The sequence below is a fragment of the Corvus cornix genome, chromosome 4, assembly GCF_000738735.6.
Source record: "Corvus cornix cornix isolate S_Up_H32 chromosome 4, ASM73873v5, whole genome shotgun sequence".
Lineage (NCBI taxonomy): Eukaryota > Metazoa > Chordata > Aves > Passeriformes > Corvidae > Corvus > Corvus cornix.
The window spans coordinates 9,390,867-9,517,496 of NC_046334.1; the positions used below are offsets into that span (position 1 = coordinate 9,390,867).

Genomic DNA, 126,630 nt, shown 5'->3' on the forward strand with positions numbered 1-126,630 from the left:
CCTTCCCCTTTAGTGCAGAATTTTTACAAGAAATAACATAAACTATCAGAACTGGGAACATAGAACAATTAACTACAAACTTATTTTAACACCGAATTTTTTCCCCAAAGCACTGGTGAGATTTATAAAGATCATTATGAAAGCCAACTCTAAGACACGTGCTTGTCAGAGCCTGCAAGAAGTGCCGCCCCTTTTTTTCCGGTTGCCATTTTGAGCTTCATCTCACATGACTCACTTTCTCTCTCTCTGATTCTGAAGCAACTATATTGAAAGGTGTTCTTGTTCAGGCTTTACAGTGAGAGAAAGCCTTGCTCCCTTTATGATGCTGGCTGCATGGTGTCTTCTTCAGTTTGGCACGAAGCGTGCTAGCTGCAGAAAGGAGGCTCCGCTGGCTCCCGCTGGCTCCACCGGCTCCACGTGGAGAGGAGGGGGACCCACCGGTCCCAAGAAGTCTCGCCAGATGGGTTTAGCTGTGTGGCAGTCCATGGCTGGTTTTAGCTGCCTGCAGCTCTGGGATAGCTCCCCCCCCAGCAACCCAGGGCCCATACCACTGCCTTGGGAAAAGGGGAAGGGGGAAGGGGCCCTGGCCTGGCCCAGCCCGGTGGGGCCCAGAGGCTCAGAGCCCCCCCACCTTCCAGCAGGAGAGCTGGAACCACAACGAAATTCCCGCCTTTCCACGTGGTTTAAATATGTAAATTGTGAGAAGCGTCCTTAGTCTAAAAGACTGTCCATCAACTCAGGTCCAACCCACTACATTCCACCCCTGGCTTCTCGAGATTTACATATCCAAAAGTTACTTAAAACAGCAAAACCAGAGCTAAAAGGCAATGAATTACATAAGCCTCCACCCCTAGACTTCTACCACAACTACAAAGCAAATTTCTACTATCATTCTACTTAATAACTTTATACTTGCTTTGCCAAGCATTTTCCTCAATATGTTCATTTCAAAACTCTCAAAATTCCCTTTGGCTTCAATTTCTCGATGTGTTCTGATGTTGAAACTGTCCAGAAGAGGAGAAAAACCAAAGTCCCAGGAAAACAAAGTTCAACTCCCCGTCTCCCTCCAGAGAAAAGGAGCTGAAAGCTGACTGAAAAGCAAGAAAGGTGTTTCCTCCACTCTTGCTGCTGCAGCAGGATGCAGAGAAGTATGTGCCTGTGTCCTTGAACAATTGTTTTGAAAAGTTCGCTCCGTTTTTTCCTCTCCCCCCTCTCGGGCTCAGTTTAAAGGCACAGAAAGGCACAAAATTAATTTCTGGGCATAGAACAGCGATAGGGGAGACACATCATAAAGTCACCCCAGGACACAATGTCTAAGCCATGACCTATAACACTGCAGTCTCGGACAGCGCTGATGTGCCAAGAGCCCCCGTGAGGCCCAGTGCCACACGACTGACACCCCGAGCCCCACACTGCAGAGGCCTGGCTTTGGGGGGTGGGCTGTGTGGGGCAAGAGGAATTGGCCAGATGGACATAGCCGGGGAGTTGTGGCCAGTGGCTCAACGTCCAGGTGGAGGCGGGGGATGAGGGGTGTCCCTCAGGGAGGGCTCTGCCCTTGGCCCTGGGGCTCTTGAATGGCTTTGCCATTGACACAGAGAGTGGTCTCATTACTCATTACTTAAATAAGGCATTCAGAATTTATGAAAGAACGTGCACAGAAAAAAACAACTAAATGCAAAAGTACCTTTCCAATGAAAATGTAAGAAAAACATGATATTGAGCTCATTCTCATTTGATTTTCCAAACAGAAAGCATGGAATTCCAATAATTTATAGAAAAAACTCAAGAATTCGATAAAATTTTTCAAGTAGCTATTTTCCTACATTTACATATAACTGAGTACATGCATGTCTTGCACAGCTGTTGATGCAGAAGGTGAAAAAGAGCTGCAGCAGAGGGAAAAGCAATGGAAGTTTGTCACGAACCGTTCGCGGTGGCTTGTCGGTGCCAGAGCGTGAGGTGCCATGACCTTCCTAAAAGCATCTCCTTAGCGAAGCAGCTCGGCAGGACCACCACACACTCACACACGCGTACACGCGCACACACACGGATAGCTCCAGTAAATGGGTCGATGGCAAAGATTCAGGAAGGATCTCTGTACAGAGTTCCACAGGAGCAGTTTATTGCAGCCACGATCATGAAGGGTTCCAGGGACAAAGAACAATGGAGGGTCCAGGTTTATGTATGGGAGCAGATCGAGCATCAGAGACCAGTGATCTGAGGGCATGGGGGTGGTACACAGGCAGGACTAGGGAATGGGAGCCAATGGAGAAGCTCTGAGGGAGTGGCGAGGGCAAGGGCCAATGGGGGAACCTGGAGTGGAGAACCTTCTAGGCCATGGGACACATAAGGTAAGAAAGAGGCGGGGAGGCCAGCAGGGCCAACCAGGAAAGCAGAACTGGGGTATATTAACATAGCAGGGCAAAGCATCCTCGGGGAAGCTTCTTCTGTTCACCCTAACCTGGGGAGGATCTTTTGGTACTAGGGACTATCCCACCAGCAGACTCTCTTTGTCTGTTGTACCACTGGCTCACTGGCCACCACAGAAGTTCTGCCAGATGTCTTGCCACAAGATTGCTACTTCTGTTTATCCCTAAAGGATCTAAGAGTTTTGTTAAGGTATCCTGTCCTGATCTGGTATAAACACTAAGGAATAAAGACTATAAAGTTCAGTTTATGCAGACAGTGCAAAAGAGGAGAAAAAAAAATATTGCCCAGAGTTCCTAGGAAGATTATACTGCAGGACTAGGTCCATGGTCAAGGAGTAGAAATAGTATACCTAACTGAAAATACTAAAATTCCTGATGAAAGCATAGCAAATCAAATCAGCAATTTAACCATTCGTCACATCAGGACTGCATCAGATGTGATCTCTGCAGAACAGCTAAAGGCAACAAACAAAAAGACATAGCAAATACAAAGATATAAGTGTACCTAAAACCTTTCTGACAGTCTGTTGTCATGGTTTAGCATAGTTTGGGTTTTTAGTTAAAGAGGGCTCCATCAGCCACGGAAGTGATTCTTTGCAAGCAAGTGCTTACAGCTTCCTCTAGACCCAGTAGAACCAATCAACTGGCTAGTTTGAATATTGGCAACTTTTTTAAGCCACTTAAGAAGCTTGACATGCCTCTGTGATTCACATCACATTTCAGAACGGAAGCCTGGGAAAGCTCTCTCGCTTCCAGCTTTTGGACAGGTAACTGGGGGGGCCTGCGGTGCAGCCCAGCAGGGCCAGGCCGGGCCCTGCTCAGTGCAGCCCGGCTGGGTCGGCCGTGGCATGGCTTGGCTGAGATCTCAGCCTCTTCTGCTCGCTGGACACCCAGTGCAGCCCCCTCAGTGTGGGCCGGGCCGGCCAGGAGACAGCCACCCCAGAGCCATGCGGCCCTGTTCCACTTATGGCCCTGCTCCATGCAGGCGGCCCCATGGCTCGTTCAACCCCTCCCAGTGTGGCTGCTGAAATAAAATGCTACACCAAAACAAGCTCCAGCCACCACCCAGCAGAAATTACATGACCAACAGCAAAAGGCGAATTGAAGCTGCAAGGCCCAGATGAGATTAACTCTCTTAGTGCTGTAAGATTCTCCAGAACAGACGAAGCCTGCAGACATCAATCCTCTCCTGAGTCAGAGGAAGAGGAAAGGTGAGGGCACGTGAAAAACACACCATAAAGACACCAAAGTCAGTGAAGAAGGAAGAGCTGAAACCCCGAGAGGAGAAAGAGGAGATGCTTCAAGCCTGGGAGCTGAAATTGTGTTGTAAAGCTATGGTGATGGACTATGATACATCAGAGTACCCATTGTAATTTCATGAAAGCATGGGGAGTGGAGCGTTCAAACTGCAATTGTGAGCAAAAGTACTTGTGCTGAAATAAGCAAATGTTGAAGTAGCTGTGATTTGATGAGAAGCTTGAACAGAGAGAGATTAAAGTGATGAAGACCCTTACTCCCAGGGAAGAAGAAGACCTCTGTTCCTAGAGATGAAGATGCTCCCAGAGATAGGTGAAGAGAACTTTTGTTTCTGAACAGCTCAACCTTAAAATGGTACCCCAGTAGCTCAAGACTGGACCCTCAAAAGCAGTTGTGGGGAAAGCTGTAAGTCGGGGGAAGGGACTCTCACATGTGAGTAGAGAACCAACCTGGGTGGCTGTCTTGCTGTGACACTGAAGCCATGAGAGAGCTGTTTCTTGTGGAGATGTCTCCATAGCGTGAGCAAGAGAGACTCCTCTCCCTAAGTGAACTGAAAAAAGAGATTATTATAGAGGTGGTAAACTGACTGAAAATCTCAAGGGTTTCTTTTTACATTGTCAGTGGAGAAGGGAGAAAAGTGGCGCGAAGTGTTCTGAAGGTTTAGTCTGACTTTTTTCTTTCTTTTAGGTCTGTTAATAAACTTCTTCATATTCTTTTAAGTTTTGTGCCTGCTTTACTTTCTCCTAATTCTTATCTCATAGAAGGAAAATAAGTAAGTAATGGATATTTTGAACCAAACCACTACACCTGTATTGCTGACCATTTTAGCAGGCTTAAATAAAGCCAACACATTTTCTTATCAAATCTCAGCAACACATTTTGTCAAGATAAATGCCAGGTTAGGCTTTTCTTTATCCATAACTTCATCAAAGAATTGGCACAATTTGGATAAGTCTTCATTAATATATTTCTTTGTAACTTAGGTAATTTTTCATTCCCACTATACATCTCTCATTTTGTGAGGATAAATTCATACTGCAGTTGCATTATTTGATGTTACATAAACAGTACATATCTTTAATAACTTTATTCTTCATCATGCATCATACCAATTTTGGCACTACCCTAATTTCTTTATATGCAGATTAAAACAGTATTCTCAGTATGGAAACACACATTAATGCAATCTGTCAGACGCTATTACATCTCTGTGCAAGTCTTACAAAAGTTTCATTTTTTCTCATAATACAAAATGCTTGACCATATTTTCTTTCAATAAAGTGAATATAGTCAATAAAACTCAGTCCAAGAAAGCTACAGTTTCACTTGCTGGGTGCTCTGCCTGGTTTTGCTTCTTTGATAAACAAAATAAAATAGGCCTTTCTTAAAGTATTTCCTGCAAATCCTAACTCAAACTCTACCTTATCTAGTCCCTTCTGGTGGCATGTAATGTGTACACATATAAATACACATATGTGTACATAGTTTTACAAACACATTTCAGAAGTCTCTTGGATAAATGAGACACAGAATTAATATTATGAGAATCATAATTGAATAAATTTATAGACATAAATCTATCATTTAATGGACTACTTATTTTAATTCTGAATGATTGTACTGGAATTTGATTTGCTTGATATAATTATGAAAAACACAAAAGAATTATTTATACTTCTATTAATATGAAAGGCAATTAAATATTCAAGCAAATAAGTGGCTTTAAGAATCTGAACATCTATTTTTTGCGATTAAGGTTGCCATTAAGACCTGGGAAAGTCAGATCTTCAGAGCAAGATGGCTTCAGGACATGTAATTGTTTACTGAAGTATATTGTTCAAGGTATGGCAACATCTGAACAGACTAGACAATAACAGAACATATCTCCTGAAAAGCTTAGAAGGCTTTTTCCTTAAAGTCCTCAAAAGTAAAGGTTACAAGCCTAGCAAATTTCACCCTGAATGAACAGATATAAATGCAACAGATTTGACAAAAAGGATGTTAACATTTACAGAAAGTCAGGATAGTGGACTTTTTTATTTTTTATTCACTTGCTCAATTCTGCAAAGGGACAACTCACTTTACATTGCTCTATGAGAAATATAGAAATAAAAATTAATTTAGACAGACTGTATGCTTCTTGTAGTCCATAGTCATACCTCACAATGTTACCACTGGTGGTAATTAATGTAACTATTTTATCATAGTGATTTAATAGTTTAAATACCACGCATTTTCTTATTTTAATTGCACTCAACTAGCTTACCAGGAACATTATACTGGAATTATTTATTCTTCATTTATTCCAGACAGTGTAAGCTCTGAACTGGACTGAGGAATTAAACTGTAGTTCTGCGTCAAATCCTACATTATTTTTCAAACATTTTCAGAATGATTATGTGCATGTACATGCATGTGGGCATACATATTATTTAATAGAAGCTGGTTTTATATAATGAGACACCAAAGAATTTTCATAATACATCACGATGGACACCAAAATGAACTCTTGCCAGCATTAGAAAGTGCATTGACACAGGCAAAAAATTACACACTTTTTCCCAGACATATACATAGTGATTTCATTGGAATCATCACCTAACTAGCTTTAGTTTGCACTAAACAAAAAAAAAGTCTTGATATATAATCCCTATTAACTCTTATTTACACTCCTTTAGTTGCCAGATTCAACAAGTACACTTGGAAAAAGTTTAGACCAAGACTGTTGTATTAGGGTAGACACAGCCTCAGGCACTGCTACTCATTATGTTGATCTAAGTCACAGTGTGCCTTAATAATGGGTTGGAAAATCCATCCCGTTTGAAGTGCACAACCTGAGGTTATATTTAACGGGATTCATTCTAATGTACTCTGCCTCCAGTTGGTATCGGTTTTCTTAGGCGTTGGAGATTTACACTAGGGTAAAAATAGCACTGAAAAGGAATGAGAAGAGAGTAAAATGACCTGGTCCATAAGAAGGAAAGGCCTGTTATTGCTTTTAAAAATATCAGGTGCTTAGGAGAGCCAGTTTAATGTCATAGCAAAATAGGATGTGTTGCATATATCAGTACTTTCCAGAGTTCAGCTTTGGACCTGATAGGAGATACAACCTAGAATGATTAAGCAGGATTCTTTCAGGCAGTTTTCTTACTCATCTTGAACTATATTAGTTTTCTACAAATGCACAAAATACTGCTACACACATGATATAGGAAGACAAAACAGTGTTCTCCCTAAAGATGCATTGGTTTCCAGTAAATCACTGAATATAACCACCATACTTTTTTTTTAATTGTATTGATTTTCTCCTTCTATTCACAATCCTAACACGTTTCCTTTTCTGCCTACTCTTTAACATCCCATCTTCTTTAAATGTCTTTGAGGTACATCATTTCTCAAGTCGGTTTAAAAGGAATGCTTTCTTTTAGACTCACCATGAATTTTTAGAAATATTTTCATGACCTATGACCACTGTCTCCTATAATATGTATTCTGAGAAGAGTTAAACTTGAAGCATGCTTCCATTAAAATCCACAAACATTGTTAATTTTAAGGAGGGTGGCAAAAAATATTTGCAAAATTCTAAAGCAAGTCACCTCAACGAAACAATCTTTTATCATTGAGAAGTATTATAATCAAGTTTGTTGAGACTATCTGAACACCAGTCTCACCCTCTGCCATCCCCCACTCTTGATACTACTTTCTCCTCCTTTTTTTCCCCCCATTATTCTTGCATTCCATTTTCCTAAGTCTTTCACAGTGTAATTGTGGAGTTCTGAACCTGTGCAAAGTCAATGCCGAATGATATTTTCTTTTATTTTTCCAAGTATGAAACAGTGTTTATTCAAATAAAGAGCAAAAGTCATAAAAGAGTGGTTTCAGTAAAATAGAATACATTCAAAGTTGAATATTATTGTCTCTATATTGGAGAGACATGGATTTGATGGATGGACCATGCAGTGGATAAAAAGGTGGCTGAGATCCCAGCTGGAGTGCTGCCTACAGTTCTGCCGTCCCCAACATAAGGACATGGAACTGTTGGAGCAAGTCCAGAGGAGGCCACGAAGTTGATAAGGGGGCTGGAGTGCCAGTTGATAAGAGGACAGGCTGAAAAGTAGGGGCTGTTCAGCCTGGAGAAGGTGGCATGGAGACCACATAACACACTTCCATTGTCTGGGAAACCAGAGAGGGACTCTTGATCAGGAACTGCAGTGACTGGACAAGGAGTAATCGATACAAATTGACAGAGGGGAAATTTGGGCTGGATATTAGAAAAAAAGTCTTTATTGTGAGGGTGGTGAGACCCTGGAAAAGGTTGCCCAGGGAGTTTGTGGATGTCCCATTCCCTGCAGTGTTCAAAGCCAGGATGGATATGGTCTCGAGCAACGTGGTGGAGAGGGAAGTGGCAGGGGGATGGGGACTGATGATCTTTAAGATTCCTTCCAACCATTAATTTTCTACAATCCTATGATTATTTAAATTGCTTTAAGATAAGAATCTACTCTGTACTTCTAATTCTCTGGCATTACTGTGGGGAATTTTACCAAAAAATTTTTTAAATTGTGGTTCAGGCTGATTTGCCTTGAAATTTAACATAAGAAAAAAAGGAACCAAGAAGTGCACACAAATTACCTGTTTTAGGAATAAGGTCTTCCATTAATACAGATGGCAAAGATTTCCATCTGTGTTAAGAGAGATTACACAAACTCTGTTCAAGAAAATCAGCCTTAGAATCCTCAATAAATTTTCCTTAGCAGAATACAATCCTTACCATAACAGTTTTTCTTCCAACAAACTAGATAATTATTTTAATTCTGATACAGAAGGAAAAAAACCTCCTGTACTGCTACTGGAGTTCCTATTTGTTGTGCTACAGCACTTTCAAAAATAATAAAACAAGGAAATTCAATCTGCATAAATAAAATATCAATATTGTTGTAATTTTATAATTTTATTTAAACCAATATTAATAAAAAACTACAGTACAGGCACCTTCCCAGAACATCCATCATAGACTGGACTACAAGAATACTTTAAAGTAAAACAAAACAAATAACAATAAACTCCTCCTAAGCTGTTGTTAGCAAGGGTATTATCATAAACAGAAACCATCTACATGAGAAGAATATTGTATAGAGTTGTCACTTCCTATGAATTAAAACATGACTGTTGCCATTTCTGCACATATCCCTTTCCTTTCTTTCATTTGTATTTGTTTTAAAGGTGAATGGGACATGAGAATGAAAAAAGGCACCAGAGTTGAAAAAGGAAAACTGAAAGTAGACAGAAGAATTTTTTCTAAGCTTGATGTAATGAGGAAGAGTAGCATACACGAAGAGACAAAAAAAGTTCTCATTGTTTCCCTACATTACTGTGATAAAGTACAGTGCATGACTCTCTTCTGCCTTTTACTCCTCCCTTGGGAAGTGGAGACTTACTCTCTTCTGTACTCAGGGCAGAGCAGGAAGTTTTTGGCTGGTTTTGAGACATTTTAAAAAATAGCAGTAAAAATATTCCACGGCTTTCAACAAAATCCATAGAAACTTAAACCAACAGATTACAACCAACCCTTAGACTGTAACTGAAGCACTACATTGCTATTTGTCTTTAATTAAGGCAGTACACAGATTTTTTTCCTTTCATTGGAAGGGATCTGAGACCTTTTAAATTAGTTACCTCCATTGTGTTAATAAACTGTGCCTAAAAGGTGTGAAATGCCACCCATTGATTCAGCTCCAATACAGCAGTAGAGGCTACAGTACCCTACTATTGCATAACTTTGCAATATGAAAAGTAAATATACATAGTTCTAGAGCGAGCAAACTCTACACCTTATCTCTGTTTTATCTTGTCATATTGAAATGAATACATAAGTGTTTGCATATTAGAAAACAAATGTAGTCTCATGGAATGGGATTACCAAAACCAGAGAAAGAGGAAAAGCTATGTTTGATAGGCTTTTGTAGACAGCCTTTGATGTCCAATACAAAGCCACTTGGAGGTCCAGATAAGCATAGTCAGAAGAATTACAGAGTCTAAAAATGGGTAAATTCTTATTTTGTTGAAAAGTGTGATATAAGCTAAAATGTAAGCAATGTGTTATTTTGTGGTTTGGTTTGTGGCAGGTTTTTTTCCCATCAGCATACTATCTGTCAGTTAAGCCAAAAAAAATTAGTTTTCCAGGATTGGGCCATTTTATGAAAATCTTTGAGTTTATGGAATCTATGAGGGAGCACATACTTGAAGCAGCTTGTTAACAGTAAACTGCCAGAAACCTGGAACTGAAAGATGTGCCCTGAAAGCAATAAAAAGCAGGAGGGGCACAGCATTCCTCTTCCCAGCTACCCCACATAAACATCTTTCAGTTTCCTGGCATTTCCTTCAAATGAAAAACTGATGGAGCTACATGCATTTAGTTACCTCCAATTTTTTTTTTTTTGCAATATACCTGCAAGAGTTTCAGTAGAGATAGTTTTTTTATTCTTTCATAGTGTTCTTTATTGAACATCTTCCTTTAGAATAGCCCAGGCCCTACATACTAGATTGACAGTATTATTTTGCACATATCCTCCTATTCTGACACTTACTCTGTCTTCAATAATGTATCACCATTTCTGAAACAAATCTACATTCTTCAAGCCACATGTTGTCAACTTCCATTTCACAGCTTTGTTCTCACATTCTTTTCCTATTTCAACACTACAGACTGAATAGTTTTCATCCCCTTTCCCATTTCCTCCCTTTTCTTCCGTGTTTGCTCAGAGTTGCCAGCACCCTGCTCAGCACAGTATCAGTTTTGGTACCTGCAATAAGAGTCTATTTCACTTTTTGATGTCTATGGGACATTTCACAGATTAACCTTATTACTGAATCCTAGAATATTTTCAGTGTTCTCCCACTAAGGATAATGCTTGAAAAAGGTTTCTGTTCCTCTGCTTACATAAATATCTGAGTTGGGACACTGAAATACAGTGAACAGACTTTTATTAATGCAGTAATTTCAACCAACTGCAGCAACTGCATTTAACTTTATTATACAGAAGTGACCATTCTGACACAGCCATAGAAAGCAAGGAATTACTCTAGATATCTTTGGACATAGTATAAGAAAGAAACTTTGGAGCATGTCATAAAAATGATCATTCACATGCAGAACTTTATGTGAGTACTCAAACATAAAAGAAATACAATCACATATCCATATGTTCATGAAAGACTGAAGGAATAGGATATGAAACAGGTAATAAACTACCAATATTTTTTGCTATGGCCTTTGTTTCTCATATTTCAGGGCACATTTAACAGGGCCTGGAAGATTTGGGATAAAGAACATTAGCCATGTTACTAACAGCACTATCGCAGCCTACAAAACGTAACTGAGGAATTCCTATATAATTTTCCAGGTTTTCTAAAGCAGATCAAACAAGTCTCTATAGCACTGTAGAAGCAAAATTTGTCCCATCATAGAGGCTTTTCATGACTCCAAGTGCAATAATGAGCAGAAGAACACCACTTAGGAATTAATTTACCAAGTCATGAAAGGTTTTTCATGAAACAAAAAAATCAATGAAACTTCACTCTGCAAGTTTCACAGAATTCCTACACCACCAAGAATGCACTTAAATCGATGCATTCCTTAGAAAGGATGCTGATATGTATTACTTTTTTTGATATTCTGGAAAGAGTATTTCAACAAAACCTGCCCAGTTTCTTTTTGAGTTTGTCAGAATTCCCAACAGAAAAAGTATTTTATACATTTTTGTACTATTGGATTGCTCTGAAATTTCCTCTGCATCCCAAACAAAGGATGTGAAGATTTTAGGGACAGGAAAACAGGAACAGAGGAAAAAATTTGCTTTTTTTTGCAAGTGTTCTTTCTATAAAATATATATTACATAAAAGTAAGTTTATTTGATTCTTGCATTTATTTCAATTTACAATAGAGAGTAAGAATTTGCATATATGTATAAATAAAAAATAAATCCAAATACATCATGATGATATATTTCTCTTGATGGTTAGTATAAGAGGAAGCTATTAAAAGTCTTTAGAAATAAAACCCAAGTTTTTACTACACTCTTCTTTTATTCCTTTTACTAAAAGGGCCTGATTTCCTATTCATGTCTATGGAATTAGAGAAGTAAAGCTTTTCTAAAATTGAAAAGACATAGTCAGATCTGTAATTGCATTATTCTTTTCCATTTGTTCTTTGAGTTAGCCACCTTCAAATATGCATGTCATAGTCAGTCTAATCATATATGTGTCGGTTTCTCAAAATTTAAATTCTAATAGAATTACATTTTTATTACATTTTATTTAATTTTTTTAATCAAAACTTGAATTTAATTTCCAAGAAGGCCAGAGAGGCAATAGAGGCAATTGCTTTTCAGCCAGTCCATTGTGTTTCACTTGTCCCCAAACAAGTCACTAAAATTTTTTCCATTACAATAATATGTCCTTTACTATAGTGAAAAACATGGAGCATTGTTAAGAACTGTTAAAGACATTGCATAATCAGTGAAAAAAAGTTACAAATACTGCAATACAAGAGAATTATCTTTGTGGAAGGGAAGGGCAAAGAAAAGAGTTCTTGAGGATATTAATTTTTTTTATATATAGCTTTTTGCAGGATTGTGAATGGATGATGACTGATGTGGTTGTTTCTGGTTCTTTGCAACATATGAATACTGTACTTGCTGAGTGATAAAATCTTCAGGGACATGAATAGGGTCTTTGTTAGTGTCTATGCCATGGATGGCACCGTAATGTTCTTTTTTATAACTACACTATTTCTATACCAGCAACACAACAAACATTTGTTAAGGCAGAGACGCATCTGAACAGAAAAAATAGACAGTAAAATAATACCATTGTAACTTTTATTGCAATGTGGACAAAAATATGGGACAGAAAGACTATTTGACACAACAATAATATTTTACACACAGGTATCATACAAGATAGTAATCTTTATGTTAACAAACTGAGGAGAAAAAAAAGTCCTTAAATAAGTCCTTTATCATCTTCTTAAGTACTACATGAACCATAAGTTCTTGCAAACAAATCTTTCATCCTAAAGAATTACTGTCACAACACATTTTCATAAAAATTAAAATTTATATAAATAATTACAGAAGACCAACCTCTACACAGTCAGATGGCCCTACAGGATAAGTAATCTTCAAAAATATTTTCTAGCATTCTATTTCACGTATTGTAAAATGTATTGAACGCCTTTCAGACATATAAACATGCCTAGACTGTCAATAATTCAATAATTATTTCTATAAATATTCTTACTATGAAAAAGCAAGACAATTATTATTTGCAACTTTTAATCAACTAATAAATTGATCTATTATAGTTTTGCATCCTATCCATATTTAATCTCTCAACCTTTCCCACACCATTCACCCATCTTTCAGCATTTCCCTCAGTATCACTAGGCTGATTACTCCAAAATGACATGATATTAACAATACTTACAGCTATTAAAAGCATGAACATAGTTTTGTAATAAGTTAAAAAAATCAGAATTTGAATTTTTGTGGTGAAGCAATGGAGTGCCAGTTACATACTAACAGGTTGGAGAAATCATGATGAGGCATTGGGAATTTTAAAAATATATAAATATTTTAAAAGGCATTCCCATATCATCTATTTCTATTGGTATCCATCTCAGTCATAAATACCTGGACTTGTTCATTGACTCATATTATTCAGTCCATATTTTCATCCAAAATCCATTTCATTCTTTTTGTCACACAGGAGAGGCCTGAAGACATGATAAATAATAGTAAATTTGGGCACATAAGTGCTTTACAAGAAAAATCTGGGAGTTTGCTATGTACCAGGTTTACTTTTTTACCATGTTTCTGTACTGTTCTCTTTTTTAAAAAAAATGGAATAACATATTATCCTTCATTTTAGATTCTTAAAATACTGTGGTATTAAAGAAAGAGTCTTTTCATCATTTCTTTCCAAAAATATTTTTTAAATCTTTTTATTTGGGCAACTGTAGTCTGCTAAGGCAGTAAGTACTTAGAGTTATATTCAAGACCTATAGAGGATGAAAGAAGTGTGATTAAGGAAAATGAAGAAAAAATTACAAAGGAAAATGGGGTTCCTATTAGTATTCAGTTTGTACCAAAATTTGTCAGCAGATAATTTTTAATTACTATTTTTTACACAAAACACCATGAATCGATACTCAATAAAGAGACTTTCTGCCTTTGAGAGTACTCAAATTAAAATCATAGAGAAGCATATCATTATGCAAGGAAAATTTAGTGATGAAAAGACAATCAATGACAAAAGGGTCCTTTTTCAGTGTGCTTACCTGCCCACACACAATTCCCCACTAGGCAAGAAACTCCATACTGGGAACAATGATCAAAAAATTAAATTTGCAGAGGATTAACTACATACAAACACTAAAAAACAGGGAGAGGAAACAGCAAGGTTAATTTATTGCATCTGATTGGACAAGGAGCTTATGAAAAATAAAGATAATCTTAAGGGCAATGTTCATCTAAAGAAAACTCTCTAAACACTCTGTAACAAAGATGAACATGGTTCCCTCCACATTTTCAAAAGGAATGAAAAGAAAGAAAATAGTTGACTGTCTCCTTAGGCAGTGTTTTGACTTCAGCAGCTGATCTAGACCTTCATTAGTTCTTTCCCCTATAGTCATTCTAATAATTCCTTCTTTAAAAAAAAAAAAAAAAATTGGCTTATTTTACACTTAACTTCTACTTATTGCACTGGTCATTTCCATAATCATAAACCAGCCCGATCACTGGCTGTCTTTTGTGACATAGCAATAATGTGAAAGAGTCTAAAGGCTGCCTTGGGCAACAATCTGGGGATATTAGCATACATCAGGTACCCTGGGCTCACCATTTTAGAAATATGCACCAATATCAGGTGAAGAAAAGCAATAGGCAGTTATGAGATAACTTCTCCCCAGGGAATGTTTTATTCCAGCTTTCAATAGATGCCGGTTTGTGCCCTGGAAGAAAATAATTACATTACTTCTAAAATTCCATATATATAGTTTTCTTTATAATTTTGGTTTCTTATTATAACTCTAAGCTCTTGTTATTCAAATAAATAGATGGATCTGTTGTGAAAAAGCTACAGTGCCAGTAATAGCAAGCTAGTTGAAGGGCTGCTAGAGTTATACTACAATGCCTGTACTATAGTAACACTATGTTGTGATGATTGCACCTGAGTTTCTCCAGCTTTCTTTTGGAACTCACTACTTTTCCTAAGATGCTAAAAGATTACAAGGCTGTCCTACCATCGTCATTTAAATGCTGAAAATTCAAAGGCATTCAATGTTAAAGTACAACATTAAAATCTGTAATGAAATATTGGCACAGCAGTTACCATAGGTGGTATTATGACATCTGAAGGAAGTGTCTTTCTAATAGATTATTAGATGAATCCCTGAAGTAGGTAAGATAGGGAAATAAATAAGTACCGTTAATATAGCATTAAGGGTCAGGGAAGGTAAAAATCATTCGTGTATCATTTAATTGGTTTCATAAATTGTCATACAAAAAGTTAATCCTTGAGCTTTCTGAGACTGTCGAGATCTGGAAATTAAGACTACAACCCACAAAAGTTACACAGTTTTATCTTCAGTTAGTACCACTGGGAAAGGAATAACATCATTAAGGATGGCTTAGAAGTTGGAACACTATTCAAGCAACCCAGACTTTATTTTTTCTTTTGCAACTCCTATTATATTTTACTTCATTACCTTACTGTAGATTTTCTTCTTCTGACCACTGAAATGTCTGTATATTTTAACTGTGAGGATGTGGGGAATATAAGGTTATACATATATCAGGGGCACAAGAACATCTCATTTATGAGTATAGAAACCAGAGGCAAGACACGAGATATGTAATAAATCACAGATAGATAGACAAATCCCAAAAATATGAGACAGATAAAAACTAACACTGTTGGGTCCATACTGGAGCTGGACAGCACTGGCTCCATCAGACTTAATGGAAGTTTCTGGCAGCTTCTCACAGAAGCCCCCTGTAGCCCCCCTCTGCTATCTAAAACTTACCATGCAAATCCAACACAGAAAACATGGGTCTCCCAGAATAATATTAAAAGAAAACAGCATTTATTGATTTATTTTTAACTACTGAGGCCAGAACTGCCAACATTCTTTTTGTCTCTGTGTATATCACTTGTTTTTTTCCTTGTCCTCCATAGAAGTATTTTAAAAAAAAAAAAAAGAATGACAACAGCAAGCACAGTCAACTCAGAACCACTTAACATTTCCTGACACTACCGTGCAAAACAATTATTCTCTGGACTGTAAAGTATGCACAGCCCTTGACGGTTCTGCAAGGTTTTTTTACACAGGTATAATTACTTCAGGGGGATTGAGTACATGGAACTAATTGATGTTTAACATTTAAGAAATGTAACACAATTTTATGCCACTTTAAAAGTGTCAAAAGTGATTCATAATATTTGAAGAAATTTCACTGTTGGCAGAATCAATATCTACACACGGGAAATTATCCCAAATAAGAGTGTCACATTTGATATAAAACTCACATTTAATATAAAAGGTAACCATATTTCCTGCTTCTGTATGTGCTACCACTAATGTTAAGACCATTTTCTTTAATCCACAAAATCAGATGCAAATCACATTTCAACAGTTTAGTATAGAATGATAAAATCATAGAATGTTTTGGGTTAGAAGGGACCTTAAAAATCCTTAAAGGGTTCCAACCCCCCTGCCATAGACCAGATTGCTTAAAGTTTCATCCAACCTGGCCTTGAACACTTCCAGGGATGAGGCATCCACAGCTGTTCTGGGCAACCTGTCCCAGTGTCTCACCACCCTCACAGAAAAGAATTTCTTCCTAATACCTGATCTAAACATACTCACTTTCAGTTTAAAGCTATTCCTTTTTCTCCTGTCACTATACGCTCTCCCTTCTGCAACTTGTACAAGTTGCAGAAAAAGCCTAGATTTTTTTTAACAGAGTTAAACTTCTGAATTTTCTCCATGTCCAAAGTCAATCTTACAGGGTGACCATTTGTGAGCATTTGTAATGGGAGTGTTTCCACTGATTTCTAGGAGGCTAAATTCACATTAAGAGTATAAGCTTCTCAAGTTTTTTAATAGTCAGCTGTTTTAAGCAGCCTTGCAAAGTAAAGAAGCAAGAGATTTTTGTGGATTCTAGAGGAAATAATCATAGACTCATTGTTAAACACAGCATCATTGTTATTGCCATGCTTAGAATTGTCTTGTGAGACTGATTTCAGGCAGCTCAGCAGCTTTCAAAATCAAATTTGATGGGACATAGTGAATAACAGAAAAAGGATATATATTGGATCATTTAATCTGCTTTTACTCTAGGCCAAATTGTTTTTATACAAATGAAGATCTTTGATTTATTGTTTTCAAACATAAGAAATCTATATTTACATCAGTGTAGCATTATAACGCTCTATCATGTAATTAATAACCATATGGTAATATTGTATAGATGTATGTACTAGAAATAGTATGTCACAGATGAATTTATTTTTACTTTTTTTTTTAATTCTTCATTCATTCTCAGTAGTGATATTTCTTTTCTTGCAGACCTCAATGGTTTTAAGTTTTGACTACACTGAAATGGCATGCAAGCAAAGCACAACATTATTTTCAGTGCTTGAACTGCTGTATAAAACATGCACAGACATTCATATTTCTGTGACTGGGAAAATGTAAAAGTTGTGAGATACTCAACAACTCAACCTACTCTTCAGACATGCACCTTTTCGAAAATGTAGGTTGTAACTAAATTTATATAAAATGATAGTTCTTAATAAAAGCATACTACCCCTTCAAACCTGAAAATTTTTTTCCTTAACCCTCACCATTCCAACAGAGAGCAAGAAATCTAAAAGATTAACCAGCATTGTCCTTTCCAGCCTTTTCTTTTTCTGCCTTTCATTCAGTGATAGTTCTATAGGCATATACCAGGCTCAATACCAGTTTTGAAAATTAATGTATTAACTTCTATGGTTTCTCCAATGGGCAAAGAATACTGAAGTGGTTTTGGAAGTACTCTGGCCACTGCAGACTCCTGGGAATAGGGTTGACAAGTATTATTGCAGCTATCTCTTCTTGATGTGAGCTGATTCTGCACAACAAATTTCAGAAGAAGGTTTTTTAGTAGATTGAGGGGGGGATGATTTTGTTTTATTTTTTTCTTAGGTTTGCCATACTTTTTTCAGTTTTTACATAAAATTAAAAGAAATACCACCCATCTTACCTAATAGAAATTAATTTCAAAGGTCCATATGTTGGCAAGCAGTAGTGTCATCTTAAAAATAGTGCCGTCACAACTGTTATTCAAGCTTAGCAGAATTCTGGGTTAGCATATTCCAGCTAGTTGAGCTTTAATGTGGCACAACAGACAGCTTATCTTCAAGTCCAAGCAGCAGTCTCTTAATATCAGGTTTTATGGCCTTTCAGAAAAGTCACTAAGGGAGGTTTTCTTATCAGTCAGAAACATTATTTATTTCTGACTGAACAAAGGAGTTCATTCTTTGAGAGCCTAATTCTGAAAGTTTTAGATAAAACAATTTTTCTATCTTGCAACATGTTTTGGGATAGTAAAAAATACATCCTCCTCTGTATCTATCATTGAATGTGGAATGGTAAGAGGAAAGTTGACATCAAAGTAGTGTTACATAGCAAAATAATGCAGGCTTACAGCCTTGTGTGAAAAAGTCATTAGATGTTTGATCTAGAAATTCTTCTAAAGAATAAAGGCAAAGGCATTGTGGGAAGAGATGGAATAAAGTTGAGTTACAAGCTGTGGGACGTGCCTGCAGAGGCACATGGCAGCACAAAGGAGCACATGGCGGCACAGAGAGGCTTGTCTCCACTAGACCCTGGGGGGAGGAGGTGTCACACGGCAGAGTCCTACAGAGAGGAGCCTGCTGGAGCTGACAGACAGGTGAACAGCGAGTGATCACCCCATAGAAGGGAGTGTGTTGCTGATGTGGCAACACAGGATAGGTCACATAGTGAGAATTGCCATACAAGGAAATACTGTACCTTAGAAAAGGGTATAAAACCAGCTCGTTTCTTTGAACAATCGACTAAGATTCCCTGCCAGTCTGGGTCCCTGCTTCAATTACCAACAGACATTTACATAGAGAAGAGATAGTAAGACAAGAGGAGAAATTCAAAAAAGAAGTAAAAACACTACCAAAAAGCTACACATGGAAATTTTTATGTCCCAAGGTAAAAAGGCCTTCAATATTTGGCATAAAAATGCTATACTGGCATTTAAATTGACATAAAGTTAGAATTTCTACATTTTAAGAACATAATTTATTTTCATGACAAATAAAGGAGCCATGGTGTTACAATTTCCCTTTCTAAGAAGAAAATTACTTCACATTATGAAGCTGCTTTTTAAAGTGCAGGTAACAGCTTTAAACACTTCACTGTACAAAACAAAATGGAAAGAAATCCATAATGTGTTTTAAACCAGTTTAAAACAGGAAGTCTCCCAATAAAGGCAGTGAACTTGCTTTCTTCCCTTATGCATGCATACAGGCTCGAGTTTTTGAGGGCTGAGTGGGGAGCTGTATGATCTGCTTTTAAGAACAATTTTTTTTACTACAGATTAAAAAGCCCGAAAGCCTCATCACTGCTACCAAGGATAAAACCCATTTTTCATGTAAAATCTTGAACTGATACTTCTCAAATCCATCTATGATTGCTAACATCAAGAGCAAGTATTGATATTTTAAATACTTTTAAATGTTTATTATCTGGGCTTTGCAGAACCATACTTCTATCAATGACAGCAAGAAAACAGTTCTGAAACATCACTAACTAAGCAGCAAACTTCCTTGACAAGTAATGTACCTTTAAGTATCATTAAAACAATGAATTTCAAGGCAGCCTGATATAATTTCTCCTTTCCCAGTAGGTTTCCAATATGTCACACAAAGCACTAGAAAAAAGCTAAATCTAAAAATAGCACTGCTTAACCTGTCATTTTAATGCCAAATTTGTAACTGGTTAACTAAAGGAATTGCAGCAATGTTTATTGACTCAATGAAACAGTTTATATGTTTTTAAATAGTCTGAACCAGCAAGTGTAATTTATCTTATTTGTCTTGAGTGCCTAATTATATTGCCAGATAACATAAAGGGGGAAAGTGTTGCAGCTTCAGAGGTTCAGGTGAGTTTAAAAAAAAAATTAAAAATCACAAAAGCTACAAACAGCTATATTAAGAAAATTTTCATGCTTAAGAGTATGTTTTCCAATAGGTTTCTGCAGTAACTCTCATAAATTTGCAAACAAAATATTTCTGCTATACATTGTGTTGTTCTGTGGGTGAAATGATTGTTACTTTATATTATTGGTCAATACGCAGGTGAAATATAAAATATTTAATGAAATTTGTAAACAGATCTAAAGGAGTTGAGAATTTATATGCTCAACCCTGACTCCATACATGGGACCTGCATAGATTAACAAATTGAATTTCATGTAAAAATCTTGAAGCAAAACTACTCAAAGAAATTGCTGTAGAGAACTAAAACAAAAGCCATCACCAACAATCCTTTTGCATCATTCTCGTAATTTCTCAAGACAAGAAAAACATTGTTAACTGAAGCCAACAATGTTCCATTATGTGGGAGGCCACAGAAAGTTTTAGGTCTTTTGGGATACAATTATGATTTGCAAATAAGCAATTAGGATTATTTCAGAAAAAAAACATATATATGCTATGTTTTCCACTTGATTTTACAGAATTTTCTGAGGCTAATTAGAAAACTGCTGGAAGGGAAAACCCAATCTTTCTTATGTCTAGAAATGCATAACAGGCATGAAAAGCACACGGCATATTACATTGTCTTAATTTGCATTTGTTTGTCTGTTTTGAGGGGTTTTTCTTGGGTTGTAAGGGTTTTTTAGTGCCTTGAATCTGTATTTTTTATACAAGGTGACATTTGCCAAATTGTAAACAAACTTTCAATTCCCTTGTTAATAAAATAATTATTATTCATTTAATTCCTGGCCCTTCTGAAGCATCTGCAATAACATTAAAAATTGAAGCAGAAGGAATTGTGGACATTTTTACAGACAATAGCCTAGCATTTGCAGCTCCAGTTAACAAAAAAAAAAAAAAAAGATAAAAAGGAACAAGGTTTATCAACAATAATTAACAGCTTTGACCTCTTCACTCTTTTCAACAGGACAGAAAACAGATCTTATGTCTTTTTCTCATGAAAAAACATATTAATCCATTTCTACACTTGAATTTCCATTAGAGGCCTGATAATAGAAATGAGGTAATTTGTGTGGACTGTAACTAGCACCACTTCAGGGCATTTACTAAACCAGCCAAGTATTTTGTAGTGTTTGCTAAACCTGAATTGTTTACCACTTTCCCTTCTTTACATTTCCTTATTTTTATTATTAATCTAAGCAGGTTTCATGTAGAGGGATTCCTTATGGAATATGATACCCCTGGAAAGACTGGACAACCCAGGGTTGCTGAGGAAAAGCCCCTGAACAGGCCCCTGGCTGCAGGCAGGCCTGGAAAGTACCCTGAACAGGCCCCTGGCTGCAGGCAGCCCTGAGACTCCTTGGCAAAGTTATACACTGGTCGGCTCCCTCGCTGATTAGAGGCTGTCTAGAGGGACTGGGCGTGAATCTTTGCAAAAGTAGATATAAGCTTGCATAGTTGAACAATAAATGGAGAACGATGCTTAATCATATCAGTGTACGTGTTGTTTATCCGGCCCACTCTCCGGACTCCGTCCCTAACACCTGGGACCTGAGCAGGGACTCGAGTGATCTTACTCGCTTAAATGCGGTTTGTTTTGCTTAAATGCAGTTCGCTTAAATGCATTTTTTTTCGCTTAAATGTGGTTCGCCTAAACACAGCAAGACTCCGAATCATCACACCGACAGTGAGGAGCCTGGAGAGCTGGAGCAGGAGTGTCCCAGCAAAAAGCTGAGTGGTGCTGGAGACCGGAGCTTGTGTGGCCAAGCGAGTCCCCACAGGTAAGACAGCCATGGAATACAAGGCTGGCACTTGTCTCCTAGCCAGTATCCTCTCTAAGAGAGGCAAGACTGTAAAAGATCGAGATCTCTATGCCCTAATAACGTGGGCCCGGGAACAAGGGTTTTTGAAATGCACTTGGCTTTTGTTTTCAACCGAAGAGTGGTGGGAAGTTGGAAACAGACTATGGCAACTCACAGTTGAGGGTGGAAAGGAAGGTAAAGAAGCTAAAGCTCTCGGATTAACATGGAGAGCTGTGACTAATACCCTCCCAGAAATGAAAGAAGAGAGGAAGGTGGCCACGGCAGCCATGGAGGCCCTGGGGGGTGGCGGCCCGGAAAAGAAAGAGACGGGGGTCTCACGGAGCGGTGGCCGGAGGCCAGGGCAGAGTCCAGCGTTGCGCGATTCTTTGGGCTGACCACGGGTCAACCGATGAAGGGGACATCAGCGCCTGTACGCTCACTGAGGGAGCTGCTGGACCCGACGGGGAAGGAAGTTACCCCACAGAAGCCTGAGGGAGAACTGGTAGCAAAAGCGGAAGGAGACCCTCCCGACTCTGGGGGCAGGGGGCAGGCGAGCAGAGGAGAACCAAGCAGTCCTAGCTGCCAGCCAAAAACGGCAGGGCGCTACCCCCCTCTGCTGGACAGCGGATCATCATCCAACTGTGAAGCAGCCTCTACGGCTTTGTCACCCGCAGAGCCAGAGCCAGCCAGGGCTGCTGGGGGTAAGCCCCAAGAGGAGGAGAAGTACCAAGAGATGATGCATGAAGTAATGAAGAAGCTTGCTGAATTGTCTACACATCAGGATGCACTGGAGTCTAAGGCTCGCAAAACCACACCATCAGGACCACGGCGTCCCATGGACCCACCGGTCAAGACTGCCACCAGAATTCCTCCGTTCCTGTTGGGAGAACCGGGCACAGGGCCTACGGCCCTTCCCTCCCAGCAAGAGGACGTGCAGCTATTGCCTCTGTCAGCCCCGACAGTGAGGACTGATCCACTGCGGAGGAGAGGCAAACATTCTGAGAGGTTTGCTTCTCGTAAGCATCCTAGCAGTGTCTCACGCAATGTTGACAGCAATCCGAAAGAGACAAAACATGTGGGTCACCCTAGCTAATTTAACGGGGCAAGACTCTGTGTCTGTGCCTGGCCATGCCAGGGGACCCATTTCGCACCTGCTTAATTGGGGTCCCATACTTTAACCTGCAAGACTTCTGAGGGATGCTAGACAACAGCTCACTGATAGGGAACGCCACAGGCAATGGCAGTTGTTCAGGGCTGATCGGACTCAAGCCTGTGCAACAGCGTGCCTGCTGGCAAGCTGCATTCTTGAAAAGCATCAATGTCACTATGGGGACACACGAAGAGTTAGATCTACTGGGCTCCACAAACCAAACTGGGGATGGTTACATGACATTCGAGCCACCCCCTACCAGGCAATTAAATGTTAATAGGTGCCTTTGGGCCACTGTCAACCCTCTTGTAGACTGGTTTCTGAGAAACTACAAGTCCGAAGCAATTTACTACCGAATCAACCTCATGGGTCAAGCCCTGAAACACCTCCCCAGTGGTATGTTCTTAATATGTGGGGGCTGCGCGTGGAATGGGGTTCCCGCCAGCCCACATGGGGGACCGTGCTACTTAGGGAAACTCACCCTGTTCCACCCAAACCTGCATCAACTCTTAAATATTACCCACCGCACTGAAACCAGGGTGCGGCGTTCAGTCCATGAGCTCCAATGTGAAGGGACTGAAGAGCCCATCTTTTGGAGTCGTAGAACAATTTGGCTAGCATCCATGTTTTTACCTGGTGCTTCAGCAGGTAGGGTGCATGTAATATCACACAAACTTGCTTGCTGGGCAAGAGACGAACTAAACATAACTTCGCAGATGCTTGATGAGCTAAGCACAGATGTTACTAGTGTTAGGCATGCGGTATTACAAAATAGGGCAGCCACTGATTTTCTACTATTAGCCCACAGCCACGGCTATGAAGATTTCCAAGGTATGTGCTGTATGAATCTTTCTGACCACTCTGTCTCAATTCACAAGTACCTCTCCGACCTCCAGAGGGGTCTGCGCAACCTTCGGGAGACAGACGACTCTATTGGGGATTGGCTTAAGGGTCTGGATATCACCGGATGGCTGCGTACCTTGGTAGTAGAAGGCTGCCAATTGCTATTTGTAGTTATAATAAGCTTAATAGTATTTGGGTGCATTTTTTCCTGAGTCAAAGCAGAGCTGCGAAAGATTATCGACCAGGCCTGGGTTGCCCAAAAAGAAAATGGGGGATGTGTAGACGGATTCCTTATGGAACAAAAGTATATGATACCCCAGGAAAGATTGGACAACCCAGGGTTGCTGAGGAAAAGCCCCTGAACAGGCCCCTGGCTGCAGGCAGGCCTGGAAAGCACCTGGCTGCAGGCAGCCCTGAGAGTCCTTGCAAAGTTACACACACTGGTCAGCTCCCTCGCTGATTAGAGGCTGTCTAGAGGGACTGGGCGTGAATCTTTGCAAAAGTAGATATAAGCTTGCATAGTTGAACAATAAACAGAGAACGATGCTTAATCATACCGGTGTACGTGTCGTTTATCCGGCCCACTCTCCGGACTCCGTCCCTAACAGTTTCATGGTATTATTTTTTTCCCTTTAAAAGAATGACCATAAATTCTGACTTCAATGAAAAGTGATTTACAGTGGAAGTAGCCAACCAGTCATTGTGCATCTATTGCACATCCATAGCACAACACTTCTGTCCATCCTTAACAATTCATAGAAGACACAAAAGGAAAAGAAAGGAAAAGGAAAAGGAAAAGGAAAAGGAAAAGGAAAAGGAAAAGGAAAAGGAAAAGGAAAAGGAAAAGAAGGAAAAGGAAAAGGAAAAGGAAAAGGAAAAGGAAAAGGAAAAGGAAAAGGAAAAGGAAGAAAAGAAAAGAGAAAAGAGGAGAAAAGAGGAGAAAAGAGGAGAAAAAAGAAAAGAAAAGAAAAGAAAAGAAAAGAAAAGAAAAGAAAAGAAAAGAAAAGAAAAGAAAAGAAAAGAAAAGAAAAGAAAAGAAAAGAAAAGAAAAGAAAAGAAAAGAAAAGAAAAGAAAAGAAAAGAAAAGAAAAGAAAAGAAAAGAGAAAAGGAAAAGAAAAGAGAAAAGGAAAAGAAAAGAAAAAAGAAAAGAAAAAAGAAAAAAGAAAAGAAAAGAAACGAAAAGAAAAGGAAAAGAAAAGAAAAAAAGAAAAGAAAAGAAAAGAAAAGAAAAGAAAAGAAAAGAAAAGAAAAGAAAAGAAAAGAAAAGAAATAATTTAAAAAACCAAATAGGCAGACATTATAAGATAAATTCAGAAACTAATCTGAGGTATCTATTAAACATGCCACATTTGCCTGGAAGTTATCTTCTATGCCACTGTTGCACAGGCAGTTTTATCATCCATCCTGTGTTTTGAAAAAAGTACTTTGTGAATATATACTAGAAAATAAGAAGGCAATGATTGAAAGATTACTCCAGTTTATTAAGTGATGCATTAAAAGGGGGTTTTGTTTACAGAAGAAATTCTGGAAGGCTTATTTTTTCCCTCTGTCACTCCTTGTTTGTGTGCAGTATAAGAAGTATATATATATACTAGCCAGTATTCATTTCCAAAATGTGTTGAACTGACATAAACGAGTAAGGGACAGTTGGAGGAGTAAAGTGTGTTTCCTACTATAAACTTCTAATTAGACTCCAAAGTGCTTATTAGACAAATTAAAATTTTACATCATGGCCTGTGTTTCTAAGGCTATTTCAATGTATTGGACTAAAAAAACAGAGGTACATAAATTATGAGCTGTATTTCTACAGTTAAAATTTTTTAAAAAGTAGAAGAAAAGTCATCTTTATATCAATGAGAACTACTGTATCGTCCTATGTTTTACCTGTAACAATTGCAAGCAACAGGCATTTTCTTCCTGTGTAACTTTGAAGCTATTGATAGCAAGCTCATTTGATTTGAAGAGAAATTTTATGTTATTTGTAAGTGACTCTGGAGGAGGCTAAAGTTCTGCAAAATACCCATAGCACTTTTTTTTCTACAAGGAAGAACTAATATCTTTTAAATGGATTTTTAAATCCACCTTTGAACAGCGTTTGACTTTGAAAAATTGCAGTCAGAGTTCTAGTCTTGAGTCACTCAACCCATAGCCTTAAAGCTATGCAATATTCTGATTAAATCTTGTCTTCTCTTTCAGAGCTAGGGTATCAGAACAACAGTCTTGCAATAGGACAGAAACAGAAGTTTGGAAAGAAGAGCAAAGAGCGAGATGAAAAAATAAATCAAGTACTTAAAAATTCTATAGAAATTTTTAAAAACTGGCTTTATTACGCTTGCCTACTCAGCCATTGCTTGGCTTCTGAATGCCTTGTGGTTGTCTCATTTATGCTTAGGTTTTGCCTTTTCTTCTCTTGGGTTCATCTTTTGCTTGAAGACAAAAGGTAATAAAACAATGTAACTACTCCTATTACTTTCTCCTCCTTCATTTCAAAGGTGGATTTCATTCATGCAGAACGCTTGTTTCTTTAATCGATTTTTATAATTACCAGTTACCAAATTTAGAAAGATTGGATGTCTTTAAAAGGTATCCAAAATTATTAATATCTCCAGATTTGTGATTTTTTTCTGACTTTTAACATTTATTACAGACCTGTAGTGATTCCAACTGCTAGACACAAAGCTATCACTAAAAAAAAGAAATCAAAATTGATTTTATATTTACATGCAGAAATAAGAAGTCATTTGCAACTAACAGTTGGAAAAAAAATGTATTGAGGCATGAGACTGCTTGCTCTTATGTGAAAAGCAAATAAAGAGCAATGGATCCAAAGTATGCAGGATTCTCCTGGTGACTGAGCACACATCCTGGTGACATGAAAATGTAACTGTACTTAATGGTGATATCACTCTGTAAATATTTGTTGACTACAACTGGAGAAATGAAGAAAACAAAAAAGGTATCATTTCCAACACTACTGATCACACTTGTAGAATTTATGGTGCAGCAAAAGTGCTAACTCTAGAGAGGATATTTTAGGAAAGTCTCTGACAAAAACAACAGTTCATATTACTGGGAAAACTAGTAGATCCTGTTTCAGAAAAGCGATTGATGTGCAAGTATACTTCATTCAGTCCAATATGCACGTTCTGTTTTCAGTTTGTTTTTCCTTAACATTCACAATTTAAGCCCCTTTTCATAGCTTAAAGAGAAATGAGGGATTATTGTGCAATTACATGCAGAGATGAAATGTAGATTTCAAATCACGTACATAGTTGTTTATGAGGGGTGCATTTTAAAGTATTACCTGAAATACTTCTGCTAGTTAACACCTGAATAATAACATTTAAAAATCAAATTAACAAGAAAAATACAGTTCTCCATGGGTATAAAAATAAATCCTATTGAGTTACTGAAATTTGGAACATATGAATTTGTTGTCCATTTATAGGACATATGTCTTTTAGAATAGTATACATAAAAAGATAAACCAAAAAATTATCTAAGATATACATATATTCTGATCTGTTCATTCTAGATATGTTTGTTTAAAAAAAAAAAGAAAGGAACTGAAAAAAATAAATGCAAAAAAACCTCTAGGTTTGAGGTACTAAACAGGTTACAAAAATGTTACATTTGCTTTATCCGGGGGTTTTTAATGATAGTAAAATTATTTTTAATTAGGACAAAATGTAGGAGGAAGACAAACAAACTCAAATCCCTCCATAAATTATTTTCTGTGGTTATGTTCTGTTTAGTATCAAGATCTGTTTTTAAGTAAACTCAAGGGTAATATGAGATGTGATCGAATTTTAGAGTACTGCAATGACCTACTGAAAAAAAAAAGCAAAAATAATTCATACTTCATGGTCTCATCAAGAACTTAATTTACTCTTCATTTCTGTGGATTAGTATCTGGGAACCTCTGACTCTCTTCAGTCATTCATTAGAAGAAAAGCTTAAAACTGACAGCTGAACTTTGCATTCAAATCATGATTTAATATTCAAAGTTAAGCTTAAGCATGAAAGGCAGCTAAAATGGTCAAATGAATGGATAATTATGCTTCCATATTGAAAGAGGCATAATATATTTCCATCATAAAGCCAAGGATTGTTTATTCAACATCTGATTTATCCTTAAAGAAGGGGAATAAGAAGAGATTTGAAACAGAAGAGTGCCCTGTATTTATCAAATACTCTTATCTTGAATACAAGTTTGTAACAAATCCCCATGCTTTTCTTAATATGTGGACATCCTATCCATCAAAGGATAATGTTAATGAAAACTGCAGTTCAAAATAAATTATTTCTCTCTTCAAAGAATTATAGCTAGTGTCTTTTGGGGTTTTTTGTTTTCTTCTTTCTCATGAGAAAAAGCCATGACTCATCACTAGAAGTTCACCAGAAAACTACCCTTAAGAATTTGAGACATCTAATCTGAGTATTAAAGCACGAGATAAATGTTTGTATTATTTACTGCTTTATAATCTTTCAAAAAGCAATGAAAAGGGCAGGAAATAATGAAGGGGTTTGTTTTCAGTGGTTTTTCTGTTTGATTTCGGTTTTTTGGGGATGATTCACTTGCATTTGATTGGGGGTTTTTGCAAATTTTTTTGTTTGGGCTTTTTTGTTTATTTGTTTGCTTTTTTGGTTAGGTTTTTTTTTTTTATGGAAAGAATCCTCCTTTCCTCCTGCATCTTCTATATTTGAGTTAGTCCTTTTCCTCAGGCTCTTTCCTCTGCCCTTTTTTCTTTTTTTTTAATTTGACGGAAAAAAGCACAGTGAGAGATGACAACCCTTTAGCAACTAATTGCCTATTAGTGGGTCCCCTATATGTACTCAGATAAATGTTTTTAATAACTCAGTGGTTTTTTAAGTTGCATAATGTTTTAAAATAAAGGAGATCTTAAAATTTAGTAATAGTTATTTAAAGAACAATTCACAGAATTAAGAGCAAAGGATGAAATCAATGGCTTTTAAGAACTATTAAGAGAAAGTCGAACATTTCCTAACTTCAAAACCTTTCTCCTGTAAATATAGTCAACACCATAATTATTATTATTATTATATAATTATATAATTATAATTATTATTATGAACACCTTGACATAGTATTCTGTTTTTCCCCTTGTAATTTCCGTTTCAAAATCCATGGCAAATGCTGGTCTAAAACAGTCCCTATTATTTAAGAATATTTCAACAAAGGGTGAAAGCAAAAGACCAGTTTATTTTCTCCAAATTTACACTCGTGTGTAATTGCAGCACACAAATGGAAAATACTTATTGTGCTATAGTAAAGTGCTTAAGTAATCTAAAAATTCTCTGCAAAAATTGAATTATAAAACTTAAAAATAAAGATTTCATGTTAGTATTAATATTTTTGAAAATTGTAGTGCAATCAAAGTAATTATTCAAATTAACCTGAGTAAAACTGATTTTTTTTAGTTCAAGTTGTTCTTATTTGCCAGTATGATTTCCAGAATTTAACCAGCTGTGGCTTCCTGATTTTTTTTTTGCCATTTCAAGGCCTTCTGACAATTTAAACATTTCAGAGTGCTGTTCTATACTCAGTTGACAGAAGACTTGGTAAAGACACATTCTCGTTGCAGAGACCAATTTTGAAATAACCAATACATTTCAGATATGTAAGAGACAATGAAAAAAAGCAAAATTAAGTTAGATTGCTGATTAAACCTTAAAGAAAATCTCCGACATTAATCTGGTAACAATGGCTTTAGGAAAGCTGAAAGTCACATATCAGGTGAAAACAAAACTGTTTATTGCAGAGAAATATTATAGAGGAAGGTAGTGGCTGCCAAGCGTATAAATTAGTTCAAGAGTAATCTAGATGTATTTCTAGAGGGAATGATTGAAGGAATAGTAAGAAAGCTAAAAAATGGGTTGGGATCAACAACAACAACAAAAAGAGGCCTGCTGTGTAGATAACATTTTCATGTTCTTAAATTTTTTTATATTCTTATCTTGGCACAGAAAGAGTACATAGTACCTAATTGAATTCTGAAGACTTACCAAGAAGGTGTGTGCAAAAAACGTGCACTGAATTTCTGTTAAACTAGTGAAACACAATCGAACAGTTGTATGGGGTTTACATGGCCAAGTTTTGGTAGCAAGAGGGGCTGCAGAGGGGGCTTTTGTGACAAGCTGCTGGAAGCTTCCACCATGTCCGGCAGAGCCAATCCCTGATGACTCTGAAGATGGATGTGCCGCTGATCAAGGCTGGGCCAATTAGAAATTACGGTAATGCCTCTGCGATAATATATTTAAGAAAATCAAAACAAAGTGGGCAGCATTCGTGATTCTTCAATGTTTGCCTCCCAGAGGAACCATTATGTGTACTGAAGCCCTGCTCCCTAGGAAATGTCCAAACATTGCTTACTGAGGGCAAGTAGAGATTGGCTTTTCCCTTTGCTTATGTGCATGCAGACTCTCCCTTATTTCTTTTCTTTCACTGTAATAAAAGTGCCTTATCTCACTCGCTGTTTGTTCTCCATCTTATTCTCTCCCCTGTCCCATTGGGAAAGGGAGTTACAGAGTGGCTTAGTGGGCACCTGGCACCCAGCCAAGGTCACCTGTGGAGAGAGGAAAACTATCTCCCATGGGAGGCACCCCATGGCGCAGCAGGGGAATGACTCCTCTCCCTGAGCAGTGGGAGAAGATACAGGGAATGAACTGACCATAACACCCCGTTCCGTCTCCCTGCACTGCTGGGGGAGGAGGTAGAGATGGGAAGGAGCGAGGGGTGGGGGGGAGGTGTTTTTAAGGTTTTAATTTACTGCTTATTATCCTGCTCTGACTTTGTTAGCAATAAATTCAATTCACATCCCTATTTTGAGTCTGTTTCATCCATGACGGAATCGGGTGAGTGATTTCTCCCAGTCCTTATCTCATCCCATGAACCCTCCATTAAATTTTCACTCCCCTGTCCAGCTGCAGAGGTAAGTGAGAGAGCGGTTCTGGTGGTTGCCTGGAATCCAACCAGGGTCAACCCACTATGGCAGTTCAGTTGCAAGGGACCTACAAGGGACCTACAAGGATCATCTGGTCCAACTGCAAGTGAAATGCCTTTCTTCACTTATTTCTCTGCACCAATATATTTAAAAGTGTCCTTCTCCTTTGAGAGCGTAGCAGGTTCAGTTCGGAAATCGGGCAGAAACACCAATTTAGTGTAGTGGTTTGGTCCAAAATAGTCATTACTATTTACCTTCTGTGAGATAAGAATTAGGAGAAAGCAAAGCAGGCACAAAACATGAAAGAATATAAAGAAGTTTATTAACAGACCTAAAAGAAGGAAAGGGAAAAAAAAAAAAAAAATCATACCACACCTTCAGAACTCTTCTCCTCCCCCCCAGACAACCCTTGAGATGTTCAGTCTGTTTACCACTTCCATAATAACCTTGTTCAGTTCACTTAGGGAGAGGAGTGTCTCTTGCTCATGCTATGGAGACATCTCGACAAGAGATTCTCTCATGGCTTCAGTATCACAATGAGACAGCCTCCCAGGCTGGTTCTCTGCTTGCATGTGAGAGTCCCTTCCCCCAACTTACAGCTTTCCCCACAACTGCTTTTGAGGATCCAATCTTGAGCTACTGGGGTACCATTTTAAGGTTGAGCTGTTCAGAAACAAAAGTTCTCTTCACCCATCTCTGGGAGCATTTCATCTCTAAGAATAGAGGCCCTCCCCTTTTCCTGGGAGAAAAAGGTCCTCATCATCTTCATCTCTAGGACTATCTCTGGGAGTATCTCTAGGAACAGAGGTCTTCTCCTTCCGATTGGAGCAAGAGTCCTCATCGCTTCCATCTCTCCCTGTTCAAACTTCTCTTCAAATCACAGATGCTTCAGCATTTGCTTATTCCAGCACAGATGCTTTTGCTCACAAGTACAAGTTCAACACTCCACCCCCCATACTTTCATGAAATTACAATGGGTACTCTGATATATCCTCCAGCTATCACCACCATAGCTCTACAACAGAATTTCAGCTTTAAGCATCTCCTCGTTCTCCTCCCTCAGGATTTCAGCTCTTCTTTCTTTACTTAATATCTGCGGCACTTACAGTACTAAAAGGGTTAATCACACCCAGGCCTTGCAGCTGGAATTTTGCTTATCGCTGTTGGTCACATGATCTTTGCTGGACAGTGGGACAGCTTCAGCTGAATGTTCGGCCCCACTGGAGGGGGGGGAGCCGCGCTGTCTGCACGTAGCAGGGCTGAGAGGGGGCCACGGGCGGAACAGGGCCCATCGGCTCAAGGATGTCTGTGTCCCGGCCCGGGCCCGGCCCCAGCAGGTCCCGGCAGGGCCCAGCAGAGCCCGGCAGGGCCACTGGGCCCTGTACGGGCCCAGCCCAGTTACGTGTCCCCCAGCCAGAAGCAAGAGCCACAGCTTTCCGGCATTTGTCCATTCTTAAATGTGGACCACAGAGGCGGTCAAAATTCTAAGTGGCTTAAAAAATTGTCAATATTCAAACTAGCCAGCTGATAGGTTCTGTCAGGTCATAGAGGAAGCTGTAAGCACCTCTTTGCAGGAAAATACGGAGCTATGCTTGCTAACCCATGACAGAGAGCTTGATCCAGTAGCATTATTTTCCCCTCTTAATATATGCTCTTGTTATATGTAACAGTCTGAATACATGCATCATGTCCTTAAGTGTTATTTGCACTGGCATTGTGCCAAAGTCATTGTCCTGGTGTCAATGTCTTATGGCATTGGTCTCACACCTGCAGGGGCTGCATAGGATAGGTCATCTATTCAGATGCTGAAGACAGATCCTGAAGTGGCTAAGGCTTTAGTCTCTGATGCCATTCTTGGATGTCTTGTCTTGGCCTTAATTTTTTATGTGGTTTTAAGGCAATGTTTTGAGCGTCTGGGGTGGTTTTCTGTTTCTGGGGGTTTTTTTTAACTTTTTATTTTCCTGGAAAAGGGAGAAATAAAGGAGTATTTGGATTCAGAAGGCAAAGCAGGAGACTTAAAAGGTCATCAAACCTCTCTAGAAGTATGAAAAAAATGAGAAGATGATTTAAGCAGGCAACTAATTCATACATTGTTCAAATATTTTTTTAAAAAATTAAAAAATCATTCAGTAACTAGAAAAAGCTTAATACAGTCCATGTCCAAAGTGGGAAGTGCTACTGTAGCTGCTCCTCAAGGCTTATGTTAAGGCAGAAAGTAGCACTATATAAGTGTAAACATGGGGTTACGCATTGCAGAGGACTAGTACCCTGTCTATGCTGGTCTGTAACTGCTTATAAAAGACTTGGGTATCAGTTTTGTAGCAGCATAGAGAATATACACAGCATGATTCTAGTGTCCTCCACTTGGAGTTAGTCTGAACTGCATCATGCTCAAAAAAGCCATTTCAGGCACACTTTTCCTCCATTTTCTTCAGAAAGAAAAAACCACAAAAACACACCAACCACATGCTACTGTTCTCTCAAAAAACTTGTTCTGTAACATATTTTCTTTTCCTTTGTTTCTATGCAAGAGTGACTTAATCAACACTTAATCGATTAAGTGTTGATGTCACTTGAAAAAGTATGTTAAAAAAAAGACATTATAGGCTTACAATCTTTTTCATTTGTTCCTATGATTAGGTACAGGAATGTCTAACAATCCCTGTGTAGGTAGAAATTGCATTTATTTGTGCTGCCCTGATATATTTCTTCTATGAAACTGTAACTTTTTATCCAAACTCATTTAGATTGCACAGGATGTTCATGATTTACCTCTTCTGAATGTTTGTTTTCCAGCATCTTGCCTCTAACAACTTTAAAGATGTCAGAGTGAGCATACCCTTCAAATTCTGGACCATTACCCAAGTTTTAGAAGCTGCAATACTGCCTGAACTTGTAAGGCTTGACTCATCATGTGTCTCTCTTCTCACATCTTAAGAGCAGTAGTGATCAGGTTGTGCAGCTCTGTAATGAAGCCTTCAATCAGGAAGGGGAACTAAATCCACAGTGAAAATACAGCAGCACAGAATTTTATAAGAAAGACAAGTTAACTTTTGAGTGTTAGTAAGGACCAGTTGTTGCATGAGAGCAAAAGAACACAACTGCCACTTCAGCATGACATTCTATACTGTCTAGAAAATGTATAAATGTAGAAATATCTATAGAAAATGTACAGAAACTTGTTTCACAATATTTTTCCGCTAAAAGAACTATATCTTTATAAAAACTTAAGGAGGAAGAGGAAGACATGGGTGTTCCAAAGTCTTTTAACTGCAAGATTGCAGTGCTGTATTTCCCCACTGCTTTTCTTATTAGATTGTACGCCCTCCACATTGTGCCACCTCTTCCCCTGCCTCTAGGCCTGGCCACTCCCTCCAGTTCTCCCTATTGGTTCCAGTACCCCAACTCCGCCCATGTACCACCCCTGCACCCTGAGATCATTCATCCAAGTGCTCTCTCCATCCCCCCTCATCCCCAGATAAGACCCCAAGCTCCCTGACCACGTGGTCTTTCTGCCTCTGGGAACTGGTTTGTCACCATGTAATAAAAGTTCCTCTGAGGCCCACATGGAGAGACCCTTCTGGCCTCCTTTACTGTCACTGTGTTGTGGAGCCGACAGCTAGCGGGAGCAGGTATGTGGGGCCATCCGAAAGGACTATGGAAGAGCGGAACTGCTGTTCTACCCTAAGCAGCCCTGCTGCACTCTCTGGGAAGGCTGCAGCTTGCTAAACCAAACCAAGCAACACAACACAAGATGATTGACAGAAACATGAAAACGAGCTTGTTTTAATCTTTCAGATAAGAACTTTTAGAAAATTTGCTGTGGGGAATGATATGTCTAAAGGAAGGAGTTAAAATCTCATCTTTAGCTGTATACCAACAGAGGAAGAATCTCAGGAAGTGGTAATAAAAGTACATAGATATTATATTTATAGTGGAAATACACCTGAGGTTCAACCACTACTCTTCATACTAGAATGGCAACTTCACCTATAGCCACTGGTAACAGTTACACATGAGAAAAGTGAATGAGAGGGCAAGGGTCTGGTTTCCACAGTACAAAGCAAAAAGTGTATGTTGGGGTTTCAGTTTAGTCTTAGTTTTTTTCCTGTTAAAGGAATTTTTTCCCATATGCATGTTGCTAGGGGACAAATAGCTGTACTTAAGAAAGACAAAAAAGGGGGTGGGGCGGGCCTGGCTACTCCTTTGTCTACACCTGGGTGTGGGGTCAGTTCGCTCTGAGCGTCCGGAGAGAGAAGCTGCAGAGAAAGGAGCTGCTGCTTCTTTCTTTCGGCCGTTTCTTTCTTCCTGCTAGAAACAATGCCGGGACCCCAAAAGCTGCTTTCCCTGCCCTGCTGGAGACCGGGCTGTGGCTGCCCTGCCCCGCTGCTGCTTCGAGCTTTCGCTACGCTGTAGCCCTGCTCGCCCTGCCTGCCTGGGCCTCCGTGGGGTTCTCCCATCTGGATACATCTCGCCTGCCACCCGGGATTTGCATTCGTCCCTGCCGCTCCAGCCTGCTGCTCTAGCCTGCCGCTCCAGCCTGCCGTTCTAGCCTGCCGTTCCAGCCTGCTGTTCCAGCCTGCTGTTCCTGAGAGTCCGGGATTGGCTGCCCAGGGGTTTGTGAAGCCTTTGTTCCATCCCTCCCGGGACCCCAGGCCGCCAGTGCCGCGTGTTTCCCGAGCTCGCTCCGGAGCGCCCCCTGCAGCCGCGGGGGAACCATCGCACCTGCCCTGCTCACCAGGAGCCGCCAGCGCCCCTGCCGGCTGCGAGCGGAACTGCACCCGAGGGGAAAGGACCCGACAGCTGAGAAGGCTGGGACTGGGTTTGTGATTGCTGTTACTGTCATAGTTGTTGTTGTTTTGTTTGACTGGTTATATACATATATATATATATATAAAAATATATATATATAAAATAAAGAACTGTTATTCCTATTTCCCACATCTTCGCCTAAAGGCCCTTGATTTCAAAATATAATAACTTAGAGGGAAAAGGGGTTATATCTGCCACTTCAAGGGGGGGCTTCTGCCTTCCTTAGCAGACACCTGTCTTTCAAAACCGAGACAGATCTTGGTGCCCAATGTGGGGCTCGAGGGCATTAAGAGATAGAGATGAAAAAGGAATAACAGTTCCTGGATAACTTTATTTTGTGTGCTGGATATTGGAACCTTGTTAGGCAGCACTATGTGGTCTAGTTTACCCTGGTTCGGGTGGCATGTGGCTGTGGCTATATTCTTCCCCTTTGCATCTCCTTACTTGAATATGGGTCCTCTGACTAAGGCTACCATTGCTGTTATCCAGCTTGCGTTATGGGTCGAGAAGGTGAGGAATTCATGGGTTTTTAACTTCCTCCGGAATGTGGGCACATGGATAAACGGCTACCACACACTGAGCACATGTTTTTGGGGTTATGTTAACAATGGTACCTTCTGTGAGGAAATGACACCAGGGGAAGTTTTCCCCCAACCCCTCAACCAGTTCTTTGGGCCCACCCCATCAATTTTCGAAGGGTTTAAATTCCCTCTGAATACTAACCATCTGCTGCTGATAGGCCTACTCTATTTAGTACTCAAGGATAAGTTGAGATTGGCTTGGATATCTACCTGGACACCAGCCCCAGAGACTAGAGATCCTGCCCCAGAACCTGACATGGCCCCAGAGAGTAGAGTTCCTACCCCAGAGCCTGATCCTGCCCCAGAACCTGACACGGCCCCAGACACTAGAGATCCTACCCCAGAGCCTGATCCTGCCCCAGAGCCTGACACAGCCCCAGACACTAGAGACCCTGTCCCACAGACTGATACCGCCCAACGGCCCACCTCAGAAATGGACTACCCAAACTGGGTGGGGGTACTGGCAAAAGGGATGCAGGAGATATGCCAGGAGATGTGCCAGGAGATGGGCCAGGTGCGCAAGGAGATGTGCCAGGAGATGGGCCAGGTGCGCCAGGAGATACGCCAATTGCTACGGGAATACACCTCCTCAGCTAGTGAAAAACCCTCTCCCTGCCCCAAAGAGGGTGAGTCCGATGGTGCAGCAGTGGAACCCACGGATGTTACAACCGTCCAGGCTTCAGCTGAACCACAAGGACAACCACAGCCAGCAGCAGTCGCCCCTGTGCAAAGGAGGAAGTGTAAGACCAAATCAGTACGACCAGTTAATGATGATGGGCAACCAGGGCCCTCACAACCAGCAGGAGAGCCAGAGCCAGAAATCATCACTGCGTCCCTGTCGCACGACAGTCTCCGTGCTATGCGAAACGACATTGTGCGAAGAGGGCGTGAGCCTTATACCACCTGGCTGCTTCGGGTTTGGGACCTTATGGGCACAAGTGTGCAACTGGATAGTGGTGAGGCAAGGTATCTGGGATCATTGACCCAGGACCCAGGTGTGGACCAGATATTTGTGAGAGAGCCAGGGCCTCTCTCTCTCTGGGAGCGGCTCTTAACGAGTGTGAGAGAAAGGTTCATTCACAAAGAAAGAATGCAGGAGTATCATCATAGAATGCAGTGGAAGACACTCGAGCAAGGGATCCAACAGCTAAGACAGGTAGCAATATTAGAAGTACTCTTTGGGAAGGATGGACAGCATGATAATGACCCCGTTAAGGTCAGGTGCACAAGACAGATGATGTGGAACCTGGCAAGGCTAGGGCCATCACAATACACCACCTTCATTGCAACGATTGATGCTGACAATACCCGAGAAACAGTGGGCTCTGTTGCCAACAAGCTCAGGCATTATGACAGCATGATCAATGGCCCGCTGAAAGCTCATGTCTCTGCTGTGGTCCAGGACCTCAAAGAGGAGATGAAGGAGATGAGGAAGGAAATGAGGGAGGAGATGAGGGAGGAGATGAGGGAGGAGATGAGGGAGGAGATGAGGAGGGTCAGTGTGGCACCAGTGCGAGTCACAGGCCCCCAAGTCAGAGCCCGTTGTCCCCCTGCTAGAGAGAGAGGGTACACCCCACGAGCTGAGCTGTGGTTTTTCCTGTGTGAGCATGGGGAAGACATGAGAAGGTGGGATGGGAAACCCACCTCTGCCCTGGCAGCGCGGGTGCATGAACTCAAGGAGGGAGGCACTAACCGAGGGGGTTCCGCTAAGGTGAAGGTAGCCTCAGCCTCCCGTGACCGAGCTGCCAGGTATTACAGAAGGGAGGATGATATGTCGGATCCCCTTGAAGGTACCTCGAGCATGTACGCCCAGGGAAAGAATGATAACCAGGGCTAGAGGGGCCCTGCCTCTAGCCAGGAAGAGGCACGGGAGAACCGGGTTTTCTGGACGGTGTGGATCCGATGGCCTGGCACATCAGAGCCACAAAAATATGATGCATTGGTTGATACTGGGGCACAGTGTACTTTAATGCCATCGGGACATGTGGGGGCAGAACCTGTATCCATCGCTGGGGTGACCGGGGGATCACAGCAGTTGACCCTTTTGGAAGCTGAGGTGAGCCTGACTGGGAAGGAGTGGCAAAAGCATCCGATTGTGACCGGCCCAGAGGCCCCGTGTATTCTGGGCATAGACTTCCTCCGGAATGGCTATTACAAAGACCCAAAAGGACTCAGGTGGGCATTTGGGATTGCTGCTGTGGAGGCAGAGGGCATTAGGCAATTAAACACCCTGCCTGGACTATCTGAGAATCCTTCTGCAGTTGGGCTCCTGAAAGTGGAAGAGCAACGAGTGCCAATTGCCACCTCGACAGTGCACCGCCGGCAGTATCGGACAAATCGAGATGCTGTGATCCCCATCCACAAGATGATCCGCGAGCTGGAGAGTCAAGGGGTGGTCAGCAAGACCCACTCACCCTTCAACAGCCCCATCTGGCCTGTGCGCAAGTCTGACGGGGAATGGAGATTGACTGTGGACTACCGCGCCCTGAATGAAGTGACTCCACCGTTGAGCGCTGCTGTGCCGGACATGTTGGAGCTCCAGTACGAGCTGGAGTCCAAAGCAGCGAAGTGGTACGCCACTATTGACATTGCCAATGCATTCTTCTCCATTCCTCTGGCAGCAGAGTGCAGGCCTCAGTTTGCCTTCACCTGGAGGGGCGTGCAGTACACCTGGAACCGACTGCCCCAGGGGTGGAAGCACAGTCCCACCATCTGTCATGGACTGATCCAGACTGCACTAGAAAAGGGTGAGGCTCCAGAACATCTGCAGTACATTGATGACATCATTGTGTGGGGGAACACCGCAACCGAAGTGTTTGAGAAAGGAGAGAAAATAATTCAAATTCTCCTGCAAGCTGGTTTTGCCATCAAGAAGAGCAAGGTCAAGGGACCTGCCCGAGAGATCCAGTTCCTGGGAGTAAAGTGGCAAGATGGACGACGTCAGATTCCCATTGAGGTCATCAATAAGATCACAGCAATGTCTCCACCGACCAACAAGAAGGAAACACAAGCTTTCCTAGGCGCTATAGGTTTCTGGAGGATGCACATTCCCGAGTACAGCCAGATCGTGAGTCCTCTCTACCTGGTTACCCGCAAGAAGAATGATTTCCACTGGGGCCCTGAACAGCAGCAAGCCTTCGCCCAGATCAAACAGGAAATTGCTCACGCCGTAGCCCTTGGCCCAGTCAGGACAGGACCAGAGGTGAAGAACGTGCTCTACTCTGCAGCCGGGAACAATGGTCTGTCCTGGAGCCTCTGGCAGAAGGTGCCTGGTGAGACTCGGGGCCGACCACTGGGATTCTGGAGCCAAAGCTACAGAGGATCTGAAGCCAACTACACTCCCACAGAGAAGGAAATCCTGGCAGCTTATGAAGGAGTCCAGGCTGCCTCAGAAGTAATCGGCACAGAGGCACAACTCCTCCTGGCACCCCGACTACCGGTGCTGGGGTGGATGTTCAAAGGAAAGGCTCCCTCCACACATCACACCACCAACGCTACTTGGAGCAAATGGATTGCCCTCATCACGCAGCGCGCCTGAATTGGAAACCCAAGTCGCCCTGGGATCTTGGAAATAATTACGAACTGGCCGGAAGGTGAGACTTTTGGGTTATCTTCTGAAGAAGAAGAGGAGCAGGTGACACGTGCCGAAGAAGCCCCACCATATAACGAGCTACCAGAGAGTGAAAGACAATACGCCCTCTTCACTGATGGTTCCTGCCGAATTGTAGGTGCTAGCCGGAAATGGAAAGCCGCTGTATGGAGCCCCACATGACAAGTTGCACAGGCTACTGAAGGAGAAGGTGGATCGAGCCAATTTGCTGAGCTCAAAGCTGTCCAATTAGCTCTGGACATAGCTGAAAGAGAGAAGTGGCCAAAGCTCTACCTCTACACTGATTCATGGATGGTAGCCAATGCTCTGTGGGGTTGGCTGGAAAGGTGGAAGAAGGCAAACTGGCAGCGCAGAGGAAAACCAATCTGGGCTGCTGAAGAGTGGAAAGACATTGCCACTCGGGTAGAGAAGCTATCCGTGAAGGTCCGTCATGTAGATGCTCACATCCCCAAGAGCCGGGCTAATGAAGAACATCGTAACAACAAACAGGTAGATCAGGCTGCGAAAATAGAGGTGTCCCAGATAGACTTGGATTGGCAACATAAAGGAGAACTGTTCCTAGCTCGATGGGCCCATGATGCCTCAGGCCATCAGGGCAGAGATGCCACCTATAAGTGGGCACGAGATCGAGGGGTGGATCTAACCATGGACAGTATCTCCCAGGTTATCCATGATTGTGAGACATGCGCTGCGATCAAGCAGGCCAAGCGGGTGAAGCCTCTGTGGTATGGTGGGCGATGGTCCAAATACAAGTATGGGGAGGCCTGGCAGATTGATTACATCACACTGCCTCAAACCCGCCAAGGCAAGCGCTATGTGCTCACAATGGTAGAAGCCACCACTGGATGGCTGGAGACCTATCCTGTGCCTCATGCTACTGCCCGGAACACCATCCTGGGCCTGGAAAAGCAAGTCCTTTGGAGGCATGGCACCCCTGAGAGAATCGAGTCTGACAATGGGACTCATTTCAAGAACAGCCTTATAAACACCTGGGCTAGAGAACATGGCATTGAGTGGGTGTACCACATCCCTTACCATGCACCAGCAGCTGGGAAGGTTGAGCGGTGTAATGGACTGCTTAAAACCACCTTGAAGGCACTGGGTGGGGGGACTTTCAAAAACTGGGAGGTGCATTTAGCAAGAGCCACCTGGTTAGTTAACACCCGAGGCTCCACCAGCCGAGCAGGCCCTGCCCAATCTGAACCCCTACAAACAACAGACGGAGATAAGGTTCCAGTGGTGCACATGAGAGGCATGCTTAGAAAAACTGTTTGGGTAAAGTCTGCCTTGAGCAAAGACAAACCCATCCGTGGGGTCGTTTTTGCTCAGGGACCAGGTTGCACCTGGTGGGTGATGCAAAAGGATGGAGAGACCCGATGCTTACCTCAAGGGGACCTTGTTTTAGGGTGAACTACCCATGGCTCTGTACTTGTATCAGTATCAGCATGTATATTTGTATATAATCTGGGTGATGCATAGATTTATATGGTTAAAAAAGTTAAGTTTCATGTAACATGTTAGTATGGGAAAAAATTCGGGGTGGATAATGTTGGGGTTTCAGTTTAGTCTTAGTTTTTTTCCTGTTAAAGGAATTTTTTCCCATATGCATGTTGCTAGGGGACAAATAGCTGTACTTAAGAAAGACAAAAAGGGGAGTGGGGCGGGCCTGGCTACTCCTTTGTCTACACCTGGGTGTGGGGTCAGTTCGCTCTGAGCGTCCGGAGAGAGAAGCTGCAGAGAAAGGAGCTGCTGCTTCTTTCTTTTTGGCCGTTCTTTCTTCCTGCTAGAAACAACGCCGGGACCCCAAAAGCTGCTTTCCCTGCCCTGCTGGAGACCGGGCTGTGGCTGCCCTGCCCCGCTGCTGCTTCGAGCTTTCGCTACGCTGTAGCCCTGCTCGCCCTGCCTGCCTGGGCCTCCGTGGGGTTCTCCCATCTGGATACATCTCGTCTGCCACCCGGGATTTGCATTCGTCCCTGCCGTTCCAGCCTGCCGTTCCAGCCTGCCGTTCCAGCCTGCTGTTCCTGAGAGTCCGGGATCGGCTGCCCAGGGGTTTGTGAAGCTCCTTTGTTCCATCCCTTCCCGGGATCCCAGGGCACTGGTGCCGCGTGTTTCCCGAGCTCGCTCCGGAGCGCCCCCTGCAGCCGCGGGGAAACCATCGCACCTGCCCTGCTCACCGGGAGCCACCAGGGCCCCTGCCGGCTGCGAGCAGAACTGCACCCGAGGGGAAAGGACCCGACAGCCGAGAAGGCTGGGACTGGGTTTGTGATTGCTGTTACTGCCATAGTTGTTGTTGTTTTGTTTGACTGCTTATATACATATATATATATATATATATATAATAAAGAACTGTTATTCCTATTTCCCACATCTTCGCCTAAAGGCCCTTGATTTCAAAATATAATAACTTAGAGGGAAAAGGGGTTATATCTGCCACTTCAAGGGGGGGCTTCTGCCTTCCTTAGCAGACACCTGTCTTTCAAAACCGAGACAGTGTAATATCATCTCACTGAGATTCTAACTCTTGGATTCCTTTGGGTCCAGTGGCCTCCAGATCAGTGTTGAACAAGATCTATCACAGCTATTATAACGCATGCTAGATGAAGTTTTTTTAATCTTCCCAATAAAAAGCCAGGATGTAGATGCACTGAGCTGTTGTATATACAGCTCTGCCTCAGTTTTTGTGTTCTCATCTGGGATCAAACTTCTATAAGTAAATGGAATTAAATATTAAATATTTTTGCCAAGAAAAATTTCCTTTGTTCAGATTAAAGAGACAACATTGTGAGTTTATTCATGCTCCATCTGTTGTACTATTTACTCCAGTGGCAACTTCAAAGCATTTTAGCATTATCAAATGTTTGGGAAGAAATGGCAGTACAATATTTTCCCTCAGAGAGGGGAAAAAATATTTAAGAGTTCAAAAGTGAAAGAAATTTTTAGTCACTCAGTTGGCTGTTTAATCCACTATTTAATTGTATGTGTATTTATTTCTATTGATTTCTTTTTCTTTTAAAGACTGATGGAGAGAAAATAACTTGCAGCCTTCTTAACACAGGAACAATTACAGCAGGAGCCCATATCCTTTATCACATGAACAATGCTATTCATAAATGATGAAAATTTCAAAGGTTTGTTTCCTGCTGCTAATTTTGCTAGTGAGCTGAATTAGTGGGGCACTGCTGGGAACAGCAGGAGATCTTTGTGATACGGTTTCAGAAAGGGAAAGATCTGATAGCTAGTGTTAATCATTAAAAAGCAGTTCTTGTAGGTGTCAAAAAAATCTCTGAAATATGGTTCCCTTTTTCCCTTTCAGCCTTCCCTCCTTACCCCCTTAGAAATTCAGCTGTAGGGAACTTAAAAACAAACAAACAAACAAAAAAACCACAAAAAACCTGATAACAACAAAACAAAAAAAAGTGGGTGATTAAAAACATGGTCTTGCATAATGGTATAATGATAAGCTATTCCCTTTAAATTTGCATTGAACAGGACTTGAACAAAACAAGAAGAGCAGATTTTTGACTCCCTTACCCTGTCTATCTTCAGCCCGGCTTTTAAGCCATTTCAGTCCTCTCTTTTCTTGGTTGCTCGATTCTGTCTGATTATAGACATTAATAAATAAATCTGCAGATTTCAGTCTATTGTAGGAAAATGCATAATCGTGCTTGACACTCTACAAAAGTACAGCACAGGAGCTGTTAAGGAGCTTAGTTCAGAACTGTGTTTCACAGCTTTTCTGGAATGTTTTGAAGTGACCTCATTTCCAACCTGGCAGTATCACTGTCTTCCTTCATGTTCAGATTTTAATTCAGATTTGTTTTGTAACTGATTTTTAAATTTTATTTTAACATAACACTTTAGAACTGTATAATACTCTTGAGACAGTTTTATTGTTGCTGGGCAGTGATAGCTAAAGACTTTCTTGTCTTGGTCATGCACACGTGCCCCAGATTGTGGTGGTACAATTGTATATAGGAACATGCTGTAAAAAACAAGTGACTAGAAATAATCAAGTGGAGGAGAAAATAGTCTTCAAAAACATTGTCATTAAATATTATTGCTGTGATGCAAAAAAAGTGGTGTTGCAAAAGCAATAGAATCAGCATATGTGAAGTAGCAGTGAAAACTAACATGAATATCCTTTTAATGATGGTTGTACTGTAAAAATTCCCCAACATGTCACAGACTATACCTTCAATACACCTGTGTTTACTGAGAAATTCATTTGCACTTATTCAAGTGCCCAGAGCAGTAATTAAAAAGCTGTATTTTTTTGTAAGGAACACTTAGCACCTCCTTATAATAAAAGTGCTGTTTACACGTGTGGGTTGGGATTTTGTGGAGAATAAAGACAGAGCTTCATGGGGTTGTTTGGTTGTTTTGGGGTTTTATTAACCTGTGGTGATGCAGTGTTTTTGTATGTTCTTTGTACCCTAATGATTCACCCCTACCTTCCCCACTTCTACTCCCACTTGGCCTGTCCCAGATTCAAGCCGCTCCCCCGGTGCTCCCAATATGGTTATCCCCTCCCCTTGTTCTGGCACCTTCCCTGACAATCGCCCAAACCCCTCCCGAAGTTCTGGACTGTTCTGTGCCTATCACCAAAGCCCTCCCTAATTACCTGTGGGAGTGTGTTTTGTTTGGTTCAGTCCGGGTCTCCCCTTTGGGTTTCGTGTTACTGTACCATCCCAGTTTATACCCTCCTGGTTTCATGTTCATAACCCTGCTTTCTCTATTTGTCTCCTCCCAGACCCCTGCCAATCTCTCCGGCACCCCTCCCAAGCTTCTAGAAAGTTCTGGCAGGGGCGTCGAGTGATTGGTCTTGGGGGGAGGATCCCTCCCTTCCTTTCCCAAGATAGGTTCCCTTGTGTGTCCCTCATCCCGCAGACCCATCCTTCTCCTTCCCTGATTCAATGCCGTTGTCATCCCTCCCCTGTCGCCACCCTGCCATAAAACCCCTGGCAGGCACGTTCAGGGTTGCTCATTGCTGGACACCCCCGGGGGGCGAGGTCCCCTGTTCGGAGACACAATAAACCTTCCGGATTTCATCCACAGTTGAGCCTGCCTCCTTCTTCCACCACCTGCCTCTATTGCCGCGGTCCCATGGAAGGACCCACGAGCCAGACCTCTGGTCTCCCGGATTCCGGAGGCTGGTCCCCGCAGCCTGCTGCGTCCAGAGCTGACCGGGCAAAGTGGGAACTGCTCCAAAAAGGACGCAGAGGCAATTACCCTTATATGGTCCCTGTCAATCCCCCGAGACCCTGTCCCCTTGGATACCTCCCCTCTTGGAAATCCCCTAAACCTGGACACCCCATTGGGGCATGTGACCACTCTCCCTCCACCCACCAAGACCATTGGACCAGATGTGAGTCCTTCCCTCCAGCGTCTCTCCCTCCTAATCCGCCTATTGGTCCCTAGTTAGGATACTCCCCCTGTTCAACCCCCCTTTATAAGGTGTAGCAATCGTGCAACAGTGGCTTTTTCACCGAGGATCTCTTTCAATAAACTTGGATTACCTCCCATGGCAAGCCTCCTTGATGCTTTTTGTCTTTGTCTTCCTCGAGGGCTGCTGACTGCCACAGTGCCTGAAGCCTTCACTCCCCTGGGTAGAGCAGAGGCTTCAGAGGAGCAGTTTTTAAGCTCTCTGCCTCAAGCTGCTCCCCACTCCTGCCGCACACCACTGGAGCTAGCCTCGGCAGTGGACAGCAGCGGTCACTGCGACATTAACCCAAAAGTATGCAACAGAAATTCACAACCAAAAAAAAAAAAATGCAGCACCAAGGTGTTAAAACCAAAGTGACTTAAGTCGTACCTTAGATTAAGGGTAGATTAAAAAACTCCCACTACAGAGAGACCTGGCAAAGGCAGCTGTCACAGTTAAGATCAAGAGGGAGCAGTGCTATGACCTGTCCTGCCCAGCACTGGGTTAATGACAAATTCGCACACAGAACTGGAGTTTGGCTATTAAGCCTGGCTAAAACTTCCCCAAATTATGCCATCTCATACTTTCCCTGACAGTGTTTCATTTCAATCCCACAGGGAGTACTGCAGCACAACGTGTCTTTCCCCCTCAGTGTTTGGGGGAAGAAAGTTGCAAAATAAAAATCAGTATTTCTTTCAATCATGAATAACCTTTTGGCATATGTCATGTACTGTTTTCTTCATACCAGCCAACTATCCTGGAATTAGGAGCTACTAGGTTGATACAGTGTGGCTAGACTGCTTCAGTAACTGCAGTTTTAGATTTGTAGCTGTGAAGATTCTGCCTACAATTTTCCCACAATCCAAGTTACAATAAACGATGTCTGTACCCCTTAGTCTATTGTTGTTAGGTTAAGAATAACAAGCAAATCTGACTGCTGGCCCACTCCTATATTTTAAATAGTTCTGACAGAAAAAAATCATGATGCAATCATCCTACTTCATAACTTTTATGAAAAGCTTTAAACTGTAACCTGTGTAATAGATTGTCACAAACAACTGCTAGCTCCTGGTTGCCAGTAGCAGACTGTGGCATTTTCTCATTCTGTGATGAGAGAAGACCAAGTCCTTCATAGAGGAGTGAGAGGTAACACACACTTACTAGCCTTTTGCAGGAGATAGACAGCAAAAGTCAAAACATATTCATTTTGAAGTTTTACTTCTTGGGCGGTGTTTCTGCTTTGCTGTTGTTTTTAACCAATAAAGTATGCTAAAGTAGCAAGTATCTAGTCAGCATCTGAAGACTAGATTTTAATGTCACAAATATATTACTGATACAGGGAAGAACACCTTTGTCAGCCCATTCCACCACATGGCTTCTGATCAGTAAATATATTTCACCTTCATGTTGTATATATACTGCCTCAAATGCCTGGGTGACTTGACTTCGATCAAAGAAAATGCTAAGCATGTGCAGTTAGCATTACCATGCTATAAGCATGGGTATTAGCGTTTTTGCCTGTACGGTCTGTAGTTAAAACCAAAGCTAAAACACGCATGAAAAAACCTCTTTCATCCAGAAATATGTCTTATATAAGGGAGTAATACAGTCTTTTTCTGTTTAGCTGTTTCATGCTAAGGCTTTTTTTGCATTCTCCTGAACTGCAGAGGCACCACTCTGACCTCCCACCAAACTGTTCAAGTCATTGGTTGCTACTGCATAATTCAGTTGTCAAATTACTGCAGATGCACAACAACATTGAAACTCAGAGCTCAATGTAACTTCAGGCACTTACATCTCTAATTTTCTCTCCCTGTACTAGCTCTCCATAGGGCAAGGTGAGTAACCCATACTGATAAGAGAAGGAGAGCTGCCATGGGGTACTGTCAGATTGATGTTCAACAGTCTCAAAAAAAATAGCATCTCTGGGACAAAGTCCACCAGGATCATTGAGATAACAGCCACTGCCACAGGGCACCTCACTCCCAGCTGTCTTGATTTTCACAGCTTTTCTTTCTCCCTTGGGAGCAGTGTAAAATTCACTGCTCAAATGACTCAGGTCACTTCTGAGAGAAGTACACCTCATTTTTGCCTTTCCCTGCACTCTCTGGTTAGCGTGTGCTGAATCAGCTCACAAAGCTCCATTGAATGCCAGATGTGATGCAGGGTAAACAGTGAAAGCACCCTGCCAAAGCAAAAAGTAAACCAGCATACACACAGAAACCTAATTCATCTTCAGGGATTACAATTACACTACAGCTGTGGACATAGATTATTTTCTTTTCAAAACAAGAAAAAATAGGTGCAGGTTTTACATCTATGGGAGATCATCACAGCTGTATAAGTCATTTAACTTTGGGGTTTGTAATACTGGACAAAGAAAATCAGTTGTGTAAAGAAAATGCAAATTTCTTCAAAGTACATCAATATCTACTTTTATACCACTGAGGGTTTTTTGCAGATCTTCCTCCCATGTTAAACAAACTGGACACAAGTAACCTAAAATCCATAGAAGTGCAACTGATTTATTGGAGTCAGGATTATAAAACTGGTCTGCTAAGTGTACAGCCCCCATCAGCAAAAAAGAATAAAAGGGAATGAAATGGGTATATCCATATTACCCAGCATTGCACTGTATTCCTTCACCTTTGTGTTAGGCAGCAAGTTTGTGCAACATTTGGAGACATATTCATGTTCAGCATTTTTCTCTGGCTTGCAAGTTTCTCAAATACTTATGTTATTAACCCTGGGTTCTGAAAACCTACCCAATTCCTGCCTCTTTCTGCTACAGATGGCTCAAAGATAGATTGACATTCATTCAAAATTTGTTCTTAATTTCTAGTGACTTCTTAGGCACTGCCATTCTGTCAAACAAATAATTATGCAAAGGCACATTATGGGCTCTGCACTGACAGAGGTACTTAAATAGATTATCTGGCTCTTCTACTGACTCTATAAGGGACAGCATATTGCACTGAGCACCTATCAGCAAACCACTCATCACAGTATTGATTTACACTCAGTTAGCACTTAATTGACATTTGTTTCTGTCTTTGAAACAATGAGAACTGGAGACATACTTTAAAGAATTCTGAAACTCTTTGGCAAGTTATTGAAGGGAAAATAATTTCTTGCATGCAGCAGGTGTGTGAATTCATACAAAAGGAGGAAAAAATGCATCATCTTTGCTACTGTTCTTTCCCTTATACACCTCATTCAAGTGTAGATCTCGAACATAGGAAAGTAGCTCCTTAGAGTATTCTTTATGTTCACAAGGCCCAAAGAAAGGCTGGATCTTTAGCATGAAAGATTATATTTCCTCTCAGCTATTTCTAACATTCTATTGACAAAACCTGTCTTATTTTCAGATTTTAAAAAATTGCTTCTGCACTTTAAGCTTGTTTCATTGTTCTTCCCTTTCTTTTCACAATGATTTTTATAAAACATAAAATAGAAGGTTGTAGCGGGTTGGGTTTGTAACTGGGCAGAAACACCAATTTAGTGTAGTGGTTTGGTCTAAAATATTCATTACTGTTTATCTTCTGTGAGATAACAATTAGGAGAAATGCAAAGCAGGCACCAAACTTGAAAGAATATAAAGAAGTTTATTAACAGACCTAAAAGAAGGAAAAAAAATTATACCACCTTCAGAACTCTCCTCCTCCCCCCACCTTCCTCCCTTCTCCCACTGACAATGTAAAAAGACAACCCTTAAGATGTTCAGTCTGTTTACCACTTCCATAATAACCTTGTTCAGTCCATTTAGAAAGAGAAGTCTCTTCTTGCTCGTGCTATGAAAACATTATCACAACGAGACAGCCACCCACTTCCAAATACTGTTCAGTCCATTTAGGAAGAGGAGTCTCTCTGCCTGCAAGTCCCTTCCCCCGACTTGCAGCTTTTCCCACAACTGCTTTCGAGGGTCCACTCTTGAAGTTTTTTGGGGTACAATTTTAAGGTTGAGCCGTTCAGAAACAAAAACAGAGGCCCTTCTCCTTCCCTGGGAGCAAAGGGTCTTCCTCATCTTCATCGTTAGGACTATCTCTGGGAGCATCTCTAGGGACTGAGGTTTTCTCCTTTCCCATTTGGAGCAAAAGTCCTCATCTGGTCCATCTCTCCCTGTCCAAACTTCTCATGAAATTACAGCTGCGTCAGCATCTGCCTATCTCAGTGCAGGTGCTTTTGCTTACGAGTTGAACACTCCAGCCCCCCATATCTTCATGGAATTACAACAGGATACTCTGATATATCATAGCTTCACAATAGAATTTCAGCTTTAAGCATCTCCTCTCTCTCTTCCCTCAGGTTTTCAGCTCTTCACAGCAATAAAAAGGGTTAATCTCACCTCGGCCTTGCAGCTTTGCAGCTTGAATGTTGAATTTTTCTTATTGCAGGGGAGAGGGGGGAGAGCCAAGCCGCTCCGGCTGCCCACGGCAAGGCAGTGGTGGGGGGGGAGTTCCACGGCTGGAACAGGTCCATCAGCTCCAGGATGGCCGTGGCCCGGCCCAGCCTGGCCCAAGCAGGGCCTGGCCAGGCCCGCTGGCCCCCACACGGGGCCCACAGCCACCTGTCCCTGCACTGGAAACAAGAGAGAGAGAGCTGTGGGGGGTTTGTCTATTCTTAAGTGTGTATCACAGAGGCGGTCACAACTTTAAGTGGCTTAAAGAATTGTCCATATTCAAACTGGCCAGCTGATAGGTTCTATCAGGTCCCAGAGGAAACTGTAAGCACCCCTTAGCAAGGACATCCCTTCTGGGACTATGCTGGCTAACCTGTGACAAAGGCATATAACCCCACTAGATCCAACTGTTCCCTTGTAATGGCAGTGATGATATTCTGATATGCAACTCTTAAGGGTTTCCATTTATTATTATCATAGTATAACTTGGCAGTGCTTGTAGAAAGTCATTGATTTTATGTGGCCTTACAAAAACAAATTTGCACTGATGGGTACAAGTTAACATTTTGAAATATTTGGATAAAAACAAGTTCTCTGAAAGTGTGCAGTGTGCTTTTAGTTTGTCATTTACTATAATGGGCATTACTATGCACTGTAAGTCAAGATAAATGACAAAAATCTGTCTGCTAATCTTTAGTCTGAAACAGGTCAGATGGGAAATCCAAGTTATCTGGGATTTGGACTACACTACTAAAGCTTAACACTGTCAGTACATGCACCATAAAGAGGCAGGTATTCTTTTTTTTTTTTCTGTAAAAAGAGCAAACAACAATTCTGTCATTTGCCCTTTGAGAAAACTATCCAAAACAGTGAAAATTCCACATAAATCCATGAGGTTTAAAAATACTGAATTGTCTCAAGCAAGAAATGAGTCTCCGGTCATGATAGTGAATAACACTTTGAAAAGTTTAACTAAAAAAAAGTGAAAAAGTTACATTTGTTTTGCACAAACCAAGTATCCCAAAGCTAACACAGTAAAAAGATACTGCTCACATGAAAAAGGAACTCAGCAAGTGTTATTCTGCAATTTATCACTAAATCCTTGCCAGGGACCTTAAAAATCATAACCCTTTTTTTTTTCTAGAAAGGCACTTTTTAAAGTTTTTAACTTAATGTACTGAAGACATGTATTTTCCCCTCCTCATCTCTCAATTTGTTTTCCTATATCTAATTTTTCCTGCATTATTAGTGAAATAACTTTTTATTCTCTCATATACTTCTGGACTAGTAGTGCAGAGAATTTCATTTTCAAAATAGTAGTTGTTTGTGAATAAATTAAAAATTTTAAAAAAGGATTCAGGTACTGGATATCCAAAAACATTCTTCTCGTGCACTCCACTTCCCAAAGCTTTCTAGACTTTGAGAAATTGTTAATTTTAAGGGAAAACTTAATTCTAATCATAGTTTAGTGGTTCTCTACCAACTGTTAAAGAAATACTGATTACCCATTCTTCAAGATTTTAGTACATACCAGAGGGGCTTTCACCTTGTAAAACCATGAGGCCACAACAGACCTGCAGCTGCAATAAACACAACAAACTCTTGGTTATAGCTCTGGGTAAAAAGTCTTCAGTCTTCACATGCAGAAAGCACTTGGAAATGCAGTAGACATGTGAGTCTTGACTGTTAATGCAAAGTGTGTGCATAAAATTTACAGAGTTTAATCTCCTGTTGAGCTTGTGAGATTCAGAGTGCTGAAGGTTGCAGGGTAGAAGCCAAAGACTTAATTTGCACTTTCTTCTGAGCACCTAAATGGAATTCAGATTGATTGGTGGGATTGAATTGGATTGAATTCAGTATTATAATTTGCAGCTACACCAGGAAAAACCCAGGAACTGTGGTGGTTCTCTATGCGACAATCATAGTTGTACAAGACAGATCTGTTACCAAGGACAACAAAATACACAGGGCATGAACAGTGGGCACAAAAGATCAAGGCTGGGCTAGTACCTTCCCTCTAGTGTCAGAAACTGCACACATGTGCACATGGGGCCAGACTGAGGATTTTGGTTGAACATAGTCCTGGGTTTAGGATTTTCACCTCTGTCGTAGGGGGCCAAGTGGAGCAGCATCTGCCCTTTAGCACCTTGTTTGCTCCATGTTTCAACACTGAAAAATGGACATGAGGATCACTCCCTTTCTGCTGCTTCACTCTGAAAAGTCTGTCAACATTTCTTGTTATTTCCACATCTGCAAAACTAGGACAACCACCTCTAGATATGATTTAAAGCAGCCACACTGCATATAAGATATTAACAAGGTACATATTACTATAAATTTTCAGGTGCACTGTTGGTATTTTTGAAGATATGTATTTCAGCTTTTGAATACATAAAGGAGACAGTGTATTAACACTTGCCATTCCAAATAAAGATCTATAAATATTAAAGAAAAAAAATTAATAAATCTATTTGAACATACAATATCAATATATTTTCTATACTTCTACCTATAAATGACAGACTTGTGTTCTTAAGACTGATTTTATTTGTATTAATCCAAGAATTTTTAAGGTTAGAGAAGACCTGTGAGATCATCAAGTCCAACCATCAACCCAGCACTTCCATGTTTACCACTAAACCATATCCCAAAGTGCCACATCTGGATGTTTTTTCAACATCTCCAGGGATGGTGACCTCACCACTTTCCTGGGTAGCCTGTTCGAATGCCTGACAACCCAACAAAGAAATTTCAGAGAATAAATTTTTCCTAATATCTAATTAAGGTTAGTATACAAAAAAAAACAAACCAAAAAAACAAAAAAAAAAAAAAAAAAATCAAGCTATTTATAAGATCCATCTCCAATCAGAAGTCTCAGGAGTGCATAATGAAAAACAAAAGCAAACCCAAAAATTATCCCACAGCAGCAAATTTCGTGTGCATGCAGGAGTAATACTGGCCTACTGTAAGGTGATTAAGAAAAAGGCAACAGAGATATCTTAATGTATATTCTGTCTACTTACTTCTCTCTGCCTCCGCTCCAGGAGACCTGCAAAACATTATCTACACCAAGATGGTGTTTTTGTCGTTAAATACAATATAATCCAAAACATTTACAGCTTTAAAACATAGTGTCATGTTTCTTCTATCAGATAATCCATATAACGTGAAGGTTTTGTTGGTTTTGATACATTTTGCAGCTACACTTTAAAAGGAAGAGGGCATTGGCTAGGAAAATGTATCATAAAATTACCCATTCTCACCAATACACTGCTAAAAAAAAGCTGGTTTACACACTAAGAAGATCACAATACAAGCACACAATTTAAAGCTAATGGTTTTATAGGCCAAAGCCACTAGCAGGGCATCCTTATCCTGCAGTGTGAATAGGATTATCCCTGCAAACATTCCCCTAACATAGAATTAAGCTGTCAAGTTTACTTTACTGCTGCATGGAGGTATGCACAAAATGGACACAAGTTCAGGTCAAGTGTAATACTCCTCGACTATCACAAAATGCTCATGGGGCAATAGAAGGAGGATAAATATGTCGAGAGCTGAATTGCTGCTGCTAAGCATATTTTAGGACATCAACATAATTAGTCTTAAACAGAATTACTGGATCATGCTGAAAAGATGGTGACAACCATTTAAATGAAACTTTCTTTAAATTATATATATATTTTGGACTTTAAGCTCCTCAAACACCCTTGACTTAAAATCCTTCTAATTTTATTCCTGGAATTACCATGACACAAACATGTTTGCTTCCTTACTTATAGAAAACTATTAATGTTAGTGTAAAAATACACAAAATTGCAACTGGAAACAGTTGAATATTCATGAATTCTCTATTACACATCCACAAAAACAGTCATAAAGTAGGTTATGTATTTTTTTCCACACAGTTTGCACACATCAGCAGCTTAAAGAGGTTTCCATACCCCCATACACATCTGGAAACATGTCTAATTTTGTCTATCAGAGTTCGCTTGTTAGACCCAAAAAAAAAAAAAAAAAAAAAAAGGGACAGTTATCACTTCGTTAACCATAGACTACTATGTTGAAATTGTAAAAGAGGTAGAATCAATTGCATATAATAATGTCTGTAAAATCACAAGCAGCATAGAGACTCACCAAGCATGAGTTAAGTTATTCTCCTTTCCCATACAAGTAAGGCACTGAATCAAACCATCAGGAAACACCAAAAAAGTTCATGTGATCCATAACAAAACTAAGGAGAAATTTGTCTTGCCCATGCCAAAAGCTCAGTCTCTCTTAAACCTTATGTAATCGTGTTCATGGAAAAACAACAAAAAATGCAGCCGAGATTATTGAACAGAGAAATCTGTCAAAACCACCCTAAGCAGTGAGTAGCTGGAGACTGAAAGGACTCTGGGGAGAAAGCACCATACATGCTTTGCCTGATTCCTGTATTGTCTTACACAGATAGTGTTGATTTTCCTACTCTCTGGGCATTGGAAGAGAGTTAAACTAATCTAAATTAATTTTTTGTTCTCTTTGATGTGACAACCCAAAGCAAACTGCATAATATATCAAAGAAAATATTCCCTTTGTTAAATTTTAGGATTTCTTTTGGGAGGGGGATTGTTATTTTCAACAGCTATTCTCTGAATATTTACAAAATGAAAATAAAAATAGGAACAGTATAAATAAAAAAATCCAGCCTGTGTTACATCAGAAAAAACATAAATTTGCAATATTTTCTTTTATAAAAAAGAGAAGCTAGTTCTAATTATAACCAAAGTTTAAAGACATGAGCTTTTATACATGGGTAATATTTGAACAAGGAAGATCATGTGAATAATTGTATGCTAGATCAGATCTCACTTACATAGATAAAGATTCCTATCTATGAAAAGCAAGAAAAGAATGCCTTTAATATTTTTTAAAGCTAAATATATTTAGCTGAGGACAAAAAAACCTTCTCTAATCAGCAGATACCTCTCAATGCTTTCATGTTACCCATCAGATGACAAAAAAAATTGTAACGCCAAAGAGTTACTTCTTTAGAATACCTATTTTCCTTGCAAAAATGTATTACCAAATGTGCTTTCCCATTTGTTCCCTGCTTTCAAATGTCTTGCATAATTTATTTATTAAAATTATTTGCCATTTTGAAGAAGTTCCAGAACATCTCATCTTTCAAAAGAAAATGAGAACCACGGATGTTATATACTCATATTACTGTTAAGAATTACTGAATGTTACTATAATAACAATTTGGAAGTTATGTTGCAGCTTATATTTTACTGGTACCTTGATATCAAAGCAATGGGACTAACCGCTAAGTATAAAGTGACTAAATACAGCAAAAGAGCATCAGTAAATAAAACATGTGGAATGGATCACTATATGAAGAAAGTACTTACTAATGTACAAAGTTATAAAATCAGAATATATTAGACTAGGCAAACTATTTAGGGCAACCTGAAGTTTCAGTTTCAATTTTAATGCCCAAGTCTAATGACTTCTATTTTTAATCTCTTACAATCTTAAATGAGCAAGATTGAAGAAAAGCAATAGCCTTGTAAACAGCTTCATACTGGAAGCTGTCTGTGCAGTCATACCAGGAAAATTACCAACTAATGTTATAAATGTATATAAGACATAGAAGCCATTCTGGACCCTAGCAGCTTCTCACAGTAAGAATTTCTACCAGTATGAGAGAATAAGATACAAGGTATTCATCGAATTGCCAAGAGTTCTCAAAATGCTCCAGAGCCTTTCAACAAGCCAAATTTGATAAACTGTTCAATGGTGGCACACTAACAAGAAATAGGAGTCCCTTCTCCTTCTGGTTCTTTCCTCAAATGGAGCAGCCCTGTTCAATGCAATAATTTCTATTGATGGACATACTGCAACTCAGACTGCAACTCATAGCCACAACTGAAGAACATCCTGCTAAAACCAGGTGGAGCTTTCCTGTAGGTCTGTGCAAACAACAGCTGATTTCTTTGTTAAATGTACTATCTCCTTCCAATGTAATTTATCAGCAGTGAGATCCTAGTGACAAAGCAAGTGAATTTTTTTAGTGATTTGTATTTGAATTGACAGCTTGTGTAATATTGACTTCCGCTTACTACACACTTCCAGCTGAGGTAGAGAAATGGTGAAGGTCTCAGTAGCCGAATCTTTTCACTCTTGTCTCAGAACTCACAATTCCATTTGATAAGCTTGTCAGACCAATAATAATATCTATCTTAATAATCAATATTTGGCTCCTCCTTTCCTGGAATACCCCCATGCACTGCAGTTAGCCTGAAGCAGACATATGTAAAAAGGAAAGGACAATCCAGTAGAATCTATATGACCTACCTCTGTATTCCTATACTTGGTATATGCTGATCACACATCTATGCTTAATATGCACCACCTCTGAAGCAGTAGAATACCTAAGAAGCACATCTAACCTCCTATCATACTTGCTTCAGTATTTTATCCTAAGACCACAGATATTCCTGCTAAATCATCGTCTTCACTAAATTGTGATTTTCAGTTCAACTCTGAGCATGCTGACCCTGGCTAAACACTTTCCTGTGAAAGGTTCTACAATTTAGCAAACAAGTTATATTCACTTCTCTTGCCTCTGGTCTTCCTGAAACTGTTATTACTTGTCAACATCCAGAGAGGATTTCTGGAAAAATCAGAAGTACTGATTATAGCTTATGTCTTAAATCAAACTGGTTGAGGGTATAAGAATAATCAATTTTGTCAGCAAGAATTGCATAGCTTGATTACATATTTAAACATTAATACAATCATTTCACAGCTTTTATACAGATTAATCTCTCAAGTATTTTATTTTTTGTTATAATTTATTCTTTGTTTATTAGAAAATCTCAGCAATAGAATGGATGAGAAAAATTTCTCAAGAAAAGCACATTACTGTTTCAATACATGCATCATTGGTCATTTGGCACCTTGGATTACATTTAAGGGTAACTCTCAGTTTGACCTTTTAACCACCTTGAGATGCACCTATTAATAAAGAAATCCTTGAAAGATGAATTGACTGGTTTTTTAGTACTAAGTCTAGGTTTCTCTTTAGTTCCTATGAGATTATTTAATCACACATTCAATACAGTGACATGCATATTTTCACTTTAACAAATTCAATCAAGGACCATCATTTAGAGGTCAGTGTGATATGTACATGTGTTTCTCACTGTTATGATCCGGTTTAAACCCAGAAAAGCAAAGCAAGCAAAGTCTCTGTGCATAAACCAGAAAGAACTTGGAAGGTTCAAAATATCCCCAGAAACGAGATTAAAACCAAACGCGGTTAGATGTTGTTGCCAAAAAATTGATGTATTTTATTTAATAGTAAAGAGGTAAAGAGAAGGGAAGAGAAAAGAGAGAAAGAAATAGAAAAAAGAAGTGTGCGTGCAGGGTGGGGGAACAGGGAGAGGTGACAGGGGTTAGGTGGAAGCAATCACCCATCCAAGGATCCCAACAATGTCTCGTTGCTCCCCTCCATCTGGTCTGCTGGTGGTGAGGGTCCCCCACTGCCGTGGCCACGCCGCTATATGCTGCCACACGCCATCCCACGCCGCCACACCACACGCCGCCACATGCCAAAGAGTGCAGAATTCCGTGGATTAATATAAACTTTGGGCCAGGTGGGAACGCCCACGTGCCTCTCTTGCAGGGGCTAGCTTGACACTGTCCCTTGCAACACTGAGCGTCTGTTGCATCATCTCTGCTGCTCTGGTGCAGGGTCTGGGGACCCCTTGGGGGGGGGGGGGCCCTGTGATGGGCCATGTCACCCCCTCCTGCTGTGGATAAGCTTCCCCCTCCTGGTAACGACCCCTCAGCTGGGCTCTGCACAGTTGGAGGATGGGCAGTCACTGCATCTCTGACCAGAGGCTTTTCCAAGATACCCAGAGCTCTCCTCCCTCCACCCCTTGGGGCGAGGGTCTGTGCGAGCCTGGCAGCTGATAGCCCTGGGGCTGTGGTCCTCATCTCGGAGGTGTTAAGCCTGTGCTCAGTGAATGTCCCCAGCCCTGAGTTGTTACTTTATCTTATCTTTATCAGCGAGCAGTGTCAGGCCTCAGGGCCCCATTCAGGGTGTGGTAGTCTTTTCTGCAGCTTTTGTAATACAGTTTTAAATGTCTTTTAAGAAAATGTTTAAGTCATAAAATATAATATTTCAGTCTCTGACACTCACCCTGCCCCAAGCTTCCGACAAAATAAACTTTGTTCAATACGGATACCCGTGTCCACAACAGTTCCTCACTGCCAAAACAGACTATCATATCCAAATATTTTCCATTATATTTGTACTATATAACAGTATTGGTAAATCAAAATTTTCAGTGAAAACATTTTCAGCAGTTCCTTTATGAAAATCTATTTGCTTTTCTGTTTAAATTAAGTATTATGCACACCATAGATAAAGGGCGTTAGCACTCAAATGAAAGAATGTGGCATTCTAGGAATACTAAAATTCAGCCCCGATGTAACTAGTACTCCAATAAAATTTCATCATGAATGATTTTTCCTGTAAGTTTTAGTTAAACTTTTATTTCATAGCACACTTATTTAAAAGAAAGTTGTATTATGTTCATATGATGTATTTTACTGAAGACAAGACTTCATTTTGAGTCATTCTGTCAAAGGCTTGTCTTTGTGAAATTCAAAAAATAATGCACATGGCGCTTAGAAATAATATTTGTTAGGAGATCTGCACTGTAAGATTACAGCTTAAAACAAATTTCACACCATGAAAGGGATTCACAATAGCATTAAAAAATAATCTATTTTTTCAACTGCCAGTGATTCAGAAAAGTCAATAACATGGTGTTGGATAGCAGATACATTATTTTATTTAAATAGAATATAAACCTAAAATTGAGGAATTCATGAAACAAAAGCCTCCTGAAAAGATATCTTCAAGGCATTTCATTAGAACTGTTCAGAGCAACAAGTTTAAATGGATAAGATTGATAATAAGCTTAAAATACTACCTGATTTCTTTGAAGAAATAAGCTCCTACTCCCTGAAAAACTCAGTGCTAGACATATATAAACACACCATTTTACAAACAGGTGAGCAAAGACAGTCAAAACAGGGGTGTAGAAAAGTGAGATATAAAAAAAAAAAAGCCTAAACATGCTGAAAACCATAAAGCCCCCATATTGTCAAGGAAAAAAAGAGGAATCTATTAAAAAGGAAGGACTACTACACAGAGTAGAAATAACTTTGAAGATATTTGAAGTTTTTCATAAGACCTCCCACACATGCTCATAGTCATTGTTAGCTTTCTGTTATGATGCATTTTTAACAAGGCTTTTAGCAGGTACTTACTAAGTCAAATTACTCACTTTTGATGCCATTCTTCATGCTATTGACAATACCCTTCACCATGGTGTTACACATATGAACAGTGATAATTTCTAGTGAGACTGGCTCCAAGTTCCCCTGCAACTGAAATGTAAATTGCAAAGTTCTGTTCGATTTTCACTGCACACCCCTGGCAGAATTTGCATACAGTCAGTGCTGAGAGGAAAAACCTGGCAACTTCTAATCTGAAGCCCCCCCATATGTTTGTTTCTTTATTAGAGGATTTCATAGTATATTTGTGGTTACTATACTACTATATTTAGCTTTTCTAGCATGCATGATATAATAATATTTAGAAAGTTTTACTCGGCATACTGAAGTGGGTGACCATTTGTAACAACCTAGAAGCTACTGTGCTCCCAACTTATTTTATGGGTTCTGAAGTACTTAAAAGTCTCTTATATTAATAGTTGGAGGCTTCTTAAATCCAGGATTATATTGAATAATTTATATGATATTCATAATTATGGCATTCCTATAACACAAAAAATGTACTCAGCCATAGGCATCAGAATGTAAAGACAAATTTAAAAATTAACTTTGAAATTAATTCCTCTCAAAATATAAAATTCTCACCTTGCCTTCAAGGAAATATTTTCTCCAAGACTTCAGAAGACCATAAACCTTTTGAATGGATTAGCATTTACATTACTACTTCCCTGAAAATATTTTGCCTTCATCTTTATAACAGACATATTAAAATTGAGCATTCCTGCTTTTCCCAAAGTTGCCAGCACTGTTTAAAAAGAAGCAGGCCTGCAAAGAGCCTAATAACAAGTAACTCCCATATGAATGCCTTCAGCTGACATCAAAACCAACTGGGCACTGAAGGTTGTAGAAATGCAAGAACCAGATTTTGTTTCAGTAAGATTATTAGACAAGGCATTGCTTGTCATGGCACATTAAAGCACAGTTTAGTCCTTAGAATTAATTTTCAGAGGCTTTAGAGAACTGTTTAGAGCACTTAACGATAAGAGGATTTTGCATTACTCTTTTCTGCCTTTTTTCAGAGGACAGGTAAGAACAAGAACAAAAATATTTAAACTAGCAGTAGAGAGCATTAATCTTTTCATCACCTTTACAGTGTTAGCTTATCAGATCAATCTGAAAGCAGGCTTTCATTTTTTAAAATCAGGTTTAATTTTACTCAAATTTGTTGAAATACCATGATCTTAAGAGATATAAAAAATATTAGTGGTTTCCAATATACTTCCAACTCCAAAATAAATTCAATTTCACTGGCAGAATGCAACATTTTTTATCTTCTGATCAACTGGAAAACATACACCTTCATCAAAAGGATCTTGTTTCAATAATCATTTGCTTCTGCCAGATGAGCCCTCCACAGCAATCTCTTTCCCATCTCCCTCCTCCACACGACTTTCCTTCAACAGCACAGGTGAAGTCTTTAGGCTGTTTCAACTCTCCTGCTGATACTATCCTATTTTGGCAAAGACTTTGAACACTGGAGCAGTGCCAGGACCCAGATGTTGTCCCTCGCTTCAACTTGGACAAATAACAGGACACACCTCTGCCATCCCTAGCACACGATGAAGCTTCTGACTCCATGTAAGAAGTTGAATCTATGCAGAAGCTTGAAGCTTTTACAGAGTCTGACAGATGGGGTCAGAGTGGAGGATAAGATGGGAAGGAAAGTCCTGCCTGAACAAAACCTTAACGCACAGGTATGCAAAAAGCCACACAAAGTCTGAGTAGTCTCACTGAAGTGCAGCCTTGTGTGTCAGCAGTGAGTAAACTCAGCATATCCTGTAACTCCTGGTGCTAAAGCCACACACAGCAAGATTTGTGACAAGGTGTTAATCACGCCGTGATTTAGAGCCTTGCAGCTCCCTGGGAACCTGTCTGCCCTTCCTGCTACATCCTGGGGACAGTGGTTTTCCCTTATTCTTCCGTTTTGGCTGGTGAGCAGCAGTGACATTCAGCTGGCATTTAACAGAGACGTAAGTACCATGAATAGAAGCGTCAGCAGGACAGAGTTCCTCCATGTCACCTCCAGCCTGGTGGTGAGATGCTAGTCATAAGCAAAGCAAGAAAGGATAGTCTCAGGTGCTTTGAATAAGTAACAGGCTCCTTAAAACTTCGGAAAATATATTTTTCTGTCATTCCTGATAGTCTCTTTTGCAAGCTGCAGAGAAAGATGGGTGTGCAGTTTTCAGATCCCATTTGGAACCTCTTTTCCTTTACAAAGTCATCCTCTGAAGAAATTAAATTACAACTTATTTTATAACATAAACTTATGACTTGCACACCTTTTGTCACTGCTTTACACTTGCAAGGCTCTTTGCATGTTCATTGCTCACAACATCGAAACAGTACTCTGCCTACAAGTAATTTCTAAATAGATCAGCTGGAAACAAATGCTACCAATGATGTTGTAGACAAAATGTTCATATGAAAGTCCATTTATTTACAATTACCTAGTATAAGAAAGGCCAATACTTGAAAGAAGCAAGGAACTTATTTTACCTTTGGGGTTTTTTTTCCATCTCCTTTTATTAAGTATCTGTTCAGACAGAAGAGTTAAAACCCAGGGAAGTTTTTTACTTCCTTGCCCCACCTCCTTCAGCTATACTGATTTAAAAACTTTGGTTTGATACAGCTCTTTTTAACAGACAATGTAAGCTTTCTTTCATTTCTGGAAAGAAATAGAATCACTCTAGGACCATTCTTGAATGAAAATCTAGTTTAAAAAAAATTTACAAAAAACTTTAGTGACTCAACAGTAGTCTAAACTACATTTTGTTTTTTATGTTGAACTGCAAATTTCTATGTGAATTTTATCAGAAATTTAATAGTTCCAGTATGCCATTTAGTTTTTTCACCTTCCTAAGTTTTCATTTAATAGGTAAATGAAAATACTGACATTTTTGCTTTTCTGGTCTTGGTTCTATTTTTAAGCCAAGTGAAAGACTCGAGAATATTGTATTCTTCTATACCAGCACTGAGGTATGTTGCTGCACATGGCAGAGGCAAGTGTCTTGGGGAAGGGGAGGGGAAGCTCAGAACAGGCAGCAACAGAGGTACACAATACATCTCTTTCAGAACACAACTTGCTGACATATTGGTTACTTTGGCTAATTCATCTGCTGTCCTTGCACAGCCATTTGAGCAGCCTTGTCAGTTCATGAGCACCCAACAGAACAGTGCTCACAGGAAACAGGGATTTCACTGTCCTGGCACTTACACATGGAATGCTTAAAATGTCTTTATGTACTTAACTCCTGTATTCAGTAAATTCTCAAAGATGGCTTGTTTTGTGTAATATGAATTGAAATTGGTTTAAATAAGCCCTTATTTTTTGCAAGTTTTCTAAGCTCAAATACATCATGTTTTTTTCCAGGGAAAACAGCATATTCATCTTTCTCCAATGTATTTAAAGTTTGATTCAAGGTTTCCAGATGTCTAACAAAGTATATTTACTGGCTTCTTAAAATAAAATGCATCATAAGACTGTAACATTTACCATATTATATAGTACCATTTAAATGAGGAACTCTGAGACATTATTTGTAAGCATTTAAAATACTTACAAAAATTTGGTAAGAAATATTTCACAGTTATCTGTTTCTGAGATACATCCTTTAAATTTTAAAGAATAGGAATGTCAGAAAGGCTTTGCTTAACACAATCTCAAGTATAAAATAGATATAATAGTTCTGTCATTTTCTTCTTTCACAGGATTATCTTCATCACCATCATGGTTGCGTTAATCAAGTTACAAAATCAAACATTATTAACGCAATTATTCAATAATATGTTTTACTGACCTCCTAGATCCACTAATCTACTGATCTCACTAGATCAACTCTTGGAAGCCACTGCAACAATGTCTTCAGAAACAGTATTTCTATCAATTTTGTATTATGAAAGCAACAGATTTTTTTTTCTGTGTTGACAGGAAAAATTAGCTTCATAAAACCATGATGTTGTTGTTTAAGATACCAAGAGGGTGTTTAGATTAAAACTGGAAACATAGTAGTGTCAGGAAATATCTATAAATTTAAGCTTCAAGAAAGCTTTTAGCAATATGCTGAGCTGTAAGTTATGCAGACATAAGAATTACTAAGCTTTACAGACTTCTTAGTGTCAGGAAAAGGAAAACTGCATTTTTTAAAGTATTTACCTCTGAAGAAAAAGGTTATCTACTTCCACAAAACCCCCTTTTCAAACTCGTGCTAAACTGAAGCAAGCAGAAAATTACTCCTGTCCCAGTTGTCAGGAGAATTAACATTAACTTCATCCTAGTAAGGATAGTAAATTATCAGCTACAAATGAGTTTGTAATTTGGTCCAAATGTCATACAAATACATGAGCATAATCAAAGCAGATTTCAAATTCCTGGATAACTTTGGAATCATCTCAGAGCTTCTCATGCCTATTAAGAGCATATTAACAAAATCACTTTGGCACTCCTGTGCCACTTTCACAGATTGCTTTACTGAATTCTTAATTTCATCCTGTTTTTCAAAACAGACTATAACAGCAATCATTTTAGGTACAACCTGAAGTAACACTATTACAAATAGTGTTTGAAAAACCTCCTTCAGCGGTAACCAAGATACCTATAATTATAAAAATGAGAATGCTACAGTACTTATCACCCTGAACCAAGCCTCCCAATTTGCTGCATCTTCCTACATTTTTTATAACTCTAAGAGCATTTCAGAGAAGAAGATACTGTTCGTCACCATTTTACATACAGAGAATAACCATTCATGAAAGGAAAAATAAACAATAGCTTTTTTGTTAAATTCCTTTAACTGGTATTGAATGCCAAAATGTTTAAATCCGACTTCCATGACAGAACCTCGAGATTTTCTCAGCAGATTAATTATTTCTACAAAAGACAGAAGAAAGCCTTATTACTTTATTATTATTTATGTATAAATAGAAAGTGGTGATGTCAGAGAAATAGTTTTAATCCTGCTTGCTACTGTAAAACAAAATAAGCAAACAGTGGGAAGGTGACTTGATATTCCAACAACACGCAACCATTGCTGCTTTCACTCGTGAGAAAAGCACCACTGACTGATAGAATACCTTGATGTAGCCTGTACTTCTTGAAACAAACAAACACACAAAGATTGCAGTAGAGATTTCATTTCTATTTCACATGAAATTTGCCTTTTGTGGCCTATGAACACATAAGGGAGAAGCTTAATATATTGATATACTATATCAATATATAGGATATTCTTCCATGGTAAACAACATCACTGAAAAGTAGCTCGGAGATAACAGGTGAATGTCAGAGCAGCAGATGTATCACTCTGGAAGGGCTCCATGCAGAGTGCTCATAAGCTGTTTCTCACCTACCCCTCCCTAGTTATTCTCAATATAAAAAGTTCTCCCAGCAACTAAATTAGCAGAACCACCTTGGGGACCAGGGGCCAGCAATAACTCAATGACTACTATGAAGCCTAAAGTGGTCCTGCCATCTAGAGGAAAACTGGCTTCAAGTCTTCAGAAAAAAAATTCAGGAGTCATTCAGAGGAGCATTCAGCAGCACTGGCGAACTCACTGGGCACGGACAGGAAGAAGCCCAAGTTCTTTTGAAGACACTTTGCCTTGAAAATTTTGAAGTTTAATTGATACCTATAGATCTGCATGCATTAGGGATTTGCCTCGCTATGATTTTCCATTCTAACTTTAGCAGATAACAGAAACACCAAATAAAAAGCTTGTCATAAAGTCATTAGTAAGAAAAAAGTAACAACTACTATTGCCAAATAGGTTTCTACATCACCTGCCTCCTGTGTTTATGATTTATTACATCTGTTTCTGCACAGAAAGGTGATTTAGAGAGAATTTGTTTGAACATTAAATTCTGGAAAATAATAGGGGTCTGCTAGGAAGGCAAGACTGATTCAGCAAGCAATGTCCTTGGAAAAATGTGATGTAGAAAAATAATACCACCCAGCCTAGCTCTGCTGTGGTCTTTCAATTTTTTTTTTTTTTGTGGGCTACCCCATTAGATAGAAGACACAAGACTCTGCTTCCACTGAACTCATGCTTCAAGGAAACAATAAAACGGGGAGAAGGGAGTTGAAACTGAGAAAATTTGGTATATACTTCAACAACTGACAGAACAGTTATCAAGTTTAGTGCAATAGATTAATTAACACTTTAAGAGAATAAAGACCCTTGGGAAAAGAAGTGGGTTTATATTTTAAAGAAGTGTCAGGCATACATATCCTCATGGCTGTTGCTCTTATTGTATTCAAAAGTTAGAAACTGGGCATACTTTTCAGTTTTAACCACAGAGATTGGTGAAGGAGTGATGTTTGCAGCTATTGCAGTTACACAGCCCAGAAGACAGCATTTACAGATGGATCAATTATTTATTTATCAATTTAATTATCAATTATTAATTGTGGGTTAAGATGTACATGCAGAAGCAATCCCATATATATTAAGCACCTAGGCTAAGTTTCAAGACATACAGAAACACAGTGTTAAATAGCAGCATATTAAAAAAATCCCTGCAAATCAGGCTATCAAGAAACTTCTGTTTAATACATTATTAGCCCCATCTTGCAACTGAACCGGCATTACTCATTCTTGAGTTCAGTGCTGCACTACAGTTGCTCTCTTTCTGTGCAGATACAGGAATTTCTTTTCTATGAGGTGCTATGATAAATTGCTAGAAGGCTGGGGTTTTGCAGAGAAGCAGAAGCCAGACTCTATGGCTTCTTAACAGAAACCCAGTGCCCTAAAGTCCGCTATTATGCCAGCACTACCATTTATATAAATCCAGTGTCTTCCATCATCATTGCAATGGCCCACAGCTGCTTTCACACAGCTCAACTACACTGAATACAAATCCAAGGCAAGTGTGTTCTGCTCCAAGCCAGAAGTGATCTCCTTCCCCACCCATTCCTACAATTTGTCATTTCTCACCGTCCTACAGGGAACTTCCCACCTGCTCCTGGAGAAACCTTAAGGCCCTTTAAAGGACAAGGCTCATTTACATTAATATTTACCCAAGTATATAGTGCACAAGAATCTAAACCACAGTTATTTCATTTATAAATTGCTCTCATAATAGCAACTGATGGCCTTCTGTAGTGTTCTATTTCTAGATTCAGCATTTCAAAAGGCAATTGGAGCTCTGCTTCCTTAGATAATCCTCATCTATCAAGGTAACTGGCTTCAGACTTGCTTCTCTCTTATTCTTAGGTACAGAGATTACCTCATACTATAGTGAGTGTTGATTATATTGAGGTAGTGCTGGTTTTCCTGTTCTACAGTTTATTTATTTTTTCTTCTCTTGAAATACCACTTTTCATGTATGCTGCTAACTTTAGTATGGATTTTCTTATAAAAATGATAAATAATTTTTCTTTTAATCCTTCTGTGTAAGGAAACATCATGCTTACTATCAGGTTTGTGAGGTTTAAGGAAACACAGAAGGAAAACGAGCATTTTCTCTGCTTGTTCCCAGCTTGTTCCACTGGGAGAGCCTTCTACTATTAAAAAACATGCTGCTGTCAGAACTGACAGTCAAGTACAATCCACTGCCATTGATAAATTGGAGAGTAAGAATCAAACCAGAAAGCAGCCTCACCACTCTGGATTTTAGGGACCGAGTAATAGGCTCAGCTTTCTCACAGTTACAGCCACAAGGACAGGATACCAGTTTTTTTCCATGCCAGGCCAAGGTCCTTTACTCCAGCCTTGCCAGGCTTTTCACAGTCCTGAAGTCCCCTGCACACAGCTCCCAGGGCTGAAGCTGTATTGTGTAGTGCATCTTAAAATCAGTTCACTTCACTTCTTCACTTGCACAATAAGGTAATACCTCTTTGAAGCCTAAATTCAAACAGAAGGTCCTCCAAGACTGTTTCCGCTGTGGATCTGCGGCTTTGCATTTTCTAGATCTATTTTGTGTGCATGTTGCATTCATTGTTTCAGTACTGAAGAACAAAATCCCCGCAGATTGACTTAGAAAGCAACAAAATAAAAAATACACTTCTAAAGCATTAAAAAAAACAAACAGGCAACAAACCTGAATTTACAAATAATCTTCTAGTTATTTAAACATAAAATATAGTACAGAAGCATGGCTCCTGAGCATGAATAAGGCATTCGTGAATAAAGGCCTGGAAGTAACAGAGGAGGATGCAGCTGCTCTTAACTAGCACAGAGCAATGCTACCACCTTCTGGAGAAACAGCGGCAGCCGCTGCTTGGCTCACATTGAACTCCCTGTTTGTATGGCTGTTCCGGTTTGGCCAAATTTAGAAATATATCCTCTGAGAGAAGGCACAACCACCCCTCCCCCACCAGGTTCGGGAAAAAAAAATAAATTTTCCTCGAAGGAAAGTGAAGGAGATAAAACTATTTATTTAACAAACACACGGAAAAGGAAAATAATGTTAAATGGTAAAATCTTTCGCTGCAGAGGAAAAACCTGGGAAAGCGTTAGAGTCCTCCCTTTGGTCTCCTCGGAGCTGGGGCTTGGGCCGGGGCCAGGCCCTCTGTGCCTGGTGGAAAGTGCTCCCGATGTGCTCTGATGTTACAGCAATCAGGCAGTCCAGTAGAAAAGGGAGAAAATCCGGAATTCCAGAGAAGGAAAAGCCAGGTCCAACTCTCAGTCTCTCTCCGGAGAACAAGAAACTGAAAACAACTGGCCAAAAGCTGACTGGAAAACAGCAAGCCGGGTGCTTCCTCGCTCCCCTGCCGCAGCTGGGGGAAAAAAAACCCTACTATCTTTATGTGACCTTGAACGAGCTGCAAACTGCTTTGAGAAAGTTTTGCTCAGTTTTTTCCTTCCCCCTCTCAGGCTCAGTTTAGAGGCATAGAAAGACACAAAAATTAATTTCTGGGCATAGGCAGCGATATGGGATACACATCATAAGGTCACCCCAAGACAATGGCACAAGGAGCAAGATACACTTAACATAAGAGAAAGTATCATTAAACCTTCAATACAAGAAAATGTGCCCCAATTGCATTGCAATAGCAGGCAAAATTATTTTAACTTGACTGCCTTATTTCAGTGAAGAAGTTCTTCTTTTACCATGCATTATCCACTAACATGTCACAGCAACTAACAAGGAAAGTGCTTTTGCAGGTGAATTCTGAAGGAGTTTACATGATTCGCCAAAATGCACACACTCATTTTCAAACTTGTATGATGTTGTGCAGCAATGAGGTTGTGATGAGAGCTGCTCACTGTAGAAGATCACTGCCTTTCTGCAGACAAATTTTGACTTAGCAGCCTAATTCAGCACCATGGAATTCCAAAACATCTGTTGGTAAGCATTCTGCAGAGATGTAAAGGAGTTCATTGTCAAAGTAGTCATCCTGTTCTGCTCTAACAAAGAGGAAACAAACTGGAAAGGAACCTGTACAAGTATTCCTGTGACATGAAGATGTAGCAATGAAAGAGATATTCCTACAATATTTTTTCCTGTTTGAAATACTGCTTTTCCGGGACAACATACTCATTCTGCAGAACACAAACAAGGATACATAACATAAAAAAGGAAATACTACAGATGTTTACAAAAACACTTTTAAACTTCTAGATAAATTATAAAAGAGCGAAAGATGAATTTTAAATTCTCTAAGCTACCATGACTCCTTTATAAAGACCATATACTTCAAGTTATGTACAGAAAAAACTTAATGGCAAACCCCATAGCAAGCTATGATTACATTGAACTATACTTCTCTATTTGATAAAGAGAAATATTTTTCCTTTAAATAGAAGATATTCTCCCCAAAAGAACTGTGTTCTGGACATTACTGGCATTTAGCAAGCTATTTGCACACATCAATAGAGGAATATAACCTTCAATACATGTGATGGATGGCATAAATTGAATTCCATCTCAACTTCCAACAAGCAAATTCTTGTTCCAAAGTCTGCGTGTAGATTCTGAGTAACTTACAGATCACAGAAATGAGGGTTTGTACCCTTTTTTTTCCCCCTGTTTGTTTTTTGGTCTATTTTTAACTCTTGTACTTTTAAAGTGGATTTTAGGCTACTTACAAATCTTTTTCCTCCAGACAGAAGAAAAAAAATCAAAACAGAAAAATGGCACTTAAACACAGTGTTATACATTTCTCCCAGATAATCTGGCATGGAGAAAAATTTAGGAAGTCTAATTCTTAAATCTTCATCATCTTCCATCAGCCATCCAATAGTTTACATGTAATTGAAAGTTCCTTGTTTCTTCTTTTTCTCCTGCACCGCCCTGTCACCATCACACTCAAACAGTATAAAAGCCTACTGGCTTCTACTCAAAAATATTTAGCTATAGATAGTACAGATAAAGACAGAAGTCTGTTCTTATGAACACAGTCTGAATAGATCCTTAGCAGGACATGAAGCATTTAGGAAATTCTTTAATCTGCTGGTATTTGGCACATCATGTAATCATCACATGCAGAATGATCTGTTAATTGCCATAAACTAAAACTAAAAATGTATAGCAGAAGCTAAAAATGAGCAGGAAGCACTTCTCAAAGGCAAGAGTGAACCAGTCAGTATCTGGTACAGAAATCCAAGGCTAATGAATTATTTGTGCAGTCAAATTTCAAAAATCATGTACTATAGAAAAACTTGCAAAAATAATCATTAAATCATGAGAGGTGCACAAAAGGAATACAGGTTATCTGTATCAGTCATGAACCAGGGGAAAAACTGTTGAAAACTTGGTCTCTCATCTAAAGCAATAAGCTTCTGGGTTTTGCTTTTAGCTAGCTGTTGTGGTTTGACACTGGCCAAACCCCAAGCACCCACAAAAGTCTCTCACTCACCCTCCCCTGCAACAGCTGGGCAGAGGAGAGAGAAATTTAATGAAGACTTCACGAGTTGAGATAAGGACCAGGAGAAAACACTCCTGCCGCGGTGCCATTGCTGGCTAGCATGCTGCCCTGAGCACCGGGCAATCTTCTGCCTGCCCCAGAGGGGAGGACGGGGGCCGATCACAGTGCAGGAGGGCAGGCGAAGCTCCTTGCCCACCAATGGCGAAGGTGCACAAAGGAGGCAGGAAAGAAGCAGAGGAACTTCTTCCTGGGGGAGAGGGCTTATTGAAGAACACAGGAAAACCATGGAGAAGCCAAGAAAATGGGACCAACATGGGATTTTATAGCCCTATGGAGTGGGCGTGGAAAACACACGGTAACCAATACTACATCAGTTAGGGGGCGTTACAAAGGTGGGGAAAAGGAGTTGTAGCAAATGGGAGAAGGAGTAGGCGGGGAGGAGTAGCAAGGGCCAATCAACTACCGAGGAACACAGAACTCTCTGGAAAGACAGCCAAATATGAGAAATAAGGGGAGGGGAGGGCAGCAGCCAATGGTAAGGCACAGATCTACGTATTTTTCACAGCCTTTTGGGTGCTCCCTGTGACTTCAAGGCTTTTGGGCTGTGGAGGCATCAAACCAATGGACCTTTTGGTCCACTTGATTCGGCTGACCCTGATGTTGGCCATGGTTCACCGCAACACACTCCAAGAGCAAAACAGGCTCAATTTACAGGTACAAAGTGAATTTATTATTAACAAAATCAGAGAAAGATAATGAGAAGTAAAATAAGCCCTTAAAAACACCTTTTCTTCCCCCAACCCTTCTCTCCTTCCCACCAACAGTGCAGGGAGGCAGGGTGTGGGGGTTTGGTCAGTTCGTCACCCGAGATTTTTCTTTTGCTGCTCAGGGGTAGGAGCTCTTCCCCTGCTATGTCATGGGGTGCTTCCCACGGGACACAGTACTCCATGAACTTCTGCAGCATGACTCCAAATCTCACGAGCAGCAATCCTCCCAAAAACTGCTGCAGCTTGAGTCCCTCCCACTATGGGCAAACAGTCCTCCCAAAACTGCTGTGGTATGGCTCTCTCTTTCCATGGGGTGCAGTGCTCCAAGGACAGGCTGCTCCAGTGTGGAAGCAGGGGCCCTCTCTCCACCGGGTCTCCCACTGGATCACAGCCTCCTCCAGGCATCCACCCGCTCTGGCATGGGCGCCTCCCCCACGGGCTGCGGGTGGATCTCTGCATCCCCCGTGGATCCCCATGGGCTGCAGGGGCACAGCTGCTGCACCATGGTCTGCACCATGGGCACCTGGAGCACCTTCTCCCCCTCCTTTTCCACTCACTTTGTTGTCTCCATATTGTTTCCCTCACATGTTCTCACCTCCTCCTCTTCTCTGGCTGGAATTAAAACTGTGCACTACTTTTCTTTTGATTACTTCTTAAATATGTTATCACAGAGGCATTACCATCATCTCTAATTGGCCCAGCATGTCCACCTTCAGAGCCATCAGGGATTTGCCTCTGCCAGACATGGTGGAAGCTTCCAGCAGCTTCTCACAGGAAGCACCTCTGTGGCCCCCCCACTACCAAAAACCAGGCTGTGCAAAACCAACACACTAGTTTGTTTCTATAAAGAACTACTATGAAAAACTAAATTTTGTCAACAAAACTCTTGGAAAAGGAACAAGTATAACAACACCTCTTTATGATATGTAAACAAAAAGTAGTAAGAGGTCTGAAACAGGCTGTTTGTCATATTTGAAAATTATCTAAAAAGGTTACTATATAATAAAAGAAATACAGAAATACACATATTTTTCAAGAGAAGCCTAGAAAATTTCAAAACAATAAAATAAAACCTGAAAGATTTGGCCTTCTTAGAAAAATAAAATTTTGGAATTGGAAAGTCTTGTAAGTAATAAAAGCATGTAGGGCCGGGAAAGTAGTAAATTGAGATTGGAAACTGGATGGTGACTTCTAATTGTTCTAGATTCTACCTCCTAGGACAGTGAGAGAAATTGCACAAAAACATGCCACTTTTACATTACGTAAACCTCTCTGAAAAGGCCCTGGGTGCGTTGGTTGATGGCAGCGGCTGAACAGGAGTCAGCTGTGCTCAGGTAGCCAAGAAGGCCTATGGCATCCTGGCCTGGATCAGCAATGGTGTGGCCAGCAGTGTTTGTGCCCCTGTACTTGGCACTGGGGAGGCCACATATCAGTTCTGGGCCCCTCACTACAAGAAAGACATTGAGGCACTGGAGCACCTTCCAGAAAAGGACAATGAAGCTGGGGAAGATTCTGGAGCACAAGTCCTGGGGGAAGCAGCTGAGGGAGCTGGGGGTGTTTATCCTGGAGAAAAAGAGGTTCAGGGGGACCTTATTCTCTAGTACTCCCTGAAAGGAGGCTGTAGTCAGGTGGAGGTTGGCCTCTTCTCCCAGGTAACCAGCGACAGGATGAGAAGAAATGGCCACAAGTTGAATCAGAAGAGGAGATTTAGATTGGATATTGGGAAAAATTTCTTCAACAAAAGGGCTGTCAAGCACTGGAACAGGTTGCCCAGGGAAGTAGTGGGATCACCCTACCAGGAGGTATTTTAAAACATATAGATGTGGCACTTGGGGACATGGTTTAGTGATGAACATGGCAGTTTTGGGTTAGTGGTTGGTGCTGATAATCTTAGAATTATAGAATCAGCAAGATGGGAAAATACCTCTAAGCAGGGAAAGGAAGTCTTTTAACTCAATATCAGCTTCTACAACAGAAGAGGTGTAGACTTGTTACTTAGAAATTCTTGCCCTATAAGCCCACTTACTGCAAGTAAAGAGATGTTACACTGCTGAATTACAACTACAGCCTTTTAAGAACTGACAAATATTTGAAGAAATTAGGTCTTTTTCTCAGACAGCTTATAGTCTTAGGCAAATACCTGTAAGTGTTGCTCATTTTTAAGTAGAATTTATATTTAGAATGAAAGCTACTCATGAGATGTCAATCACTGTCTATCTCAAGTTCACAGCTCCTATCTAAAGGATTCAACAAAATGATAGAACCACCATAAGGATACACAGTGCATTCCATAAGATGGAAGAGTAGCCCATTGCTTTAATTTCTGCATGTTCTTCACTGTACCTTTGAGATAGGATAACTGCATCCACTATGTACAACATTTTTTCCTATTAACTGAGATTACCATTTGCTTACTTGTTCAAGAAGTTTTTTGTCTTCTGAGTTTTCTGTCACAAAACTACAGGTAAACAAAAGACATAAGCCAGGAAGAGGGCAGAGGTAAGCACTGCTTAATCTAAAGACAGAGTTAAAATCCGGTTTAACAAAGATAAGGCTATTATACAATGCAGTCAGAACATTGGTTTAGGTTTCCGTTTCAATAATTTGAGATCAGTTCTAAGTATCCTCAGCAACAGTGCTCAAACTCACTGCCAACATAATTTTTCGGTATTTAAAATATAGTGCAAAAAACATGTAGAATGAGAATGACTGAGTTTAATTTAAGTCAGAGTGACAAATGCAAACATTCTATTTGGTCATATATTTAACTCCACAAAGATTTAAATGCACACTTATAATTTTCTAATAAAAAAGTTCAAGATGTTATTGAATTTTTAAAGTATTTTTTGTTAGACAGTAGGTTCATTGTAAGACATTGACTGCACTTAAATGCCACAGCAGGGAGCATGTTCAAAGATTCTGTATTGCATTCACAAGTAATAAAAATTTGCAATAAATCCAATAAGATGAAACAGTCTGTTGAATCCTAAAATACAAAGATGATGAAGTTGCCAAACACACTTATTTGTAATTATTTTATTACATTTCGAGTTTAATTATTGAAACACTTAGTAAGAAATTTGAGTCATCTTTACCACACAGACCAAGGACTTTGCTAGTGTCATGAAGGAATCCATTCTCCTTCAGTCTTGATCCATCAAATTTCAACTAGCTGTCTGAGCTTCAGTTGTTTTCTGGCTGCATTCAATTCTATAACTGCTCAACACAAGATCAGACCATCATTTTTAAGTAACACTTTTATTCTTTTTATTCATCCATAACATCCCCATTCATAGGCTAAATAGAGAAAGAAGATCAAGGGTAAAGCAGGTGATAAGTTGAAGACTTAAGCCAGAGCACTATTTTGTTACTAGAGTAGAATGGGGGAGGAAAGGGGGAGAACAAAAAAACCCACAAATACTAACATTCTATTTTACATGTAGGTACCAAAATCACTACCACAGACGCCTCCTAGAAGTCAGAGGCATATGGATTTCATGCCTCTGAAGCCAAGATTTTATGCAGGATTGATGCCCTGAATACAATTACACAGAGCTCTAAACCAGCTGGTTTCTATTTTGTTGTAGAAAAAGGTTAAATTTGACATCCCTAAAACTGAAGCAGATGAACCCAGAATCTGTACGCTGGGATGCTTCTTCCTACATCTCAATCACTTAAAAATTGGTCATGCTCTTGTATTTTACTGATAGTTCATAAAAAGTAACTAAAATTAAAAGGTTGAAGGAAAAAAAACCTTCTGAAGGGAGAAAACTTGTGAAATTTGGTTATTTTAAATGTTGTTTCCCACAATTTATGTACTGTTCATCCAGTCTTGAAGTCTCAAGTTTATCTGAAAAAAGTTCCAAGCAACAAATTTATATTTGGGCTGCAAGTTAAAATAAAATATATATTGAGAGATTTAACTGGAAGATTTTAGCTGAAACTTTTCTAGCATGTTTTTACCAAAAAAAAAAAAAAAAAAAAAAAAGAAAAAGCTGTTCCAAAGCTGTTCCATAGCTTTCTTATATCATTTTTGGCTCTAAATCATGAAAGCATGTAAACATGATAACACACTTGGATTTCATTGATTTCATTTAAAAAATAGTAAAGCCTGTAGCATTTGAAGTATTTCCTCATTTTAATCAGACTTCTAATTCAATAAAAACAAGATTTGAAGATGGGTTTCTTTAATATAAATAATTGGATTTTATTTTTTTAAGTAGATGTTTATATTTACTTCTGAATGGAACTGAGCCAGTTCTCCCAATGCACCTCTTAAATTTCTAACTAGGCCAACGTACAAAACCAGAAAAAAAATATCACCCATCACTACTATTGATTACATGAACACTAAAAATAAAAGATCTGGTAGAGGAATGCTTATATTTCGTAATAGGATTGCTTGTTTGATGCAGAACTGTTATAAATTATCAAGGCGGTGTGGCATAGAAATCAGGCTCTAAAAGTTACAAATATAAAGAGGTAGGTACACGGAAACACTGAATATTATATCCCAATATATAAAGAATCAAAAAAAAGAATAGAGTGGGGCTGTTTTTAATAAGGTTTTCGTAATATCTGCAGAGGAAGCAAAAGGCAGAATGCAAATAAAGTAGTCTGATCTTTTTCAACTAGCACTTCCATTAGTCACACATTGTCATTCTAGGCTTTGTTTCTCAGCTCATCAATGAATAGTTTAACTGTTACCTTTCTTCTCTTTCAATTTACAAGCACTTCTCTATGCCTCAATAAGCTTAACAACCTAAGGTTTCTTTTTGCATATGCAGTTATTTAGGGTGTTTTTGTGTGTTATGTTAGGAGAGGGAGGAGGATGCATTTCATTATTATTTCTTAAAACTACCAAGACATCGAAAACAGGTCCAGAAAAGCTTATAAAAGAGAACGACAGGTTAACATTATTTATATTCATCTTTTCAATCGTCTTGAGGTATGTAAGTGGCTTAAAAAGTATTTAATGTAAAAAAAGAACTCTATCATCACATACAGTCATTATAAATGATGATCCTTGTGGGTCCCTTTCAACTCAGCAAATAAATAGATATTCCTTAAGAGGAAAAATCCAATGAAGGATTTTGCTACTTAATACTTTAGAAGATGATGAAGTTCTCTGGCCCTTAGGTCTAGTGAAAGTGTGTTAAGGAAGCATATGAATACTTGTCAGAAATTGCCATTCAACAATAATGGCCATGCTGGAGCCTATAAAATACAGCATTTATTTGAGTTTATGCATATAGTTTACTTCCTGTCAAAAGCAACTTCAGTTATGCCTCTTTTTAAACTTTTTGGAAAGGACTACATTTGTGTAAAGCAAAATGTTTCCAACTGGAAAGACAGTCCCTATTAAATTACACTTGAATTTTCATAGGGCTTTCTCTTTGAAAGCTTGCACTGTAAATGGTTATGCTATCCACACCCACTACCTACCTAGCTTAAGACAGACATTACTTCTGAGATGATTTGACCTTTCCTTTTACAAATTATGTTCACAGAAATAAAGCCAAACCACAACGGGTTTAAAGAGAAATGTCAAGTCCTCTCTGCTTCAAGCAATTTCAGCACTGTACCTCTTAAGAATGGCAAGTTTTCCCCACTATAATGACACCAAGACTGACTTTCTCTTAGTCTCGCACTCAGTGAAAGTATGAAAGTACTTACTTTTAAGCACGAGGTTAACTTCATTCAAATGAACAGAGATTGTCTCCCTTAATATTAAAGACCTGCTTTATCGTTTTTGTCAAATGAATGGATTTTTGACTAGTTTAGAGCCTTATTCCAGCACCATGTAAGGGAAACTCCTTAGTCTTGCTCAAATCAATGTAGATATTACCATCAACTTCAGCAAATTTGAAATGTTACCCTAGGGTGACTTAGCCTTTGTGCTGTCTTTTTCAATGCCACTTATAAAATTTGAAATTAATAGAAAATCAGGCATTCAGAATGCTCAAACAGCTTTTGAAAATTCAGACCTATTTCTAAGCAATTCAGTTAAAGAAAGAAGAAAAAAAATCAAAGTGAAATTATTCTCAGAAGTTCATAGCAACTTTCAGGCAAAAAGAAAAAGCATGTAATGGATATAAGTTACATGGAAGTACAAAACAAAGAAGCATTTCTGATAGATGTCAAACCACAATAGACACAAATGCATTTTATTAGATAATTTTTCTACCCAACAGCATCCAATCATTAAAGTGTAATACCAGAGCCCTGCATTTTCTACCTAGAAAGGGCTGTGGTTGACCTGACTGAAATAATAAACTGTTGGAAAATAGTACAGTCAGAGAATACTTCTAAAAAGCAGATTTCCATAGAACTCTCTCAGTGCTAGTTCAATCACACATGGCTTTTTTAATAGGTGTGTTGTGAGCACTTCTGGAAAGTAAAAGTGTTTTTTGTAAGCTGGTTTTAGTTTCATGTAGTAGTGGAAGCTATATGAAAACATGAAGACAAACACTGTAGCTGTACCATGTGTCTCTTCCTATATACAATGGAAGGAAGGGAGGGAAAGAAAAATCCCTTACTCTCTATTTACCTGGTGCTGACTTATTGCTAGGTAAGAAATAACAAGGAATACTTAACAAATAACAAAGAACCAGAGTTTCAGGCCTTCAGATGGGTCTGTCTCGTCTTCATACATGAAGTACTCCATATCAGGGTGTCCAACAGATGGAGAAAAAGGAATATTGAGACACTGACGGAGACAGCAACACCGACATGGAGAAAGATATGAGTATCTACAATGTCAGTGGTAGGTTCTGCCACTCTTCAATCTCAAATGCAAAACTGCACTTGAAATTATGAAAGGTTTAGCAAAGGCTTAAAGACAAATGAGAGAAACAGCTGTGGTGACTCAAATTAAGGCAAAGCAGTTAGAGCATCTCAAACCTTTAAAGACTTGAACACAAGATACAGAATTCAACTTAACAGGAGATGCATCTTAACTGAACATCTTCCATCCTATATATGTCTAGAGACCAGTCTTAAGAAGGAGTAATCATAAAATGAAATAAAAAAGTGCCTTAGCAGTAATTAATTCAGGTAGTGCAGAACACAAGACAGAACACTGTCTGACTAACAAGGAATGTGTGCACATTTTGCATCTGTGGCTGTTAGTGTTACATTTTATTACAAAGCAGTACTCTGGGGATATTTTTAGCTGGAAAAAACCCAAATTATTCACCAAAACCCTAGTAATTTTGCATAGTTCCGTCTCTGGCTCTTTCCTGTCACAAATGACCAGCAATAAAAAAGTGGTTTATTCCAGGTCAGCACAGAAATATAATACAGCAGTCTGCAAAGCCTTCATACTAACTTCTTAAGTTTGAGCATTAAATTTAATTATTTATCAAAAAGCTATAATGTTGCAGTTCAGGTGGCAGTGGCCACTGCAGCAGAGCATTCAGAAGACTGGTGGACAGGCCTTCAGAACACAGAGGTCTGATTCTCACCCCTTGGTTACAGTGAGTGCCCATATTCCTAGTGGTTCTTAGTTTACATGTTTTAAGTTTATTTGTTGAGGAGTTCTCCACTAAGTTCATGTTTATGTATTTCCACTAGTTGCTTATGTATTAGTTCTGGAAAGTTCTCCCTTCTTTGATGGCCCATTGGTCTACTCATGTAATTCCCTCCCCTAAGTTATCCCCATTGGTTATTCCCCATTATCTCCTCCTCCTCAGTCAATCCCCATTGGTTGTTTCCCTTTGTTCCACCCCCATATAAAATCCTGGTCTTTATCCCTGGCAATAAAACAGCTGGAACCTACACACAGACCCCTCTCTCATGCTTTGCTTCTGCCAACGCTTTTACACCACCTTTGTTTGGGGTTCACTCCTTGCGAAGGAGCCAGCTTTCCCTGCTTGCTGCAGCTGACAGCTTTCCCTCCTTGCTGCAGCTGGCAGCTTTCCCTGCTAGCTGCAGCCGATCCCTGCCTGCAGCAACAGAAGCCAAGGACGTCTGCAGCTGGACACTGTGCTGCCTCAGGCAGCCCCAACAGTGTCACTATAACACACACCTATTCTCTAACTTCAAAAAGTATTACCTTTAATACTGAAATATCTTCCATACTTCTCAATATTGAAATTTGCTCTTGTATAGGCTCTTTAGAACAGTGATAAGTAGTTATTTTAATTCAGCTTCTCTGCTACAGAAAAAATTCCAAATTTTTCAGCATTCAAACGAAATAATGTCCTTACTTCTTTCCCGACCAACCCTTCAAAACTTCTTGTCTTACAAACCTAAGAAATTGGCAGTCTGCACTCACTTGAAATTCCAAAAGGTGTAAAGTTCTGATGGTGAGGGTAGGGAAGACATCAAGGATTTTTAAAGTTTATCTCAACAGGTTAACTACTTGGATTACAAATAATGTGGCTTCATGACATTATGACAGTAAAGTGGGCCTTAGTGGTCCCTGGTTTTTGGCAACTTCAGTGGGACTCTGTTCCAGTTCAGAAATAGATAAATACCAGAAACAAAAAAATGAAACAACTTATTAGGGAAAAGTGTCTGCAAACAATTAAAAGAATTTCTACTCTTAACTGTATTTCTAGTTGTACCAGACAAACACAAGGATGATGCATCCCCAAGTGGGCATTTTGAAGTCATTCAGTATTCAGTGCTACTAGTTTGTTATTCTGAGGATAAAATCTAGTACTCCTCCATCATTGAAACCTAGACTGCACATTTTATGTGTAGTGCATAAAAGTAGTTTGAGGACTATTGCTAGGAAAAATATAAATGTTATCTGTGTGTGTTACTTCTTTCCAGAGATCTACTATTTTCACGGGTTTTGCCTACCCATTCAGGATTTTTATTCAGTTTTAACTAGATGTAGACAATAATTCTTTTGTCCATCATGCCATACTCTCCGAGCTCTCATCTGGTGCTAGAACTGTCTTTCCATCTATAAGTCACCATGAGACAATCTGTGGACCTTACTCCACATTCAGAGAGTATTGTACCAAATTACACTTATTTCAAAGACAAAGGAAAATAACTGAAATACATCAGAGAAAGACTAAATTAGAATCAACTGTTCTAAAGTTCCTGGCATCATCTTCAAGCACAATCAGTAATAATCCTTTAGAAGGGCACATCAGAATTACGGTGAACAATTTAAACAGATTTTGCTGGTGGTCAGTGCTCTTTCAATATTGAAATAGAAGCTGCTGTAACAGCAATAATGTAATTAAAATTAATAATGATACATATATATAAAGTATGTTTTTAGACATTATATTTTTAGACACTGGAGTCCATTATAATTGTTAGGTGCAGTGAAACACCGGCAGAGCCACACACACTATTTACGTAAGTGCACAGTAAGTTACTGTGTATGTGCTTGGGCAGTTATTTGACTGACCTACAGAAGTATATTGGCTGGGAGTATTGAGATAGCAAACTATTCGTTCCTTTTATGTATGTGTGTATGCACAAATTAATTGTATAATACACTGTAAAACTACATTATAGCCGATCACAATGATCTTTATGATATCTAGACAAAAATTATCCACAATACCTGAAAAATACATAAGCAAAGAGCAAATAAATGACAAATTTTGTCGTCATCTAGACTGATAACTTGGAAACCGCAAATCTGTGTCCAACTGCAAAGGGAAGAACAAAGAATGAGATGATTGTCTCAAACACCATTGACATCTTCCATTTTCTAAGAAACCAACTGAGCTTGACACAGGCTGTTTAAGAGGAAAGATGATAGAGTAAATGAATAAGTCTTTCATCAAGACAATTTAGTATTTTATAAAACTGTATATTCATACATTATTATTCTTCCAAACAGGATTGCAATAAAAGATGTAGAGACAAACAGAACACTCAAAGGGTAGAAGACAATGAATTGCCAGGCTAGGTCAAGGTCTGTGACTAAAATTCAACAAGAAAACCTAATAATACACACTACAAAAATGTGTGATCTTAAAATCAGAGCAAAGGTGATGTTAAAACAAAGTCTTGCTAATCCAGTGAAGTTTACTGCAATGTATTTGGGATTATAAAAAACTCCAAATTTAGCAGTCCAACTTATTTAACCTAACTTGCAGGAATTCAGTCTCAGCCATATAGAAAGATTCTTCTACTATCCCATAATCCTACCTATTCACATAGTGAAACAAGTCATACACACATATAATACACCCAGATTTTCCATTTGCCTTTACAGCAAAAAGATAAGAATCAGCACCATTTATTTTTTATTTTGAAATAAAATTACTATTAATCTCACAGTAACACCACCACCACCCCTCCCCTGATCCAGCTAGAACTCAGGAAAACTTACTATAAAGTAATAATTTCTGGTTTTCAAATTGATACTAAGAATTTCTTATAAAACAAGCTAGAACATAAAATCATCTGCAACATATTCTATCACAGCACAATATTTTCTAACCTGAAATAATGCTTTAAACAAAGAATTACTGCAATCTTTATTTTCACCAGTGAGATTTGACAGTGCAACAACATATAAGCATTCTGCAGAAAACTGTCCATTGCAGCATCAATGACAACATGTAAACATGTAAGAAACATGAGGAAACCTACCACTAGACACATGATGCTTCTAAATTAAGACCTCTCAGAAGTTTGAGGCCACTTCAGAATTAAAATACTATGGACTCATTTAGTCTTCTTTCCATCAAAGACTGGATAGTGAAATAGAAATACTTTGTTTGGGCTTTTGTTAATATCCATGCTGTTACAATTTTTTTTTAATTCGATTTTCTTTTTCTAGTCAGCCCCTTTAGTACTATTGGTTAAGTAGCATTATCTTCTCATGTTACAGCTTTTCATAAAGTTTATGGCCATTCAATAATGACAAGTTATTTATATTTCAAGAAAAACCACTGTATGTTTGTCTCACCAATACAAAGTCTGGAATATACACACTGTATATTCCAATAGTCCAGTGGAGGAGGGGGGAAATCACTCCAAACTGTGCTACACTGCAAATATAACATGAGTAAGAAGGCCAAAAATTTATCACAATACTGTTTTGTTTCTACATTTATAATTTCTTTCTCCAGAAATAAATTTATTTCAGAAATTTTGGCAGCCCAGAAGAGTACAGGCAGGACCTACTTCTAAAAATATTTACTGCAACACCGTATTTCTCCAAAAAGGAGTCTGCAGGATTCATTAACCACTATATATTACCTACAAGCTAAGGAAAACCACAATAGAAGTGGGTAGTCCTAAATCTGCCATATTAAAAAAAAATTCCTCTTTTTATGAATCAAGAGTTATTCAATGTATGTTACAGTTGTAGCTTGTTGGATATTAAAGCCACTTAAGTGTAGGACTGCAGACCAGTTTTTCATAGACCTTAGTACCTACCAAGTCTAGTTTTTCTTGCAAAACCCAAGGTTTACATTTTAATTTTCTCATCCCTCTCCCCATCTGAAGTTTTACACAACTAAAAACAGCAGTTGTTTGACAAATAATATAGACAATAAGTTTTGATAAGCAACAGTTTTGCCTGGCCTACAGAGTTTAGGATTTTTCTAACAGCATGTAAAGAATGAACCAATATTAGATAAACCTGAGTTCACCAGAATTTAAATAAGAATATAAAATTCAGTGCAGTATGAGCTGACATTCAAGGATCAGTGGTTGATACAGACAATTCATTACTTTTTACAGCAGTAGGTTTGCACACTGGAAATGGACATGAACAAAAATAACAACAAAAAACACCAAACAACCCAAAACGCAAGTGAGATTAAAAAACCAGAAAGCAATGAATACCTTTAACTCCGGTGTTCCACAACAACAGTATATGTTTTTGCAACAAAACTTACAAATCATTCTGAAGCAGTGTCGTAATTTTATAACAGTTTCCTAGAGAAGATTGGCTTTATTAACTCTGTGCTCTTGAAGGACAAGAGGGTTGCATACAAATTCTCTTAACAAAAAAATGTGCTGTTTTAATTAATATTTGGGAAAAGGAAGATTTAGCATCTTGTCTTGGGGTGACTTTATGATGTGTATCCCATGTCGCTGCCTTATGCCCAGAAATTAATTTTGTGCCTTTCTATGCCTTTAAGCCTGAGAAGAGAAGAAAACCTGACCAAAACTTTCAAAGCAGTTTTGCAGTTTGTTTTCATGTTTTTGAGGACACAAAGATAAAACCAGTCTGTTTCTGCAGCAACAGGAGCGGGAGGAAGCAGCTTGCTTTCCAGGCAGTTTTTGGCTTTCCTTTTCTCCTGAGAGAGACGGAGAGTTGAACTTTGTTTTCCTGGGACTTAATTTTTTCCTTTTTTTCTCTGCTGGACGGTTTCAACATCAGAATACATCGGGAGGAATTTCCACCGAGGCCTTGGCCCTGGAGGTGGGCCCGCCACCCCCTCCCAGCTCCAAGGAGGGGGAGAGAGAGAGACTACAGAAGGACTCTGAAATTTTCCCAGGTTTTCTCTGTACAGCAAGAGGTATTATTATTTAGCATTAGTATCTTTTTTTCCTGTGTATTTGTTAAATAAATAGTTTTTATCTCTTTCAGTTTCCTTCAAGGAAAATGTTTTTTTTCCTGAACCTGGTGGGGGAGGGGTGGTTTGTAACCTGTCTTCTCTCAGAGGATATATTTCTAAATTTGGCCAAACTGGCACAGCCTCTTAACAGCAGGGAAAAGGATAGCAAACATATAGACAACTGCTGAGATTGGTTTCAATTAAACATTCAATGCATAATTTCTGTATAAGGTCAATAGGCAAATATAAATGAAATCTAATTTTTTCTAGCTTTGAAAATGAATGCTAGAAATGAAGTTGCACTGGTTTGGGTTTGCTTGGGTTTTTCCTGGATTACTAGTTTTAGTGAGACAAGAGCCTTTATAAAGATAGTTCAAAAGAACAGTTTACAAGTAATTTAAAAGTTAGCTGAAACGTACAATTTTGTAATAGTCAAGAGTGTTCAGTTTTAACATCATAGAATATTAGTTGTATAATATAGTGTTCTCACTAAAAACACTTACTGAGTTCTGGCCCACACCATGACATCACATGGTCTGGAATATCCCTTTGGTCATTTGGGGTCGCCTGTCCTGGCTGTGTCTCCTCCCACCCTCCCAGGCACCCCCAACTTCCTCACCAGCATGGCCGGTCCAAAAAGCAGAAAAGGCCTTGGCTCTGTGTAAGCCCTGCTCAGCAACAGCAAAAACATCTCTGTATTATCAACCCTGTGTTCAGCACAAATCCAAAACACAGCCCCAGTCCAGCCACTGGGAAGAAAATTAACTCTACCCCAGCCAAAACCAGAACACTTCAAATGAGCACAGCTGAAAAAAAAATAATTTAAGTAGTGAAAACAGAACCAAAAAGGGATAAAGACATTTCTTTTATGGAGGCCTTTTAAAGCCATGATTTCCTAGATTTCCGTCATATAAAATATAAAATACATCCATGGACTCCCTAACCCAATATTACTTTTACTAAAAGTACCACGTATAGGGGCTATAGTTGATAAGAGCTAAAAAGTTTCTGTAAAATATGTTTCTAACAGCATACTATAAAGAATTAACAACAAATACGTGTTAGTGTACTGAACACAGCAGAGGAAAATTATTTTTAATATGGATATTAAAACTGTAGGAAAATGGTTGTGCATTTAATAACTATATAATGAATTAGTGAAATAGATGCATATATTTTCATATATTACATCAGACATAAACCCCTCTGTTTAGTAGTAGAGTAGCAAAACAACCAGAAAGTGTTAATAAATAATGCAGTATTTAAGGTACTATAATAACTCTTAAATTCAGGAGGTAGAAAGCTATGTGGTTTTCATGCTTTCTAAAGTATAGTAAGTACTAAAGAATTCCTTATTTTTATTTTTATTTATAATTTAAATCACACAGAGCATGAGAAAGAAAATACCAAGCTGTAGCATCAATAATCACTCCATTAGCCAGTAGCTGCAAGAGAGAATCTCTGAGTACCTTATGCATAGCAGAAGAAAAAACTGAGGTTCTTTTTGGGACTTAAAAATGTTACCTTTTATGGTTCAACAAACTAATTTATTCAAAACTGGCAAACTCAACAGTCAGGCAAAAAAAGCAGTGTTGCCAACAACTTCATCAGCGGTAATGTCTAGTTTATTACCATTTCTTCTTGAATATTCAGGGAATTTTCTTGCCGTAAGGGGAGCCTACAGAAGTCCTATCTACTCTACAAATTTTTGCAGGTATGGCTTAGTTAAATTTTGACTGTTGGAACTGGCAGACCCCATAGGCAGTCACACTACCACTTAGTTCTGGAGTTGTATTCAACAGAAAGCATTATGAAAATGTGATTTCCTATGATTAACAGACTACATTAAGTTCTTTTCTGGTTAAAAAACAACATTCAATTAATATTTTGTATTAGAATTCAGCAGAAAGGAAAGTTTGTTAATGGAATTGTCATGAGCTAGAAAGACACATCTAGGTTCAAAACAGAATACGATAATTAAGTTAAAGTACGAATTGAGTGTGTTACTGAACATGTAGGTAGGAATTTTGAAGTATGCCAGCAAAGAAGCTAATGTTAGTCATTAATAGCCTAATCTATTGATCCTAGTACCTAAAAATACTTCTCCAAAATTACCTGAAGAGTTTAAATTTCACTTACTTTTGAGCTTTTGACAGGATACCCTTCCTTCTCGGACCAGGGTAAAAGAGCAGAGGAGGCTGCTGTTCTGCTAAATTCTTTATTTCATAGTATCATAGCTTTCTTGAAGGTAGAGATCGAAGGGGGTTACATGATAAAGGCAAGCAGCAACAGCAACAGCAGGCAGAAAACAGCTTCTTCTCTTATATGCTCTATATGTTCTATATAGTCTATACTCTGTATACTCTATTTTCTAGACTCTATATTTTTTCTTACAGAAGTGTGGATTATATTTGTTAATTGACCAATAATATTAACACACGATTCTAGTTTTCCTTTTCTTAACCTATCCTGATCTAATTCTAACAGTTGTAAGTCTTACACAAGTGTTACATAGGTATTACACACATTTGCATATACAGTTTCTATCAGTTCTTATTGTTTATGTGAACACTATCTAAAAAATGTGAACAGTATAGTTCTATCTATATTTTGTCTAAGAACTGTGTTTAAGGTCTCTGCTACAGCTTTTTAATGTTTAAGGCACTTAGCATATATTTCTACTAAATGTTAAAAAATCTGTATTTCTATTTCACTTTGGTATGGCTTCATGTATCTCAGCTTGTCTAAAGGTTTTAATTCAACCCCTGTGCTTTGGCTTCCCTCTGGGCCTGAGTCCAGAGGAGCTTTCACTCCAACAACTTACCTTTCCACATTTCCAGTTTCCAATAAGATGTGTGCCGGTTTGGACAAATCTGGAGGAAAATAATATCCTCTGATACAAAGCAGGTTACAACCATCCCTCCTCCACCAGGTTCAGGAAAAAAGAAATTTTCCTCAGAGGAAAGTGGAAGAGATAAAAAACTATTTATTTAACACAGGAAAAGGATATTAATGCCTAAATAATAAAACCTCTCACTGTGGAGAGAAACCTGGGAAGATTTCAGCGTCCTTCTGTAGATGTGGTCTCTCTCCTCCTCCTCGGAGCTGGGTCGATGTGCACCCACCTCCGGGGCCTCAGTGGAAAATTCTCCCGATGTGTTCTGACGTTGAAACAGTCCAGAAGAGAAGAAGGGAAAAACTAAAGCCCCAGGAAAACAAAGTTCAACTCGCCATCTCCCTCCAGAGAAAAGGAGCCAAAAGCTGACTGAAAAGCAAGAAAGGTGCTTCCCCCGCTCTTGGCTGCTGCAGCAGCACGCAGAGGAGTGTGTATCTGTGTCCTTAAACAACTGTTTTGAAAAGTTCACTCAGTTTTTTCCTCTCCCCCCTCTCGGGCTCAGTTTAAAGGCACAGAAAGGCACAAAATTAATTTCTGGGCATAGAGCAGTGATAGGGGATACACATCATAAAGTAACCCCAAGACAAGATGCTAACCTAGTATGCTCAAATCAAAAGGGAAATGTTATTAATATTTACTGGATTTAAAAATAAAAATGGAGTACAAAACCTGGAAATTTATGTAACTATACCACAAAAATACAAAACTACAGACTGCATTATTGACATCTGTAAAATATAACCTGCCCCCAGATTCTCTGCACTTGCAGAATTTTTCTCTATAAACTATCTGATCTTATCCTGTAATAGACGTGAAAGTCATGGAGCCTTTAGAAATCATGAAAAATGTTGGACATCACTTATGAATGAATATTTAAAGTGTTTGCTTCATTGCACTAGGTACCATAACCAAATCTCTTTAAATAAGTGACTGTTAGTATAGAATTGGAGAGAATTTCTATACACAAAACTCAATGCACTCGGCAAGGAGAATGTGAAGAAAAGGACAAAAATGTGAAAGATGGCCAATTTAAATTACAGTTATTTGAACTAAAACTTTAGAAGACCATTAGACTATGAAAAAAGGAAAAGCAACAAAGCTAGGATGCTTCTTATCCACATGTGTACATTGACAAAACACTTGCTCATCCAGCTATGTCTCTTCTATATCTTTTATTCTAAACCATTTAGTTTCTGTAAAAAGTATTTTAATTGCAGAAGATGGTACAAAAAAAGAAACTTAACTCGATATTTACTTGCAAGAATTGGGCTGCTAAGCAGAAACCCTGATTTAGACACCAGCCTTACCTTCTCATCCCTGAAGTCTGAGAAATTACTTTCTGCAAGTCAGAGGCATTTGTGTCTCACTAAGCTGTGTCAGGAAAATTTACTTTTAAATAAATAACTGCAATTAAGAGTTTGTTAAGTCACTTTGACTGTCACCAATCAAGAGTTATTATTAGAACTGTTATCTTTTTCCTTCCTCTTTGTGAAATTCTTTGTGACATTTTTCATAGAACATTGTGACACTTACTATAAAAAAAGTGTTTCAAATCCATCTCAATTTTTCCCCTCTAGCCCAGAGTAATAAAACCATACAGCTAAAAAAGAATGTTTTCTGTTTAAGTGTGGCTATATTGCAAGACTCTCACACAGAAGAAAAATTTTAAATATGTTTACTGTTCTTAAAAAACAGATTACCTGTGCAATACTAGGAAATGGAACACAAAATGTCTACATCAGTAATATGGGACCATTTTTCTTCCCTCACGGTTATATTACAGCATCTATAGACCTATGCTATAAATCTCACAAGAACAGAAATTGTCCTCTGTCAGCTTTCAAGCCTGCACAGATTCCTAAATATTTCCAATACATCTGGAGAATTTAAACAAGTTATTTGCAGTTATTAGTATTGCAAAAGCCAGCTTCTTACGTCTCCACCACTCATCAAGCAACTTAGAAACTTAAGTTAAAAAACTTAAGTGACAGAGGTTAGAAAGTATGTTATCAATTTAAAATAGAAGCCTCTGCACTAAGAAATAAGGGTTTTCCTGTTCAGTTTCTAGATCCTGACAAAATCCCAATCTTTCAAGACCCAGAACTCAATACTTTAACTTTACCTTGTTACTTTTGACTGAATTACAGGAAGAACAAAAATTGTTCGACCATTCCAATATACTCAGTTGCTGAACAAATCCATCCAGCCTCCTAAACAAATGCATTTGTAGCAAGTTTTTGTTTAAAGTGCCTGTTGCAAAGATCAAATGAACCAACTCTATTTTTGGTTAGCTGTTTATTTTTTCTATGACTAAATGTTGAAGATACTGGCAAAAGGAATAGATTAACTTACCTAACTTGAAATAGCTCTGGTTTATGACTTAAATTTTAGCAAATAGCTTTGAACATCCAAATGTTCTGGTTTGGTTTTGGTTTTGGTTTTTTTAGTTTGGTTCTTCCCAGTAATTTAAATTGACACCTCCCACCACTATTAAAACTCTTTTATCCCATTTATGCCAGATATATTTCAGTAGTGTAATGCATTTTAGCATATTTTCCCTTAGAATGCTGTGTATTTTAGTCTTTTTGCAGAGGTGATTTCTAAAGAAACTAAATACCTATTTTTAAAGTATCTAAGTACCTATACAGAAATTGTTCTCTATGACAGGGCAGGATACTACACATCATATTTATTCCTTTCTCTATTTGCTATCTCTGAAGCAATCAGAATCCAAGGCATATGTTTTTGACTGCACAAGGGCCAGCATTCTCCCTATGTTTTCTTTCCCTCTTTGTTCATCAAAACCATTCTTCTTAAGAGAAGAGAAAGAGACAGATGCACGCACTCACATATGTAGCTTATATAGAAAGAAGCTGTCTCTGAGAAAATGTTACTCTCTTTGGCCAGCAATTAATCCATTGATTTAAATGGTTGCCACAGAGCTAATTCACTAGGAAACAAGATAGGAACAATTCTAACTACATGGGGAATGTGCCAAGAAACACTTGTAACCACAAATACCATCCTTTCTTTCATGAATGAGACGTTTCCTTTATATAATCTAAAAGCAAACTTGCAGTGAAAAACAGATACTAGAAATCAATAAGGGGCAGAGAGAATTGAAGTGGTGACTGAAGCTTAGCAAAAAATGTATGCATTTAATTCACCCAAATTTCAAGTGCCCATAAAAATAAGTGTTTCCTAATACATTATCATTCAGTGATAACATTATTACAATGTTTTAGTATTAAAGAGTATGAAGAACCTCTTGTTAAAATTTGAGACCATGCAATTTATTGCAGTTTTGGGTGAAGTCCCCATATCCAACACTAACAATTCAGTTGTCAGACTGATAAACTACAAACCAACCAACGTATCACCATACAACAAGAACATTCCTATCTTACACAGTCAGGCAAGAGTGAGACAATGCTTTATAGCACTGCTCAACATCTACATGCCTTAACACGCAAATGGTATTTCCTTTATCTTAAGTTTTAAATGGGCATGGTTCTGGTATAGTTGGCTATCAGGAAGGAGCTAACAGGAGTCTGTGCATCATTTTGTTAAGAGGTGACTTAATTGTCAGAATATTTCATAGAGAAAATTATTTGAGGTACAGTTTTCAGATGTTCTCCATTCAATAATTATACTGTGCACATCTTATATAGAAATGCAAGACCTTTCTTTTTTACATAACCGGCAGCTAGGGCTGAGAACGATTTGGCCACTTGGAGCCTGGACTCAGTCTTGGTGGTTTGATCGATATTGGAGATACTGGGAGGAATCAATTTCGCTTTTTTGTTGTGGCAAATTTTTTGAATACTCATTTAATTAGGTCTTATTTCATTAACCAAAAAAATGGCTCCCACCATTGACTTATTTTGTTCTTCAGTCACCATCTTAAACTGACCAAGTATATTCAAGCAATGGAAAAGAAACAAATGCACAACAGAAAAAAAAGCTATCACTTTTTTTTGTTTCAAATATAAATTGAAATGCAAAATTAAAGCAATTATTCAAATATTTATTACCACCTGCACATACCATTTATTGTACCACACCTACAATACATTAGCCAAGGTTGCCAAAGTAGTTGTGATTTAATCAGTTCTTAGTCAGAATGGCTTTCTAGTGAGAACTTCATCAAACTACTCAAAGAAAAAGAGACCATTTTCAAAATTTGGGTTTCATTATCATCACATGCAGCATAAAAGGAAATTGTATTCCTGTTCTTTTAAGTAGATGCCTTACTGTAGCTGTAACTACAGTACTGTACTGTACTGTAGCTACATTTCTTAGTACTATTTATACCAGATGCAGCTGAATTGAAACCCCAGTAAAAATAATCTACACAGAAACTTTTTCCAGGGGGACAAGTGCAAGTTCCTTTTTGCTCTAAGCTGAACTCATTCAGTCTCACACTGAGCTTTTATTTCCACCTTTGTAGAAGTACATCAGTCAGAATGGCAATTGGGTAGCCACAGGAGTAAACCTTCAGCATCCAAGGATTTTCATGAGTTAGAATAGCACATATTTCCTCAGGTGTGCAGAAATCCAAACCTCTTTCTCCTCTATCCAGCTCTGAGCACTTCTCACTCCCCACATGGTTTTTAGAAGAAAGGAACATAGAAGAAAGTTCGTTAGTCCCTGAAGCAGCACACTCTACTAAGATGATGAGTGTAGGGATTCATCCAGCAGCAACACATTCACTTAGTATCATGTACTAAAGATCACTTCTAAATATCATGTACTGCAAATTAGCAACAATTCTTCATTGCTTCTATCTAATAATGTGGGGGGTTCTTTGATTTAATTCTGGCTTTTTTTCACTGCAGTGTCATGCTTTTTGCATGCTGCAAAACCACTGACAAATCTAGTTGTCAGGTTATTCTTGATATACCAGAGTAAATACTGGTTTCCATAGCACCAGTACATGCTGGGAGCTCTCTCTTGTTTTAAATACTCCAGGGATTTTAAACATCATCTTCAGTGTCAAGATAAGATTGCTACTAATACTTGACTGTCGTAAAAAAATGCAGTGATAACCAATGGCAATCAAAGTAATAAAATAAACCATGATCTTGGTTTATTTTTTTTGAAATACTTTTGAAAGTGGCTGTTTAAGTAATCTCTCTGTTTTAATTAAACTAGCATTCAAAAAGTCTTTTTTAAGGAATAGAGAAAAAGACACAGTCCCTCTGGAGAAGACTGGAAAGATTATTTTTCTTTTAAATGCTTGTTAAGTGACATCAACACAGTGCAGAATGTACTTTCAGAACTCTTCTGGGAATATTCACATCCCACCAGCTGCAAACAACGTCATGATTTTAACCTTGAACTGAATACTTGAAGTCGTAAGCCTGTACATGTTACGGAGTGAGAAAAGAGCTTCACAAATAATTTTAATTCACTAATATTAATTCCCTAGTTTATTGATAGCTGTATTCTTTTGTCAGGTAAAATTTAGAACATCTCTCTCTATGGACAGTATCCTATCACAGAAACAGATACTGGTGTGCTGGAGTTACTAGAGTAAACTAAGCATCTGAGGTTATAAATTTTGTGTTTGTCATTCAAGAGCTTGCCTTCCATCCCTTCCTTCCTTCCTTCCTTCTTTCCTTCCTTCCTTCCTTCCTTCCTTCCTTCCTTCCTTCCTTCCTTCCTTCCGAATTCCTTCCTTCCGAATTCCTTCCTTCCTTCCGAATTCCTTCCGAATTCCTTCCTTCCTTCCGAATTCCTTCCGAATTCCTTCCGAATTCCTTCCGAATTCCTTCCTCTTTTCTGCTTCAGTTAATTCTTTCACATTTTGTCATTAAAATGAAAATACAGGTTTACAGTTAATTAGACACAATCAATCAATGGTGTCACAACAGAAATAGATTTACCTTGGATCCAGGTAGTACTTTAACAAGCATAGCATTTGAATTTTTCACTCAAATTTTCATCATAAATCCAGTATACTGCAAAGATGAAAGATGGGCACAAAATTAATATTTTATGCAGGATTAAAGGAAATTACAGAGTTTCATCTCTATATGAATACCACAAAGATACATCAAAAGCTACCATATTCTGCTAAGGTATAAATCTAATTCCTAGCAGAAGAAAAACTCTCCCTCAAGAAAGTAACTCAATTACCCTGTCTCCTTCAGTGATTCCCCACAAAATACATCAACTAGAAAACTTCAAATTAGGCAGAGCAACAGTCAAAAATAATGAGAAAAAAGCAGGTTGCAAAAAAACAACATTCCATTTCTTTTAAGCAAAGGAATAGAGGAATATTTCCCCCTTATTTATACCATTGAGTACATTATGTTTATGTGTTATTGTTACAAAGCACTGTTGTTTTTAACTCAGGAACACATCTATATTATAAAAATCTTGCAAAAGGTCCATTTCGACTATTCAACCAGCTTTTAAGGTCTGGCCGCTTCAGTGCCAACCCCTGGAATTTTGACGGTCCCAAATAATAGAGACTGGATCACATCATTCATCTTCATTGATAGGAGAGATGTTTATCCATTTGGAAAAAAAATCCCTTTCTTCTGAATAGTGTATACACATCTCCAAAATGCAACACAGAACCAGATTTCAATTAGGCCTCCCAGAATACGACCTCTGAGCGAGTTCTGCATCATCTCCTTGGCTAAAGGAAAGGAGCTTTATGTTAGGTTTTGTTTTTTTGCCTAATCTCTACCTTAGCCAAAGCTTCATCTTCCAAGGCTTGAAAAAGTTCCACGTTTTCAACTGTGTTATATAAGATTCACAAGCACACACATGCTTTATCTTTTGCCAGCAACCTTCACTTCTGTAGATCTGTGATCATAATACACAAGCCCTGTTAATTATGACGTCAAATATCTGTGTAATAGCTAATGAAATACAATTACCAAATTCAGATCCTTAATAAGATATTGGAAAGTTTTTAAGCAGTACATACATCTGAAAAGGCAGCAACACTCTATTCTCTCTTCCATGCAACTTGCTTAGTCTCCTTGGGCAAAAACCCCTCACTTTGGATTACCAGATGACTCTTCTCCCTTTTGATGGCAGCAACAGATTACACAATAGCTTGATATTTCTTTATTTCATCTTTGACTAAACAAGATTCTAAAAATTAATTTTGACTTAACATGAAAGTAACATCTTTCAGAATTTCTCACCTAAAAGGATTGGGAGTTAAACACTTTATTTGCAGAATTTTAACTGAAAATGAGCAGAGGGATTTAAAAATCTTCAAATCACAGAAGAGAGAAATGTGAAATAACACACTCCCAGAGAAGAGGACAGGACAGTTAACGTGCAGAAGGAGACCTAAGTTCATATTTGTCTGCTTACTTGCTTCACAGCAGAAATTGAGGTCTGCCACTTTACTGCTGTGTGCTAATGGGCTGTATTAGGTATTCTGCATGAGCCCTGTACTGCAAAAAGTGTTTTAAGTAAATGTAAAGGAGATCTCAGGTTTTCACCACTTGCACAGGTGTCCTAAAAAATGGCTACAAAGTAATTTTCTCCATCTTAATGAATATTCATTGAAGTGAAACTGTTTCTGCAGGAAATACAGAAAAACACAATAATATTCGGTATACACAAATAAATGAGATAGCATTGTGGAAGGGTGAAAATCTTGGTTCTATTTTGTTTTCCAATAAAGCAGAATGAAGAATTGAAATTACCTCTACCAAGATCCGTGTATTGGAACTGCTAAGTAAAATAATTTAAAAATCAACAGGGCAGATATTTCGAAACACATAGCAACCACAGAGTTTTGTCTACTTTGGAAACAATATTTCCTGGGTCTTACAAGATTTAAGTGTCTAGCTGAGAGTATCTCTGGAAGTCCTTGAACAACTTACACGATTTCTGTGTCTGCAACAAGACCTTCTGACAAGAGGGCTTCACCAAGGAACATTCCTTATTCTTTTATTCCTCCTTCCACTGTCCTTGTCTTTTGAGTTGTACAAAATTCTTGCTTTTTTTTTTTCCCCCCAGGGAACACTGGTCATTTTCTGGTGGAAAAAGTCTCTGTTGCCATATCAACTGAAGTCAAAACCAATGCCCCCACTCAATCATCCTACTATTATTAGAAGGAACAATATTTACATGATCTATCCTCACAGTAGAACTCAAGGAAATGTTATGGAAACTTCCAGTCCAACCATCCAGGAGCCACTCTGGCAGTCACACTCCATCACTTGAGCCAGGACCGAGGCCCCTTCCCAGCTATGCCCTCATACTCATACAGTTGGACCAGGTTTCCTCACCGACTCAGCCTCAGGTTTTCCATGGCAGAGTCTCAGACATCCAGTTCCTTCAAACAATTTAATCTCAAACAAATAATTTCTACTTTGGAAATTATTTCCAGTGTATGCTAAAATATTTCTGGAAACATATTGCATGTGACTTTGTTTATCCTAGTATGCACAGTTATTTGAAATATGCTTCTCTACAATGCCATAGGAAAGTGATTTTGATATTAACTAATATGGACCTTTTACAATAGAGTTTTAATTACAGCCTCAAACTTAACATCACTTAGAAAGGGCATAGATTTGTGAAGGGAAAAAAAGACTGAAAAGGAATTAGTAATAATTTTTCAGCCCAAAAAAATTATTACATAATTTAAACTTGTTTATTTAGTTAAATATAGAACTGAGTAAGAATTCACTGTCGTAAGATCATAACTTACTTGGCATCATGGTTGAGAAGACTAAAACAACATTCACCTCCTGAGACACAAGGTTTGCACAGATGAACAAGTGGGGATTTTTACTCAAAAGGAAGGTCACAGAAAGTGCAAGTACTTCTTCGTAGATCTCCACCAATACTTTTGTCCCTTACTAGAAACAAAACATGAACAAGTCTTGAAAATAATTTTCTGTCTGTGTAAAAAATGAGATTGACACACAGTAGCCTTTTTACCATAAGAAAGTAACCTCTGGCTAACAGCATCTTCCTAACATTTCTACAAATCTCAAACTTACCTGTCAGGAAAACTCTAGGGGAAAAAACATAGTTCAGTCTCCACATACTTTGTTAGTTGCCCCTTTTCTTGAGGAGACAAGTAATTGCCAACCTATGCCAGCTGTAATGCTAGTTCCTGCAGTCTGGAAGCCAACACTGGACCAGGAACATTTTAATTAATCATCCAACAATCCTTTAACATTAAGAGGTTCCTACACAAAGTCACATCTTTGCTCATTTGACATAGCAAAGTCTGATAAACTTAGTTAAGTCCATAATATTTAGGAAGCATAATACAATTAGGAAACAATATCACCTTAGAAATTAAATTAAACATTGATAATTGGGAGTCACCACTGTCCATAGTACCCTGATTTAATCAATTTTATTTTCTCTTATAAGCAAACACATTGGGGAAGGTATGCACTGCAACTTGAAAATGAGGAAAATCCGAATTATAATAACCTGCCTTTAGAGCACAGTTACGGGCAAAGTGTGTCAAAACTCTTCCCCTCCAAATACAGAGGGAGTTCATCCAGATATTAACTCAACAGGTAACCTGGAGAACCATTGCTAAAGATGTATGAATATTTTTCATGCACATTTGTGGAGAAAGATCTACTTTATTCAGATCGGGGAAATAAAAATTATTTGCTTGAATTAATCCTTGCCATTTGCAGTTTACTGCCTTTGAAGACTCTCCATTATAAATAAATGTAGATGATGTATGGATGTTCTGAAATTGACTGCTGATATAAGTGGGCACAACTCCACTTTTATTTAATGAAATCATGCCAATTTATTCCAACACTGATTCTGGCCTCTTGCATCTCAGTTGGAAGCAGTCCTAACACTTGAAGCTTTCTATTCCAATAGCAAGTCTCCAATTTTTCTTCCTTCAGAGATAAAAAAACTGCTATAGCTTCATTGTATACAGTCATTGCTATTCTCTGGATCAAGTGGGGAATTGCCTATTAAGTAAACTACATCTATTTTTCCATTTGTGAATTGACTGAAAATAACTGAAGATCTCCACTGATGTAATGACTAAGGCATAGACTCAGACCAGCAGGGAATCTGAGATGTTTATTCAAAGAAACCAGCTGGTTTTATACACTTCTTCAAGGCCCAATATTTCCTAATATGGTATTTTTCACTAACCAACCTATCACACATTGCCACGTCAGCAACACACTTTCTTAATGTCATTATATGGGGGTGATCACCCATCTGGCAGCTTCTGGCAGGCTCCTCTCCGCAGGGCTCTGCTGTGTGGCAACTCCTCCCCACAAGGTCGGGCGGAGACAAGCTTCTTTGTGCTGCCATGGCGTTCTGCAGGCACATCCCACAGCCCGCAGCTCGACTCCATCCTATCTCTTCCCACACTCCACAGATAAATTATTGATCCAAAATGTAGCTACCCACATAAGTTTTAAAGCAAAAAAAGAAGGGCCAAGTAGTGTTCTCAGGGATGAAATTATTTAGTGAAAAATTTAGTGGATTTGCTTAGAAGTATGCCTTGAAGAAAATTGTATAAACTTTCTTCTATAAGGAATATAAAAACATCTTTACAGGTTCAGCAGAATACCCAAAGTTCTGAACTTTACATTTAAAGTGGTTAACTCACCAGACAGTAGATGCTGGGACACTCCATTAATAAATAACGGCAGTAGATGAAACAAGACTGGCCAACATTTGGAAACAAAACTAAAATCTAATACATCTTTTTTTGGGGGGGAGAGGATGTAAATAATGTCAGCTATAGAGCGTTTGGTGCAGGTTTGTGGATTCAGAAATATTGTTACAATATTGAATCTTGAGCACAACACTGTAGTGGCAAAATAAATCTCACATTCTATTAAAAGGCTCCATTAAAAGTCTGTTGTGTTAGAGTCTGACATACTCTAAAACTGTGAATAAACCTTATATGAAAACATCACAATTTGCAGGAATTTAATGTGAAACATAAACTCTTTCCAGGAACTTGTCAAGATCCTGGGAGTAGACTGACATTTACTCAAAATGTTTGAGCCTTCAATCAAATTTTGCAGAAGCAATTGAGTTCCAAATTTATAAAAAGAAGAAAATTTAAAAAAAAAATCAGAAAGCTTTGCAACCAAAGGCTTCCCAGATGTCTGGAGATGTTTCAATGTTTCATACAGTACTTGTTAGCTTGTGAATTGTTTACATTATGACTCTAGAGAATTTAGATTCTGACAACCTGATTTAAACTGGCAACAGACTCTGATATACTAATTAAGTCTGGCACAAATGTTATCTGCATAACATAAGTAAAACATATTTTGTCTAACAGACTGGAAATAATTAAATACAACACAATCCTGTGAAGACATCACATCGTCCACATCCCTTTCCTGCCCTCCCCTTCCCCTCTCCTTTAAGTTTTCCATTCCTTCCCCCCAGTTCATTTCTAATGAAACTTCTGCATCTCATGTTGTAACCTGCTGCCTCAGGATACAGGGCAAGGGTTCCATCTGATTTACACTTCACTACCTTCACATATTATTCTACAGCAAAGTAATTGTATGTCATCCTTTGTAACAGATTCAAACAGTATCAGAGCCTTGAGTGACAATGGTGGAAGGTGGTCACAAACATCACAAGTGAGAAAATAACAACCAAACAATGTACTGGTGAACCAATTTCTACAAGTGATATAGAATTAAATAAGTACAGCAAAGCTTCCATCACAAGGTAAAATACCTGATATTGAACAGTTATGCACGTAAGTTCCCAAGGAAGGGAATAAACCAGTGAGGATAGTAGAATTTATAAAGTAATAATCTAGATCGACTGGACAAAAAAAAAAAACATAGTAGAGCAAATTGAGAATTCTTTGTTCATTTTGCATTTTTTATACATCAGTTTCACTAAAATAACCAGGGACCATTTTCTGAACAATGAGATTTGAACATGGGACTTCTCAGCATGACAGTTAAATACATTGCCCAGAGAAGCTGTGGATCCTTCCTCCCCAGAATTGTTGAGAGTCAGGTTGGATGGGGCTTTGAGAAACCTGATCTATTGAAAGATATCCCAGCCTATGGCAGGGTGGGTGGACTAGATGATCTTTAAAGATCCCTTCCTACCCAAAGCATTCTGTGATTCTCTGATCATGGTATCATCATCCCATCTCTGCAGCATATCTGAACAAACAATCTTTTATGTCAGACAGCTTCTCTTCCAATGACATTTCAGGTTGGAGAAGCCATTTGAACATTTTTCACACAAGAAAGATGTGAAGACTAAAAAATCAGGGTAGGACTGACCTCATGTTAGAGAACCAACACATAATAAATTAACAACTAAAAAGGAATCAGATGAGATCTATCCAGATGGTGAAATGTGCTATTAGAAAGGGAAGCAGAAATAATCACTTGAAAACTATAACCCTTTCAATACAGTTCTCAGTTATGGAGTCTTATATTCCTATCCTTTATGATGAATTGGTAAGAAAAAAAAATCCTACAAACTCAATTTTCAAAGACTTCAGTATAATCAAATTAGAATAATCATTTTTTGCCCTCACACAGAGATGAATATATAGCATCATTAAGGCACTTGCATTTGGAATGATCAGTGACAGAACACTTTAAGCAACCTTCTAAAAGAAAAAGAGTTTAGCCTTTGAATTTTTTCTTAATGAAGACTACAAGGAGATCTTTCTCTTACTCCATAATTTCTGGCATATGTACATTCTTACATTTCAGTTTCATAGGTAACACAGAAAGCAGTTTTTTGATAAATGTTGTGAAATCTTGGTGAATAGGTAAAACTTACTTTACCTTTGGCAGGTGAAATAAAGGCCTAGTTTTCTAAGGGAGCAACCTGTTAGGCTGGTAGGTTTTTTGAGGGAAAAATCATAGAATGGTTCTGGTTGCAAGGGACATTAGCGATTGTATCATTCCAACCCGAGTGCAATGGTGAGGTGTCAGTGTCCCTTCCCCCCTGCCATGTAGTCCTGGGAGAGGGGCCCCAGGGGGGAGACATGGGGTTTCCCTGGCCCCTGATCAGCCTCGTTCCCCATTGGTTGTTTTGTGTTCCCCTGCGCGGGCAAGGACCCTCGGGTCCCGTGATTGCAGCAGTTCCTCAGCAGAGTCCCAGCCATGCGGCTGGAGAAATAAACATCTCTGAAACATCTATCAAGAATCAGTCCTGTTGGGGTTTTAGTTTAGTCTTAGTTTTTTTCCTATTAAAGGAATTTTCTCCCATATGCATGTTGCTAGGGGACAAATAGCTGTACTTAAGAAAGACAAAAAGGGGAGTGGGGCGGGCCTGGCTACTCCTTTGTCTACACCTGGGTGTGGGGTCAGTTCGCTCTGAGCGTCCGGAGAGAGAAGCTGCAGAGAAAGGAGCTGCTGCTTCTTTCTTTTTGGCCGTTCTTTCTTCCTGCTAGAAACAACGCCGGGACCCCAAAAGCCTGCTTTCCCTGCCCTGCTGGAGACCGGGCTGTGGCTGCCCTGCCCCGCTGCTGCTTCGAGCTTTCGCTACGCTGTAGCCCTGCTCGCCCTGCCTGCCTGGGCCTCCGTGGGGTTCTCCCATCTGGATACATCTTGTCTGCCACCCGGGATTTGCGTTCGTCCCTGCCGCTCTAGCCTGCCGCTCCAGCCTGCCGCTCCAGCCTGCTGTTCCTGAGAGTCCGGGATCGGCTGCCCAGGGGTTTGTGAAGCTCCTTTGTTCCATCCCTTCCTGGGATCCCAGGGCACTGGTGCCGCGTGTTTCCCGAGCTCGCTCCGGAGCGCCCCCTGCAGCCGCGGGGGAACCATCGCACCTGCCCTGCTCACCGGGAGCCGCCAGCGCCCCTGCCGGCTGCGAGCGGAACTGCACCCGAGGGGAAAGGACCCGACAGCCGAGAAGGCTGGGACTGGGTTTGTGATTGCTGTTACTGCCATAGTTGTTGTTTTGTTTGACTGCTTATATACATATATATATATAGAGAGAGAGTAAAGAACTGTTATTCCTATTTCCCACATCTTTGCCTAAAGGCCCTTGATTTCAAAATATAATAACTTGGAGGGAAAAGGGGTTATATCTGCCACTTCAAGGGGGGCTTCTGCCTTCCTTAGCAGACACCTGTCTTTCAAACCCGAGACCAGTCCGTATATATTTCTTTTCCACTGCCCTCCTTGTTTGATACGCATGTTGCAGTCTCTGCACAGTAACAGTGAGGGACACCTTTCACCAGACCAGCTTGCTAAGAGGTCCATCCAGCCTAGACTTGAACACCTCCAGGGATGGGGCATCCACAACTTTCCTGGGAAACCCGTTCCAGTGCCTCACCACCCTCACAGTAAAGAATTTTTTCTTAATATCCAATCTAAACCTACCCTCTTCCAGGTTGAAGCCATTCACCCTTCTCCCATCACTACATGCCCTTGTAAAAAGTCCCTCTCGATCTTTCTTTCAGGCTCCCTTCAGGTACTGGAGGGCTGATGTTAAATCACGCCAAAGCCAAATTGCCTAAGCCTTCTCTTCTAGACTGAACAAAACAAATTCTCTCAGCCTTTCCTTGTAGGAGAGGTGCTCCATTCCTCTAATGATCTTGGTGGCCTCCAACATGCATGTGTCTTTTCTGTGCTGGGGACCCCAGAGCTGGATGCAGCATTGCAGGTGGGAGTAGAGGACCAGTTCTGTCTTGAACATTCTGAGTATTGCTACAGGAAAGGAGACTAGTGGAGACGGTCCTGCGGAGGTGGACCAGCACTGCTCTGAGCCAATTTCCTGCTCGGCCTGGTTTTTTGAGACTCTTGCTCAATCCCCTCTCCTGTTCACTTCCTGGAGAAAGGCTGGCTGTGAGTAAAAAAGTGTGAAAAGTCTAATTTACATAAGAGGTGTGCACCAAGTTAATTATTAAAGGGAACAGATTGGGCCCCTCCCTCTCTTTCTTTCTCTGGCTCTCTTTCTTCTCACTCTTTCTCCTTTCTTTCCTTCTCTTTGTCTCACAACCCCAGCTCCAGACCGTCCATGCGGCAGACTCTAAGGACTGGTGATATTAACAAATTCGAGAGCTTCAGACCTATTCTGTAACGGCACTTGGGAAGGTGAGAGATGGCAGGAGGGTATACTCTTACATCTCTGAGAAGGAACCTACTTCCGTTCATCCTCATCTTTTAGGGCTCCTCCTTAGTAATGATGAACTGTTGAGGGCTCCTCCGACCCTTTCTGAGCTCCCGTCCTCTGCATTTCTCTCAGGGATTTCACAGTCTATTTCTCTCTCACGCTTCCTGATAATCCTCAGCTTCTCTACTTCCTTTCTTCAAAATCTTGCCATTGAGATTAAGAACCTTACAGAGAAGCACAATTAGGAAGCCATGAAGACTTGTAAACTAATAATATAGGGGTACCCTAGATAGCTAATTCTTTAAAGAGCTGCATTTTTGATTATCTTAAGCATCCTCTGTACATACACCCAGAAATCTAAATGAAGAAATTGTACCCACTACACAGAATCTGTGGCATGTGCTCTTTTCACTAAAACCTAAGCAGACATTTCTATGAAAGGAAAAAGACACTAAAATATTCTGACTCAAATTTTAATATATAAAACTGGGTGCACAGTTTTCTTCCCCTATTATAATATAGAGAACTAAATGTTTCAGTTATTGCATATATAGCACAAATCTTTCATGTTAATTTCTGCTTCATTCTATAACCTGCAGTTTTCTGATTTTTATTGTCTGTCATTTTTTTGCATAATAAACTGATGCTTAAGCAGCTGAAGTAAGATTTGGCAAAATTAAACTTTAACATTACAAAGCCAGACACTTCCAGTATCATAGGCAATACAGACTAACATATTTTCTCTTATTTACAGTCTTAAGGATGCAAGGGGTGGTATTAATACAGTCTCCTTTTATATATTTCAGAAGGAAAATTCTAATATAATACACGATAAAAACATATAGGAAGAGGGGAACTAGAAATGTTCTTTCCTTTTCAGGGACTGTGAGAATCTTTCAGGAGAATTGCATTCTATTTCTAAGAGCATATACAGACTTGGTCCATTTGCTGTGCTAATTTACTACAGCTCTGTAAACCCAATGTCTTTCAATTTAATTTCTGGTGAAATCAAAACAGCTTCTAGCCTGTGCTATGTTCTAAATTCCTTCTCCTGTCTTTTCTGTTCTCATTTCTTTCACTGCAAAAAATATTTCTGCTTCTTTTTTCTATCCTATTCTACTAATCTTTGTCCTTTCTACTGATTAATCTGTTTTCCGAGATGTATCTAACAAAAATATTCTCTTATACACATAGGTGCTCATTCATAAACTGATGAGGATATAAAAGCATCTTAAGTTAGTTAAGTAATGAACAGATAGGTGGCTTAACCGATCAACAAGTGCAAAATGGGAAATGAAGTATGAAGGACATTTGACTCCATAGGTCTTATTTGGAAGAGGGACAATTTTCTGCACATGCCAATTCCAGGACCTTTGCTAGAAATAAGATTGAAAAATTGGTATTTCACTCACTTTACTAATGCAGCTCATAGCATCAGGAGACAGAGCCTTACGCCATAGCTATGACAGTGAAAAGGACAAGGAAATATTTTTCCAGGATCATCAATGATATTCTGACATTGTCTTGAGGATTGTTTATCATCCCATCCCATTTTGGGGGTTTTTGATGTGTTTGGTTTTGTTAGTGCCTGGGGTGGCTGCTGTCCCCTCCCCACCCCCCATCCTTCCTGGCTCTGGGACTATCGAGATGTTTGGGAGCCAAGCAGGGTTTCTGGAGGGAGTTGGGGGGGGGGGGGGGGCAAGGGGCAGCCCCGTCTTTTTTGAAGCGGGCTGTTCGACTGGACACACGCAGTCGGTGTCTATGATCAGGGATCCTGCTGTTTCTGTGGCGTTTGCCCTGCTTCAGCACTGTGACTGGGCCTGCATTTTTTTTTCCTCTGCTGCTCTGCTGTTGGAAAGCCCAAAGCCAGTGTGTGCTGCATCAGTGCCCGGGACCGCCCTCGTTTCCCGCCAGGGGTGCTGCCCCCTCCTCTGCAGGGCCCAGACCCAGGGACCGGGCAGCGAGAGTGAGAAATCCCAGGGGACCTTTCCCTGCTGTGTTTGGGAGCTGGGCTACTGCTGCCCAGCCCCTGCGTTCCTCAACTGCTGCTCTCCGGTTTTTTGCTACACTGTAGCTGTTTCACCCCTGCCTGCCGCAAGGTCCCACAATCCAGCTACAGCTGCCGAGTTTCTGCTGCCTCTTGTCTGCTGCCAGAGGGAGCCTGCCCTGCTGTTCTGGCTTGCTGCTTCTGAGGTTTCCTGCTACAGCCCCTTTCTCTATCCAGAGGGGGCACCAGGATCGGCTGCCCCTGTGAGTTGTAAAGGAAAGCCCCTTGTCCATCCTTCTCTGCCCACTGTTGCCGCCATTACCACGTGAAGAGAGGCAGCTGAGCTCTCCCCACAGCGCCCCCTACAGGCGCTGGGGAATCATTGCAGCCACCCTGCCTGGCCGGGAGCCATCAGCGCCCCTGCCGGCTGTGAGCAGAACTGCACCCAAGGGGAAAGGGCCCGTGGCCGAGAGAAGGCTGCCACTGGCTTCTGGGGGGGGGGGTAAAGTTCCATAATTTCAATATCTAGCATTTTTTCAATTTTTTTTGGTTAATAAACACGATCTTTTCACTTTCACTCCCTGGTATCCATTTCTTTCATTGGCAGAAATAAAGAGAGTTACTGAAGCCCTTTCTCCGTAGAGGAAATGCTCATTTCAGGGCGTTTTCTTTTGAAATTTGTCTTGAAACTGAGACAGACATTAACGGAAACTGCTATTGCATTTTCAGGAAAATTCTTTGCAAAGGGAAAAACTGAATGCTATGGCTGGATAATATTTGTGTGTTACACCTTAGGAAGAAGGGCTGGACAGACCAAGCCTGGAAGACAATGCTACAGCAAAGAACAGATGCATGAACTTCTCTTGTATTCATACTGCTCTTAATTGTTTTTCAGGTTTGTAGCTAACATGACAAGAAGTTCCTCATCCTTAAGGAATAGGGTTACTTTCTTGTGAAGAAATTACATATTAGCTCTATGGAAGAAAATGAGAGATCTCTCCACAGACAGGGTCTGCTCTGATCTGGACAATGCACCATGGGAGAACCCATCCAGGCTCCATCCAAAGATGCATGAACACAAAGTGCCCAGCATCTGAAGGGACATAAGGTTCACCACTAACTATCTATATTCCTCTTCCTGTTCTGTGTTATCATATCAGTTATCTTATCAAGCATTTTGGTTTTGTGCCTCTATCATTAAGATTCAGAAAGAACCCTGCACCACCTCTGTCCATCACCACAGTGCAGAATATCATCTAACAACTCAACTCACAAATAAATAATAAATAAATTACATCATAAAGGCTAAGAATGCTGGTTTTAGCTGCCTTTTATACTAAACTACACAGACCAGCACTACTGGTTATGCAAAAATCATTAGAGATAACCAAAGCTGATCACGATGAATTCCAAGCTTTACCTTCTGACTTTTGCAGAGCAGGCTGTATTTACCTCCAAATGGAAGACAATTTATGTGGTACAATAACCATAAAATGGATGAAGGTTTTCCAGGGATATTATAGGTTAGCAAGCATCAGGTTTTATTCTTTATGGAGTATTTTTTCATAAGGATCACAGTTTCTACAGAAAATAATGATAAAGTCAGGATGTCAGGAATGAGGACCACATGGTTATTGTGAGGAATAACATTTAACCTTTCTCTTGTGGCTGATGGAGGCCAATGCAGTATTTTATTATCAACATTGGCAGGTGATTTATTACCACTGTTTCTACTCCAGTAAAACCACATTAGGCTGTGCTTGATGTATCATTTGTTATCTTCAAACTCCCTATACACTTTCTGCATGCATAATCTCTTTCTTCTAACACACTTCAACAGAAAATGGTAAATATTTAAGTCATGATTCCAAATTCATCAACAGCTTAGGGACTGAAATACAGTTACTAAATGGATTGTGCAAGACAAACTTGATGCCAACATAAAGCTTAAGTCTTATAAAGAGTGATGTAATACATCTGAAACAGCAGCCATGCATAATAATGCATTAAGGTAGATTCAGGAATGACAGAAAGTAAATCATTAAGATACTTCAAAGAAGAACAGAACTTTATAGAATAAACTCACATCAGCTATTGCTACACCATTTGCTTATGTAAAAGTAAAATTTACATCAAGAAATCTATGAAGTAACTTTTCAGATACAATTCTAATGCAATTTGCGCCTGGACTCCTTGAAATACAAAGAGATTAATGGGAAAATTTCCATTAACTGCAATAGCACAAGTATTTATAATGTATTTAATAGTCAAAATGTGTTACTCCAGTATCAACAGACAGTTGTACAGCTAACTTTTCTGTTCTCTTCTGGTGGTTACCATAGTATTTTTCGTAAACGCAATAAAAATAAGTCCTAATTTTATAATAAAATAAAAAGAATTACAGGAGAATATCAGAAACAGAGCATGAATAATGCTGATGGTGAGAAATACACTTCTTTTGACACTTAGCATTTTGTCCATTAGGTACAAAAGGATAAAATAAGAATTCTGGCAATTTTTGCATCACTATTTCCACTTGATTTGACTTCCACCAGATTGTGTCATTACATTTTCCTTAATTTCATAGGTAAGAATATATGACAAAAATATTATGCAGTACAAGGAAAAGAGTATATAAAACTTGTTTTACTGTTTTAACTTTGTTGTACGACCTTTGCTTTTAGCAGCTTAATGTAACATACATAGTAAGTAATGGGTTTTGCCTTATTAGAAGTGTGGGGGGGTGTGTTATGGAATTTTGTCTGTTGCAATCTGAATTGTGAATCTGAGAACACTTGACTTCACTGAAAGCTCAGATCAGAATCAACACTGGCACCCACATTTACTTAGAAAATGAATGGTATTAGTAATGATAAATTATGCAGATTTATCTGAACAGCTACTTGTATCAATTGTATAGATCTTGAACTGAAAATTCAGTCACATGGCTCTTACAAGTATTACATTAGGTATCACAGCAGTTCAAAGGTGACAGTCATTATATTGTCTCATTTTCTTAGGAGGATGTCCAAGAGTCAAAACAAGGGAACAAAAAACCTCTACATCCTTGAATCAAAGAATTTTCTTACCTTGTCTAAATTTTGTTGTTGGATATACAATAACAAAGACCAGGCTTTTCAAAAGAAAATGTAAAAAGTTGTATGCAATCACAGTTCATATCTCATAGGGCTTTCTCATCTCTCTAGATATTTAGGAACAATTCTTTTCCACACTTGTGGGAAGGACTGCATCCATGCAGATCATCACTAGAGAATGGGAATACTAAAAGTAAATACATAAATTTAAAATTAAATGGGATGGCAAGAGGACATAAATTTGCCTTATATCTGAAAGGAATTATTGATGCATAAAAATGTTACAAGTTATATCTTGTGTCTGTTGCTCTGAAGAGTAGTGCTGTGCAAAATGTTGAGACTCAGGTGTAGACTAGAGAACCTTTTAACTAGAGGGATGAAATCTGAGAAGAACCAAAATCCTGATAATGGAGATGTGCATTGCCAGTGCTAATATTCATTCATGAAGTATTTAATCTGATTCAATATTGTTGGAGGTTAGAATTCTTTTTCTTTCTTTCTTTCTTTTTTTCCTTTCTTTCTTGTTTTTTCCTCTTTCTTTCTTTCTTTCTTTCTTTCTTTCTTTCTCTCTCTCTCTCTCTCTCTCACACAGAATTTTGTCCCATTTGTTGCTGAGACAATAACAACTGGTACTTAAGAGAGACAAAAGATATGGCCAAGGAGGAGGGGGAGGAGTGCAGCTGGCTGCACTCCTGTAGCTGAGGGGCCTTCTTGAGGGAAGGGCTGAGATACCACGAAATTTTGGCTGGGGGGTGAGGGGCTGGGCTCAGCTCCTCTCTCTCTCTTGCTCTCGGGATCAAAGGGAGACAGGTTGCTGTGGTGAGAATTCGCCACCATTGCGGAGTCCCGTCTCCTATTTTCTCCTACCATGGGTGAGCCTTTGCTCATAAGAGTGGACATTGCACTGGGACCTTATTAACACCCTACCTCACTGGAAAGGATCCTCACCATCTACTCAGGTGCTTCAGGGGAAAACCCGAGCCCCCTCCCCGCTCCGAGGGAGCCTCTCCCAGCTGCGTACGGGAGCCCTGATGCCTCTGCCCAGCCCTGCTGTTTTTCTGCCACTGCTCCAGGTTTTTCGCTACACTGTAACCCAGCACCTGGTGCCTGCTGGGACACTGCCCACGGCTCCTGCTACAGCTGCCGAGTTTCTGATACATTTTGTTTGCTAACCTGAGTGTGCTCACCTCTGCCTTTCCAACCTGATGCTCCAAGGTTCCTGCTACAGCCCATTTCACCATCTGGAGGGGCACTGGCACCAGCTGCCTCTTGTGAGTTTGCAGAGGAAAACTCTTTTCCATCTCTTTCCGCCAGCTGCGCCCAGCATTACCACATGAAGAGAGGCGGCTGAGCCCGCGCCACAGCACCCCTGCAGGCGCAGGGGAATCATTGCAGCCACCCTGCCTGGCCGGGAGCCATCAGCGCCCCTGCCGGCTGTGAGCGGAACTGCACCCAAGGGGAAAGGGCCTGCGGCCGAGAGAGGCTGCCACTGGCTTCTGGTTCCGCTTGCTGCTTGCTGCTGCTGTTGTCGTTTGCTTGCCTTGTTATACATGTACAAACTAGTAAAGAACTGTTATTCCTTTTCCTGTATCTTTTCCCGAAAGCCCTGTAATTTCAAAGTTATAATAATTCAGAGAGAAGGGGGTCATATATTCCATTCCAAGGGAGGTTCCCATCTTCCTTGGCAGACACCTGTCTTTCAAACCAAGACAAATATTTATAAAAGCCGTGACATTTTTGTAGAGATTTTTCATCTGGTTTCTTATGGAAGCAAGGTTTGTACAAATGCTCTCTCTCTTCTGTCCCCAGTAACCTTTCCATGTGTTGGACAATTTCCTCTTAACTTGAGGGATGGAAACAGATTAGAGCTTTCACTGAGGAAAATTTGCAGCATGTTACCCACACATTTTCCTGTATATCTGCAGAGCGAGGTCAGGCATATTATTAAAACTAGAGAGAGATTAGGAATACTTCACCGAACAGAGCTCATCTCTTATTAGATATAGGGTAACCCAACCATGAGACATGAAGAAAAACCCATCTTCTAAAAATTTAATTGCACAGTCAACAACTTGTCATATCTATCCCAGAAAAGTCAAATTAAGTATTTCTTAGTTTTGCTTGAAAATGTACCGTCTATCATCTTGAGACTTAAGGGTTTTGTGACTACAGTTATGAAGAAAGATAAACTCTTTTTCTGAAAAGCACTCAGGAACTGAAATTCATAGAGTTAATCAAAATAAACAAAATGCTATGAATGTTGTATAGTCTAAGAATTAATTCAGTCATTTTGAAATATTTTATCTTTTCTGATAGGAAAAAACATTAGCTATCTCATAAACATAAAGTTTTCCTTGATAATCAAGATATCTTTTTTTCATGATCATGAAAAAACAATTAATGGAGACATTCCTCTTTTTACTTTCAAAATTTAAAAAATAAATCTTATTTTATTAGAAAAAATGTCTGGGAATAGAAGGTGTTTGATTTTCTTTATGACAAGGACAAAACTTCGCAGCTTTTCTAATCTTTTTGTCTTAATTTCAAAGGCTGGTAAGAATATACATTGTTGAATAACAAGAAAACTTCAAAATGGAAAGGTCTCTTCTGCCTTTGTCTAACAGTTTTCTTCTGTTTGGGACAGTTCCTCCTTCCCCACATGCATGTACTCTGCTTTGCTTTGAAGGCTCATTAGATATGTATGAGTTCATTATTTAGCAAACTGGTGAAATATCTTTTTCAAAAGCTGAGCTTGGCAGTGTGATATTTGACTAAACAAGTCAATTAAACTGAAGAAGATAAATTACATTCCAAAAGAAAGGTACCATTAGATAACTACCACAAATTCCTAGCAATTCATTAGAGTGCTCCTGAGTTTATCTTTCCCAATTTAGTATGCAAGGAGAATGTGATAGTAATGAAAACAACACAGATTATTTATTCACTTAATCAATCAGTTTCAAACTTTTGAGTAACAAGTTTACTCAAGTTAATTGAACTTATAACTTTGTCAAATCCAAGCCTAGTGCAAGCACAACCAAAATCTGCCAGTCCACAGTGAAGCACACAAGGAAGGGCTGCCACCTATTGTACTATTCAAAGGACTGGTTTTGTCAGCGCAATCAGAGATAAATTACTTAATTACTAAAAAATAGAACATTATGGTATCCTCCTGCCTATCCTGCTGAATTGAAAAATAAGTATTACTGTAGACAGAAAATGCATTCAGTCTCATTTTTAAATTCAGAAGAAACCAATAAATAAACTCCACTTCAAAAAAATGAGCTTCATTTCTTAACATCGACTAACTTCTGCATGGAAAGAGTTTTATTTCAACTTCAGTTGTTTTAACTGTTTTAAATAATGGGTGTGGTTTTGAAGTAAAACAAATTACTTATGTACTTACTACTTATCATCTTGAAACCACCTAACTTGTATGGGAAGAAAATTAGCCAAATTACCTGCAAATCAATTCAGTAAGTCAAAAATTTATTTACTACTATTTAATTTTAAAGTGAAAAAGGAGAAAGTGAACCAATGTAGAGTTCAGTTCAGCCATTGTATGGCTGTTTGGACACATCAGACTAACTTCTGACCGCTTCACTTGTTATCCATTGAAAATAAAAGTTGGGGAAAAAATTGAGTGCAGAGGAAAATCCAGATCATTTTGGTTGGTATAAAGATTTTATGTCACTGTTTCATAACAATTTCCCATGTGTTCTTGGTGGCCTGTGTGTGTCCTGTGTTTCAGCTGAATGTTTGTGACCCTAGCTAGTCTTGAGTAATTCCTCACATCTGCATGTTTTTCTTCAGTTTGGAATACTTCAGTGTTTAAAAAGCTGTTTGGTTTATTTTACTGTCCATAGTTGTAAATTCCAGCACTTCAGTAGATTTCAACAACAGTGGTGTTGCTGGAGAGATCTGTGTAGATTTCATGCTCAAGTGGTGGTCTCTGCAGGATCAGGGCTATAGTTTGCAGTTTGAGCTTTATGGGAAGACTGATTATGTCTGATATAATTCCATGATAATTTTATCAACTTCAGTAATACAACCACAGTTTGAATTTGTTGTCTGTTGCCACATTAAAATACATAAAATTATTTTTCAGAGAAATTAGAATTTCAGCTTTCCTAACAGCATGCAATCCTTTGCAAGGGTGTACTGTCTGTCACATGGTTCATATCTAGCTGCATGGCATGAGTTCTACTTAAACAGAATACAAATAGAAGAGAACATGATCAAATAGGACTTGGCTCAGCCACATAAAATAGATTGTACTGCTGCCTTTGAATAATTTAGATCAGTTCCATGAATTAAAAACAAAAACCTCCAAACGCTCAACGACAAAAGACAGCAAAGAGACAAAAAGATAATGATTCTACAGGTTGTTATTTCATGCTGAGTATTTGGTACTAGACCCAAGATTATCAGCTGACTTTGTCTCTCTTTATGACAATAAATATTCACAGTGCACAGAGATTGCTGCCTACATAGACTGAAAGAAATGATAACTGCTGCAAAGATTCTCAGCAGTCTGCTTTCAATATAAGATTTGGAAAGCAGATAACCACTTGGTTGGAAATCCCCTGTGCTGATGAATATGCTGCTTAGTTCACTTCCCTGCTGAGTTATTATTAGATGGCACGTTGTTATCAAATAAATAGTTCACTTTTCAGCAGGAGCTAGGTATCATTTTCATATGAATAATTGTGATTCTCCCTTTTATCCTCCTCAACAAAAAGGAAATACTGATTGTCAAAGTGCAGGATTTCTGAATTCGTATTGTGCATAGTTTCCCCCTCTATTAGGTAGAGAGTGTAGGAGACAATAAGACATAAATAAGAGGAAGAATATATTGGGGAACAACAGGAACAGGACAATGCCTACCTACACCATCTACATATCCCAATTATCTCTGCATATTGAGCAGTAAGACAGACCTTTTGGTGCAAGAACCATGCAAAACTGTGATGGGAGTTATTTCATTTGCAGTGAGCAATGCAGTTATCTGTGCAAGACACACCACTAATATCACTTGTCCTTCTCTCTTGCGAGTCAAATATACATTTGTGTGTCAGCCACAAAAATGCTGGAAGATCGTGCCTGCACAAGGACGTGGTATTTCTGTAAGATGTGTTTCTCTTCTCATAATGTACAGTGATAACTTGCATTACACTTTACCTCCACGTTTACCTTCCATAACTGGTTCAATTTTAAGGTTAATGAAAATTAAATGAGGAATTTTATAGACCCTGATTGTCTCAGAGGGACAGAATTTAAAAAGATATTTTGATCATTGTGAAAGTAATATGAAAGTATTCAAAGTTATAGTTCAAAGTCCTTTTTCAAACTTAGTCTCACTCTAGTTGTCCCTAACGGATAATTAAAATTTAAACCTTTTGCATTTGGAGGTATATGCTTGCACTTCACTCATTCAAAAGTAATATTGACTTTGCAACTCTAGTAATAAACAGTCACATGTTTGAATTGCCTTGTAAAAATAATAATTGCTCTACTTTTAGAATGGTGCAATATGTTATATTTATGTCCTGCCAACATAATTTTTTATATCAAACTTGTTCAGTCTGAAGTAAACAGACTTCTCTCAGCACTCCTTCCAGAGCTTTAAAAGTAATTTTAACAAAATAATTGTCTTAAATGCAATATAATTAATGGCACTTAATAAAATGGATTTTTGGTGATAAGATTTGAAGGTGGAAAATTGGAACAGTTGCCCAGGTAAATTTTCTCTTTTTTGTTGTTGGTTGGCTGGGGTTTGTTTTGATTGGGTTTTGTGGGTTTGTTGTTGCTGCTCTTGTTGTTGTTGTTTTGGGAGGTTTTTGTTTCTTCTTTTGGGGTTTCATTTTTGTTTTTTTTTAACAAAACCATACATGTGTGGAGAAATATGTGATTGTCAATTTGCTGTGTTTGTTTTTCCACATGCTTCATTTACATCAGTTGATATCTGGTTTCCACTGAATCATAACTGAGACAGACTCCAACACGAGTCTCACACACCTTTATATATCCTCAGTGTATATGTTTCCTTTTAAAATTTACTCAGGGAATGCACAGAAAAACTCCTGTTTTCCACTAGCAACAGTTAACATTTCATCTATGTGTTTGTTACCAGTGCAAAATACAAAGAAGACTTCGAAATTCTCTGGTACTGCTGTAGCATTTGCTTTCTTACCCTTAAATTTTGTAATATCTATGTTTGTATAGCTGGGCTCATGATAAATAGCTAACATGAACGTACAGAAGTAAAAAACTTCTAGCTTGTGAGAGCCTTATATGATTTCAAAGTTTTACTGAATATCTTGATTATAAGATTATTTTATACCTTAAATTGGCCCTGCCAGCACAGCTGGAGTGGTGCTGGGTGCTGGTAAAAGCACAGGATGCATGGATATGAGCTTATTGTCTGCGCTCATTTTTCTTAAGAAAAAAAATGTGTTAAGTTACATTTATGGAACTGTTATGATAGCAGAACAGAATGTTATAGCAACCTCAATTTTTTTCTGCTGATTAGTTTCATAGTATACTTTTCCATTTCTTAGTCATTTAAGGGTTGCATGTAAGTTATGAGCAGTCAGACAACATTAAGTGTAATGTATTTTATGACCATGTATAAATATATATAATGAACATATGGTGTTACTTTGATTTATCAAACTGTGATTAAATATTAAACTTTTATAGCTTCATCCTCCATGCAGCATAAATTCTACATCATATTCTATGTATGTTGCTCTATAATTTCAGATAAGAAATATTATGAAGTATGTAATTTTGCTGTTGAAAAATTGTCAGCAAAACTAATTAAAGTATTCCAAGATATAACAGAATAACTTGATCTTTTTTTGTATTAACAATTACAATAAAACTGTTTGCTCCCCGAACAGAAAGACAAGTTAAACATGATTTCTGTGTTCTCAGTCTTTAACTACTTACAATTTGTATTCCATACCTATAAATTCAATAAAAGCTGTGAATAACTCTTCCTCAAAATTAGAAACCTGGTGGAATTGGTACTCTTCAGATGAGGCAGAACCTTTCATATAAAAGGACTATTTCCTATAAAATCTAGACACCTCTTCCTGGATTTACTGTGTGGAATACACATACCTTCCTTGATGATGCTTATCTTAGGAAAGGTAAGCTGGACGGTATGATTTCAGATCCCCCTTTTCACTTCATAGCCAGCAAAAAAAAGTCTAATAAGTGTAAAGTTAAGTTGTCTTGAATTCAGTCAAGAACTAGGCTCAGCTTCAAACTGGTTTTAATTTTGCCCACATTTAATGGAAATGATAAAATGGAGTTTGCTGGGTGTCATGGTTTAGCAGTGGGTTACATGCATAAGACTTGTTGTCTGTGAGAAATGATAAATAGTTCATGAAAAGAAGGAAGAATAGAGGACAGTCTGCTAACATGCATTTATATGCCCCAATATTCCATGTCAAAACTACATATGTTTTAGACACTTTGAATGTTTCCTTCCAATTGTTTAATGACAGCAGAAAATATTATATACTGAGTAATCATACTTATTATGGCTTGTATTTAGTATGATTAGAGATACATACATATGTCTCTTGGTAAGGGCTCCTACATGGCTTCACAGGATATTGACACACTGCAATACAAGAGTATTTGCAGTTGTTCAAATATGAGAAAACACAGTGTTATAGACTATTTTAGTATAAACATTGATTGTAAAGAAAATTAGGAAAATTACTAAATCCAAATTCATAGAGTACCAGAGTTCAGACTTATGGACTTATGTTCTGCAGGCTATAGAAACAAATCAATATTAGATAATGGTCTAATATATCCATTAGATACTTAGTTATTTCCATAAGTGCTCTCACTAAACGCTAAGAGAACAACCAAAACAAACTGTTTGTAATGAAAGCCTAGAACCATTAAATGAATAATATATCTCACTGGTATTTTTTTAACTGTATGTTTTCCTATGTTTATATATATATATATAGACACATATATATATATATGTCTGTTAACAAGGTAGAAAAATTAACATAAATGTAGATAAAGGTCTCCAGAAAAACACAAAATCTCCATGGATATTGACAGGTCTGGGTGGTGATGTGCTATGAGTTTTAGAAATTGACTGTATGGAAGGGAAGAGAGGTAGTATAGCACAGGACATTGAAAAGATAAGAGTACTGGATATTTAAGGAAAAGGAAATAATTTGAAGATAAATACTTGGTATTCTCCAAAAGGCCAACTGTACTCTCACTTTTTTTTCAAAGCAGGAGTCTTGTTTGCATTTTACAGGTCTGTGGAATTTTCCAGATTATGCAACAATATGTTGTTATTACAATATGCCTAGCAGCTGGAGAGTTCATCTGAGACATTTGTGGAGTAAAGTCAACAATACCAAAACCAAAATGTTACAAAATTCTTGAGCATCTTTTGAAGAGTCCTGCCTCAAAGAGGGAAATTAGCGTGAATGTTTCTTTCCAAACGAACAGGAGATGAAAAAAACAGAGTGCTTGATGGCAGTCCCACAGAAGTCACTGATTCCTTATTTCAAAATAAGAAATACCAACCTGGACCTTTAACCAGTGACTGGATTCACTGACAGTTCTGCTCTTCCCTGAGTTCCATGGGACTTGGCATCAAACAACTGGCTGCTCCTACTTGGTTTGGAAAAATCAAAATCTCAGCATGTGCTTTTCATGTTGTTTTCTGTTCTCATCTATTTTCATCCAATACACTTCATCATGAAAAAAACATTACTTTAAATTTTAAGATTGCTTTGCTACCTCATGACAGGGTTTTATACAGGAAAAGACTGGGATATCCTTCTTCTAGTGTGTATGATTCTGTGTGCTATCTGGAGTCAAACTGACAATTTTGGAAATAATTTGCCAGTAACTAGCATATGTTTTCTACTTGTCGGATATAGTTTTAGGATAACTTCATGATGAGATTTAATTGTGCAATACCAACTACTTCTGTATCAATTTGCTGAAATAAACCTGGAGTCTTAGTGCTTCTGTAGGTATGGTATTCTAAATTTATCTGGTGAATAGGCAGCTTAGATAGATTGATAAGTATGTCAATGTCATTCTTTTATCTCTTAGAAGCCTTCTGAAAAGTCTAATTAGGATGACAATTAAGGAAAGGCCATAATGGAAAGATACCCTTATGCAAAGGTAATTGTTGATAAGAAAGCTGAAAGCAATTGAGTTCATATGAAAAGGTAATTCTCATTAGAAAGTAAAAAAAAAGGTCTCATTACTTCCATTCCAATAGAATTTTGCCAGTTACCTGACAAAATTGGTAAATAAACAGTAGAGAACACAATACTTTACCGTAATGACAAACATGATCCAAGAGTAGTAAAGATTGTATTGAATGGCCTTAATATCAGTACAGTTCTGGTTTTTGGTGATGGAGGTATGTTGTTTGAGCACCAAAGTCCTGATAATGGACAAATGCACTTGAAACTTGGTGGCTAAGGACAATACAACTTTACAGTTAATTCTCCAACCTGAAAACGACTACCAATGCCTGACTTACAACAGTGGGTTTGTGCTATAAGTTCTTGTGTAAAAGTCACTTTCCAGTCCTTAGTCAGAATAAAGCTTATGTTTTTTAACTGCTTGACCTTAAACCCTGTCATGATTTCACACCAGCCAGCCACCAAGCCCCATGGAGCCACTCACTCATTCCCCACAAGAAGGATCAGGGAGAAAATCCAGAAGGGTAAAAGCAAGAAAACTCATGGGTTGTGATAAAGAGAGTTTAATAGGGAAAGCAAAAGCAATGCGCACAAGAAAAGAAAAACAAGTCATTAATTCACTGCTTCCCCTGGGCAGACAGGTATTCAGCCATCTCCAGGAGAGCAAGGCCTCATCATGCCCAACGGTGACATGGGAAGACAAACTCCATCACTCCAAATTTCCCCTGCTTCCTCCTTCCCCCCTCTTTATATACTGAGCATGATGTCACATGGTCTGGAATATCCCTTTGGTCATTTGGGGTCACCTGTCCTGGCTGTGTCTCCTCCCACCATCCCAGGCCCCCTCAGCTTCATCACCAGCATGGCCGACACAAAAAGCAGAAAAGGCCTTGGCTCTGTGTAAGCCCTGCTCAGCAACAGCAAAAACATCTCTGTATTATCAACCCTGTGTTCAGCACAAATCCAAAACACAGCCTCATAGCAGGCCCTGGGAAGAAAATTAACCCAGCCAAAACCAGCACAAGCCCACAGGAAAAAATTCACAGTACTCGTTAATCCTATTGCAAACAATGTGGGTGCTCAGTAGACTGTTTTGTGTGCTTTAGATCTCCTTGTGGAGCAAGGAACATGTTAAAGAACATTACTGTAATTCACTGCGAATATTGATTGCAATTGACTCGTTAAGAAGGAAATCAGTTCCTCTGAAGTATATAAATTTGAAAGTGGGAATCAAAGGTGAGTGGAGATAGGGTTTTGGTATTCATGATACACATCTAATAATAGGTTCTGAAGATTGAAACTAAAATGTTTTGCACTAGAAAAAGACAGGTTCATTCTTAATACCCCTGATTTTTATATACTGCTGCTATCTGTCTCTTTACTACACGTTCTGCATTCCTTTTCAGTAAACATAGTTGTTATACTTTGTGCTACCTAGCACTGTTTTGACATATTTACAGTACTGTGAATGCCTTTCTCCTTTAAACTCCTTATCAACCCTTAGCAGTAAGTATTTTTCATCCCTTTTTTACTCACAACATGAAATGAAACACTTCATGAATATTTGAGAATTTTAAATTAAGCCATTCAGCAACCCCCCACTCTGTACTTCATATTCCATGTAAATTGAATATATAATGAAGGGAAATATCATTAAAGTATATTTACTTAATTATAAAATACTATTTTAAATTATTATAAAATGGAAACTGGAAGAAAGAAACTTCTAGCAAGAAATGACATGATCTTTTTCTGTCCAAGAGATATTTCCTAAACAGTTTCTGAAATGTTCTACTTCCGCATTTTGAGAACTTTGATTCTAGCATCTCTGTTTCTATATGGAAACACTAAATTTTTTTTGTGTACATTAATAGTAAAGAATCAAAGATCTTTAAAGTAAAATACGCAATTAAACTATAAAATCTGTCTTGTCATACCCTTAATTTTGATGAAAGCCTGTTCTAGGGAAAAAAAAAACATTTTGGCATTTTCAAGTTAATTTTAGAGCCTTTGCAGTAAGACTTCCTAAGGAAAAATTCATCCCATTCCTCACCATCTTAAAATTGACATGCTTATCAGTGTTTTCTCATTCAATTAATTAGCCTCCAATTCAATTAATTAACCTACACAGGTTCTGCCAGAAGTTGTCTGGGCTGTGGAGGAGCACCCAGGGGTTGTTCACTCAGATCTAGCTGTGATCCTAAGGCCTTGTCATCTTTACAAAGAAACAGGAAGAAATAATCCTTTGGGGTTTAAGCCTGATAGTGGACACAGAAGTTTGGTCTATGTGTGACTGATTGCTAAATGCTTCAGGATAACTACTGGAAAACACTGAACAGATGGGGTGACAGATGGGATGACACAGTAATGCTAAACAAGATTTGTTTGCGTGGGCAGAAAGATTTACAGATTTTATCCACCACCACTAGACTTTAAAAGCTAGAAATATCTCCACAGCCACACAGCAGACACCTGATAGAACATCTCCTTACCCTTAGAAAACCATCTCCTGAGGGTATAGAAATGCACTTGCAAGGAATTCCAGGAAAGTGAGTGCCTAGAAAGAGAACTAATGTTAGACATCCATCTTATGAAATGTTTGGAATTTTGTATTTTTCATGTTTTATTTCATCCAATCAAATTGAGATGGTCACTCTCATGGCAGAATGAATGATGTTTGCCCCTAATACAAATGGAATCTATATTTATAGTATTTAACTTCATCCCACTTCTCTCACTTAATTCCTATAGATTCTTGACATTTTCATTATCTTCTGTCAAGGAAAGGGCTTCCAGCTTCATGTCATTAAATTACATTTACACCATCCTTTTTCTTGTGTGCCAAGATAACTAATTAAATGACTTAAGATTTTTTCTGCTAAGATTCCTGCAGCCTGATACTCTCCCCTTTCAACATACCCAGTTACTATGTCTAATTAATCCAGTTCCTTAAAACATTAATATTAATATGCCAATCACTTCAATTAATTTCTCCCTTGTGACTATTAGTACTTTTGGGCTACTGCTGCAGAACACTGAAGAGCCATGCATGGAAGTGCACAGCCTTAGTAGCATCTGCTTTTCCCTAGTCATACACGACTGAATAATTCTCATCAACTCTGGCTTTTTTCATGAGGAACTGATTTGTAAAACACAGTGTAAGCCCACACCTATGTAGTATTATGTGGCCAACTCTAGTACACAGAATTATGTGCAATTTCTATGATTTGTTTTCTTGTTTTTCAAATGGCATCAAATCTAACTGCCATGGAAGTAATAGATTTCCATATGCCTAAATTATTCTTCTGGAATAAAATAAACCAAAATAAGTCTTGGAGGATCACTCCATACTTTATGACTTTTGTCTTGGGGTTTTGGAGCTGCTAAAAAATAGCTGGTGTTAAAACATTCCTAACCTTCAGTCAGTGAGACTACAATCCATGTGTTTTACCAGCTGACAGCTTGCCTATGTTTGCTTGTAGTTAGGATGAATTGCTTGGGACAATTGCTAGTAGAAGGAAGTCGTAGACTTGAATCCCCAGCTATGTTTTTCTACCAGCAGTGTCATTTTGTTTGCTTCAGGCACATTTGCAATACAGTCAACTCAAAAATTTAGGATATATCCCTGAAACTTTGCTGTAAATATTTATCTTCTTTCATTTTATTTTTTTAGACTTTATGAAGTCACAAAAAATCAGTGTATCTCTATCTGAATAAAATACAACTGCAATAAGTCTTGTGCAAGTCCGAAAAAGTGTAATAAAACATGTATTTCTTGAAAAGATGGCTTTTTTTCAAACTGAGGAGTGAGGCCTCTTAAAGATAATAAATGGTAATAATGGTTATATGAGACACAGGAAATTTTTATTTTCCTCTTCCTGAGCTTTTTAGAAATTAAGGATTTATATAAACCTAGTTCAGAATCACCATTAGGCTGCTGCTACAATGGGCTTCCATAACATGGTAACAGCAAGATTTTTTCCTGAATCTCTGTATGATAAATATATTTGGGATGGGTAAGACTATGTTTTTACCCTAACTCAGCAGATATGGTTTTCATCCTAGATGTGCCAAGAGCCTAAAGAGTTGACAATTTCTATGGTCGGTGCATTTTCATTTTGACTTTGGACATAAATATTTGTAGTCTTAGAAAACTTACAATCCTTCTGACTTGACATTCAGGTATAAACCCAGAACTGGGCCAATGATCATCTTATTGCATTATTATCACAACGTTAGACTTTGGTTATATCACCATAACTCTCCAGATTGTGCTACTGGAGCTATACGTTATTTACAGTCTTGGTCTTAAACAACCACATAAGTTATAGAATAAAGACCACGCAAGGAAGTGAGACCCCTAATCAGTCGTTCCTTACCTACATAGGACTTTCTTGGCAAACAATCAGAAGTGCCATAGATACTTCAGTCTCTTTAGCCACATGGTGCTATTAGGCCTTTCAACTTCAATACTGTATTTTCAGGAAGGAAAATTAAACAGCATTGTCTTAAAATACTTTCAGACAGTGGCCTGGAAATCTAAAGAAAATGGGAGCGATGAGCTCACTTTCTTTTTTTTTTAATTTTCAGTTGAAAAATTTTCTCTGCTTAGGACATTCTCGACAGCCAGATAAGATGTTCAGAGTACCCAGCCAGATATGTCCAGTGTGACTATTGTAAAACCTTGGCATAGGCAGTAGCTGATACTGAACTGAAATCTGTCAAAAATTCATGGAATTCATTAATATAATTTTTTAATTTTTTTGGAGGGGATGATGAGCATTTTGATGTTTCTTTTTCACTAGATAATGGTTTTAAGCTTCTCTGGTTTTTCTTTCTTTTTCACTCAGTCTCTATTTCTGACAACTATTAACTCTGAAGAAGCCACTGAAATAAACAAACGAGAAAACAATTCCACACTCTAATAATTTGGTTTTGCTTTAAGAAAAGCCTTTTAATAACCATATGTTATATTTATTATATTATTTTTTTTATTTTTATACCATAGATCTTCAGATTTCATAGAAGATCACCCCAGGATAGAAGAATACCAATTCAGCAATTCAGATCTTCCTTTCATACCCTGAAATCTGAACTCTTGCCATTTTTTAACTTAAAGAAATGAACACCCAAAAAGATGGTTTGGTGTTGGGTTGGAAGTGAGGGTGGAAATCAGGTCCTCAAGTGCATCTTTTTCTAACTTTTTGGGAAAATTAAAAAACAGAGGTTCATGCAGGTAGGACATTTTAAAAAACAGTCTTTAGGCCCCAGTGCATCTGATTAAAGTTCATTACAGATGAAACTGTGATAAACACAAGAACTGACAGGGAGCAATGCACCAACTGCCAGAGCAGCACTTAGGTGAAAACGTACAAAATAATGAGCATATTTTTCAGTACCTCTGACTGGACGCTCAAAGCAAAGCTAAAGTCAATTCACCTTACTATTTATCACTACAGGCATGTATTAAACACCAGTTTCAAGCATTTCATGTATTGAACTAGTTTTTCTCCCCAAGCACAGTGATGTTGTTCATGGAGAATGATAGGATGAAATGAGTGTTCTCAGGGAAGTGACCCTGAAAGTCTGAATGTCAGCACACTCTTCAAGATTTCTTGAAACACATTTTGAAAACATGTGAAAATTACCTCTACATTTTCAGTGTCTATGTACACACACCTCAAAGCAGACTGCCTCCACAAAAATACCTTCCAGCCTGCCCTCAGCAAAGCTTAAATTGTCTGGGACAAAAAAGGTCCACTGAGCTCTAGTGAATAATTTTAGACATAGCCCAGCAGATTAGTTTCCCTCCTACAGATTGCATTTTATTGTCAACATTTATTTGGCAGGTTCATTTGAAATTTTTAGAAATTCTGTTCATAAGGGAATTTAAGAAGAGATTATGAGGCCTGTTTCTTATTTTTTCTAGACAAAAATCTAGGCAAAAAAGAAAGTCTAATTCATGGAGTGCTACATCTCAAAAAGTGAAATTCTGCTTTTGTTGTATAATTTTAGGAGCAAGACCTTAATTTCCTTGAGTTCTCTTGGAACTTGGACATTTCATTGGACATTTATATTGACTTATTAAGTTAATGTTGAATCCTTGACTTTAAAACCTACGTAATAGCCTGAAGGACAAAGAAATTAAAAAAATAAACTTTTAAAGTTGCACTGTAATATAAAATCAGAGACATTGGAGACATTAAATATGCACATGATACCTTTAACACATATGGTAAAAAAGTCAAAAAACATTTCAAGAGTTGGAATTTAGGTTTTTGTTACCTTGTCTGCTTTCATATTGCGAAGAGTTATCTTTGTTTCCTTTGATACAGTTGTCTTGGGGTGACCTTATGATGTGTATCCCATATCGCTGCCTATGCCCAGAAATTAATTCCTGTGCCTTTCTATGTCTCTAAACTGAGCCTGAGAGGGGGAAGGAAAAAAACTGAGCAAAACTTTTTCAAAGCAGTTTGCAGCTTGTTCAAGGTCACACACAGATAGCAATTTGTTTCCCAGCTGCAGCAGGGGAGGGAGGAAGCACCCGGCTTGCTGCGCCCAGGACAGTTCTTTTTTTGGCCAGTGGTTCAGCTGCTTTTTTCTCCGGAGAGAGACTGAGAGTTGAATTTTTCCTTCCCTGGAATTCCGGATTTTCTCCCTTTTCTACTGGACTGCTTGATTGCTTTAACATCAGAGCACATCGGGAGGACTTTCCACCAGGCACAGAGGGCCTGGCCCTGGCCCGAGCCCCAGCTCCGAGGAGACCAAAGGGAGGACTCGAACACTTTCCCAGGTTTTTCCTCCACAGCGAAAGATTTTATTATTTAGCATTTTTTTCCGTTCCTGTGTGTTTGTTAAATAAATAGTTTTATCTCCTTCACTTTCCTTCGAGGAAAATTTATTTTTTCCCTAACCTGGTGGGGGAGGGGTGGTTGTGCCTTCTCTCAGAGGATATATTTCTAAATTTGGCCAAACCGGAACAACAGTTTTCCATGCTGGCAATCAAAATGGCTTGAGACAAGGATAGCTCCAGAAGTCCTATTAGCAAAACATAAGCTTACCAGTATTTCAGACCTGAAAAGCCAGACACAGTTGCCTACTTGCATTTGACTATCATTTAATTCAAAAATTAACTCTGCTTTTCTGTGTGCTTTACAGAGTTGGTAATTTGGCTTAGTCAAGTCCACTTTTGTAGGAAATTGAATGCAGAAACACTTTTTGTTGAAATAATTGAAATCTGCGTTTGGATCTGCATGGTGGTTTTTCATCGACTTCCAAACACGCAATTTTCTCTGTGCTTCATCTACGAAGTCAGAACTTTGACATGCCCAATAATTGGTATTAGCTCTACAGCCACAATCAAGGCCTAAGAGGAAAACAGAGGATGCATTGTAACAATTGCAAGAAAGACCACTTCAGGCCAAAGTGTTTCCTTGTTTCCAAGTCAAATTCCCTGTGCTCAAACACACAAGAGGACCCACTGAAGCAAAGACATACCTAACACATAGCTGAGGGCTCGGAAACACTGAATTGCACAAAAAAAGTACAGAAGCAGCAACACAAAGATTAAGCTGGAGCTGTAGTTCAAACTTCAGTGTCGTTCAAGGTGAGTGCGGTTTTTCCATGCTCAAACATATCAAGAGGTGCTCACTGGAAAAATAAATGAGGTAACACCTCAGTCTGAATTACAAGTACAGCTAATGACAATCCCACAAAGGTGTCTTTCAGAGTTATAATTAGCTCTGAACTCAACAACCTTGTGGCATCTCTCAGACAATGTTAAGAGATGTGGCTTCTAAAAAGACTTCAGGCAAGTAAAAAAACAAGCAGATTAATATAGCAATGGGTTCACAAATGGATTCCAAATTCTAGGAACTTGCAGCATAGGAACTGAGCTCACAGTGGTTTTGAAGATTCTGTTATTTAACATTGTATTTTTACATAAGGAAAGCATAGAATGCATTTGGGGTAAACTACATCACTTTCAAGAACATGACTTTTGCCCCACAGATTAAGAGAGTCTGTATCAGATCCTTGACTCTTAAACCTGCTTAAGCCAGATGATTTCATCAACACACACCACGGAGCAATCCCTGCACTACATTGGATGCAGTTCGCTTTTCCAGTCTCCAGAGGTCTCTGCATATCGCGGTTTAGTTCCGTGACAGCTCCGCGGGCAACGCATTTTGAGGGAGAGGCTGAAGAGCTGCCTGTGAAAGGGCTGCTGGAACCAGCTCTCACTCTGACAGCGCTGTCCTGAGAATTTAAGTCTCCTAGGAGTTTCTAGAAACGAAAGCGAGGGAGGGAGATTTATACTGCTGCATTAGCTGACACCAGCATTGCACAAGCAGGAACATTTTGTCCTTAGAATTCAGATAATCATAGCTCTTAGCATCCACGTAGAAACAGTGGAATCCAGCAATATTAAAGGATGGCTGCTAAGCCCTGCTGCCAGAAATATTTCCTTTTTTACTGGAACCTCAGTCACACCTGTGTTGGTTTCTTTTTTTTCCTGCCTTCATGGTTGATGATTTTTTCCTCAAAAAGAATATTTCTGACTTAAATTATTATGATTTAGCTAACCATGGAAGAATTCATTTACAGTAATTTGGATGTAGATGCAGTTTTTGGATAGGTCATATCTTCCACCTGTACATTGCTTTCAACTCTTGTATAGGCATCTGCTTCCTGGCTGCTGAGTCCATCCTTCTTGATTGACCCTGCAGTACTACTTACATCTAGAATATATTGAACATACTAAAATATCTTATATATATATGAAGAAGAGATTCTGAAAATAGTAATAAAACATTAAATCCAAGGAAAATCAAAGAAATCAACTGCTTCTTCCACCTGAAAGGTGTCCCTGCCCATGGTAGGGGGGTTGGAAGTAGATGATCATTAAGGTGCTTCAAGCCCAGGCCATTCCGTGATTCTATGATCTTAGAGTCTCCTCAATACCTCACACCAACTTTAGATTCAGGATCCAGTCTTGCCTATGGACTGATTAAACCAAATAGATAATAAGTAAGTAAGATGAGATATAGGCAATACTCAAGGACATTTGTGATTCTTGAGACCTTTTTCAGGCATTGCAGCCTTCATAACCACTCACATTATCACACAAGTAACTTGGAAGAACAGGTACTTGCTAAGGCAGCCAAATTCAAACAGCAAAATCAGCTTTGTTGAAGACACAGCTTCTGCAAAGATAAGAAGATGGCATTTGATTTCATTATTTTTCATGTACCACAACCATTAGAAAGTGAAGAAAAAATTAGGTGAGCCTCCTGTTCTACTATAGCTTAAAGAATGTTAATAGACTTATAAATAATATATTTATGTTACAGTAGCAATAGTTCTTTGAGGTGTCTTTTGAACTCTATATTTTTTTTTACTCTTTACTGAGCTGTGTGCAGAAGATTAAATTCTCCCAGTAAACCATGTGTGCCTGTACTCTTAGATTCCCCTTTGGTGCTAGGAAGCAAGAGACAGGTACAATAATGGATTACAGAACAGAGAAAGGCAGATCTTTTAGTAGCTGTAGTTTACTTTTTCTTTTCTCTGAGAATTAATAATGTGCTTCTTTCTTCAAGTAATATAAAACCAGGCAAGTCTTGGTTTGTTCTGTAAAACTATGACTAGCACCTGTTTCCTTGTTATTTTACTGCTCTATGCCTCTAATCATCTTCGTGGCCTCCTCTGGACTCACTCCAACAGCTCCACATCTTTCCTGTACTTGGGATCCCAGCTGATGCAGAACTCCAGGAGAAAGTTATGAGAGCAGAGCAGAGAGGCAGAATCCCCAACTTCACCCTGCTGGCCACAGTCCTCTGGATGCAGCCTGGGACACATTTGACTTTCTGGGCTGCAAGTGCACATGGCTGGCTGATTTCAGCCTCTCATCTACCAACATCCCCAAGTCCTTCTGGGCAGGGCTGCTCTCCATCTGCTCATCCCCCAGATGGGATTGACACCAGGGGTTGCCCTGATCCAGGTGCAGCACCAGCACTTGGTCTTGCTAAACCTCATGAGACTCCCATGGGCCCACATCTCAAGCTTGTTCAGGTCCCTCTGGACGCACTCCATCCTTCAGGTGTGTCAACAGCACCAGCTGTATATGTGTACCTAGTTTCTTGAAAGGGTCAGGACAACTGATATGTTTAAAAATATATTGTCCATCTCTGCACTGCTGCTATATTAATTTCTTTGTGCAAGGATTGTCTGTTACTATATGGCTGCAGAGGGATTAATAATATAAGCCTTTGGAAATTTACACACAGTAGAAATAGTTCTTACACTTCCTCTTGTAGGAATCCTTCAATAATCACACAAGTGTTCAGTCTTCATTAGTGATTTGTTAATATAGGGATTTTTGGCTGGGTGCTTGTTTTTCCTCTACATTCAGAAATACCTTGTAAATTATACTGAATTTACAGTATAATTCAAAGTATAAAAATCTGAAGTAAATTTGAAAATGCTAGACACAGGTCATCAGCATTATTTAGATTATGAGTTTTATTATTTGGCAGAGAAAGTAATTCAAGAGGTCCAAGACTATCAATCTCATGTTTTGTCCAATTTCAGGTGAAAATGATATTTTCTGTGGGGATTTTCCATGGTCCATTTATATCAGTGAAATATTAGCACTCATATGATTGTTAGAAAATATTATTTAAAGGAAAAAAAATAGTAGTAAAGACCTTTGGGTTAAGAAATTGATTATATGACTGTTTATACATATTGATAACTAGAAATCAGATATAATCTTAAGTTCAATAGTCTTTTTTTCCATAGACTTCATGTTAATAAAGGATTTCACATTTTAGCAACTCACCAGGAATTTCTGTCACAATACTGTTCAGGAGTTGGTAAGGTTCTTAGAATACATTTAGCTTTGAAGGAGAAGAATGCGTTGTAAGTAGTGTAAGGCTCTCCTGAAGAAAGCTAAAATCATATTTACATAAATTGATCTTTTATTTGTTTGAGTTCCTAATGGAGTTCCTAATGTTACCTGGTGGTTTTTTTGTTTGATTCGTTTTTTGGGTTTTTTTAATTAGTTACATTCAGTGTTGTAAAATGCTGCACCCTATTGCCAGCAAAGAAGTGTCTCTTTGAAAATAATAAATAGCTTTTGTTCTCACGTTTTACAGTGGCATTAAGTTTCTCTGTCTTTGACCAGATTTATTTAAAGATGAGGAAAATCCTCTATCCTATGTAGTGTGAATGGCATTGAAAAATTTGTCTCAACAGTAGACAAGAACTTTAGAGTTTGTACACCATGTTTAGTATTTAATAAAATTATTTGATACATCACTTTTGAAGTTTTCTCTCATAGAGAGCAATTAACTGTCCTACCTTAAGTGATTAAAAAAAAGGTCATTAAAAATTATCTTTTT

The 126,630-nt window shown here is 38.9% G+C and overlaps 1 long non-coding RNA gene across 2 annotated transcripts; it reads right to left on the reverse strand.

Annotated features, from left to right (window-relative positions):
* Nucleotides 1-49,703: 49,703 nt before the first annotated feature.
* LOC120409942 lies at nt 49,704-121,612 on the reverse strand. 2 transcript variants are annotated; one of them, XR_005601823.1, is made up of 6 exons: nt 121,517-121,612; nt 117,724-117,788; nt 94,579-94,729; nt 91,775-91,849; nt 51,096-52,627; nt 49,704-49,743 (listed from the first exon to the last, which is right to left on the reverse strand). It is a non-coding gene; the product is annotated as an uncharacterized LOC120409942 (long non-coding RNA). The 2 variants fall into 2 exon arrangements; XR_005601824.1 differs by lacking the exon at nt 94,579-94,729.
* Between the last annotated feature and the right edge of the window lie 5,018 nt (nt 121,613-126,630).